The following is a 121,896-nucleotide window of genomic DNA, read 5'->3' on the forward strand; positions in this document are numbered from 1 at the left end:
CGTATTTGCGCCGCTTAAATACCCGTATGTCCGGGGGCGGGACATGCAAATACTGGTTGCCAACTCTCACTGGCCTTTTTTCATAGTCCAGAGGTGAATATCGGTGCTCAAGAGAGACCCCTAGTGTCGCTTCTCTGACACAACGTGGAGAGAGCAACAGAAGGGGAACATGCCTTCCAAGCCAACAGTAAATTTTGAGGGCTTGATGGTTTATTGGAAATATGTTGTTCTCCAATTAATGTTGGATCTGTGTTCCAATTAATAATAATTAAAAAAAAGAAAAGAAAAAATATATTTTTTTGTGTTGATTTTTACATTAATTACCATTTTACATTTAAATATACATTAATACAAGCTTCAGTCTTAAGGGGAAAAAAACGATTAATCGCGATTAATTGCAAAACAAATGTGCGATTAATTAGTAAAAAATTTTTTATCGATTGACAGCCCTAATATATATATATATATATATATATATATATATATATATATATATATATATATATATATATATATGTATATGTATATATATATATATATATATATATATATGCAAAATAAATTGTTTATGAGCATTGTCTCCTGATGCCTTTCTGGTCAACACCCCACAATATGGTGGCAGTGGTGGGATTTTCCAGAAAGGGAGCAGTGCTTTGCTAAATCTTCAGGTGTGATGGCACCAAAGCAGGTAGCACGTGTTGAGATGCTAACACAGGTGGAACCTGGTTCAGATAAAGAACTGCAAGGTGTTAGTGGAAGTGCTGCAGAGCAGACATCCCTGGATAGGCCTTCGAGAGATATTGTTGAGCTAAAGGATATGTTACATAAATTTCTGGTAGATCAACAAGTAAGACAGGCTCATCAAGAACAAGATGGAGGTCCATGCAACATCAGTTCCGGTTACTTCAAGGGGAAGTTAGTCAGCGCACCTCACTGAGAAATCCACAGCCTGGAGGAGGTGATGGCCCATATACGTCTTCTGGAATTTCTGATGGAGTTGGCAGGGACATGGCTTCTAGAGTTTCTGATGGAGTTCGACATCCAAACACAGGTGGGTCGTGGAAGGAGCCAAAGATACAGAAGCTCTGTGAAATGGATGATATAGAACATTATTTGACCACCTTTGAACGTATTGTGGGATCTTGCAAATGGCCTCCAGAGGATTGGGCAATACGCCTGGTTCCCCTGCTCACTGGCAAGGCCCGTGCGGCCTATGTGGCTATGGATGTAGCAGAAGTGAACAATTATGGGCAGGTGAAAGAGGCCATATTAAAGAAATATTCAATCAATATTGAGACCTCCCGACTGAGGTTCCGCTCCATAGAGGTGTTGGCGGAAGAAACTCCTAAGGAATTGTATGTTTTGCGAGTGGTGTAATCCTGTGGTTTTGGTACCAAAAAAGGATGGTAGTGTGACGAAGGTAGACAGAGAATGTGGATCTATGTGCAGCTTTTATTCATAAAAAAACAGGACAAAGAAACACAACGGAGACCTAGCACAGAACATAACAACATATGCAAGAACCAACAAAGCAAACAAGAAAACTAAGGGCTTAAATACAAAAAGGAACAAACAAGGGAATGAGGAACACCTGGGGAAACAATCAGGGAATGAGAACTAATCAGGGGAAACCAATCATAAAATGAAACTACAAAGGACTACAAAAACCAAACAGGAAACAGGAACTAAACTAAACTTCAACATAAAAGCACAAAAACAAAAGACAACAGAGAACATGACAGAGCCCCTGCTTTAAGGAGCGGATTCCAGACGCTCCAAAAAGCAAAAAAAGAAAAAGAAAAAACAAATTGTCCAAGGGGGCAAACATGCAGTCCAAGGGGGTACAAGGGGCAAACAGGCAGTCCAAGGGGGCACAAGGGGCAAACAGAGCAGTCCACAGGACGGGGACTGGGTCAGGGGTCCTGGGAGGCGGCCACAAGACGGGGACTGGGTCAGGGGGCCTGGGAGGAGGCCACAGGACGGGAACAGGGTCATGGGGCCTGGGAGGCAGCCACAGGACAGGGACTAGGTCAGGGGGCCTGGGAGGTGGCCACCAGACAGGAACAGGGTCAGGGGGCCTGGGGGGAGGCCACAGGACGGGAACAGGGTCAGGAGGCCTGAGAGGAGGCCACAGGACGGGAACAGGGTCAGGGGGCCTGCGAGGAGGCCACAGGACAGGGACCGGGTCAGGGGGCCTGCGAGGAGGCCACAGGACAGGGACCGGGTTAGGGGGCCTGGGAGGAGGCCAGGAGGCCTGGGAGGTGGCCACAGGACAGGAACTGGGCCAGGAGGCCTGGGAGGCTCGGGAGGCGGAGCCATGGAAGGCGGAGCTGTGGAAGGCTCTGGTGGTGGAGCCGTGGAAGGCAGATTCATGGAAGGCTGTGTGGGCGGAGTGGTGGAAGGCCCGGGAGATGGAGCCATGGAAGGCAGAACTGTAGAAGGCTCAGGAGGCGGAGCCGTAGAAGGCCCGGGAAATGGAGCCATGGAAGGCGGAGCTGTGGAAGGCTTAGGGGCGGAGCCGTGTAAGGCCTGGGAAAGAGAGCCATGGAAGGCAGTGCTGTGGAAGGCGGAGCCCTGGGAGGTCAGGGAGACGGAGCCATGGAAGGCGGAGCTGTGGAAAGCTCAGGGGGCGGAGCCATGGAAGGCAGAGCTGTGGAAGGCAGATTCATGGAAGGCTGTGTGGGCAGAGTGGTGGAAGGCCCGGGAGACGGAGCTGTGGAACGCTCAGGGGGCGGAGCCCTGGGGGGATCGGGAAGCAGAGCCCTGGGAGGCTCAGGGTTACTGACCAGAAGGTCGGGGGTTCAAGCCCCAGCACCACCAAGATGCCACTGTTGGGCCCTTGAGCCCTATATATATATACTATACTATACTATAGTGTAAGGTAATGTGTGATGGTAAAATGTGTAAAATGTATAATCCATTCTTCTGGACATTAAAAAAAAAAGTTATTTATATAAACATAAGATACACAAATGATCTACTGACATCAGTGTATTATTAACTTCATCTTTGAACTCTATATTTTATTAGTTTAACTTATGTAGACAAAATACATTCAACTATAAACTAAAAACTGAAGTCTAAGTTTTTAAATATCCTGTAAGAAATTTTCCAGGAGTTCAATGGATCTATTCTTCATTTATTTAGTTTACAGCTAAATGTATTTTGTCTTAATAACTTCTTACCGATGGTTGGCATCAACGAGCCAACAACGCACGCCTCAAAGTTGTGTAAAATAAAATTTTCTTCACATGAAAATCTAATTCACCAGAAACAAGACGGAGTACATTTTTGCATCAAGTTTGCCTCCGGACTCAGATGGAAGACACCGATAAGAGGAACCCAGCGAAAATGTGTGCTAGTGCACTTGGGTTGGTTTTTGTTGGTAGTTTACTTTTCTAAAATTTGTTTTAATAATAAGATATATAGTAGAGTGCAATAGTTTTCATTATTTTTATCTTTAATTACACATAGAGTAAACGGTTATATTATCTTTTTATGAAAAATAAAATATAAACATGACAAATTTAAGTAATTTCTCTATAATTCATGGAACACGCATATCAAATGAACAAGTGAAAAGATTAACTGTATTATGATAATTTAATTCTGATTAATTTTTATTTATTAATGCAAAAATAAAATATTTAATTGCCTATTATAAAATTATATATATAAAGATTACAGAGATTATCAAATTCATGAAGCCACACAAGTGAAAATGTTCATGACAAATGTCTGCGACAGCTCCTGAGTGTTCTCTGACGCATGGAATTTAGGTCGGCATCTGAAATCGCTCACTCATTTCGTTCACTCACTGCTGAAATATAGTTTACTCACAGCCATTCACTATAGGAAATAGTGAACGAGTGGGCGATTTCAAACACAGCATAGAGACAGAGCGTATTTAGGCCCACCGGGGGGACAGACAATCCAACCGTCTCCATTGACTTTGCATTGCGAGAGGCTGCCTCCTTGTCATTTATGGCTTATAACAAAAAACAAAACAATGTCTAAAAGCTGCTGTGTGACAAGCTGTCGACCCCAAAAAACAGTTTGTTTCAGGACATAAATGTGGATCAATTGAGAAATTAGGGTTGCCACCTTCAGAAAAGGAAAATACGGGACATCCGTGGTTATTTATAGGAAACTAAGGGACACTCAAAATATTTGTACAGTATCACACAGTGTATGTCATTTCAGTGTCTGCAGGTAAATAGCCTATGTTCTCAGACATAAACACATTTGTTTTGGTTAACCTAATTATGTAAAATTTAATTCTAAAAATACTTTGACTGTCATACACTTCTTTTCTTTTTACAACAAACCATCGTTCAAAATAATAGCATTTATCTGACATAGAAAGCTTTTGGACGAATACCACTTGGCCCAAGCTACAGCTACTTGCACACATAGCTAATATATATATATAGCTTATATAGCTTTCTAATAGCTAAGTTGTCCCATTATTTTAGTAACAGTGTGTGTTTTGATCGTAGGTGAAATGATGCTGTTACCTGGTGATTCGATCAAATAGTTGTAGATATCAGGGTATTTCACGTTGGGCCATTCATTCGGATCATTTTTAAAAAAAAAAGGAAGGTAAGGAAAAGGGGCACTGACATAGACTAATAAAATGTAACTTCTCAATAGATCTCCTCCTCTCAGGTTCACATAGGGTGGTTAAATAAGCAATCCACATGGTTAAAATTATTAATGTATTTTATTAATTTTTTTACAATATCATGTCGCGTTCCAGTGGGCGTAGTTCTCAGAGTAGTTTGAGAACTAGTTGCGCTCTGTCTCAATTGATCCACTTTTATGTCCTGAAACAAACCGTTTTTTGGGGTCGACAGCTTATAAAAAATTATTTCTGGGTTATTTAGCTTGTATGCTGTACACCTTGTCACACAGCAGCTTTTAGACATTGTTTTGTTTTTGTTATAAGTCATAAATGACAAGGAGGCAGCCTCTCGTAATGCAAAGTCAATGGAGACGGTTGGATTGTTTCCCCCCCTGGTGGGCGTGGTCTTCAGATTATGACGCGTTGCGCTCTGTCTCTATAAGCCACATGTCGGGTGCAGTTGTATGAGAACTAAATGACTCTGCAATGACATGCCAGGTTATTTTCATTTTGGAAAACTTTTAGCCTACTTTTTCTTCACTACATTCCAAAAGCACAGTATCTGACATACCGCACTTCAATTCAGAGAAAACATGCTGTCTGTTATTTTCAAGTCAAGAAATAAAGATCTTATACGAGACCCGGAAGTGATGTCCGTTTCGTAAACAAATTCTTTTGAGCTTATTCTTTTGAACAGGTTCATAAATCACATTGATTAATTTGTGAACTTGACTGATCCAGCAGATTCAACTTGTAGCAGTTAACAACTCAGTGATTCAATGACACGGACGGATTGAGTCAAGTTAACCATAACTTGGCTAACAAACATCTCATTGATGTTTGTTTTTTCCTGTAATTTTATACTCCTACAAGAAATGAGTGGCATGGCTCCATGAACAGTGGTGCAGGGTTATGATAAACCTACAAAGGACCTTTCCGTCCTTCTCCATTTTGTCTGTAATCTCACAGCCGTTCTCATCATGTAGCTAGAATGCTTTGTCCTTGGCACTCATTGTTTCTCTTTCTTTGTATTTTTTAAGAGATGACAGTCTTTCATCTATTCTCTTGGCAATCTGCCTAAGAGGGTGTGTTCCACTTCATACCATCCTCTTCATGGTGTACAGGTATGCTTCAAATTTGAATGCACTGCAGTTGTATAGGTCATTGCATTGAACAGCATCGTCAGTGATGTGGAGCATAGAGTGGATGTTGTACACTATAAACTCGCTCCCATAGAGCTCTCATCCTCTACAGACAAAGTAGTTGAGCAGGTTTCTTGCATACTCTGAATGCCTCTTGATTAGTGTTGGGGATACTAACAAGCACATGGCCATGCTGAAGGTCAGGAAATGATGATATAGGTCATCCCCAAGGATTCCTTTCAGCACCAGCTTACCCGTATAGAGCATGAATTGGCGGAATTCTGTTGCCTTCCACCTCTCAAGCTCACCCAGACTTCGAGGCATGCGAGTGAAGGTGGATGGGATTTCACTTCCTAGTTGAAGAAGCCTATTGCTTACCTCTTGTTTTGGGGTGGTGGAGAGCCTGACTCCTCTTGCTCCACTGGTCCAACTAAGAAGAAGCCTCCATCACCCCCAGGCATGCCTGATGCATATAATCATTTGGGAAGCTTTTGAACATATCAATGGATAGCTGGACCAACGGTGTACTGTTGTTTTGATGTTCGGACTGAACCTGGCTTCTGAATGATGCATCTGTGTGAAGAGTAAGGTTTTTGGTGTCCTGAAAGGTGACTTTATTAAACCATTCACCTTTTTGGTCACATTTATCACAGCCATAATATCCAGAGCACAGCATTTTGCCGCCGACATTGGCTTTTGCTGGAGCATCACAGACGATGAAGAGAACATTTACACTGTATTTTTTCCCATTGCATTGAATGCCTCTAGACAGGAGGTCTTTGAGGTCTGCTAGAACATCGTCCAAAAAATGCAGATCATTTGGCCGCTTGTTTCCACAAGTTAATATTGTAGGGAAAACAAAAATGGGATTCAGGTGGATGGCACAGAGGACAGGCCACATAACTTTCCCTGAGGTGTTAAACAATGATAGGCCATCAATGTTGAATTATAGATTAATTGTTTCATGGTCCTGTAGCTTTTCAAATGGGTACTTCTCCAGGCAGTCCAGTAACCTTTGATGCAGTGGGTAGTGTAAATATTCCATTCCAGATTTCTGTATTGTTGTCACAGTTCCTCCTGACACTCCCAGCACTTACACTCCACAATCTCTCTCTCCCGAATACTAATCACCTGCACCTGAAACTCGTTCCCACATCAATCAGCTTCACAGCATAAAAGCTCTCCTCTCCCGTCACTCTTTGTCTGGTCTCCATGTTGATCACAGACTCACTCACCTGCTTCCTCGCCTAGATGTTTCATGGTCTTCTTCCCGAGCTCCTACGTCCCAGCAACGGTCTACGTAGTTCTCCTCTCCAACGCTCCAGCGTGTTCAAGCTCCTCACTCCATCGCTCAATCGTCAAGTTCCTGTGATCTCCTCTCCATTGCACTGGGGTTGCACTCAGGTTTACCAGCTCCGGGTTTAACACTACCATCGAGTCTGAGTATCTGTTACAATTGTCGCTACATGCCTAGGTGTTTTCAGCAGTGTACGAGCAGAGGATGGAAGATCTGTGTGGCCATGTTGCTGAAGAATCTTCAGCAACTGGTCAACAGCATTGCTTTTCACTTGGAATTGGGATACCCAGGTTGCTAGATCTGTTGCCAGTGATATTTTGTTTTCCTGGTCAGTGATATCGTCATTTTCCCCAAGGTCCAATGTTTCCACAAAGTCACAGTCACTATCTTCCCATGTCCGTGATGACTCCGTGGACAAGTGGTCCTCCATAGAACTTGAGGCATCATCGGAGTCACTCTGACACCCTGTGACTAGTTCTGTGTGATCACTCAGACTATCTAATTCTCTGTTACTTTTTGCTATAGTTTCAAGAACACGTTTGGCTGCTGTCCAGGATCTTAGATATTGCCTTGAACGTTCTCACTTTTCTTTATTCATTGTGTATGATTTCTGTATGTATATATATATATATGATAATACCTCCATGTGTTTCCAAAATTAGAGTTGTATTCCTAACAATACATTTCTAAAATGCTCCTACTGTTAAGCTGTGTTACTTACCTTAATCAGACTCTTGGATAAAGGCTGCCAAAGAATCTGGCTGCAGGGGTCTGCCAAAGAAACCTTTGTTGTTGACAAGGTTATTGACAAGGTTTGTGGCATGCTATAGAAAATTATTATTGAACACAAAAGGAGAATTAGAGTGTTGGCATTAATTACATTTACTTTCATTAAATAAAATTTTCATAGAATGAATTAATGAATGGTGATTGAAAGCAAATAACTTGCATGAGGTTTTGCATATGGTACCAAATTTCCATGTGGCATTAAAGTAAGATAAAAAATTTATATCAACATAATAATAGATCCGTTTAGACCTAAATTGTTAGTCTATACATTAAGAGTTTTACAATACAATGACCAATGCTTAACCCCCCCTTATAATGTATTTAAAAATGAATTTTATACAGATTCCTTTTTATTTTCTATAGACTGCTGTACTATGTACTTGCTTTCTCTCTACAGGTTGTTACTGATGCAAATACAAATAAAGTTTGCTGCTGCGGCTTTGCAGTTTTCTGATGATTTTTTTTTTTTTTTTTTGCAAGAAACATTTAAATTGGAAGTATTTCATTACTTTATAATATATATTTTTCCAGTGAGCGATTTTAATTTTATTTTTTTTATTTTTAGGAGGGTTCTTAAAAGGGTAATATTTAAACTTATATTCAAGTTTCCAGTTAATGACATCACAGCTCATGCACAAGCCTAAATTCGGACCAAAGGGAGCTACAAAACAGAAACTGTAAAATAAGTGAGAACTCTTGATTGTACAGTCTTGTGTTGTTATTAAAGACTGCAGATGTTGTGCAAGCAATTGGTGTTTTGACTGCTGATGAGACCGAAGCAGGTAAGTGTCAGTTTATTTAAGAGTGTATATGTAATGTATTTGGGTTGATGTTACAATACCTGATGGCCACTGGAGGGCACCCCCGTGCTGTTGGTTGTTGATGTTGCAATGTGCCGATTTAATAAAACCAGTCTATAAACAGTGCAGACATGTCTCCGGTTTCCCTCGTGTATACTCTGAAACACAACAGAACAATATATGTTATTATAGCATATTGATGCAGACATAACATAAATTGGCGATGAGAATAAAGTTCCCACTGCCAAATTATTGAGTCATCGGTCGAGCGAAAAGGATGGCTACGATCATCGGACAGGTCGAGGCATTCGATGAGGCAAGTGAGCAATGGCCTACGTATGTTGAATGTTTTGAACACTTTGTGGAGGCTAATGACATTAGCGAAGAAAAAAGAGTGCCAGTTTTTCTTAGTGTAATGGGGGCGTCGACTTATGGACTTTTGCGTAGTTTCATTGCACCAGTTAAGCCCGGGACTATGGAATATGATGAGATTGTGAACACCCTCCAAGCACATTTTACCCCCAGGCCCATTGTGATTGCAGAGAGGTTCAAATTTCACAAACGAAATCAAGCTGAGGAGGAAGGTGTCGCACAATACGTGGCGGTGTTAAAGAAACTGGCGGAGCACTGTGAGTTTGGCGACAATCTAAATGACGCACTGCGAGACCGATTCGTGTGTGGCCCGAGTAGCGAGTCAATACAAAGGAAACTGTTGACTAAATCGGAGCTCACGTATAAAAAGGCTGTGGATATAGCGATGTCAATGGAGGCTGTATCTAGAGAATCACAGCAATTGAGCAACTCATTGAAGGTAAATGCCATGTCTCTGTCGTCAGAATCGTCCAAAGAGAAATGTTATAGATGTGGAAAGTCCAATCATATCCAAAGTGAGTGCTTTTACAAAGATCAAGTGTGTCACAAGTGTGGGAAGAAAGGCCACATTTCACGTATGTGTAAAGGTAATAAGACAGAGGAGAAAACACTTAGAACTACAGTAAAAGGGAAAAGTGGAAAATGGAAGGGACAGACCAAGAAAAGACCAATTCACAGAGTGGATGCGAATATGGAAAAGAGTGAGGAAGAGACAAATTCGGACACGGATACGGAACTGACACTACACAAAGTGACAACAACACTGCACAATTCTCCACGGGTGAACAAAATGAAAAGTGGAACTGATTTAGTGTCATCTGTAATAAAAGTACAACCAAAAATTGAGGGATTGCCAATTGATATGGAAGTGGATACAGGGGCGGCGGTTTCCATTATCTCAAGTGAACTGTACAGAGATAAACTGAGTCATGTTCGACTACGCCAGACGAACGTTGTTCTCAAGACGTATACAGGCGAAGTCATTCCGCCAGAAGGCGTCATCAAAGTGCGTGTCAAGCTAAACAGACAAAGCGTACGCTTACCCTTGTATGTTGTTACAGGAAACGCAGCTCCTCTGTTGGGACGAGAATGGCTTCGCAGAATTCGTCTAGATTGTCGTGAGATCAAAACTGTACAAGCAGTGCATCAAGTTAATGAAGGGACATTTGACAGTCTTTTAAAAAGGTACGCCAAAGTATTCAGAGAAGATCTAGGGACATTCAATGAGTATACAGCTACCTTAAGTCTGAAACCGGGAACCCAACCAAGATATTTCCAAGCTCGAGTGGTACCGTATGCCATCAGACCCAAGGTGGAAGAAGAAATCGATCGCTTACTGAAACAAGGAATCATTTCACCTGTGCGATTCAGTGAATGGGCAACCCCGATTGTACCTGTAATAAAAAAAGGTGGCAATGTTAGGATCTGTGGCGATTTCAAAATAACAGTGAATCCAGCTCTGTGTGCAGAACATTATCCATTACCCCGAATTGAAGATTTGTTTGCTTCACTGGCTGGGGGACAGAGATTTAGCAAACTAGACCTTTCACATGCCTACTTGGAGGTTCCTGTGCATGAAGATTCACGTAAATATCTTACCATCACAACCCACAAGGGGATGTTTGTATACAACAGATTACCGTTCGGCATCACTTCAGCTCCATCGATATTTCAACGTGTCATGGAACAAGTGTTACAAGGACTATCGGGTGTACATTGTTTTTTGGATGATATACTGGTCACAGGAAAAGACAATGCTCATCACTTAGCTAATCTGGAGGCTGTGTTGAGTCGGCTGGAGAAATCGCGGACTTCGGTGTGAAAAGAGAGAAGAGTGAGTTTTTCAAAACTTCATTGGAGTATTTGGGACATGTGATCGATGCATCTGGGCTTCACAAGTCCCCAGACAAACTAGCGTGCCATCGCTGAAGCACCAGCTCCTGTTAATGTTAACCAACTTCGATCTTTTTTGGGACTGGTTAATTATTATGCAAGATTTGTGCCAAATATGGCCACAGTTCTTCACCCCCTGAATGCAATGTTACACAAGGATGTAAAATGGAAGTGGTTGCCAGAGTGTGAGAAAGCGTTTCAAGATGCTAAAACACAGCTGTTAACACCCAGTGTACTCACACATTATGATCCAAGACTCCCAGTTCGTTTAGCCTGTGACGCTTCACCGTACGGGGTGGGAGCCGTACTTTCCCACAGGATGCCGGATGGGCAGGAAAGACCCATAGCCTTTGCGTCCCGAACTCTGAGTAAACCTGAGCAAAACTATGCGCAACTAGAACGTGAAGCGCTAGGAATCATCTTTGGATTAAGGAAGTTTCATACTTATCTATATGGACGTCACTTCACATTATTAACAGACCATCGTCCACTTACCACCATACTCCATCCTAATAAAGCAACTCCATCCATGGCTGCTGCAAGACTTCAGAGGTGGGCACTTCTGCTGGCTGCACATAACTACACAATTCAACATAGAAGTTACAACACAGAGACAGGAAAGATGCAGTGGACGCTTACCTCATTAAGAAAATGGATGCACTTCCAGTGTGTAGCAGCGACATCAGTAAAGGAACCAGAGCAGACCCAATCCTCTGTCGTGTGAAGGAGATGGTATCCACTGGATCATTTCCATCTGCAAAAGACTCAGAAAATGTACTAAAACCATACCTCACAAGGAAGGAGGAACTCTCTCTGATGCAGGACTGTCTGATGTGGGGACAACGAGTTATCGTTCCATCAAATCTGAGACAACGAGTGTTGGAGGATTTACACACAGGACATCCAGGTGTAGTGAAAATGAATGCTCTAGCACGTAGCTACATCTGGTGGCCAAATATTGACTCACAAATTGAGGAAAAATCAAAGACATGCATGTCCTGTCAACAAAATAAAAAATCTCCATGTCTCTCACCTCTACATCCCTGGGCATGGCCAGAAGCTCCTTGGCACTGAATCCACATCGACTTTGCTGGTCCATTTGAAGGACGAATGTTTCTGGTAGTTGTTGACGCACACTCAAAATGGCCAGAAGTTCATGTGATGGATTCGACAACTTCCTCCAAGACAATTCAAGTGCTGCGTGGGTTATTCAGTCGCTACGGTATACCTGAAACACTAGTTAGCAACAATGGCCCACAATTTACTTCAGAGGAGTTTGGATGTTTTCTGAAAACAAATGGTGTTAAACACGTCCGCTCTGCACCGTTTCACCCAGCCACCAACGGGCTGGCTGAGCGTTTCGTTCAGACCTTTAAACATTCACTGAAAGCATCCAAAGAACCAGTACCATTACAGCAGAGATTAGACTCTTTCTTGTTACAGTACAGGAATACACCACATAGCACGACAAAAGAAACACCTGCTATGTTATTCTTGCATCTTAGATTGAGAACACGGCTGGATCTACTGAAACCAAGTGTGAAACTGACTGTGGAGCAAGCACAAAAAGTTCAATGTTCTTACCGTGCGCTCCATGCCAAACACAGAGACTTCAATGTGGGTGATTCAGTGCTGGTCAGAGATTATCGACAGGGAGAGGAGAAGTGGAAAACCGGTACTGTTTCTTCTCAGTCAGGACCAGTGTCGTACACGGTTCAGGTGGACGGTTCACAAAGCTGGAAAAGACATGCAGATCAAATGTTAGACTGTCATCCAGAAATTACAGAAAACACAGAACCACTGTCATCAGAGAACAGTACATCGCAAACACTGGATGTTAAGGGGCAAGAACTGCCTTTAACATCCAATGACACCGAACCAAATGCTTTAGATCAGCAGGTAACCAAGCTTGTTGAGCCAGCTACTGCTTCTTCCCCAAATGTGAGAAGATTTCCTGCTAGAACCCGTAAACCACCTAACAGACTTGATCTATAAAATGTGTAAAGGTTCTATACACAGTTGAATGTGTTTAAAGTGTTACTTGTGAGTGAGTAGTTGAGTTGACATGTCACTTAATATTGCTTGAGGGTGGTCTACTAATTGTGGACTCCTAACTGTTATTCCTTAAGAAATGGAGGTTATTATGTTCAAAAGAAAAACACGGGGTAGACTGAATTAAGGAGGGAGAGATGTAATGTATTTGGGTTGATGTTACAATACCTGATGGCCACTGGAGGGTACCCCCGTGCTGTTGGTTGTTGATGTTGCAATGTGCCGATTTAATAAAACCAGTCTATAAACAGTGCAGACATGTCTCCGGTTTCCCTCGTGTATACTCTGAAACACAACAGAACAATATATGTTATTATAGCATATTGATGCAGACATAACAGTATACAATTTGTAAGGGGAGGAGGGTCAACGCGAATCTACTTTAAGAGAAACATTGTTGTTTTTTACCTCACATCTTTAATATCTTTTTTAATGACCTGGATGAATAAAAAATCTATATTCAGTGACCGACATCAGACAGCCTATCATCATTGAACAAGAGCAGGCCATAGTAACGGTACGATTAGTCTAAACCAATATTTTGTGTTGAAAGGAAATACTTTTGCTTTAAAATAGACATAAATTGGTAAATTCTCTAATAATTTGTTTGTACTAAACTGCATAGGTTAAACAGTGTCCGAAAATCCATTTGTGGCAATAGAATAACTTTTGTGAGTAAATGCAGTTTTGTAAACCTGTTACTTAATTAGTTATTGGTAGACGTTTAGTTGGTTTCTTGAAATTAAAATCAGTAAAGTTATGATCAGTTGGCATCACACCAGTACACATTTTACATGTACAAGTTTCTGAGTGTGGGGTTTGATCCAGGAATGAGTAAATTAATTCAAAAAATATGGGTATCAATGTAAACTCAGCCTTTGCATTTGTGTTTGACACCCCATTGACAAAACAGCACCATGGATGTAGTTTCATGGTAATAATTAGAGTTAGGATGTTTTATGTGTGTAATGTCATTTTATTGTTTTCCAGTATGCTAGCACCCCATTTCTTTGTAATGTTCACTCTTGAATTTACATGGGATTATATGATAACTGTGTACAGTATACTATAAAAACTGGCAATTTTAGCTATTGATTTAGCAAGTGATTACAAAAATCTTTCTGTTCTTTTAAGTAATTATATTTCATTTTTGCCTATATTAGAGGGTAATACTTCTTTAGCCACATATCTCTGCCTTCATGGATCACGAAATTACATGGAGCACTTGAGAGGCCTACCCAAATCTGAAAAGCACATGTAATGGTAATTCGTTTTTTACTATTGCTTAAAATATTTTTTTTTTTAGATTGACTACCGATTAATACACGTATAAACATCATAAAACATTTTGTAGGAAATAGCTATTACCTAATAAACTGCTTAAACACTTACAGAAGTAAAGAACATGCGGTGTGAAAGTGAAAACAACATTCCGTTCAGCTTCCTTTTTACAACGAAAAGAAAGAGATAGTTACATAATTTGTAGCTGTTTTTTAATTATAATATTATTGATTGTATACGTTTGTTGTGAAGAAACACAGACATTAATATTTATTAACCCCAATATGCAGTACAAAAGTGTATACAGTGATTCATTGAGTAAACTAATTCTTGGATGTATATTTAGTTAAAAACTCTTTTAGAACTGAATAAAACAACATTGGTAGATTTGATATTGGCACACTTCTGTCCGCTCTGTTCTTTTACATTGATACGATGTTGCTCGTTGGTTGCATATTTCTGAGCAGTGTACTTTTTAAGTTTACTTCTATAATTTTCATCAGTCACATATCGAGAGCTTGCACTTCATTTGGCATTCTCTCTGTGAACTTCACTGTCTCTATAACGCTACAGAGTTATTTCAATTTTCTAAAGTCTCCATGGCTTTTGTATCCCTGCTTTTGTCTCGCAAGTTTATGACGTGTTGTTAAACTTACATTGCATTTGTCAAATCTTTTGCAAGTATGTATGGAATGATATTCCGGACATTATTCAAAAGGAATTGCAAATTGTATTTGCAATTGCGTTTTCAATTTGTGGACGCATAAAATGTGACATAATCCAAACGCAATTGCAAATCGCGCATTAAAATGCAAACCATTTTCGTTTAAGCGAACGCACAGTGCAACCGCCAGATTTCAAATGGAAAAGCAAAGTCCATTTGCAACTGTGTTTCCCATATCTTAGGAGTTTTGGCCCTGTCATATTTAAATAGCAATTTCAATTACCACATCTGCTTTTTCACTTTCTCAGCGTCGCATATGTAGCCAGCCAAAACTCAAATGGAATACTATTTATTTATTTATTTTTATTTATTTATTTATTTTTTTTTTTTTTTGCAATATTAACAAACAGAACAAGACGATACATACAAGAAATATAAACAATCTTTCAAAACAAAAGAGAAATTATGGTTCAGAATACATTAAGAGAGGAAATGTGAAAGAAATTTAAATATATTCAACAATAGTCTAAAAAGAAAAGAGAGTAAGAGAAGAAAGGAAAAAAAAAAAGAAGAAGAGGGCACAAAAGAAAAAAACATTAAGAGAGAATATTAAACATGGCACTAATTCTGAATGTTTTCATTGCTTTCTTGTTAACAGAAGTTGAAATTGTATTTAAATACATCTTCAATTCTTCTTTGAAAAAGCTAAAGTGGGGTTTACTTTTCATATATTTACATTTATGGATATGAAACTTTCCAATATATAAAAGAAGGTTTATTCAAAAACATGCATTAATTAGATTCTTGTCTTTAACATAAAATCCAAAAAGAATGTGTCTATATGATAAAGAAAAGTTACATAAAACCTTTTGGACAATCAGAGCATCAATATTGTTCCAGAAAGACCGAGTAAAAAGACATTCCCAAAACAAATGATCAACAGTTTCAGAGGAGGCTTCACAAAAAGAGCAGGAAGTATCAATATCATTTCTAAATTTCTTTAAAAAAGTATTTAACTGGATAAAATCTATGAATAATTTTATAGGATATTTCTTTAACTTTATTAGTTAGAAAGAATTTCTGAGGATGTGACCAAACATATGACCATTTAATATCATCAAATAGGTTATTCCAATAAGAAATGGAGGAAGGAATTGAAGTAACATGGTCCAAAAATAATGACCTAATTTTATAATTGGATTTATGTATTGAAAAACAAACAGAACCAACCACAGTAGATTCAGGGCTAGGGGGAGAAACAGAAGTCACTGTAGCACTATTATTGTTTCTAAACAGCATACAGATTTCCAAAGAGATGGCCTTGAAAACTATATTAAATTCTTTACTAGATACTGGGAATTGGTATCCTGAAACAAAATCGGAATAATTAAATAAATTACCTTCACTATCAAATAGCTGGTTTACTACTATCACCCCATTATTGAACCAGTTTTCAAGAAATAAAGATTTCCTCTTATGAAGAATATTACAGTTGTTCCAAATTAAAAAAATTGTGTGGCGAGAAATTATGCTTGTAAATAAGTTTCCAAGCCATAAGCATCTGCTGATGATAATTGGAAAGTTTGACAGGAAGTTTACTAATTGAATAATTGCACATTAAAAGAAAATGTATACCTCCTAATTGAGAAAAATATATCTTGGGATTATACTCCAAATAGAAGATTGATTGTGAAGGAAACGTTTAAGCCAATTAATTTTTAAGGTATTGTTAAGAGAATCAAAATCAATGAAATTTATTATAAGAATTCAAAATAACTGATTTTCTAATACTCAAATGGAATACTAATTCCCTTAGTATTTCCATTTCCGATGCCTTACACAGAAACCTGTCAATCAGGGTCAAGGGTGGGATTATGCTATGGGGCGTGTTTGTCTTGGGAAGTGACGTCACTCACAGTCGACGGTCAAGAGGTGATGCCCTGAACAGACGCCGGTTTATCAAATCAAATCACTTTATTGTCACACTACCATGTACACAAGTGCAACAGTAGATGAAATTCTTGTGTGCAGTTCCGAGCAACATAGCAGTCATGACAGTGACGAGACATATACCAATTACAGTAAACAACATACTTACACAAAACAATTTACAAGTCAAATGTACACATACTTACACAACACAATAATTATATACAATGTACAGTAAACAATACACACAATATACAATACAATAAGTAGGAGTATATGAAATATATATATATATAATCTATGAAGTAGTATATTGAGGAGAATATGTTGACAGTCCAGTGTGAGATTATAGATGAATAAAGTGCAGTGCTAATTATTGATCCTGATAGACTGTGAGTGATGTCACTTCCCAAGACAAACACGGCCCATAGCATAATCCCACCCTTGACCCTGATTGACAGGTTTCCGTGTAAGGCATCGGAAATGGAAATACTAAGGGAATTAGTATTCCATTTGAGTTTTGGCTGGCTACATACGCGACGCTGAGAAAGTGAAAAAGCAGATGTGGTAATTGAAATTGCTATTTAAATATGACAGGGCCAAAACTCGTAAGATATGGGAAACACAGTTGCAAACGGACTTTGCTTTTCCATTTGAAATCTGGCAGTCACTGTGCGTTCGCTTAAACGAAAATGCAAACGGTAATGCGCGATTTGCAATTGCGTTTGGATTATGTCACATTTTATGCGTCCACAAATTGAAAACGCAATTGCAAATACAATTTGCAATTCCTTTTGAATAATGTCCGGAATATCATTCCATAAGTATGAGCGCAATCAGCAGAATGTATTATTTTGGCACACACAACAATATCATAATGTCACTCATTGCGATGATTCTAGTAAATTGCTCTATTGTTTGAGTTTACATTGGATGTGCAATATTTGAGCCACTTGTTATGACTGTAGGTAAATATTGGCTTGACAAATAAATCTGCAGCTGCTTATATTTCCAGCTTAGTTGTCCAGGATCCAACATATTTTATGCATGTCTCTTTGATATAATTCTCAACAGAAAAATGCTCTTCTCTTAAACTAGACACAAATTTGGACTCATTTGGTTTCCATATGTTTAACGACCGAAAGTGTTTCTGTCCTGTGATTTAACTCAGTAGCTGCTTTTTTAATTAGACTATTATTGATTGTTTTTGTTTATTTTTAGTAGACGATTGCGTGTGAAGAAACACACACATGGATAATTACAATATTAACAGTACAAAACATTCCTTGTGTAAACGAATTCTTGGATGTATGTTTAGTTAAAAACTCTTTTAGAAAATGAATAAAATGATATTGGTATTTTTAATAGTTTAATCTATGCTTGAATAATTTAAAAGAATTGTCAATATACCACCCCTGTTTTTGTTGTGAAATATTCAGAGATCAAAGATTTAAAATGACACATCGAAGTCTTGTTAACAAACCCCGCAAAGCATTTAGCTGAAACATTTTCCCATGGGAATACAGACACAAATTCCCCCTTTATCCTGACCCGCACCAAATGCCTTAACAGTGTTTTGCATATATACAGTGAAATTTATTAATTTTCACATATCCCAGCTAAGCTGGGGTCAGAGTGCAGGGTCAACCATGATACGGTGCCCCTGGAGCAGATAGGGTTAATGGCCTTGCTCAAGTGGCATCTTGGTGGTGTTGGGACTTGAACTCCCAACCTTCTTGTCAGTAACCCTGAGGACTCAACTGTGAGCCAAAATGTATGGCCAAAATATTTCCCCATGAGAATACAGACATCCCCCGGATCGACACCTTAAAGTCTGGTGTTATAAACACCCCTTATCCTGACTCACAGCAAAAGATGAACAGGTTTTTGTAAAAAAAAAAAAATTCCTAAGTGAGATTTAAAACTGGGAATAAAAAACACGTCCTGTTCTAGCATCTAATAGGTGATATTCTTCTGTTTAAATAATTACTTTAAAAAACACAAGCTTCCTAAGAGAAAGGATGTTGTGAAATAATCATCCTGTATGTCTTAACAGCGTGTTTAAACTCCACGCACCGGAGGGGTCTTGTCCTTTTTCGAAATGCACTATGGTTTTGGATGCCCTTGGTCTTTGAATGGAAAATTGTAAGATTATTTGTGTTACAGCTAAAATGTAATATTGTGTTTTAGTAACGCATCCTGTTTGCTAAGCTAATGTTAAACTTTGTCTTTCTTACTCCATTATTGTTGGATGAGCTTGTGAAAGATTTTGAAAAAGAAAAAAATGTAAGATTCTTTGTGCTAAAGATACATTTTTAAATGTAATGCATACTATTTCATTTAAAATTTAAGACATTTTGTTAGAGCTACAGCTAAAATGAAGTATTGTGTTCAGTAAAAATAACCCTGTTTGTTAACTAATGCCAAAGATTATGTTTGTTAAACCATTTATTCATAATTTTAAAGTGACTTTGTTGTGCTTGACAACTTGATACATTTTGTTTAAAAACACATTTCCACCTCTGTTAAAAGTAAAATAACACTTTGTCTTTGTTAACCATGTATTCATCATTTTAAACATCTGAATGACTTTGCTTCAGTCAATATCCACTGATTTAGAAACACATTTTCACCACTTTGTTAAAAGTAAAAAATAAGTCTATACCAAGCATTATTTTGACACCTCAGTTTTGTCACCAAGCATTGCAACCCATTAAAGACACATCATTTAAACACATTTTCATTTAAATGAATTTAATAGTATTTAAATACTATTTTTTATGTCTTACAATAATAATAAAAAATAAAATGACCCCACACACATTACTTTATCATGTTTTTGAAAACATATCAATGATTACATCAATGAATTGTTTAAACAATCAAAATTTTTTAGTCTGAGTTGAAAGAAGACAAGTCTTATACTGTAATATTCTTGCGTGCAGCTCACCATAAGACAGAGAGGGAAATGTAAACTGTCTTTTATTCCACAGTTAATGAACACATGAACAAGGTAGTTAGCATCACAACTGAAACTCGCTTTCTGTATAGCCTACGTGCACAATAGAACTTCCGGTTAACTTCCGTGTGTTGAGTGTGCGGTCGACTACTTCCGGTAGGTCGTGTTGTTGTAGTGGAGATTTTCCGGAGTCGCTAGTTTTGAGTAGACAGACATAGAAAAAGTTTAAATATGAGCGGATTTCGGGTAAAAGAGAGGCGGTTGGCATATCAACACGTGAAAAAGACCGCACTCCATTGTTGTGTACCCCTGTGTGCGAATTCGTTCAGGTACAACAGTACTATAAGCTTTCATAGCTTTCCGGTGTATGTGTTGGTGAGAGCCGAATGGATGGTAAGAGTACGGCGGGACGACTTCACCCCAAGCAAGACGAGTCGTGTTTGCAGCAGGCATTTCCAAAAGCACGATTTTGTTAACAACCCGGGGAAATTGAGAAAGTTGAAGAAAGGGGCCATTCCTGCTCTTTTTTCCTGGAATAATTTTCAAATACCGGCACCGAGGGCGAACGTGTGGGAGCGGAGACCCAGATCGGATAGCCCTCCTCCTGTCCATGACATCGACTCAGAAGAAGAGATGGAGGTGGCTACCCTGGCACCAGATCATGATTACTGTATTACTCCTACAACAGCAATGTTCGCAGATAAGTTCGCTGAGGAAAACGATACACTTCGCCAGAAAGTAAAGGAGCTCGAACTACAAATTCAGGCTCTCCAGCTGCGGAGTTGTTTTGGACTGAAGCGCTTTGCAGGATTGGACGAGGACATCCGATTTTATACCAGGTAAGTCATAATTAAGGTGTTTTGAATTGCAGGAAGCTGATGTCTTGTACCATATTAACAGTGATGGACAAAAAATCACGCAAGTCATGTACTTTAGTGAAAGTAAAGATGGCCTACTACACATGTAAAATGTTGCTCCACATAGTTGAGGACTGTTAAGGCCTGAAAGCAGAGTGCCGTGAGAATGGCATTTGCAGGCCAGGTGACCCAGAGACAAAGGAAATAGCTCTTTTATTGAGAATTTGGGTACAGGGGCTGCGGCAAATGAAAAAACAAAATTCTCCTCCCGGCCCTCCACCGGGGGACGGAGCGGTCTTACCACCTCCGGAGCCAACGTCTTGGACTCTGGGCGGGCTGTCCCAGGAGTGCCTGGGAGCCTTCCGGGTCCTCGAGGGGGTCCGTGAGACAGGGGGCGTGCACTTCCCGCGGTTGGCTCGACGCTGGGGCTGAGAGCTGGGCCCGGGTTGAGCCCTCGGCGAGCAGACGGGGCATGAGCTGTGGCGGCAGGTTTGCGGCGAGACATGATGTGAGAGATGGCCTCCGTCTGTTTCTTCACTTGGGAGAACTGCTGGGCAAAGTCCTCGACGGTGTCGTCGAAGAGGCCAAACTGGGAGACAGGAGCGTTGAGGAAGCGAGTCTTGTCTGCTTCACGCATCTCGATCATGTTCAGCCATTGTTGACGCTCCTGGACCACAAGCGTGGCCATCGCCTGCCCGAGAGCCTGCGCTGTGACCTTCGTCGCTCTCAGGGCGAGGTCGGTCGCTGAGCGCAGTTCCTGCAGCGTGTCGGGATCAGGGCCACCCCCGTGCATGTTTCTCAGTGCCTTGGCTTGATGGACCTGCAGGAGAGCCATGGCATGCAGGGCGGAATCTGGTGGCGCTGTAGACCTTTGCGGTCAGCAAGGATGTTGCTCTATATGTCCTGGAATGGAGTACAGGGCGGCCCCGCCAGCTGGTAGGGCGTCCGGGGCACAAGTGGAGCGCAACTGCCCTATCCACCTGGGGAATCGCCGTGTACCCGTGGCACGCTCCGCCGTCGAGGGTGGCGAGGGCGGATGAGCAGGTGGCAGTGGGACGTGCAGAGAGGGGTGCTATCCACGAAGACGTCAGCTCATCATGCACTTCCGGGAAGAACGGGACTGGGGTGGGACGAGGCTGTGAGTGGCGTCCAGACCCCAGGAACCAGTCGTCCAGCCGTGATGGTTGTGGGGAGTATGGAGGGTTCCAAATCGCCTCCATCACCAACCGCATCGTCCTCAATCCCGTGGGAAGAAGGAGCAACGCGGGGGGCGGCTGGAGTGGCTCGCTTACGGTTGTCCTACGGTTACGGCTGGAGTGGCTCGCTTACGGTTGTCCGCTTACGGTTGTAAGCGAGCCGCGACCGCAACGTTGTCATGGTCATGTTCTCGCAGTGAGAACATGAACCATCCAAAAAACGCAGTCTCGGTGTGATTGCTACCCAGACACACGAGACAACGCCTGTGGCCGTCTGAAGCGGAGAGCACTCTACCGCATCAAGGAACAACACAGGGGAGTAAATTCATCTTTATAAAGACGCGTCCTTAAAAGGACGTTCAACGCCACTGTGTTTTGCTCTTTTAGAGGAAATTACTCTTTTAAATAAAATCACTCTTTTAGGGAAAAACTCGTGAGAGTTTTTTAATCTGCACTGTCGAAGCGCCCAGGGGCAGGAATGCACAGCCGTGCAAGCAGGAGAAAGCCTCTGTTGTGCGCCGTAAGATCCAACAGCATGCAGCAGAGGAATAGCAGGAACTGGTGTGTAACTCGCAGCAATTGCAGACACGACCATCGGCTCCGAAGAAATTTTCTGAATGAACTCCCGTATTTGAGCTGCTTAAATACCCGTATGTCCGGGGGCAGGATATGCAAATACCGGCTGCCAACTTCTCATTGGCCTTTTTTCATAGATCAGAGGTGTATATCGGCGCTCAAGAGAGACCCCTAGTGTCGCTTCTCTGACACAACGTGGAGAAAGCGACAGAAGGGGAAGTGTTGTTATATTCACGCAAATGGTAAAAGAGGGCCAATGATAACTAACAAGAAAATATATTTTGTATCTTATGCAGTTAAACCTTAAATGTGAAAACTTCACAGTTTATGAGAGAATATTATTTTAACATTATTAAATTAAACACTAGAAAGTTGTTTTTGATTTTTCTATGATTTTAAAATTGTCTGGAGAACAATTTAAATGTGAGTGCAGCGTTGTCGGTGTATACTTGATCAACCAACAAAAGATTAGTGATTTTTTTTTTTTTTGTTAGGAACTGTCTGATGAAGGCATTGATGATGACTTTGAGGGGAAACAGGCCTCTCTTGATGTCTTCAGACAGACAGAAAGGGGCCCCGACTTTAGAAAAATATAGATAGCAGATAGATAGATAGATATTTTATTTTTATTTTATTTATTTTTTGTTTGGTATACACAGAATAGGTCTTGGTTGATCATGAGTGCACTGAGAAGCTGCATTTGAGACTAAAATTAAAGGAAAAGAAATTTAAGAATTATTTGGATCATTTAAAAATTGGTCTTGGGGGCAGGTGAAGCCCATGGAGAAAGGTTATGATTAAACTGAACATCATAACTTCCTCAAATGTGAATGTTAATAACTTCATATTCATGTGTCTATTCTGTGTTTCTTTTGTCATTATTATGTGTATGTTGTTTCACTAACTCATTCTGGAACTAGTCTCTCACCATTGCAGATGGCTGAGAAAGATGATTTTATAGAAGTTACTAATACTGCAGGAGGAAATCCGGAGACAAAGAAGACTGAAAATTATGTGGGCTATTATCTGATTGCTCTTCCTGCGCTCATTACTGCTGGTAATCATTATTGATTTGCCATTTATAATGTGGATTCAAATTTCTCTGGAAAAAGTTCATTTCAGTCTTATACGATCACTTTATGATTTTCCAGAATGCCATCAATGGGGTTCAATGCCCATGTCTAAATTGTTCTGAGGGTCTAAATTTAAATCCAGCAGCTAACCACTGATTTATTGATTTGAAGAGTAAATATTACAAATGTATGGCAAAGTTATAGAGTTACCTATTGGAGTGGTTACTCCCCCAAATTTTCCAAATTTCCCTCATAATAATAAAAAAAAAAAGGTTAGTGGGTGCTACAAACATTGGCCTTTTCTCAGGTTCAGAGGTATGATTCGGCGTCCAAGGAAGATCCCTTGTGTCACTTCATTCGACACAACGTCTCGTTCCCTCCCTCAGGGAACGGAGGTTATGACAGTAACCATGACGTTCACCTGGGAGTCCTGAAGGATGTGTGTTGATTATAACCATTGATGGTAATTTTCTTAAAGGGTCTTTTGGTAGATAGTCACATGGGAGCACACAGAGAAAATGGATGTTGAATGAGATCTTATCCATGATCGACAGTGTCCATTTATACATATTAATAGTAATCAACCAGGATTTGTTGACGATTTGACTCTTTGATGATGCTGTTGAATATGGCGCAAACAATTAACTTGATCGTTCGGGGTAGTGGTTGTCTAAAACGAGCTTCTAGTCTAATATTTCCAGACTTGATAAGCGATATGTGCTGACTGCACTCCTCATCTGGTGTAAGATTAAATGCGTAGAGGGTACAGCTGTGCAGAAAGTCCTCCCTATCAATAGAGACTGATTTTTAAAATGATTTTCAAAAGCCAACGCTAACTGCAGAACCACTTTCATTTTCAGGCTGCAGAGGCTTCGCTGGGTGCTATTGTCCTTCCAGATAAACAGCCAAAAAATATAGGTCATAGTTTTTAAATGCAAATGGATTTTTATTATAGGCTCCTGTAAACGCATCATCAACCATTGCTAGAACCATAGATTTTGGTAGAGTTCCCAAGAATACGTTTTTTTGATTGCAGACATTGAGCCTGCAGGAATTGAGAAGTTTTTCTGGTACACTCTGTCGATGGTGTACTTTGCAGTTGTTGAGAGCAGTGCTTGTGCATGGCCCAATCTCATACCTGGTGATACACCTTTTTCACAAATAGCGAGTCTGACAGGATGTTTAATTTATAGGCTATAGCGTCGCTCCTCATCAAGCAGAATTAATCTTTACCTCTCGTCATATAAATTTGAATGTCCACTCCGTTAAGCATCAATTTACTTGAAAGAAAATATCGCTGTGAACGGGTGCTAGTAGCTCAGCCAAATTACTGCCGTTGGTAAAGACCACTCTCTTTGTCAGACCAGGATTACCCCCAGTGGGATCTGCCACATCCATATGTCTAGCCGTGTCTTTGTAAAACAGCCCTTCTGAGAAAAGTGTTTCAAGGGAATCTTTACCATGATTGGTAAGACATTCTATATGCAACAAAAAGGATGTGTGCTAGAACTCTGTGATATAAGTAGGTCTCCAAGCGACACATTGGTATAGCCCATAGGCCATTGCCGGCCTGATTCTGGTAATAGGCCACATAACGCAAGGGATCGGTGTTGTGATTGTTGAAATATGCCATTTGTTTAAACAAATTGTTTCACAGGTCTAAAGTGTAGCTTAGCACACACCTTCCCATAACTGAAGCGTACGTCTTGATTTTGATCGTCTTTCACTTGTATGGTTATCTCGATGATGGACGATTTATTAACTGATACGTAATGCGGTCTGTCATATCTAAAACTAACAATTTTGTTATTCTCACCATCTATATGTACACACCTTAGTAGCAGAACATGATGATCACCAACTGATTGATATTCTATAACATCTGTGTAGATTTACATGGTGTAGAACCCACCATTTATATCTGCTTGATAGGGCACATACGTCACAGGCTTATACCCAACACTATGATTTTCAGGAGTTTGGTTACCCGTTTCTATAGCAACCCCTGGTTTTAATCCTAAAATATTTGCCACATTTCCAAAAAATGTCAGTGACATCTTCGGAGGGGCTTTCAGAAACTCTTTGTTTTTAACATGATCATAACTAAGACTCACCCGCGTTGGAAGGTTTTTGTTGATCTCCCTGATCAAAAAACGACGTCATCATAATATCCAGTCTTTAACCTGTAAGGTACATTTATCATTACATTTATCATTATTGATCCATACTTTTGATCACTGCTGATGAAAATCTCTATCACTTTGCCTTCAACAGGATATTCAGTGATGTGTTTCTCACTATCTGTAGTTGTTGTTTCACCATAGTTGAGAATGAATGCAGCATCTTCCTCATTAAATGTGTACCATGACACAGGATATTCAAATTCGATCAATCCAACTTGTCATACTCCTTTTAGGTTTATAGTTCTCCCTAACCTGGTTGAATAACTAGATATGCAAGTTTCTGGATAAACAGTTAACGGGGCATTGCAGGGCAGTATGACATAAAATCCACCCTCAGTCATGGTTGGTTTTTACATGAATATTTGCAACTTATGTAGGTCTTATGTTTTTATGGATTTTGTACATCCAACAATTCTTTCTTGTCGATCCATGACGCATATTTTGCAGGCCATCCGAGCCAGTGAACCAACACTAATGTTTTCTGGCCATATTTCTTCTTGCCTAAAATTGTTTCCACTTTAAATGTCTTGTTTTTGTTCAGAAATATTTTTGGTAATTCCTCCTAAAAAAAAACGCCATCAGTGACATCGCTGTCATAATCACACAATCTGTAGACAGGTGGGTTAAATGGGATGCATGCTGTTATAGTGAAAAACTATACTGCGTATAGTTTTCATCATACCCTTTTGTGAATGGCCCTCTTACTTTTTTGGGGTGACACCGTGAACCCCACTAGACCCATATAGATTATGAAACGCCACAGATTCATTTTCTTTATTCACATCAACTGGTCTCATCTTGACGCTTCTGTGAAAGCTGACGTTGTATCCTTCTGTGATGTCTTGAAGTATATTGATGTAGCGTTTGGAGTTTGTATCTGTTAAATACCTCCACATCCTACCTTTTTAAGGTTCTATTAAACCACTCAACGACACAGCCTTTCAATTCTGTCGTGGGTGCAAAATGTGTGATGTACTTTTTCTTTCTTCATGCTTTGAAAATGCTTGTTAAAAAACTCCTTTATCTGTCTGTAATTTGTGTGGCATACGGCCCTCTTTCAGTATAGATTCAAAAGCTTTAGTCACCTCGGCACCGCTCTTGTTTTTTAACACACACACAGAAAATTATTGTTGTCATTTTCCTTGGCGTATGCAGACATATCAACTAGATCGGCCTGGAACTGCATATCAATACCATAGACAAAAAGCAGATTCCTTTTGTATTTTAGAGGGGCATTTTGGTGTAGTGTGTAAGCATCCTTTCCGGGGAGCCAGTCTGAAACTTGTTTAGCGGTTAGACTAACATCAGTTTCTTTTAAAACAGCATCTTTTTTTAAAAAAATATCTCCTAAAGAATCTGGGTTAGAAGGTCACATTGTCACTTCAGTCTCCACAAAAGAATATCTCAGATGGTTGAAGTGTTTTGGGTTTTTATTTCAGTTAAAGAGAACATCGGCATCGTACAGCATCAAGGTACTGTAGAAATTGTGTTTTTCTCAAGAATGTAATCAACTAGTTTTTCAATAATTTCAAAAACATCAGTCTGGTAATTTCTTGACAATGTGATTACACATAAATCGGTCACATAGGTACACATTATGTCAACAATTCTAATACAGCTACCAAATTCAGTCACCAGGTCTAGTATTTTTATGATAGTTGCACAAATTGGATCGCCCACATTAATACACATACGCATCATATCTGTCCACTCATTTGACATGCCTCTTACAACAGACATTTGCTTCTTGAGCTTTGTTAAACGTTGGGATCAACACCACATCCATTTACATCAACACAGTCATTGATGATCTTGTACATTAAGTTGGTCATCTCGCATCTAATACGACGTTCAAGTAGACACTTTGCCAGTCCTGTTGCACAGCACGTGTTCCCCATTTCAATATCACACTCAGGCAACTTGTGCTGAGCCTTTCCAGCTGTCCACAGCGTCATAGACAATCTGTTCGCTGCTGACATCCACAGCTTACTCTCTGACTTCACAAGCTTTCCACAATGTAAACTTTGTCACGCAGTTCATGCAAAATAGTGTCCACTGTCCCCTAAATCCTCTGGGTGTGAATCCTCAAACCACACCGGCTCAATGCTTGAGTTATGATGTGTTTAAGTCCAGGTTTAATCAGATTACGAGACAGTTCCTCAAAGTACGTGTCAAAGAAATAGGTGTCAGGTTCAAACAAGCAGGAATGTCTAATCCGACTCAGATGGTCCACCTCTCAGCCCAAACAGAGTTCTTTCAGCTTTTTGTTGATGAGTTGTTCCATAAGGACCAAGACAGTCTCTTTTATGATTTTGAATCAGTCAGAGCGTATACAACTGTCTGTCATCAATCCCAGCATAGGCCACAGCTCCAGCTATTGCTCCAGCGTTGCCGAACGGCGTTGTAAGGAAGGTCAGTTTATGATACCCCAGGTCCTTGCAAAATGTATCCAACCAGCTGTTGTCAAACTTCTGGGATCAATGCCCCATGATGGAGCTGGGGACGGTGGTCTGGATACCCGACGCCCCGCAGGCTGCCTCCGACCGAGCATACCGGTCAGGGGCAGCCTGCAGCAAGGGAGTACTCACCAAGCTTTGGTTGTCACTGGTTGTAATCAATTCAATTCAATTCAATTCAATTTTATTTGTATAGCGCCTTTCACAACACACATCGTTTCAAAGCAGCTTCACAGAACATCAGCATTAACAGACGACAAAAACTGCAACGTCCATAAAGTCGATTAATCATCATTGTGTAATTTAGACAAAATTTGATTTTAATGGTTTAAAAATAATTAAATGATAATTATATTAACTCTTTCCCTTCCAAACACGGAATTTTCCGGGTTTTATGAAAAAGCTTCCGCCAAACACGGAATTTCCTGGTATCCGTGTTTTAGGTGGAATACGGTAAGAAAGACCACGACGCATGTTTTGAAAGAGTACGCAACTCTTTGATCAAAGAAACAGACTGCGATCGTCTTAAACGTAAGTGGAGTTTTGAGAATGTAGCTCAAAATGTAGATAGAAATGCCTTTTTCTCAGCTTTTTGTCCGAAATGTTGTTTTTGACAAAGCCTACCTTTAATGCCTTAATGGCATTAAAAATAACAAATGAAGATAAAATAAAATCGTTTTTTATTTGCCTAAAAGCAGAGGCTCAGATCTTTATTTTGATATATAGCATCTTCATATATTCATGGAATTAAATATTCTGCGGGCCATTAAAGTTTTGCGAAAATCGTCAAAAACCCTGGCGGTGGCTGGCAACTTTTTTTTTTTTTTTTTTTTTTTTAAAACGCTGGCGGGGAAAGAGTTAATAACCCCATCCACAAACCACTCATCCACCAATGCTTGGTTCAACGGGCACAGTTAAAACAGTGAGGGTGAAATGTGTGCATGGGGATATTCACAAATACCCTGTGGTGACCCTTGCAGTTAAATATCGGGGAACAAAACATAGAGTGGAGGCAGCAGTTAGTTCCCACCTCACCCATCCGCTGATTCTGGGGACTAATTGGCCTGGATTTCATAATGTATTAAAAGGAATATGTGCTGATGGGTGCTGCGTAAACACAGTGAGATGTGAAGTTTGCGATGCTCTGGCGGGGGAGGTGGAGCCGGAGCCGGGGTCATCTTCGTCTGATCCACGTCAAGATGACGTGAGGGGGGGAGAGGTTGCATCCCCTTCCATCCTCAGGGGATTTCCCGAAGGGGATTTCCCTTTGGAGCAGTTGCGAGACGAAACCCTCAAGCACGCCTTGATCGATGGTCAAAACTCCAACCAAGCATCTCACTTTAATTTCCCTATTTTTAGATTATAAACAAACGGTTGTATAGAGTGACGCAGGACGCTCAAACAAAAGAAGATACAACCCAGCCCTTAATACCACGGAGCCGCCGGGAAATGGTGTTCCAGGTGTTCCAGACACTGAACCACTTAATAGCCCGTTTTTATTTGCCTGGGCATTGGCGGCGATGTCCGCAGGTGGTGTGCAGCATGCCATGAATGTCAGCTGGTGAATCCACCAGCCACCCCAAAGGGCGCCATTGTGCCCCCTTCCACTGATCGAGGTCCCCTTCGAGAGAATTTGCATGGACCTCATCGGGCCATTACAGCATGCAGACATCGCTTAGTATTAGTCCTAGTGGATTATGCAACGCGATATCCGGAAGCAGTGCCTTTGTGCAACATCTCAGCATGCAGTGTTACGGAGGCACTCTTCAAAATAATCTCCAGGGAGGGGATTCCGAAAGAAATCTCCACTGATCAGGGTACAACTTTTATGTCACGGACACTACGTGAGCTGTACGAATTATTGGGCATTAAGTCAATCTGCACCAGTGTTTACCATCCACAAACAGATGGCCTAGTCAAGCAATTTAATAAAACCCTTAAGAACATGATTAGTAAGTTTGTGCATGGTGATTCAATAAATTGGGATATATGGCTCGACCCCCTGTTATTTGCAGTACGAGAGGTCCCACAAGCCTCCATGGGGTTTTCCTCATCTGAGCTGCTATATGGTGGTGCCCGCACGGGGTGCTTGACGTCATCCGGGAGGAGGAGGGACCTTCCGTTAGCAAAAATGAAATCCATTACGTTCTAGAGCTTAGAGCAAAACGCCACACCTTGGGGCAACTAACACAGGAGAATTTGCATATTTACAAGTTAACCAAACATGAAGGTCATCCTAGAATTTTTTTGAAAATTTGCACGAGTAATATAAATGTTCCAATGACTCTATGTCTGCTACAAAGGTGGTGCACTGATTGCAGTCCATATTAAATCTATGTCCAAGGAACTCATTACAAGGATATACGTCATAAATCATTTTAAACTGAACCTCTTTAGCCTTTGGTAGAAGAGGGAAAGAAAGAAACCTTGTTCTAATTTGAATCACTTTCTCCTTACAAAAATCAAAAACAAGGGGTCTCTTTCTGACATGTAAAGGGAAGGTCTGTGCATTTACACATGTTCTTAATACCTTATTATTACAACTTTCTTCGATAAACTTTTAACCAGAAATTATTAAAGTACTCAGTATTGGTATCACAGGTGTATAACACAATGCACCTTTAACCAATTGAGCCAAGCCCGCAGGAATAGCTTTCAACAAAGACATATACAATGTTTTAGTACACATGATATTGTGCTTACCACAAAAATCATCATAACTTAGAAAATTCTCTTCCCCATCCATAATGTGACAAGACACCTTTATCCATCCAATCACGAAAAAACACAGATTTTCTATTAATGAGGATACGCCTATTATTCCACAAACAGCAACTACGTGGGGAAAATTGTGTTTGTATAACATCTTCCAATATAATAATACTTGACTATGGAAAGATGACAGTTTGCATTTTAATTTTGAAGGCTCAAAGTCACACCTAAAAAGGAAATCAAGGCCCCCAAATGATTCAAAGATTTTTGAAGAAAAACAAGACCAAACTGAAAGGAAAGTTTGGAGCCACTTCAATTTGAGAGTCCCATTTATGACATCAAAATCAATTATATTCAACCCACCCTCACTGATTGGCTTCACTAAATCTCCCTTTCTTATATGATGGTGTTTGTTTTTCAAATAAAGTTATACTGAAGTTGGTTAATATCTTTTGTCCACCTGTTATCAGATACTTAAAGAGTATGCTGGATAAATTAGCCTAGAAAGAGCGAGTGAGAAAGTCAGAATTCTACCAAAAATAGAGATGTCCTTTTGTAACCACAAGTTTAACATTTTTTGACTTTTTTTCAGATTCAGTTTTTCTCTATTTTTAGTATCTTTTGTAATAACAATTCCCAAATATTTTACTTCATTTTTTTACGGAATATTGAACAAATGAGACTCTGTATGATTATGAATTGCGATCAGCTCACACTTTTTTAAATTCAATCCTAAGCCTGAAGCTTTTTGAAAAATGAGACAGCAAATTAATGGCCACTGAAATCTGCTCTGCATTACTAAGAAACAAAGTAGTATCGTCTGCCAATTTACTTATTAATACCTGATTACTTAAAACATTCAAGGGCTTGATCTCTTTACTAATTTGAACATAAATTGCCAACAGTTCAGCTACTATGATAAATATGGAATGGTCAATCCCACAGAGCGTCAGAAGGTGAAACGGGCGTCTACGAATTTTACTATCAAAGGTAACTATAAGTACCGAGAGATTTTATAATGAAAAAAGAGAACTGACTGTCTGGAACAACCAGGGTCATGTGCTTAATTCACAAACTTTGTTTAAAATATCAAGCTACGTTAACTGTACTTGTTCAGCTCCCGTATCTGGGTATTAATAAATGGGTAAAATAAAAAAAGTGACTATAATGTAGTTTCATCTGTCAGATATCATATAGTAATATGATCTTTTTATTTTTTCCTCTTAAAACAGATAACAGACTCTTCTACATCGGTCCCAGTAGGCAGTACATGCGGCTAGATGTCCTGTCAGAGGAAGAGAAGAGGTCTGTCCCTGGGACTGACAATCACAGTGGTGTCAGAGGCACTTAAAACAGGATTATTGCTGGCTACTGTTGGCCTACAATTATCCGGGATGTGAAAAAATGGGTAATGTACTACAGTGGTGGTACTTTACTTTTACTTCTATTTTTTACAGTTTTTTTCTTAACAAGTATCTATACTTAAGAATGTGTCTATTTTTGCCACCTCTGATTGTTCGATACCTCCTTGATTTAGAAGTTATATTTATTGTCATCACCAACTTGTATCAACTGGATATTTTTCTAGACATTTTGTAAAAAAAAATAGTTTTGCTTTTTAGGTCAGATCTTGTCACCGCTGCCAGTTGAATGACCGACTAAGACAGCAGCTGAGGTGTCTGCAATAATAACCACAAAGTTGTACTTGTTCAGCATGGTTAGGAAAATCATTACAGACCAAGGGAAAGGAGTTTGTCAACAAGGTGAAGTTTTGTAAAAGTTTAATTATGTTTCTTCCCCCTACTCTAGTATCTACATATATGTTGTTGTCTACAATTACTCCAGTCTTGCAAATTTAACTGATGATCCCTCTACAGCTCAACAACAGCATTTTCAGTACACTGAAAATCAAACATGCTGTCTCCATTGCTTACCATCCCCAGACCAATGGACAGGTAACTCTTTGGATATCTGTCCTGTAAGATCTATTGTTGTCTTGTGAAAGAACCAATCAGAATATCAAGCATACTCTCAGTAAGTATGTTAATGACAACCATAATGACTGGGATCTCCACCTTACTGCTGTTGAGTTTTTCCCTTTAATACAAATGTAATAGTTAATGGGAAGCTTCCTATGTGATCAGTACTCCACTAGACACAGTCCCTACTTCCTCCTCTTCCATTGACACCCACGTCTGCCAGAGGTCATGAATGCCTGTCCCATGGGAGATGATTTTGAAGTTGCTGACCCGGAAGATAACATCGACACCAGAATCAATAAGATGAAACTTCTTAATGAAACGGTTTGTATTTGAATAATAAAGGTAAATTAAGTAGTGACATACTATCATAATTAGACCTAGGCATAGGCTGATCTATGTATTTTCTTTGCTATGATTCTGATTCTCTGAGCTCTTGTTATGTCACTGTTACACTGTATATTTAGAGATGTGGATAATGTAATGTTTCTGGGACTGTGTGTGCCCAGAGTTTCACTATCACTTTAGCATTCTCTGCCTCAGTAGATAGCATCACCAGGAAAAGATTAGACGACAGAGGTGACTCAGTGTGACCTACATAAACTGGGGTGGGTGACTACCACCCTCTCCTGTCAGAGATGGGATACTTAAAAGCCTATGTTTGTCCTCTCTAGTTAGGGAAGCAGTTGAATTTTCATGTAAAGCCATGCTCCCTCTCTCTTTGTTACATAGTAATTGTGGCAGGGCGGAGGGCGGGGCCGGGTCGTGATCATACACACCCGGTCCCGTATTAGGCTAATCAAGCCTCCGAGGTTTAAAGGTCGACTGCAGAGTATTGTGCGGGAGAGAGAGAGATCGTTTACGGACATGTCCGTCGTGTGTGTTTATGTGGTCTTTTGAGTTTATCATTAAAACTATTATTTATATTGAAAAGCCGGTTCTCGCCTCCTCCTTTCCATTGATCACTTTACACTGGTGCCGAAACCCGGGAAGGAGGAAGGATAAAGCGTAGTAGAGTTCTCGCCACTACCTTCCACCCCAACGGAGCAGCCGCGGCCATCTGCCGGGGGACGAGGGGCCCAGCCGCCTGAACGAGGACGATGGCCGCCGACCGCGAGGGGAGAAGGGGCTCCTAGCCGACCACCTGGAGCGGTCAGGGCCGCTACCAGGGGCGGAGGAGTCACCTACCGGCCACTGAAACGCGGCGGGGTTTAAGACTGCCGACTGCGAGCGGGGAGGGGCTCACTGCCGACCGCCTGGAGCGAGAGAACCGCTGCCAGGGGCGGGGGAGACCCCTTCTGTTCCCCGAGAACGCGGCAGGGTGTTCCGTCCGCCAGGGGCTGGAGGACTGCCTCGGATCCGCCCGGAGAGGCACGGCTGTCGTCCGATAGATGGTGGAGGAGTGGCCGAGGAACAAGCTGCGGAGTATCGGAGAACTGGCGAGTAAGAGTTTTTTTTTCATCTCTCTCTCCTCTCCCTCTCTCTCTCACTGTCGCTCTGCGTTGGCCTTTTCCCTCTTTTTAAATTTTACAGTTTTTGGGGGGGTACTACACTGTTACAAGAAGTACCCCCCATTTTAATTATTTCTGTTTCACTCCCTGTGTCCCCTCACTCATCCAGGTAGATGGGATGACCTGCCGGCAGTCAGAGCAGAAGGCGCGCCGTCCTCCAGGGAAACGGGGGGGGCGCGTCAGGCCGGGGGCTCCCCAGTCTGAGAGAATGAGGGAGGAATGTGGCAGGGCGGAGGGCAGGGCCGGGTCGTGATCATACACACCCGGTCCCGTATTAGGCTACTAATAAAGGTCGACTGCAGAGTATCGTGCGGGAGAGAGAGATCGTTTACGGACATCTCCGTCATCTGTGTGTTTATGTGGTCTTTTGAGTTTATCATTAAAACTATTATGTATTTTGAAAAGCCGGTTCTCGCCTCCTCCTTTCCATTGATCATTTTACAGTAATGAATAAATCTTGTTCCTTATTTTTCTACCTTGGCCTGACTGAGACTCCATTGATCTGTTGGTTTCAAAAATAAATCCCATCAAGGTAAGAGACCAGAGAATTCTGTTTTTGTTTTCAATGAGTTTTCAATTTTGGGTACTGTTTTTTTTTTTTTTTAGGTTCTTCGATAACTCAGAGCATGAGAGAGAGAGAGCTCAGAGCCATTCCAAGTCATTCCAAAATCGCAAGCGCATGTATGTTCGGTTCAGGCCGGTGATGATGTTCCGCTCTCACAGGACCCCAAGAAATGATGGACAGGAGACACATTTACTAGTCAGCACCAAGGACCATACTTGCTCACTTCCAAACGGGTAGCCACTATTGTGAAAGTTTAAACATGCCAGAGGGTCAGTGTGTCAAGACTGAGGACATACTTACAGATTGAAAAGTAAGAATGTTTGATAAACTCTGTATAAAACAGTAAATGCTATATTCAGAAAAATTGGATATTTGCATGTAATTCCTGTTACTAATTGTCACGTTGTCATTGATTCGTGTATCATCAGATGGACCAACTGAGAGGATGTTTCTCCAGGATCACTGTTACTCAACATTGAAATGGCAGATAGAACATCCATATGCTTGTGTAGGAGCCATGTAATCGGTGTGATGTCCGTTTAAATTCTAAATGTCATGTGCCTGGGATCAGGGTGTATCATTGATTAGCCAGGTTTAAAAACACCTGTGGTTGTATGTGTAGGGAGGAGGAATGGGGTGAGCTGGGAGCACGTATATTTTGTTGACTGTACAAATGTTTCAAGGTATCACAAATGTCTTTTAATAACGCCAATCATCTGAATTCATGCTTTTAATTGCAACAAATCTTTGCATGTTGGATGACCATTAAATAAAGAATGAAGATGCAGACATTTTGGAGCGTATGTGCATATGTTTAGTGTCTTAGTTTACTGCAGAAAAAAAGGAATTCTCGGATAAAGCATCAATTTAGCTTTCGCAGGGATGTAATTGTTCTGTAATTAAAATCAGATCAGAAATGCTTGCCTCAAGATTGTGGAAGAAGTTGCACGAAGACAAGTACTTCATACTATTATATCTTCTTTTAGAAGTATTTATTTTGATGTATGCATGTTTAAGAACTTAAAATGTTCTTTCCATAAGGGAAAACAATTTCACATTGTGGACCTATGTTGTTGCCACCTGGAAAGACAAAAATGTGGACCAAGTGCATTGTTTGCCTGTAAGGTTTTATTTATTTTTTTGCTATCATATACTCCTCAACCAAGAAATAACTCTATTGGGAACAGGCACAGAAGTATATGTTTTTTGTGCATGCATATTATTTTGTCCCAATACTATTAGGAAAATGTGTTATTTGTATTTCACAGTATGCTCCCAGCACCTGTACATCATGTCCATTAACATTCACAGAGGTAAGCTGGATTTTCACACAAGTATGCCATCAAACTACTGGTATATGTCAATATTTTATTTGTATTTTTGTTTGTGTGTTTTTAGGAGGAGGTGCCATTGATTCGCCAGTGGTGGTGCATTCAGCTGATGGAGAGGTTTTGCCTAGAAGGGTATGACAGACTTTACAGATACAATTTCAGTATCTTGGCTGTATTAAGTCTCTGTTGGCAAAGTGATACTAGAAAGGAGTTTTACAAATAGAGTGCATATACATTTACATATTTTCCAAAGGTATGGACAGAGATTTGCATACTGGACAGAAGAAGCATCCCAACTCCTTCAGAGAACCCTTGAGCCTGTCTTTAGGGTGTCAAAATCCACCACCACAAAACTGTTGCTCAGCAGAAGAGTTGTGGTTGAAGAGGACACCGATAAGGTAAATGTGGATTTTAGTGGTCATATATCCAGCAGTTGCATGCATGCTGGATAAATAGTTTAATTAGTTTATGTGCCATTTTATATATATAGAGTTATATAAAATGGTACCTAGAGAGGTAGAGTGCTCTCCGCTTCAGACGGCCACAGGCATTGTCTCGTGTGTCTGGGCAGCGATCACACCGAGGCTGTGTTTGTGGATGGTTCATGCTCTCACTGCGAGAGCATGACCATGACAACGTTGCGGAAAGCAAGCCACTCCAGCCGCCCCCCGCATTGCTCCTTCTTCCCACGATGCGGCTGGCGCTGGAAGTGATCTGGGGATGGCAGCGGGTGCAGCTCCGCGGGTACGTCCCCTCGGACCACCCGCGTTTGCATGTAGGCCTTGACCCCGTTTCCACGTCAGCGTCAGCGGAAGTGGTAGCCTTCGTGTAAAGCTAAAGACCAGCGAGTCTTCCTGTGCGAGTCCACCGAGCAAGGACAATGACAAGGCTCCACTCACCATAGCACTTAAGTATCTTTTAATTTTATATCTTTACTAATGTTTTTCCTTCAACATACTAACATGTCTACTTCACAAATAACACATGCCTTCAAGCATATCCCTGTTATCTGTTTTAGACTGTTTACAAGATATAGATGCAAGACCAAATGCAACCTGCACAACCTACGGACACTTTGCACTTCAGCACCTGCTCTGCTCTCGTTCTCAGTGGTACTCAGGAACTGCCAGTTTTTTCTTGGGGGCTAATCACATGGATGTGACTATTGTGGGTCATGGTCATATTACCACCAACTGGTAGCAGGAAGTGTGGCACTTACAACAGACTTTGAAAAAGTTATCGTATCCAATTTAAGCAATAACCCAAATTGCTTAAATTGTTTAGACACGGCTGACGGAAAATTTTGTGAAGTTGTAGTCAAACTGGAATGGTGTCATTTACTCACTGTATGATTAGGGTCCAAGTTTACATTAATGTTGAGTTGTTTCTGTGTCCTTGCATTGTTTTCTAAAAGCCAACAAGTGGAAATGGACCCTTGGTGCTTGGGCATGTCATTGCTGCTCGCAGCTACATTTATTATTTTTATTTTTAGTGCATTCTCCCGTTTATAAGCCATTCATCATGCTTGAAACTTGGCACACACATCAGACCTGCGTAATATCAAAAATGTATGTAGTGTTTAGGCTTGGGTGTGGTCGAGGAGCCTCCAAATGCAGGCAATGGTTGGGATGAAGTTGCTCAGATGTGCACAAGGTTTGGTATGGTAACTGCTCTCATCCTGTTAGACAAAGTTAACTTTGTTGTATTTGACTCTGCCCAACAGGAAGTCAGCCATGTTGTATAGAATGTGGTATTTTCACAATTTCCTGTGCTATTTTGTCGGGCTTACGATGGCTGAAAATTTATGAAAGCTTAAACATACATTTGTTTTAGGACATCTTTTGATTTTGATAATGCAATTCAGCATAGATGTGCCTCATTGGATTCCACAGTGCCCCCTAGTTCATAAATGCATATTTCATGAAAACATGAAAAACACTTTTATAGCTGATTTTATAATTCTTTTGTAATTTGTCTTGGGTGTGGTTTATCGCTGTGGTTGCACACAGGTTGTTGAGTTTTTTGGTCCAATAATTAGTACCTCTGTTTTGTCAGAAGTAGAAAGACATTTCTGGCCATCCAATCTCATCAGGTTTTGAAGAAATGTAAAGTTGTGTATCATCAGCATAGCAGTGGAAACTTATTCCATGATTCCTGATAATATCTCCCAGGGGAAGCATATACATGGAGAAAAGCAGAGACCCTAAAACTGATCCCTGTGGCACTCCATATTTTACTTTTGTTTGGTTTGACAATTCCTCATTTACATAGACAAAGTGGTAGCGGTCTGCTCAATATGACCTAAACCATGCTAATGCAACTCCACAAATGCCAACATAATTCTCTAGCCTATTCAAGAGAATGTCATGATCTATCGTGTCGAATGCAGCACTAAGATCTAAAAGCACTAGAAGAGAAATGCAGCCGCGATAAGTTGATAAGAGCAAGTCATTTGTAACTCTGATAAGTGCAGTCTCTGTACTGTGATGAGGCCTAACTGACTGAAATTCTTCATATATACTATTTCTCTGTAGAAATGAACATATTTGGGAGGATACTACTTTTTCTAGTATTTTTGACACTGTGTACTGAAATATACTGGCATAACTTGTGTACAAGAAAATTACATCTAAATATACTACCATTGCACATGATCAATCAATGTTACATTTTCAGTCGTAGGTTCTTTGACACTGAACATAGCCTAGGTTTTCCATCAATGTAGACATTGTGTGTGTGTTTTCAATTCATCATGGTTCTAATCACTAATTAAAAATATATTACCTGACATATTGTTTAATGTATGGCAGAGTTTGGTAATATATTTTTGAAACAAAGATAAGCATATATTGTGGTGGCCTGTAAATAACAACTATGATTATATCAAGTTTGTTAAGTTGACGTTACAGCTATACAGCTATAATTCTAGGATTGGACTGAAGCCAATAAATTTAGCAAATGATAGTGTAAACCCTGAACATTCATTTCAAATTTAACACATTCAAATATAAAAAGATTTGTTGGTGTTATGTGGTGAATAATTATAAAGTTCAAACTGTGGCATGGTGTTGATACATTCTTGGATGTTGTTTTTGCAATAAATTGCTTTATCAGCAAAATTTTGAATCATCAACCCACTTAAATTCTTGACTTGACTTAAAGCAACATATGTCTGTCCAGCTGCAAAAATCTTTTTTAGTGATATGACTGCTTCATTGACAGTTAATCCTTGCACTTTGTGCAAGTGCAAGCCCATGCCCTTTTGCGTTACAGTGCAAGCCCATGCCAAATTTAATGGGAATTGCTTACAAAATCCACACTTGCTGTTAACTCGCTCTTCCTCTAAAGTAATTGGTGTGGAGTTAATGATGATTCTAGGTGGTGGTGTATGCTTTCTAGTGGTATTCAAAACTTTATCATCATCAAACTGAACAAATACTACATTCACAGTTGTGTTGTTTGTATTAAGGGCCATGTCTGTTACAGTACCACAGACACCATTTACAAGCACATCATCAAAGTCAATATTCTTAATTAACATGACTCACGCACCTTTACCTTATAGAAAACTTTCTGGTAAACAGGAATTAAATACTTTGGAAAAGTGTAAATTTTTATGTTGCACTTGTCCAGTTTGTTGATTTTTCTCAAAATCCTGAAACTCTACACAAATGTGGTCTGGGCAATATGCAATTATCTGTTTGATGTTGTGCTCTTTCACTTGCATATTTGTTGGGAAAATGTGTAAAGCGGAAGAGGTTTGCCCAGTTTCCCAGTAATGAGTTTTATATATATATATATATATATATATATATATATATATATATATATATATATATATATATATATACACACACACACTCACCTAAAGGATTATTAGGAACACCATACTAATACTGTGTTTGACCCCCTTTCGCCTTCAGAACTGCCTTAATTCTATGTGGCATTGATTCAACAAGGTGCTGAAAGCATTCTTTAGAAATGTTGGCCCATATTGATAGGATAGCATCTTGCAGTTGATGGAGATTTAACTGATATATATGTTAATGAACATGCATGGTATTTTTATCATGGGCACTTAAAAATACTGTGAATACTTTTAGATACCTGATTTTTAGAATTAACAGGTTAAAATGTAACACTGCATGTATGCTGTGAAAAAATGCAGTCAGATTTTCACATTGATCTAACAAAAACGTCAGACAGGCTGAATGAAAATGCAAATTCGCTCTCTGACAGTAGGTGGCACTTATGCAGCAAAAATATAGCTGTTACCCTGATAACACCTGTACATAAAGCAGCCCTGCACTTATAAACACTACCTTATTAGGCATTACACGGGGGCGCCACTGAGCGATGACGGAGTAAGACGCATCTTTAAGAGCTCCGTCAGCCAAATCCGCTAAAAACTACTTTCAAGGGCCAACAACTATGTAAATTCTATGCTTACAGAGCGGATTTACTTTTAAAACGCTAAGACTTCAAGCTCGACTAAATATCTCAACATGAGCAAACAAAAACCCAAGAAAACGAAATCTCAACTAGCCCTCAACCAACCACCGGCCTTGCCTGGCACACAGACCGCAGACTCCAGTGGTGATGAGGAAGATCCACCTAACCGAGCTCTACTAGCTGCCATTACAGCACTCAGAGGTGAAATGACCAAGATAAAGGATGACATCTGTGAGAACTTGGACAGACGCATTGAGCGTGTATATAACGATTTGAGAGAGGAGATTGTTACGACTAACAACGTCGTCCAGGTGTCTATTGCTAATCTTGAAGCGAAATCTCAGATGCAACAGGCTAAACTCACTGACATAGAAGAGGCCACCACTACACACTCTGATAGCATTAATCAACTTGAGCAACAGGTGGCTAATCTCAGTGCCGAGGTTGTCAGTCTTAAACAAAAGAATGTAGATTTAGAAGGAAGATCTCGTAGAAACAATATCAGAATTACGGGTGTACGAGAGGGCTCGGAAACGACAAAACCGAGGGACTTTATCGCCAACTTGTTGAAAGATGTACTTTCGTTGGACGAGGCCCCGCTTATTGACAGAGCCCACAGAACCCTTCGCCAACGTTCAAGCCCCTCTGACCCACCGCTCCCATTCGTGGTACGCCTTCATTACTATCACGTCCTGGAAGACATTCTCCGCAAAGCTGCTGCTATGAGAAACCTCCAGCATCAAGGTAAAGCCATAAGCATCTTCCCCGACTATCCTCCATCAGTGGCAAAGCGAAGGGCGCAATTTAACAGAGCCAGGCAACTACTGCGCAACCAACCCGGTGTCAAATATGGCTTGCTTTACCCGACGAGATTCCTGGTGACTCAAAACGGCTCCCAGTCATACTTTACAGACCCGCAGAAGGCCCAGGAGTATGCTGAGCGTATCACGGCAACACCACCGGGATCAACTGGAAGATGTTAAAAGACTGACACATCATGTACCCTACTCCGACAGGGATCCTTACAAACTGTGGTAAGATAACATGACAAGGAATGCAAGTGGAGAGAGACTTTTATATCAGACTTACACTCAATAAGCTACGAATGTTTATTCAAGTTAATATCCTTTCCCCTATATGGAATGCTTCTCCACCGTCTCGTAAACTCTGTTCTAGAGGTATCCAGTAAGATTAATGTACAAGAATATATTAAGTTTAAAAACCCTTTACAATGTATGATTAATACACAGGTTTTATTCATTTTCTCATTTTCTTATTTTTCAAATTTAACCTAAAGATATTGTGCTCTGTGTTACAAATGGCCACGACTTTATAGTTAGGCTTGAGGGGCTTTCCCCAAAAGGAGTAACAGTTTTTATAAGCTAGGTTTCTCATACAGGGAAGTTTTGCTTTTGTTTTTGGACTTTTTCCCGCTAACTGTTTTCCTGCGGCTACTTTAGATTAGCCTAAGGTATTTAAGTTTATGTTGTTCAGTTATTTGTTGTTTAGTATGTGTATGTATGTGTTCACGAGAATGCGGAATTACAACTATTGTGCAGCAATGGAAGCAGATCTCATTCACTATAATGCATATAGATACTCGATTTCCCATCTCACTCATATGCCAATTTTCCTTCCTATTACATATGACAAACTCACTGATTGTTAAAAAGGGACTGACGTTTACAAGCTGGAATATACGTGGCGCAAACAACCCGGTGAAGAGAGGTAAAGTGTTGAACCACTTAAAGTCATTACACTCAGATATAACATTTTTGCAAGAGACACATTTAAAAAACAATTTTCACAACAGACTGAAAGCTAAATGGGTAAAAGAGGTATACCACACGTCCTTCTCCACAAAAGCAAGAGGCACAGCCATTATAATCAAGAAAGGGGTACCCTTTATCCATAATTCCACCATAGCCGATAAAGATGGTCGTTATATCATTGTCATGGGAGAGATATACAACACATCTCTAACTCTTATCAACGTATATGCTCCCAATATGGACAATCCTGCATTTTTTAAGAAAGTCTTCAGTTTACTCCCCAATTTGTCACAGACTATGTTAATAATAGGAGGAGACTTTAACACACCTTTAGACCCATTTCTTGATCGTTCATCATCTCGCAAAATACCCAAAAATAATTAATGTGTTCTTTTAAACTCATTCCTTAAAACTATGAATTTAATAGACTTATGGCATTTTAACAACCTGGCAGGGATTATTCTTTTTTTTCGGCAGTTCACAACACTTATAGTAGAATTGATTATTTTCTAATTGACGTTCAGCTAATTCCATTTACAACTGATGTAAAATATGACACCATATCAATTTCAGACCACAGCCCATTAACATTCAACTTATATTTGGAAGGTATGGACCCACCCAGTAAATCTTGGAGATTAAACCCTCAATTATTGACAGACAAGGAGTTTTGTGAATTCATTGAGGCTCAAATAAAACTATATTTTGAAACTAATGATACCCCAGAAGTCACATCATGCACTATATGGGAGGCTTTCAAAGCCTATCTAAGGGGATGTGTAATCTCATATGAAGCGGCCAAAAAGAAAAAAGAAGTAACTCAATGTAAACATCTTGAAGAACAGATACAAAAATTGGACCAACAGAATGCGTCAAACCCCACTCCCGACTTGCATAGAGAAATAACTAATCTGAAATACCAACTCAATCAACTTCTCTCTAGTAAAATTACCTCAGCTTTTTTATTCATTAAACAAAAATACTTTGAATTTGGAGAGAAACCTCACAAATTTTTAGCTAGTCAACTTAGGAAAATAGAAGCCGATCGAGCTATTCACAGGATTAGAGATGACAAGGGACATATACTACTCAACCCAAAGAAGATAAATGCACGTTTTTTACAGTTTTATTCTGACTTGTACACCTCAAAATGTCATAGTGATCCCAATACGATGAATCAATTCCTAGACGAATGTAACTTATCAAGAATCTCACCTGAAGACTCGGAAAGGCTTGATACAGATATTCATTCCACAGAAATACAAAAGGCAATGGCCTCCCTTAAAAGCGGAAAATCACCTGGCCCCAATGGCATACCGGTTGAACTTTATAAAAAATACAGTAAAATTCTTACACCATTTCTCCATAGAATGTACAACCAGGCCCAACTAGATGGCACCCTACCACCAACATTAACTCAGGCTACAATCACTGTTATTCATAAAAAAGGTAAAGACGAGCTAAATGTAGGTTCATACCGTCCAATTTCTCTATTAAACATAATTATAAAATATATGCAAAAGTGCTGGCCAATAGATTAACTCCTCTAATGAATACAATATTTCACAACGATCAAACTGGCTTTATATCAAATAGATCCTTAACTTCTAATGTACGACGACTGTTTGATATTCTATACACTGACAGGGAAATTCACAATGATCTAGCCATACTGACCCTCGATGCTGAAAAGCCGTTTGATCAGATAGAGTGGGAAAACCTGTTCGAAGTACTTAAACAACTTAATTTAGGTGTGAGGTTCATAAAATGGATAAGACTCTTATATACAAATCCTAAAGCACAAATTCATACAAACCACAACTTGTCTTTCTCATTTAATCTGTTCAGAGGAACACGGCAAGGATGTCCCCTGTCAGCACTAATTTTTGCTCTTGCTATTGAACCACTTGCACAAAGTATCCGTTTAGACCCCCAAATATATGGCTATCAGACTAAGACTACAACAAATAAAATTTCACTATATGCGGATGATATTTTGCTATATGTAACCAAACCTCTCCTCTCTATCCCATCCATTCTTGAAAAAATTTAAATGTTTGGGAAATTTTCAGGATATCGGATAAACTGGACCAAGAGTTCACTAATGCCAATTCATGACATCCCTCAAACAACGTTGGCAAGATTCCCTTTTAAGGTTATCACTGATAAATTTACATACTTAGGCATAGAGGTTACAAAGCAATTTTCCTCTCTCATGCAATTTAACTTTCCACCTTTATTGGAACAACTTAAAAACAAAATTCAGTTTTGGAAAATCTTGCCAATATCACTACTTGGGAGGATAAACGCCATCAAGATGATCTTTCTACCACAAATACTATACTTGTTTCAAAATATTCCTGTTTTCTTAACAAAATCCTTTTTCAAGAAAATTGATTCGATTATTCAACCCTTCCTGTGGGACTACAGGACTCCAAGAATTAACAAAAAACATTTAACCAAATCTAAAATGAATGGAGGTCTAGCCCTCCCAAATTTCATGATGTATTATTGGGCATGCACTTTTAAAAATATAAACTCCTTTAACATTACTTCTAATACACCTCCCACTTGGTTAGCTATTGAAATGGAAGACTGTGTTCCATATTTACCTGCAGCCCTAGTACTTTCACCAACACCGCTTGACAAATCAAAGGACGTTAAAAACCCAATCATACATAATTTATTTCGTATTTGGAAGCAAATCAAATCGCATTTTACTCACAAAACATTACCCCTTTCTTTACCAATTGCAAAAAATCCATCCTTTGCCCCTTCTAACTTAGATCTGACGTTTTCTGATTGGAGGAAATTAGGATTATGTTGTATCCATGACCTGTATACTGAGGGCAAATTTGCCTCCTTTGCACAACTACAGACAAAGATCAAACTACATAACAATAGTTTCTTTAGAAACCTACAGGTCAGAGACTATATCAGAAAATGTATGCCAGATTTCGAGACACAACCACAATCTATGCTAGATGAATGTTTCACTATACCCCCATAAAGATACATTTATTTCTAATATATATAACAAACTACAAAAAATGTCTTCACCCTCGTCCAACAAATATAAAGATAGTTGGGAGAAGGACATGGGTATCCATATTCCCGATGACATCTGGGAAGAAGCTCTGGAATACATACACTCCTGCTCCAATAACACAAGACATTGTCTTATACAATTCAAAATTATACATAGGCTTCATTTTTCAAAGGTAAAGACCCACAGCATTTTCCCGAACGCTTCACCAAGTTGTGATAAATGTCAGTCCCTCAATGCGACACTTTTTCATGCTTTTTTTTCTTGTCCTTAAGTTGCCACTTACTGGTCTGATGTATTTAATATACTGTCAAGAATTTTTAAGACTACATTGTCACCAGAACCATTGTTGATTATCCTTGGCTCATCACAGTTTTTTAGAAATTTGTTGAAGGATAATCTTTCAGGTTTTTATAAGATTTGGCAACCCTTTATAGACTTCTTACAATCAGTATCTGTATAAATACTTATTTCCTTTCATTTACTATAAATTCCTATTGTACTTCCTGCTACAAAACTGTAATCTACTTCCGCTCTGTTTGTTTTTGTTTTTATTTTGGTTTATATGTACAATAATACAAAAATATTTGAGCCTCTCTTATATTGTTGATTGAAAACTGTACAAGATACATATGCTCAATAAAAACTTTAAAACGTATTAGGCATTACACCAGGGGTCGGGAACCTATGGCTCATGACACCCTTCTCGAATCATGAACTTCCAAATTATGAATCAGTTAACATTTCACTGAATACTCAACTCTTCAAAAACATTGCACATAAAAATATTATAACATGACAAGAGTTGCAGAAAGCAACACAGAGAGGCGATTTTATGAGTTTGCAATTTAAATAATTGTGAGGTGTGCACAATAAACATAGAATACCTGTATTTGGAAGATACTTTTTGCAGTTGTTTGATAGCAGAAAGTTATAAAATAACTCGTTTATGTTTAGGTCCAAGCGTTTTCTTGTTGAATTTAAATTATTTCAATAACTGGGGTCTCTGATATTTCTTAAATGATAAGGTAATATTTAATTAAAATAAATTATGATACATTCAATGTCTCTTCATAAATTTGGACATTTTTTAGATTAATAATAAAACATTATTGGTGAAGCAAAAACGTGTGTGTGAAAATCACTTCATAGACTTCAATGTATTCGGAGTCACATGAAAGACCCTTAATGTATATAAATATTACTCACTTTTGTACATTAAGCTTAATGTAACTGATGTGACAGGGTGGTTCACTGTGACAGGGTGGTATGGACAAGGTGTTTCTCTATATGATCTGCTGGTTTTAACCTTTATAAAACTGGGGGATGGGAAACAATAAATTGGAGATATAATGGAAAACTTTGGTCATGTTCTGAATACCTGAAAAGAGCATCATAATGGTGAAGGGGAGAGTCGCATCCACACATCCCTCTAAACTACAACGAAAGCTGCTCAAAGAGTACCCAAAGAGGATGGATGAACATTTAATGGAAAAACAAAGATACAAAGATATTATAAGAGAACATTGCTATTACATTCAGAAATGGGGATGCAAACATTAGAATCAATAAAATTTTGAACATTTTACAATAAAATTATAAACAAACAAATGTTGTTCTTCCTTGTAATAATGAAAGAACATTTTCTAAACTTTGATCATATACATCACAATACTTTTTGCATTCAACTCTAAAAAGGAAGTTGTACAGTAAATAAAAAAGATAAATGATGACTGACTGAAAGAAATAGTAAGTAGTGACTGAAAGAGATAGTGAGTGAGTGAAAGAGATAGTGTGTGAGTGAGAGAAAGAGATAGTGAGTGAGTGAGTGATGAGTGTGTGAGTGAGTGAACCAAACAGGTTAAGTTAACATAAAATAAATTGATTAGCCTATATTAATCCTTGTTTTCACACATACTCACATTCAAACGGGAAGCAGAACCACCCCATCACATCCCTTACCACCACGTCACAATAAAACATGTGACGGGGTGGTATGTGACAGGGTGGTAAATTTCATCCCAAAATGGCTGCAGATCTCACATGTGGTCAAGTTCCTCACATAGCATAAATGCATTAAATCTGAAATATAATTTTCTTTACATTAATAATATATAAATTTTTATAAATACGGTTTTCCCTATCTATTTTGCATGACGGTTTGAGTTTGACGGACCCTGCCAAACATGAAAAAGCAACAAATAAACAAAGTAAAATAATGTCAGTACTTGCCTGCTTTTGTTCTTTTTGGCTACAAGGATCAAATTATGTAATTTCCACTTTGTGATGTCATTTAAAGCAACGGTACATTATTTATAGATAAAACAAGTTAGTGTGACGGGGTGGTAAGTCAAACTGAGGGAAGCACACAAATCAGAAAATATTTACAAAAAAATAAGGTTTATTTTGAATAAATATATCTTATATATACAGGGACACACATAAAATCCTGAAAATAATAAATGTTTGAAAAAAATATATAACTTATTTGGTGATATGTTAGATGCAAAGTCATGTTGGTCAACACGGACATGTGAAATTGCTATGTACTAATGAAATATGATTAAAAATATTATGTTACTCTTTAAGAATAGTATTTTTATCATATATCATGTTAACAAGAACACTTGATTGAATAACTTTAAGCTTTGAAAACACACTTTGGGACATTTTTTTGTGCCTTATGCATCTCATCAAACTTTGCGGACCCAAATGGCACCCGTTTCATAGAATGACTCAAGCATTGCTCTTCACAATCACAAAAGTGATACAATAAATCATAGTTCCAAAATGGCAAATTTATCCGAAAGGTAAGGAGTTTTGATCCCTGAAATAATTTTTTTCATGCATTTATTTTGTGGAATTTGATAATTTTCCACTGTACACCACACTAGTGTGCCGTGGCACAGTGGTTGGGAAACACTGCAGTAGACAGTTCTTATACAAGGAGCTATGACTCAGCTATGATCAGTAAAGTGAATTTCTTCTATGATTCTATAGAAATAAGTGTGTAAGCTGTATTTTAAAGGAATAGTTCAACGAAAAATTAATAATCATTTACTCACCCATTTCATTCAAAACCTGTATGACTTTCTTCGGTGAAACACAGAAGGACATATTTTGAAAAATGTTCATGCAGCTCTTTTCCATACAACGAAAACATTCAGTGACCACTGAGAACTTTGGTAGGGTGGAAGATTTTCCTTGAATAATGATGACTTCCATTTCAGTTTGTTCGACTTAAGGAGACTGTGATATATCTCACAAACAACATGGACAATACTTATATTGTATATATATAGATGTTTTAATGCGGTTTTCTTTTGGGGGGCACTGCCACTGGTCACTGTATATTTTCACTGAAAGGAAAAGAGCAGTGTGAACATTTTGAAAAACATCTACTTTTGTGTTCCATGGAAGAAAGTCAAATGGGTTTGTAATGACATGTGGTTAAGTAAATAAATGACAGAATTTAATTTTTTGGGGTGAACCATTCCTTTAATAGGGAAATGATAGAATATACCATTGATTAAAATTGTACTTGCACAATATGTAATATGGTTCTGCAAAGATAGCAAACATGTTTTATCAAATATATTTCTCAAATTCAAAATGTTAAAAAAGATAAACAATTCATTTATGATACACATTTGAGCACATACTGTATATACACACACATATGCACAATATTCTTTTTCTTTAAAATTACTGAAAAATGGAAACATTTCATATTCTGATTTATATTCAACAAATTCAACTTATATATATAAAAAAATAACACACACTAATCAATTTTCTCAATCAGTTTTTGTTGCATCTTGTTTTACCATTTACTTGTAAATATATTTTGTTTTCAGATGTTTAGATTTTTCTACTGGAAAACAACACAAATTATATTTTAATTTTTTTTTTTGTGTATCTAGCTGTAGTGTAATTGGTTTAGTGATGGACATTATCCAAGCCAGAGTTATGTCCTCTGATGCTTGCTGTTTTCTCTCTTTTTATTCATTTTTCTTTTTTTCTTGTTCTTCACCTCTTTCTTGTCGTCTTTCAGTAAAGGAATGCCTTCTTTCAGCTTCTGAAATCTCTTTAGATCAGCACAGAACAGTACCTGAGACACAAACAGAGACATCAATAAGATTATCAATATCAAAAATAATAATAATATTCAATGAAGGCTGTGCAGTAATACTCACAGAATGAGCCCAGCCAGCATAAGGACCCCAGAGTTTTCTGAAGAAATCACCTGCAAAAGAGTAAAACTTTTTTCTTTAAGAAAAATTGAGTGGTACTTGCACAAACATGAATACTCAGGGATTAGGGTTTGTTAACATCTTTACCTACAAGTATGTAGTTAGAAGAGTGAAGTTTGCCTTAGCTCATCCTGTCTTATTTGTGGTGTTTGCCATGGATAATTCAGTATATGATGTGTGCACTAACCGATATCTTTGTAGACTTTATCTGTCAGTGTTTTTTGGCTGCTACCGGCAGCACAGCTGTAGTCACGCTTGGCGATCTGCCACACGTGTGTATCCACAGGAACAGCCTCAGACTTGTCCAGTGACATCAAACATACACAGTCGGCCACCTGATCCCCAGTAAACAAACAGTACATTTCACATAGGTTACATATAACAACTGCAAACTCACAGCTAGAACAATCACTCTAAGGCCGACATGGGCAACTTACGGCCCATGGGCCAGATCAGGCCCTCCACGTTCTTTTATGTGGCCCGCGGCTCATTTATCGTAAAAGCCTTTCTTTGGATATTTCAGTTAACTTGCAAACGTGTCACCACAAGCGTTTAACGTGATCAGGGTTGCCATATAAGAGACAACACCCAGAGTTTGAGATTTATACTTGCGCAAATTGGAAATAGTCTGCCTAATGTATACTTATTTTGTGCAATCTGGCAAACATGCACTTGAGTGTGCTATTTCTAGCTCTCACTTTCCCCTTTGAACAAGCTTAGCGATCTGTAGTGCAATATTCTGCTCAACGAAAAGTGTTATACGGCCACACAGTGTCCATTCTTGAGGCTGCTTGTGATGTTTGGTGCTACTTTGCAGGTAATCCTTCTCAGTTATTAAATTAAATATAAAAGTAGATCTCGGCATCATTGACAAGCGAGCAAAAGCAAGCCAGAGACAATAATATACACATGTATTTTTTATTTGAGCAATTTGGAAATGTTGAAGTCCCTTTGCACCTGTACGTTAATCTAACTCTTACAGTAATCATTTATCATAGTCATGCAGCCTGTGTTAAGTTGTGTGCTGAAAGTCAAACCATCGAGGAGACCCGCATCATGACCCTTTTAGGATGTAAATGGGTAATGTTTTTTAAATAAATATGTAAACTCGCCGACTTTGCGACAAACATTAAAAGGACTATACATTTTTTTTTTATTAAAACAGACCCTTGATGTAGATATTGTTAAATTGAATAATAAATTAACAGGGAAGTAGAGATGGTAAAATAAATTTATAAGCTCAGCCTTTATTCAGTTTTAATGCCTGATAGAAAAGTACAGTCAGGTCCATAAATATCGACACAATTCTAATCTTTTTGGCTCTATACACATCACAATGGATTTGAAATGAAACGAACAAGATGTGCTTTAACTGCAGACTTTCAGCTTTAATTTGAGGGTATTTATATCCAAATCAGGTGAACGGTGTAGGAATTACAACAGTTTGTATATGTGCCTCCCACTTTTTTTGACGTGTTTCAGAAATATGCTCGTGAACAGCAGAGACAGCTGAAAGCTCACCCTTTTTATTTTCTTTATTTTAAAAAAGCACACGATTTTTTGCAAGTGTGACCTGCCGATACCCATTGTTTCCGATTTTCTTTCTAAGAACTATTATTGACCACATATACAAACAAAATCTACCTTTCTTCAATGCTAAATTTTATTTTCATAATAAAATACATTATTAAACATTACAATTTCCCCCAAACTGCACTAAGTTACAGGATCTTCTCTCACTTAAACAACTCTCAAAATAAAGTGCTCTGTGACTGGAAAGAGGTAGAAATAACAATTAACTGCAAATGAGTTGCTTTATATAACAGATGTCATTTCCCACTATTTTTATAAATGGACCTTTTTCTCTTTATTACTCGTCTAACAAAACAATTCCAAAGATCTGAAAAACTGAAGTGTCCAATACGCTCAACTTACGTTAGATGTAAAAATATCAGTTGTAAAACTGAGCACTGCTTCGGGAACGGCTTGCATATCTGTCAATACTCCCATTTTTCCCAGGAGTCTCCCGTTTTGTTATTTCTCCCAAAAAAAATGTCCGTAATTTGTATGGCCCAAACCACGTTATATGAATAATCAATATATTATTCCAAGGTGGTCCAGTTGCCAGATCTTGAATGAAATGCATCCTACTCACACAATCGACACATCATACACATTACAAATCATTTATGACCACAATCTGGCAACCTACAACCCATTTGCACTGTTGATATCTGCGCAGGCAGTAGACGCGGGATGTTAAATCAAGCATCACTGGTAGAGGGGAGGAGAAGACTCAGCTGGTGCTCCGGTGAAAAAAACAATATATACATGTACATTTAACAACAGCTGGACGGAAGAATTGAATTTCATATCCCGAAGCATATCGACAATGCCCACGCCTTTTGCAATGTGTGTCACACTGATTTTAATATCGGACACGGTGGGAAAAATTACGTTATTCAGCACTTTAAATCAAAACGGCATAATTTGTATAGTATTTAGCCTGCCTCTGCTATCCAGCACCCCCTTCCCCTTTGTGTACCCAAATGTTGACAGATAACAGGCTGTGTGTGTGACATGACACGAGATTAAACAACTCGGGCAACGCAACATCGGAAAGTACCTCATACTCTGTATCGAGGAAATTTATCAGATTTCTGAACCCTCTGTCCTCAATTATGGAGAACAGCTGGTCATCCAGGGCAATGAATTCAATAATTTTCCTCGTAATTGGTTTGGTATTTTCGCTGCTCATACCAAGGAATGATAGGAGAGGCTGCTGACTTGTGGCTGGCTCTGAGCTCTGGCTAGATTTAGCCACTTTCACTTTTTAGATTCTTTTTTTAAAATGGGCATTTTCAGCTGGGTGATGGTGTTATAAATGTCTAATTAGGTTTGTTGATCCGAAAGTTATTGTAGTGGTTCCCCCACGGTTTACTTTGGACTTAAAATTATTACACATTTCGAACTTTATGTATTCTTCACTCACAGTGAAGATCTTCCATGCCAATGACATGTTTACATGCAGCTGTGACGTTATTGCCTGCGCCGCTGGCAACAAAACGGACCGGCTTGGAATCGGTAAGACGTGAGGCTGACCGGCCGGTTACCGGTCCGGGCCGAGCATGTGGAAAATCGGCTAATTCCGGTCCCTGGCCAGTCGATCGGTGTATCTCTACTTTTAGAAGAATGTCTCAGCTCTTTACATCCATAAAAGTGAATGGTGATCAAAACTTTGAATCTCCAAAAAGCACAAAGGCAGCATAGAAGTGATCTGTACAACTCCAGTGGAATAATATCATAATATAATATATATTAATAATATCACCTGATATTATTTTTGTTATATATTTAATTAGGGTAACATTCCCTTATGAAAAATAAGGTTTTCCTACAGTAACCATAGTTTAACCATAATATGTATAGTAAAACTATAAAATGTACTAAATTCTAGTATATGCAGAGCAACCATGGTTATTTTTTGTTAGTTAAAAAAAACTTATCACAAATGTATTCTTAATATCCACTAGTAAATGTATTCTTAATATCTTATTCTTAAGATTGCTGTGAACTGTATGCCAATGAATAACTTATGTTCAATAATATGGTAGTAAACAATACATTGTATTCTAAAGCCGCTTATTGTATTGTCTTATAATACAGTTCACAGCAATCCATTTCACAAGTGAATTTGTCAATCAGTTCGAGATTTATTATGAGGGCTTGTTTAAGGACCCGTCAATTTACACCTGCGTCAGACATTTTTTTATTTTTTATTAATGCTTACAAAACTTTTACAATACATTGTATTCTAAAGCCGCTTTTTGTATTGTCTTATCAATGATTAACTCTTCTGCCACAAGAATGTAATGCATTTTAATTATCTGAATATTTTTTATTTATTGGAGTGGTGGTGGCATAGTGGACTAAAGCACATAACTGGTAATCAGAAGGTAGCTGGTTCGATCCCCACAGCCACCACCATTGTGTCCTTGAGCAAGACACTTAATCCAGGTTGCTCCTGGGGGATTGTCCCTGTAATAAGTGCACTGTAAGTTGCTTTGGATAAAAGCATCTGCCAAATGCATAAATGTATTATATATATATATATATATTTACTTGTGTTTATTCTGATTATTGGCTGGCGTTTGTTTTATAAATGATTTTCTGTTATGTAGTTTTTAACTCACAAAATTTGTACAGAAGCACCTGACTTGAGCAATCCGATGGCAAAGTCGTTGCGGGGGCCTGTACTCTTTCAGATTAGAGGGATTGATGCCAGTTGGCGCTGTTGTGTGTGGGGTTAATCCATCAATCAAAGCTTTATTAAGGACACACACTGTCCAAAACACAAACAATAAAACAGACAAATACAAGAAAAGAATAAATAAAACAGAGAGTCAACAATATCACCCTTTTACAAATAGGCTAAAACGCCAATGGTTCCACATACTGGAGAAAAACCTTACTGAACTTAGTGCCGAGTTTGTCATTGTTGAAATTATACTGTTTGCAAGTGGTTGATGATAATGTTACCAACCATACAACCTGTTCCACAGCCATTTAGCAGCTTCGATAAATCATCCATATACATATTAAAGAGAAAGGCAGATAAAAGAGTAGGTAAACTGCCCAGATATATAGATAATGAAAAAGGCACATGATCAATATTGGCAAATTCATAATTCATCCTCATTGCATAGATCATGCAGTGATCTACCATGAAGTTGTGTGCCACGCCTCACTGATTTAAGTTTAGCTATTATCAGGTAAATGCACTTTACTGGAGAGAATCAAACCATTATCTGCATTCATATTACCCACAATAAAAAGCAGGTGGAAGCATTATCCTGAATAAAAGACATGACACAAGCCAACCTGTTGAGATATTCATCTTCATTCTGGGAACTCTCATAGGGTGTATAGATGTTCAGAATGATGTACTTTTCCCCCACTGCAACTGAACTCCGTTCCAATAGCCCAGTCAACATCCAGTCTGACCACGTTAACTAGCTGATAAAACTTTTTGTGCCATAGTATGGCAACGCTGCCAGGTATTCTGCCATGAGTTATTTTCGCTGCACGGCTACGTTTGGAGGCTTATGGGGCTTGCGTACCCCTTTCCCCACAACAATGCTCCATGCCGGGGACTGTTGCAAAGTGCTCAGAGTAGGGCTGCACGATTATGACAAAAATCATAATTGTCGATTATTCCTTTGAAATTGTAATTGCGATTATTAATTACGATTATCATACATTACATTGACAGATGTTTTAAATAGCTTTATACCATGTATAAAGCAACATCATGCCATATTTTTACATAAAAATAAAAAACAAGCTGAAAATACTCTTCCTGAAAAACTTTTATTGCTTTTCTCATTGCCACAAATGTAAACGATACATTAGTTTGGTTTCTTTAAATAAAAAAGTACAAATATGCAATAGCATGCATGGTATAATTGTTATACTAAAACTAAAATTAAAACAATGGAAAAACTCAAGATAACCTGTAGAAAGAAAAAACTGAGATTGCCTTAAGTATTTTGGCCTAGAACACAAGCCATAAAAATACTTAGAGTTTTCAGGAATGAACAACATTAAGTTAGAATTTTAAAGATTTTTGGCAAGGAACACAAGCCTGTCCACACTTTCAGGTTTTAGGGATGCACGCAAACAATTCACAATGTTTCCTCCAGTGCTGAATACTCTTTCCGAGGGAGAGCTTGTGGCAGGAATGCACAAATACTTTTGTGCCAACTTGGATAGTGCTGGGAATTGTTTTGCATGTTCCTTCCACCAGACCAACGGATCCTTCTCACTATCAACAGCAGCAGAGAGAAAATAAGACTGTAGCTCAGCAGTAATGGTCATGTCTTGGACATTGGAGAGAGATGGCGATGCTGGCCTCTGGTCCTCATCCACTTTAAAGAAGCTGCCCAGAGTTTGGTCTTCTTTAGTGCTGGTGCATTTTGGTCATCTGCTTCCACTCTAACAGTCACAGATGGTGGAGGCTTTTAATTAAACACAAAGACAAAAATTTCGTTTAACTAATAAAATATAATGTTGTATTCTAGTATAGTAAGGACTATTTATTAATTTTAAATTAATACTGAGAATGAAACAAGATTATTACCTTTACTGTAGATACTGATGCCATTTCAGTTCTCAAACGAATCTTGACAGCTTCAACTCCGTTTTCATTGACGTACTTGAGCTTGAATCTGGGATCAACTGCAGAAGCCATGTCAAGCAACTCTTGAGTCAGTGGATCATCGAATTTCTCATTCAGGTAGTCCAGGATATTTTTCTTGATGCATTTTGACAGTTCTGTTTCTCCGACTTTCTCTGCCAAGAATTTGTTGTTGAACAAATGAAGAACAGGCTTCACATATGACACACTTACATATTGCTCTCCTGAAAGAGCATCAGTGAATTCAGCAAGTGGAGAAAGGGAGTTGTTGACCGCCTCAAGGACTTCTACATCCTGCCATGTGGGGACAAGGTGTCTAGCTGTTCTGTCCGCAGAGAGAACAAAAGAAATGGCACTCTGTTGTTCCAATACCCTGGCAATCATTGCTTGTTTTGAGCCCCATCTTGTCGGACACTCAGTCTTGAGCTTGTGTTGAGGTAACTTGAGCTCTTTCTGGGCCTCGGACAACTCCCTCCTTCGTCTCCAGCTGTAGGAGAAGCACCCTACCACCTTTTTGCAGACATTTAATGCACGGTCAATCCGTCCATCTTTCAAAGAATGTTCTAAACACACACACACACACACACACACACAGTTTACTAATGCTATACATTTTAATTACAATTAAACAGACAAAATTAACTTATCTATATAGTTCACTTTATATTTATAACATTATATTAATACAGTATATATATATATATATATATAAACACTGAAGTTGTTGTATGCTAAACTGTTAAATCACTGCATGCATTATAATCCAAGAATGGATTTAAAAAACCCTGGTCTACATATGATTAGCCAAGTACATATGATATTGCAATGAAATAATAATGGTATTATCATGTTTACATTTTTAGTTTAATTAATAAAATATTAAGTAATAACAGGCTACTCACCAATTGCTAGGTGCAGCCTGTGTCCAAAACACTGAAGTCTGCTCCACTTATTTATAGCAACAGCTTTCACTATATTTGCTGCGTTGTCTGTTGTGACACAGACTTGTTGCTCCTCCTTTAAATTCCAGGCATCCAACATCTCTTTCAAACCTTGAGAAATCGCATCCCGGTATGATCTTGCGGAAAATAGGACGTTTGCAAGCATCTGCTTTTGAGTTGAAACTCGTCGTCAATGTAATGAACTGTTAAGCTCATATATGGTTCCATAGTTCTACTTGACCATAAATCAGTCGTGGTAGAATAGAACTCAATTTTCTGCAGATCTGATTCAATGCTTTCGCGGCATTTTGCATAAAGTGAAGGTAGCGCAACTTGAGAAAAATAATTGCGGGAGGGGATGACATATCTCTTGTCCAGTGTGCTTATGAGTTTTTTGAACCCCGCGCTGCAAACTGTATTAATTGGTACCATGTCTTTTGCTATAAAATGCGCGATCGCTTCAGTTACCTCGATCTGCTTTTGGGAACCTGCCGGGTACGGAGAAGAACAAAACATCGATTTCGTTATGGGTGTCTGTGTTGCAGTTCTCGCGTCACTTGGTGCTTTTTTTTTTTACGCTGACACACTCCTCATATTGCACTCTGTGTTTGAATTTTAAATGGTTGAATAAATTTGTGGTGTTGCTTGATGGAGCAGAAACAGTTGTTCGACACAACTTACATAGTATAACACGCTGCTTGACGTCATCTCTAGTGAATCCGAAATAATTCCAGACCACAGATGTAGCTTTTCTTTTCGGTTCAAGTGGGGGATTCTGAGCAACACTTTGTAAGTTATCGGAATCAGATGTTTCTTTATCTGCAGACATGTTCATGGAGATACAGATGTGATAGTGTAAGGACACGCCTACAGACTAGTATTAAAAGTGTTGATTTGCCTGTCTGTCACAACGTGACACGATCTAAACACGCCCCTTAAGCACGCAGATTTTTTTTTTCTTCTTGTAATCGTGGCTTTGGACGATTACGTAATCGTGGCATCCATAATCGTGATCGCGATTAGAAATTTGATTAATTGTGCAGCCCTAGCTCAGAGCCCCGTGACTGGCAAGCAGGCGCCGCCGGATCCTACAACTCTCTCTCCTGAGACGTTGAAGCAGCACAAGCCCCATGTGCCCGGACAGGGGATCCGCAGAGCTTCTCAATAGCAGTTACCCGGCGATCCATGACTGCTGTAGCCACCCCCAAGTTCTCATTCACGCTTGCCTGAGCTTCCAGGGCCTCTCTCAAACTAGAAACTTCCCAGCTCAGCTGTTCCACTCTGCCGAGTAGCAACCGTTGCCATGTTGTAGTCTACGTTGCCAAATCCGACAGGTGGAAGTTCATCCAGGTAGTGCGATACAAACCTGGGAATATTTTCACAGCAGTCATTAAGCACCTTCAGACAGTCCTTGATGTTGTCAATGTCCTTCTGAGAGCCTTTATGCAGTCGTGCACATTTCAAACAACATTCGCTTGGACTCTACATCCACTCAGATGAGAAATTGTTTGAGGCTAACAAAATTTCATCATGGGACAGTGTTCTCATTTTGATGGCAATAAAGTTCAAAAGCTTGTCCTGCACTATCACTTTACCATAAGCTTCTTTATTAATACAAATCTCAGATTTTGTTCAAGGGCAAGCAGCACCTGTCGTACGTACTGCCACCATCTTGGAGTATACAGACTAATGCACACATTTTTCTTTTTGTTTGGTTCTGAGGAAAGTTGAGGGTTTGATTGTTGCACTAATGGGGAATGTGGTCTTTATAATCTTGTTTTTGACACACAATCTATATTTTTTAATATGTCAAAATGTCAAATGTTAATATGAGTGGATTATCTCTCTCCACGTGGAATGTGAATGGGTTTGGGCACCCTATAAAAAGAAGGAAGGTTATCTCTTTTTTTAAGCGTAAGAAATATGAAATCGTGTTTCTTCAAGAAACGCATCTTTCCCTGCAGGAAGGTGACATTTTGGGAAGATATGGGGAGGACATGTTTTCTTTAGTGTTGGTTCAATTAACAGCAGATGGGTCATTATATTGATAAACATCTACAATTCAAATGTATCAAACAGATTAAAGATAAATAAGGAAGAGTCATTATTATTTTAGCAGAAATTCAGGGGCAAAGGATGATTTTGGCTATTAATTACGCACCTAATGCTGATGATCAGGCCTTTTTTTATAAATCTTGAAGGGATGTTGTAAGCCGCTGTCACCCGTCATGATATAATATTGGGAGGAGGCCATCTGGTAGGGACAAAAAAAATGTTCATCAGTCCATAAGATTATCCATCCATCTTCAACCGCTTATCCGAAGTTGGGTCACGGGGGCAGCAGCTCCAGCAGGGGGCCCCAAACTTCCCTATCCCGAGCCACATTAACCAGCTCTGACTGGGGACCCAGAGGCGTTCTCAGGCCAGTGTGGAGATGTAATCTCTCCACCTAGTCCTGGGTCTTCCCCGAGGCCTCCTCCCAGCTGGACGTGCCTGAAACACCTCCCTAGGGAGGCGGCCAGGGGGCATCCTTACCAGATGCCCAAACCACCTCAACTGACTCCTTTCGACGCAAAGGAGCAGCGGCTCTACTCCGAGCTCCTCACAGATGACTGAGCTCCTCACCCTATCTCTAAGGGAGAAGCCCGCCACCCTTCTGAGGAAGCCCATTTCGGCCGCTTGTATTTGCGACCTAGTTCTTTCGGTCATGACCCAGCCCCAGCAAAATTGACCGGTAGATTGAGAGCTTTGCCTTCCGGCTCAGCTCTCTTTTCGCGACAATGGTGCGATAGAGCGACTGCAATACCGCCCCCGCTGCCCCGATTCTCCGGCCAACCTCCCGCTCCATTGTCCCCTCACTCGTGAACAAGACCCCGAGGTACACATTTCAAACAAAGTATTGCCCCAAGTGAAGGAAGACTCCTTCACTTGGGGCAATACCTCCTTCCCTACCCGGAGTATGCACTCCATCGGTTTCCTGCTGAGAACCATGGCCTCAGATTTAGAGGTGCTAATCCTCATCCCAGCCGCTTCACACTCGATTGCCAAGTGATCCAGTGAGAGCTGAAGGTCACGGACCGATGATGACATGAAGACTACATCATCTGCAAAAAGCAGCATTGAGATCCCCAGCCCACCGAACAGCACACCTTCCCCACCCTAACTACGCCTTGATATCCTGTCCATGAATATCACAAACAGGATTGGTGACAAAGCGCAGCCTTGGTGAAGACCAACCCCCACATGGAACGAACTCAACTTCGTGCCGAGGACCCGGACACAGCTCCCGCTTTGGACGTACAGGGATTGGATCACCCCCTAAGAAGGGACCCCCCCCACACCGTACTCCAGCAGCACCTCCCACAGTCTCTCCCGGGGGACCTGGTCATACGCCTTCTCCAGATCCACAAAACACATCTAGACTGGATGGGCATACTCCCAGGCCCCCTCCAGGATCCTTGCGGGAGTAAAGATAGGAAGGAAGGAGTAAAGAAGGACGGAACCCGCATTGTTCCTCTACAATCCAAGGTCCATAAGATTAATTCAATATATATTTTTTTTATATAAGTTCCACAATTCATCTGTTGTGGATTGCTCAATTGGAGTTAAAGTGCCGAATGTCATCCAAAGGCCTCAGAGAATTGACCCGATTGAAATACAGATATAATACTACTTTGTCGCGGAAGGTGGAGTTTTGGCTTTTCAGGGCAAGACAGTCATACTTTGAGAAGGGGGAAAAAGCAGGGAATTTTGGCTGGATATATAAAACAGAGTCTTTTTCTACCATTCCCTCAGTGAAATCGGCTGGTGGTGAAATACTTACCTCAGCCATTGATATTAATAATGCTTTTAAAGAATTCTATCTTGATCTCTATAGTTCCACGTCTTTGTCTACTGTTGAAGATATTAAAAAGTTTGAGGAACCATTAGAACTCTCTAAATTGACGACGGAGTAAAAAAATGCTCTTGACTCTGAGATAACCTTGGAGGAGCTTGACGAGGAAATGAAGGGCCTGCCTACAGGCAAGGCTCCAGGGCCAGATGGCTTTGCCGCAGAGTTTTTTAGATCTTATGCTACAGAACTAGCTCCACTTTTGTTCGAAATTTATACAGAATCATTAAAGAATGGAACGCTTCTGCAAACCATGACATAAGCCCGAATCAGTCCGTTTCTTAAAAAAGACAAAGATTGTAAGAGTTACCGTCCAATTTCCCTGATCCAGCTAGACATTAAAATATTGTCAAAAATTTTGGCATCTCATATAAAGTTATGACATCTCTTATACATGCAGACCTGGTGACCAAAATGTTTAATAAAAATGTTATTAAACATTTTGGAATTCCCAGATCTCAATTATATAGGTAATTACAGCTGTGCCACCTGCTATGCACTGTTTTTGGGAGTTGGACACACACCCCTAAAGCGGCAGATACTCTGGGAGTGGTGATTACTGCTTTTGGGAAAGCTAATGAGGCATCAGTGCTCCCTGCTAATTTAGAGTCTGGGGGATGGAGCTTTAAATTCTCTCAAAAGATTATGGGAGGAAGATTTAAACATGTTATTGGAGGAGGGAGTATGGGCAAGGATTCTAAAAAGTCTGCATCTAGAGATGCAAGGGTGCGCCTTATGCAGTTTAAGATTTTACATAGATTTTAATTGGACCCCTTCTAAATTGTATAGGCTTGGTCTTAAAGACACACCCACCTGCTGGCGATGCCATTCAGAAGATGGAGACACAACCCATGTTTTTGGGAGTGTTGAAAGATCGAAAAAAATTTTGTTGAAGGTGCAAAGTTTTGTATGTGATGTGTTGAGCACATACCCAGACTCTGTATTTTGGGAGATGGGGAGGTCATAAATTTGGAGGATAAGTACATTAAAAAGTTTTTACCAGTGTAATGATTGGTAGGCAGGTTATTTTAAGGGGATGGATGTCAGAGTGGTGTGCAGAGATGGGGAGGATAGCTGCTTTTGAGGAGGGGTCGATCAGACCAAGAGAGAGATCAGTGGAGAGAGCAATTTAGAGTTTAGTTTTTAATTATACTTGATTATTGAATTTCTTTTGTGTGTGTCTATATTCTATTGATCACAGGGGTGTTCGTGGGGGGTCAGGGTGGGGTGGGAGATTGGTAGAAGGAGGGGTTATAGTGGGGGTTTAATGTTAAAAGTGATTAAAGTCATTAAATATTTAGTTTTTTTCTTTGCGTTAACTTAAGAATCAATAAAAAATAAATTCCAAAAACAATATTCACTAATATATATACACTAATAAATTAGAAACACTATTTTATATAAATGAATCTAAAAATAGGGATAAACAGCAGCAATACACAAAATATGGTTTCCACTTTATTAGGTACACCAGTGCACCTATATATTTGTGCGATAATCTAATCGATCATGTGGCTGCAGTGCAATACATAAAATCATGCAGATACGGGTTAGGAGCTTCAGTTAATGTTCACATCAACCATCAGAATGGTGAAAAATTGTGATCTCAATGATTTTGACCGTGGCATGATTTTTGGTACCATACCGGCTGGTTAGAGTATTTCTGTAACTGCTTATCAGTTATCTGCTTATATGCTTATCAGTGAATCATGAACTAGTTAATTTACATGAACCGTCTGAAAAAATAATTCACTTCAATGATCAGGATTTCCAAGTGCTACATGACAGAGAGAGGATGGTTTAGTGTGTTTAATTACTCCCTTGGCTCCATTTCTGCATACGGTTTTGTGACACTACAGCATGACTCGTTGGAAAATGTAGATTGATACTGGAAAAGTTACAGAAGGCTACTGACACACTACTGAAAAATTTATTTAATTAAGTAGCATAGCTACTTTTAGTCAATTACTCCTTAACACAAGTTATTATTCAGGTAAACATGTTGACAGTTAAACTAACGTTAAAAAACTTGCAGATTTTGTTAGAATTGTTGCGCCACCATGACATAATTTAACCTAAAGAAGAAAACTGACCATAGAACAAGACAACAGTTTACGCTAATTGTTGCTAGAGTGCCCATTAAAGCATAGCTGAAAATAAAATGCGTATTTGTATTGCTTTATGAATTGTGTTGCTAGAATTGTTTACATGTCTTGTGCAGACAGAGTGTGTTTTGGACTGACTGAAAATGCTGACTGAATAAACAGTTACCTTAAGACCAACGCCAGGTAGTGCTCTGAGTGTATTCCTGGCAAGCAAGTAGGGGGCGCAGCGGAGTGACTGGAACCAGTCGGGTCCATGAGAGTTTACAATGATTTGAGCACTCTGCTGCAGGAATCTTGCACGGTAGCCGAAACCTAAATCACGCAAACGCATCTCTACAGTAGTCTCTGTCACATACACAAACAAATTAAGAAAATACAAAATTAACCTTTTCAGTGCTTGATTATGATTTGTCAATTGCAGCATTCTACAAATGATTGTTGTCCCAGGCAACAGTTTTGCTATCTGGCTGTGCTAGTTTCTCTTGTATCAATTCACACTGTTTTTCTTCTCACATAAATAATTTCCAGTAATATTTCAAGTCAATTTATTTAGCAAGTAGCCATGTAATAAGACAGGATATTGTTCATCGACATTAATAATGTTATTATCACAAAATAAACCTCTTCAGGGTGATAAAAGACACCATATTACAATAAGTTTACTTTGCGATAATCACCGACTGACTGTATATTATGCTGCAATTATTGGAGCACTGATAAATGGAGAGCTGTAGTAGTATATATGCAAGAATAAATACTGCGTAACATCTGTAGTACTATATATATGCTAAAATACCTGATAGAACGGGCAGAGGGGGGAAATCATGATAAGCCACATCATCAAGCTTGCAGAGGGGGTTCCCCAGTGTCTGACACAGTCTGTCGATCATGCCCTGAATCCGTGAGATGTGATTATTAGAGCTACAGATGAATGAGAAGAGACACTCCACAGGGTCTTGACGCAACATACGCACTCCTGAGATCAAAAAACACATTCACATATAAACACACATAAAAAAAGAGTTTAGCATTAAGATCTAACAATTATTAGAATTATTATTCAACTATTCAGCGATTATTGCAATGATTAATCATTAGTAATTAACCAATTATTCAGCTTGTGCCCCAACTTAAAAGGTTGTGTTAAACTTATTAACAATAAAGACGACAAAATCATCTTTTAAAAATACCTCTAAATGACATACACTGCATTAATGGGGGAAAAAAGTTTTTATTAAGTTTAATTCAGTAAAATAATTCACTGCAAAAATCCTATTATTATCAAGTGTTTGTCTTGTTTTCCATATAAAATGGTCTAAATATCCTTAAAACAAGATGCATTTACTTGAGAAGAAACATACAATATATTTAGACTTGCTTTAAGAGAATGTATCTTAAATATAAGTGTATTTTTTCACTTGGTTATACTTCAGTAAAGACAAAATACACTTATTTTCAAGATCTATTCTCTAAAAGCAAGTCTAAAAATCCTTTAAAAAAAGATGCATTCAACTGAGAAGGAGCATATAAGATATTTTAAAATATTTGTACTTTTAATAATATATTCAACATTCTCAGATAAGAATTTGTTCTTCTGCATTATAGCTGCTAAAGAAAATATACGTTGTTTTAAAGGAGTTTTAGATATTTATATTGGATAAGCCAAAAAAATTTAAATAAAAAAAATATTTTGTTGTAGTGTATAATGGGGCAAAGACTGCCTCTCACCTTTCTGTTCACTTAATTTCATCTTTAAAAAACTGAGAAATCCACAGTGATATTTATTATGATACAATAAGTCACAAGCCATCACATTATAATCTAGCTGCAGCAAGATAAAATAAAGCTAAAACACATTAAATATAACTGCATTTAAGATGTAATGCCAGGGTGTTTCCTTTAAAGACGATTGACACTCAAGTTTTGCTTCAGCTGAGCGGCAGCACTGGCTTCGCTTATTACACAACGTCTGTATTTACTTATTGTGTATTTTTGCATTACAATTCCATCATTGGAAGGTTTGGAGTGCGTCTTAACTGTGAGATGTGCAATTCTTCCTCTCCTCAGTCAGGCACGAGCTGCAGTGCTGCTCACGCACATCATCATTAGAGTTTAATGTGATCTCATGTTATGCTAAATAAGATCAAGCGACTATTCGACAATGAACATTTTTGTCGACAATTTTTTGTTGTCAATGTTGTCAATAACATCGGTGCAATCTCACGTTTTTCTCTCGGTTGAGACATCTACAATAAGCACACAAACGCACCATTGTAAGTAAACAAAACTATACAAATTGAAATCTAAACCAAAACCAACAAGCTTCTGGTATAGCATTCCTCCTAATCAGTTGTAAACAGTTCTGCTCTTCCAGGTGTGTTGCACGTGCGTCAGTTCTCGCATGTCTCACATGCCAACGCGATTAAGTCATATGTGCATACCGCTGCTGACCAGGTAATTAGAAGCTTAAAAACTTAAAAAGTACTTAAATATTGAACTTCAAATCACACCAAAATTGATCGTGTCACTTTAGAAGATGTTAATTTACCCGCTGGAGTCCTATAGATGATGTTTATGCTGACAGTCTATGATTTTTGGAGCTTCAAAAGTCGGATCACCATCCACACGCATTTAAAGGACCTACCGAGCTAAGATAAATATGCAAAATTCCCTGAAAGTAAAGATTGTCAGTGGATAATGACTTATGGTTTTGAAAAATGTTATTTGTGCATAAGTAACTGCCCACAAACTAACACTGGTTAGCTCATGTATCATAAACAGTGCAGATTTGAATGTGCAGAAGTGTGAATAAGATTCATATCGTGAATGTATTTTGCATTAGGAAAGATGTGGTGAATGGCAAGATTTTTAGTTCATGTCAGTTCCTCACACAAGGCTGTCATATTTCTTCAGAAGACATGGAAAGTAGCGAATGAGACTGTCACCATCACCCCTGTCACCATCATTACATCAAAAAGAGTGTTCAGTACTAAGGTGAACTATCCCTTGAAACAGACATCTACCTCTGAAGATATTAGCTGTGTGTTTAAAGTGGGGGTCCTCTGCGCTCCAGTCCCTATAGAGGTCCCCTAAATTAACACCCAACTGGAAAAAGTCCTTCAGAAGTTCCTCATCTTTGTTGTCAAGCTCTGGCATCACTGTGCACGATCTTGCCTCTTCCTGCTTTATTTCAATTATTCCTTTCGATCTCTTCCCTGATAACTGCAGCTCCCCTTCTACCTTACGTTCGCATCCATGTTCTGCTTCTTGGTTTCCCTGATGACTGTACACATAGTACCATAACACGTCCTCTGTTTGAGTCAATGTCCACACTCTCCCCCGCATCACTCCTGTCCAGTGTCCATCTGCAGTCTCACGCCATCTGAAAGTATGGACAAAATTGTTCTAAATTAATGAGGTTATATCATGAAAAATCAAACCAAAGTTTCTTCCAAGGCAAGTCAGTCCACTAAGTAGCCATCTTGAAAACCCTCCCAGGGAGCTATTTTCAATTAATACAAGATCTACAAAATGACTGTTCAAGATTACAATCAAATAAAATATTAGAAATTCAGCAGTAAAATCTGACAAAAATTGTATCATAAATTCTTTAGCTCAGATCAATGAAAAAACAATATATTCCAGGCTGGTCCAGCTAATGAGCATTCTCAAGTTGACTGAAAGCCATTGTTCCTGGCAGGGTACTCTAAAAGGTCCATATGGTTAGGATTAGTATAGGGTTAGGGCATCTGCTGCCTGCCAGGAACACACTAAGGCACCAATGTACAATGGTGAGAAAGTTGCCATCCCAACCCTTTACGGACACGTTGGAGAAATAATCACTATTGGCTAGTAAAAAGTAGACTTCTGACAACATGTAAGTGTAATGCAACTGAAAACTAAAAAAGATATTAAGACAACCGAGAAGGGGGCATCATCATATATAATCATATACAGTGGATATAAAAAGTCTACACACCCCTGTTAAAATGCCAGGTTTTTGTGATGTAAAAGAATGAGACAAAGATAAATCATGTCAGAAAGTTTTCCACTTTTAATGTGACCTATAATGTGAACAATTCAATTGAAAAACAAACTGAAATCTTCATGGGGGAAAAATTTTAATTAAAAACCTTACAATAACCTGGTTGCATAAGTGTGCACACCCTCTTATAACTGGGCATGTGGCTGTGTTCAGAATTAACCAATCACATTCAAACTCATATTAAATAGAAGTCATTACACACCTGCCATCATTTAAAGTGACAAATAAAGTTCAGCTGTTCTAGTAGGATTTTCCTGACATTTTCTTAGTTGCATCTCAGAGCAAAACCATGGTCCACAGAGAGCTTCCAAAGCATCAGAGGAATCTCATTGTTGAAAGATATCAGTCAGGAGAAGGGTCAAAAAGAATTTCCAAAGCATTAGATATACCATGGAACACAGTGAAGACAGTCATCATCAAGTGGAGAAAATATGGCACAACAGAGACATTACCAAGAACTGGACGCCCCTCCAAAATTGATGAAAAGATGAGAAAACTGGTCAGGGATGCTTCCAAGAGGCCTACAGCAACATTAAAGGAACTGCAGCAATTTCTGGCAAGTACTGGCTGTGTGCTACATGTGACAACAATCTCCCGTATTCTTCATATGAATGGGCTATGGGGTAGGGTGGCAAGACGGAAGCCTTTTCTAACAAAGAAAAACATCCAAGCCCGGCTGAAGTTTGCAAAAACAAACATCAAATCTCCCAAAAGCTCGTGGGAAAATGTGTTATGGTCTGATGAAACCAAGGTTGAACATTTTGCAATAATTCCAAAAGTTATGTTTGGCGCAAAAACAACACTGCACATCACCCAAAGAACACCATACCCACAGTGAAGCATGGTGGTGGCAGCATCATGCTTTGGGGCTGTTTTTCTTCAGCTGGAACCGGGGCCTTAGTCAGGGTGGAGGGAATTATGAACAGTTCCAAATACTAGGCAATTTTGGAACAAAACCTTCAGGCATCCTTTAGAAAGCTGAAGATGAAGAGGAAGTTCACCATTCAGCAAGACAATGACCCAAAGCACACACCCAAATCCACAAAAGCATGGCTTCACCAGAAGAAGATTAACGTTTTGAAATGGCCCAGCCAGAGCCTGAATACATTCAACACCTGTGGGATGATCTGAAGAGGGCTGTGCACAGGAGATGTCCTTGCAATCTGACAGATATGGAGCCCTTTTGCAAAGAAGAGCAGGCAAATATTGCCACGTCAAGTTGTGCCATGCTAATAGAGGGTACCAGTGCTGTAATAAAATCAAAAGGTGCTTCAACAAAGTATTAGTTTAAGGGTGTGCATACTTATGCATTTTAACAGGGGTGTGTAGAATTTTTATATCCACTGTGTATGTATGTGTATATATATATATATATATATATATATATATCTCTCTATCTATCTATCTATCTCAATTCATTCATTCATCGCAAAATAGTATGCAAGATTGTACATTTTCTTCATAGTTTACTTTTGATCCTTTTAATCACATTTTAGCTTCAGTATAAATGTACAAATTTCATATTCTATCAATTTATATGATGTCATGAATTAGCATTTTTAATAATGATACAAGCTGATGTCACTGTTTGGAATTTCAAACAAATTGAAAGGTTGGAACCTAATGAAAATATAATTAATAATTATATTATAAAAATAACATTTTAAATGCTACTATATCAAAACTACTATAAAAAAATAAAAATACATGTTTACCAATCAATCAGCACCGTCGCTGTATAAATGGACACTATCATTAATTTTCGTTGAAGATATTTAAATGTACAGTGTTATTATGAAAGATAAATAGCATTAAATAAAGAAAAATATAAAGGAGTGTATTCTAAACCTTTTAACAACCCTTTCATTGTGGATGACAGACAAACAACATCTCTTTTAAAGTGAAAATAAGGCTTTGACATCATATATTTACACTTGTGCTCATCTTCTAATGACTTGAGACATGACAACATTTCCGGTAAGGGAACATATTGAGCAATGATGCTCTCTGGTTTTTACAGTGGATTGTGGGATTTTTTTAGGGAACAAACATTTCATTGATCTGGAATGATTTGTGTGAATGAGACAGCCCTAAAAATCGACCGACTCACTGATCAGTGCCCCAATTACTGAACTAGGGAACAGATTAAGATGAACCAACATTGTCTACTTTTATGGTCATTCACTCAGACAAGAAGTGCTTATTGAGACGTAAACTGGCCAATGGTCAAAAACATGTTACATAAGATCCAGCCAATGAGATTGGATCTTTGGATGTAATTACCTCAGTTCCTTTAGACATATGGTTCATTAGGTGTGCACTTGTCTTGGTGAGGAGATTTATTAAAATATTGAAATGGACATATGAAAAAAGAAGTAAAACAGCCTCAGCCAACATCAGCACTTCAACAGCCACTTGCAGCTAATTCAGGTGTGTGTAACTACTAATTAATTTATTGATTGCATTGTCAAATGAGGCCAACTATTTGTCGCTAAACAGCCCAGTAACTTTTAGATTAGACTGTAGAGATAGAAATGTATATAGATTTCTTCATTATATTATTTTCATTTTTGTGTCATTTTTAGGGGTTCAAGCGCTTAGCGCTAAAAAACCTGTTGTAATTGTTAAGATTTTTAATATCAAGGATCCAAGCGCCGAAGGTGCAGGAACCCTATTGTATTTGTTCTGATTTTCTTATTATTTTTCTTATTAGTGATTCAAGCCCGAAGTGCTGAAACCCTATTGTATTTGTCAGGAATTTTATTAGGAGTTCAAGCCTGAAGGGACGAAACCCTATTATGTTTGTCAGGATTTATTAAGGGTCCAAGCACCAAAGGTGCAGGAACCCTATTGTATTTGTTCCGATTTTTGTATTATTTTTCTTATTAGGGGATCAAGCCCGAAGGGGGAGAAAGGTAGTTCCCCAGAGTACTACAGCCTGATCGGCCTCAAGGTGGCGCTATAGTGATCATGTTTACGTATTGGCCCATAAATCCTAAACCGTTTATCGAACACAAGTGTCTTACATTGTTGGATTCTTTGGCTCAAGATAAACAAAACGTATATCTCCGATTTCATTTCCATCATGAAAATGTTCATGCTAATTTGCATAATTCGAAAAACCTACTTTTGTCCAATTTGCATGAAATGTCCAATTTGCATGAAAATTGGTGTTTGTCTATGTGACTGGGCGGAGGGCGGGGTATGAGACCGCTGACCACTGCCAGGGGCGGGGGAGACCCCTTCTGTTTCCCGAGAATGCGGCGGGGCGTTCCGTCTGCCAGGGTCCGGACGACTGCCTCCGATCTGTCCGGAGAGGCCTGGCTGTCATCCGTTGGAGGTTGAAGGAGTGGCCGAGAGCCAAGCTACAGCGTATCGGAGAACTGGCGAGTAAGTAAGATGCGACTCGTCTGGAGATGCGACGTCAGAGATGATCTGCTCATGTTCAGTGGAGAGAAACCATATCTCCACTGGCAGTAACCAGCCATGGCCTTGAGCCTCACCCGGAGCCAGAACCCATGCAGGTGGGGCGAATGCGTCTGGCAGCAGAGGGGAGACAACGCCGCATATCTCAGGGACTCTGTCTCTACTGTGGCAAACCAGGACATTTTGCAGCCCAGTGCCCATTAAAAGCCAGGGCTCGCCAGTAATTGGGGAAGTACTGGCGAGCGTAACTCCCTTGTCTTGTTCCCCCGGTTCCCGCACCCTTCTTCCTGCCACTGTTGGGTGGGGCCCCTACTCAAGACGTTGCTCAGTCTTAGTTGATTCTGGTGTGGAGGGTGACTTTATTGATGCTGATTTGGTAGCTCGTTGGAGAATTCCTACCTCCCCCCTCCAGAAACTTATCAAAGTGAGGAGAATTAACGGCTCCATCTTGGCCCAATGACCCTGTAAGCCTAGTCATCTCTGGCAACCACTGAGGAAATTGTGTTCTACCTCCTTAAGTCTCCTAGCACCGCCATTGTATTGGGGCACCCGTGGCTGGTTAAGCACAATCCCCATGTGAGTTGGTTAGAAAATTCTGTGTTAGCGTGGCGCTCTTTGTGTCACAAGTTTTGTCTGGGTGCTGCTTCGTATTCTGGCTGTTTCTTCTATGTTACAGGAGGCGGCGGTGGATCTAACCAGTGTTCCTGTTGAGTACCTTGGCCAGCGACATGTGTTCAGCAAGTCCCGGGCAGCATCCCTTCCTTCACATCGGCCGTATGACTGTGCCATTGACCTTCTTCCAGGCACCTCTCCGCCCAAGGGCCACCTATACTCCCTCTCTGGATCAGAGAGGGGGGCACTGGATAAGTATATCCATGAGTCATTGGGGGCTGGCCTCATCCGACCCTCCTCTTCTACCGCAAGTGTGGGGTTCTTCTTCGTGGAGAAAAAGGATGGTTCACTCCGTCCCTGCATCGATTATCGTGGGCTGAATGACATCACCATAAAGAATCGGTATCCCCTGCCATTGATATCTACTGCTCACGAGCTGTTGCAGGGAGCCCAGGTCTTCACTAAGTTGGATCTCCGCAATGCCTACCACCTGTTCGGATCAGGGAGGGTGATGAGTGGAAGACGGCATTCAACACCCCCACTGAGCACTTTGAATATAGGGTGATGCCCTTTGGGCTCACTAATTCCCCGGCTGTCTTCCAGGCCCTGGTCAATGATGTGTTGAGAGACATGATCAATAGATTTGTCTTTGTGCACCTTGATGATATCTTAATTTTTTCCCCTTCGTTACAAGTACACATTCAGCATGTACGCCAGGTGCTGCAACGTCTTCTGGAGAACCAGTTTTACGTCAAGGCAGAGAAATGTATGTTCCACGCTGACTCTGTTCCGTTCCAGCAAATAATCTCGGCGAAGGTAAGGGCTGTCTCGAATGGCCAGTCCCTGACTCCCGCAAGACGTTGCAGCGATTCCTGGGTTTTGCTAACTTCTATAGGCGGTTTATCCGCAGCTTCAGTCAAACTGCTGCACCTTTGACAGATCTAACCTCCACATGTGTTCCTTTCAGGTGGTCAGATCAGGCTCAGGAGGCTTTCCAGAGACTTAAGAAATGTTTCACCTCTGAACCCATCCTGTCTGTTCCTGACCCTGATCTGCAATTTATTGTGGAGGTAGATGCTTCCAAGGTTGGGGTTGGAGCAGTTCTCTCCCAGCGATCTCCTCGTGATTGAAAAGTACACCCCTGTGCATTCTTCTCGCACCGCCTGAGCCCGGCTGAACAGATCTATGATGTCGGTAACTGGGAGCTGCTCGCGGTGAGGCTGGCCCTGGGTGAGTGGCGACTCTGGCTGGAGGGCGCAGCGGAGCCCTTCTTGGTCTGGACAGATCATAAAAACCTTGAGTATATCTGTTCAGCCAGGAGGTTGAACCCTCGGCAGGCCAGATGGGCACAATTCTTCGGCCGGTTCCGTTTTACCCTCTCATACCGGCCAGGATTGAAGAACGTTAAGCCTGATGCCCTGTCCTGTCTTTTTGACTGCCCTAGATGCAAATTCGTTTTCTGACACTATAGTGCCTGAGGATGTTGTGGTGGCTGCCGTGTCCTGGGGGGGGGGCAAGAGACAGGTCAGGGAGCCCCTACGAGGGGTGGCTGTTCCGATGGGTTGCCTGGATGGTCTGTTGTTTGTCCATGAGCCGTTGCGTGCAGTTGTGTTGAAGTGGACCCACACATCGAGGCTGGCCTGTCATCCAGGAGAGCGAAGAACTCTGGTTTCTACTCATTTCACTTCTGGTGGCCCAACATGAACCAAGACGCCAGACAGTTTGTGGCAGCCTGCTTGGTTTGCGCCAAGAATAAGTCTTCTAACAAGCCTCCCGCTGGTCTGCTGCAATCTTTGCCCATTCCCTCCCACCCCTGGTCTCACATTTCCCTTGATTTTGTTACTGGCCTCCCTCCCTCTAGGGGCTGCACCGCGATTTTGACTGTGGTTGACTGTTTTTCCAAGGCGGTGCACTTTATTCCCCTTCCCAAACTGCCCACTGTGAAGGAGATGGCACTGGTGGTGGTCGATCACGTCTTCAGGATTCATGGTCTTCCGACGGACGTGGTGTCTGACAGGGGACCCCAGTTCGTTTCCCACTTTTGGAGGGAATTCTATCGTCTAATTGGGGCTACTGCCAGTCTGACTTCAGGATTCCATCCGCAGACCAAAGGGCAGCTCACCTAGGCAGAATATGCACACAACACACTTCCTGTGGCATCGACTGGTATGTCCCCTTTTCAGTGCTCTCTTGGTTATCAGTCTCCTCTGTTTTCTTCACAGGAATCTGAAGCCGTGTCCCCTCTGCCCAAGCCTTTGTCCAGCATTGTAAAAGAACCTGGAGAAGAGCCAGAGAGGTCCTGCTTCAGGCAGGGAGACGTGCCAAGGTGGCAGCAGACCGCTGGCGGATTTCAGTTCATTTGCTTGGGTCAGAGATCCCATCAGTTGCCCAGGAAAAGACCTTTCAGTTGACATGGAGGAGCAGTTAGTCGAATTAAAGAGTGACACCAGATTGGAACACCTCTATAGCTCTTGCTCTCTGCTGTAGCGTATTTAGGGGTTTCAATGAAAGTTCGCCAACTGGTTAGTTTAGCGGTGCTGTGTTATGCCATTAGCTTAGCTGTACTGTGTTTACAATATGGCGTCGGCAGGTTGCGCATGCATGGTAAATTGTCCCGGAAGGGTCTCTTTAGGAATTCCCGTGAACTTTTGTCGCCATAGCAACCAACACCAGTGATTGGTGATCTGGGTCAACACTAATGAAAGCAGTTTCATCGATGCATATGAACGTCAGCATGTTCCACAGTGCACAAACAAAACAGTAATCAGTTAAAGTGTCCAGATTCTCACACCCATATATGTAGTGAATTTGGTATGATAAATGTTCACTGCATGGGTTAGTGTAGTGTACATTACCATTATTTGTAAGGGAAACAGTAGGTGTGAGCTAGGAATTAAATTAAACGGTCCTATTTCTACATTACCATGTAAGGGAATTTATAAAGGAATCAGTCACGTTTGACAACAGTTATAATTTAGATAAATGACAAATAACTAGATTATTTGTCTGAATAAAATTCTTCACCATTTAAATCACAATACAACGTCTAGTTGCTCACAATTGCTATTGTAGGGAATTAGCTTTAATAAGAGAATTATGATTAATTCTCTTATACTGGAGTAATATTATTCTCATGGCTTATTGACAATATTATTACACATATAGGTATAGCTTTGAAGCTAAATCTTTTAGAAACAGGGATGAGATTATTTATCAAAATATACCACAGTCAAAATACCTTTAAAGGGATATATGAATAATGAATCATAACTTGTTATAATTAATTATGAATATTTGGATAGTTAATAGAATCAACTTGATGTAGCTGAATTCATATTACAATAAATGTATCTGTTCATCCAGTGAACACTCAGTATTGATAGTCTATCAATTCTCAGAAAGGATATTTTTCGTGGCCATACAAAAATAACTCTTAGCATGTAGCTGTGATCGAATCGTTAAATTTACATTGATTTACAAGCAGAATCAACTCGCAAGAATGTACACAAAAGTTTATTTAACGAAAATATGAACACATAACTAATCTAAACAAAAATATACACACAAAATCACTCATACATGGGGAAAGGGAAAAGTGAAAATAAAATGAAACCAGAACAGTATAGGGGAAATGCAGTTATGAAAACAATAATTTGACCATTTGAGAGGACCATCAAGTTCTTAAATAAAAAGCACCTTTTGTTACAAAGGGGTTTACCTCTTATACTAAACATAGGTTAAGTTAGCTATTGGTACGATACTTGCAATTGCCTTGGCTGTTCAGAGAGCCTGGATGCAGTCACAACATTTCGGACAAAAAGCTGAGAAAAAGGCATTTCTATCTACATTTTGAGCTACATTCTCAAAACTCCACTTTACGTTTAAGACGATCGCAGTCTGTTTCTTTGATCAAAGAGTTGCGTACTCTTTCAAAACATGCGTGCGGGCCTTTCTTACCGTATTCAACCTAAAACACGGATACCAGGAAAATTCCGTGTTTGGCGGGAAGCTTTTTTCATAAAACCCGGAAAATTCCGTGTTTGGAAGGGAAAGAGTTAATATAATTATCATTTAATTATTTTTAAACCATTAAAATCAAATTTTGTCTAAATTACACAATGATGATTAATCGACTTTATGGACGTTGCAGTTTTTGTCGTCTGTTAATGCTGATGTTCTGTGAAGCTGCTTTGAAACGATGTGTGTTGTGAAAGGCGCTATACAAATAAAATTGAATTGAATTGAAAACATCTTGATGGTTCCTCGAGTCGATGGTGTTCAAGTTGCAATCTATTTCTTCCGTGTTTAATGAATAAATTAGGATGAACTCTGGTGTTCATTGACTCTATGGTCCAGGTAGTTGCACATGGCTTGAGGTGTTGAGGCCTGCCACCTTGGACCGGATGGTCCCGGTCCCACACGAACAGCATTAGGGTGAAGACAGTTAGGGGAAAGAGAGTGAGTAAGGACGTGTCTTTTAACTTCTGCTGGAGGTCCCTCCTCTCGAGTCAAGCTTGAACAATGAGAAAGGTGCAATTTCCAAGCGGGAAATTATCCTTTGTTTGGAAGTTGACCCATTTGCATGATTGGGGTTAGTTTAAGCCCCTTTATGTTCTGATTAATATAGCAAGCATACAATGCATGCTGTCAGAATTACAAACAAACAACCGCCATTCGCCACTAAGTGGCGGTGACGTCACCACGACGCTTGTGCCAGGCTATGTGCACGTTTAGGCCACGTGAAGTGTCGAACGCCCGCTGGCAGGTGGTCACGGGACAGATCCAACCGGTGACACGGGTCGAATGACTGAGATGACTGGCTGATGCACCACCTGTGCCCCCTACTGTGCCAACTTGCAGTGCTTTAGCCACCCTGCGCTTGTAGTATATTTTTTATCAAGTTAAATTGTTGTTTTATACCACAGTTATGTCTGAGGAGCAAACATGCAGTTTACTGTGTGTAAAGGCCTGTGACGTGATGAATATGTGCTCACATAGGTTTGACTATTTGACTTTGTGTGCAGAAACATAAATAGCATTACTTAGGGGGGAGAATTGATCTCTTCCAAAGGACATTCTGTTACTTCTTAATATGGTCAAGACCAGAGTCAATGAAGAGCATGATGGATAATACATGTAAGCCCCACCTTGTTTGAGGAGATGTATTTAAGTAAAACCAAACCAGAGATGCTTGAGTTGTTGTTGGAACTGTGGTTTTACCGTAGGCAACTCGGCTTTATTGTGTGATAATAAAGTCTATTCTTCTGAAATCAAAACCCCAAAGATGCTGAGTGATTTTTCACAAAATTGGCATGAAAACTACTACAATTGGCGCCCGAACAGCGACAGAAGAGAGCAGAGTCTTTACATCACAGGCTGGCTGGGAAGGCGAACACAAACACGGTGGCCACCATTAGGAGGTAAGCATATTTTGCTTATAAGCGTTTGTGTTACTTGCCAGTTAAGCCTGTGGTGGTAAAGCAGCTCAAAAAGCTCTTCTAAACCAATAAAAAAGGAAACTAAGAATAAATAAAGGGTTTTGATTCCAGAAGAAATAATTGCATGCAATCATCTGTAAATTTTTGTTAAATGTTTTATGTTTAACAACCTGTAGGAACAGGTCACTCAAGAAGGGTGTGTTTGTGTTTAAAAACCTGTAGGAGCGGGTCACTCAAGAGGAGTGTGTGTGTATAAAACCTGTAGGAACGGGTCACTCAAGAGGAGTGTTTGTGTTTAAAACCTGTAGGAGCGGGTCACTCAAGAGGAGTGTGTGTGTATAAAACCTGTAGGAGCGGGTCACTCAAGAGGAGTGTGTGTTTGTGTGTATAAAACCTGTAGGAGCAGGTCACTCAAGAGGAGTGTGTGTTTGTGTGTATAAAACCTGTAGGAGCAGGTCACTCAAGAGGAGTGTGTGTTTGTGTGTATAAAACCTGTAGGAGCAGGTCACTCAAGAGGAGTGTGTGTTTGTGTGTATAAAACCTGTAGGAACGGGTCACTCAAGAGGAGTGTGTGTTTGTGTGTATAAAACCTGTAGGAACGGGTCACTCAAGAGGAGTGTGTGTTTGTGTGTATAAAACCTGTAGTAAAGGGTCACTCAAGAGGAGTGGTAGAATAGTTGCGTTCTAGAATTATTTTGTGTTATTGTGAGCTCTGTGTTTATAAAGGCCTTGTGTTTGTAAAAAGTGTGGTCATTTCTGTGGTTTGTGAGAGTATCTGTATTTGTGTTTGAATGTGTGTAAAGAGCAAGTGTGTATGGACGTGTATGACTGAGTACAGACATAAGCCCAGTACAAAGATTGGACTGAAAGCCTGTCTTGAGAAACTTTGGAATAATTAACTTTGTTAAAATATAGAAAACTAAAAATGTTCCAAAATATCAGCCCGTGCTGCATAAATGGTAAGGTGTATATATGCAATTTACAGCAGAGAAAATATATTTGGGCTATTTTCAACCTTTCATCAATATATGGAGGCAGAGAAGAGCTGATATAACAGGAAGAAAAGGCACCTAATAAATATTCTGGTTGTAAAGTGGAGATAAAACCAATGATAAAGATATATAGCTAGAAATATACATTTAATATAGATGTAAAACAAAATTAGGAAAAAAGAAGTAAAAAAGTTAACTTACAACTGGCTGGAAAACATTTAGTCTTGGCTGTTCTTAGTCTAGCAGCTGTTGATTGGAATGGGCTAGAACATAACTCCTAAACTAGACTGTAGCATAGAAATGTATTTGACTTCATGCAGATAATCTATACATTCAAGAGATATTGTAGGGTGTGTGACCAAGTTAGAGAGACTCAGCTTTGCTGCGTAGACAGAAAGTTAACTCTTAGCTTGTGAGGTTTTTTTTAGACTAGCAGCTGAAAAATATGACAGGGCTCTGAACTACTCAGTCACAGAAGAGAAGTGAACTTCATACAGAGAAGTCAAAAGATATCTGTGCTTAAAGTTTAACCTTTAAAGCACAGGGACAAGTAACAATAAAACATTTGAAATTGAAATAAAAAAATATGAAACAACTGTAAAGTAATTAAAATCAGTTTAAAAAATCAAAAATAGTTAGGAGAAAAATAAAATAATAAATAAAGAGAATAAGTATTAAAGCTTTAAGTCCACTGTATTGCATTAAACTGAAGTCAACTAAGTAATTGGAATTTAAACAAAGGTTGTATTTAAGATAAGTGTTGTTATATTACATAAGGTAAAACTCCAGTGGAAAGCATAAAATCTAGAAGTCCACTGTGTAACATCTCAAAGAAATGAGAAAGCAAAATAAATAAATAATAAAGTGACGTGAATGAACTTTGTGTATTAAAAAGTAAAGGTGAAAGAAATTGGGAAAATTGTTTCAAAATATTGCCGTTGAAAATTAGTGTAGAAAGAAATACATTTAAAAAATAAAAGATTAATTTATTCTCTAGATGTATTGATTTATCTAAATTAAGGGTGCTAAAATAAATTTTCATTTTTATATGCCAAGTAAAAATGAAGAAGGAACAAGAGGAGAAATAAAAACTAAAATCTAGATGAAAACTGATCCTAAAAAGTAAATTGACAAACAGATAGGAAATGTATTCATGTATGGGGTATAATAATTCATATATTAGAAGAAGATAAGGAAAATGATTTAGAAAGACATTTAGATTAAACGGTTAAAAAATAAATAAATAAAAGATAAGAGTAAAAACTAAGAACAGGAAAAATAAAAAGAATAAAGTAAGAGCTATATCCAGAAAGTTTAAAATTCACTGAGAAATATGAGGCAGGCCAGAAAAGCTGAGGCATGCAGAGGAGGGTAAAATGACAGGATACTTTTTAAAAATACCTCCCTATGTGACCCCAAAGGTCAGCTCCCAAAGGTCAGCTCCAAATACTTTAGATAGAATGTGTATGGTATTTCTCTTAGTTAGGCCAGTAGTTATCAAAGCCACAGAAACTGGGAAAGGGAGATTAAAAAGAAGGATTTTGAAATTGGAATATGAAAAGTAAATCTTAAATGTGAAAATTTCACATTCATGTGTCTGTTTTATGTTCTGTCTAGTCCAATAAGAGAGAATAACATTTTTAACAATATTAAATTAAACTATAATGTCCTGATATATACATTTGAAAACCCATGATTATATGTTTTATTTTTGATGTGTTTAAATATGTCTGGAGAACAATGTACATGTGTGTGCAACTTTATTGGTGTAAACTTGATCAACCAACAAAAATAAAACAGATAGTGTTTATTATTTTTGCTAGGAATGTCTGACTGGAGAGATTGAGTGAAACCTAAGTGCTCTTAATAGAAACCGATCCTGCACTCTGTAAGGAGAAAGAGCAGGAGGGTTCAACCTGGTGTCTCTCATGGTGTCTCTCATAATGTCTCTAGTCAAACACAGGGGGCCCCAAATTTAGGAAAAAGAGATAGCAGATTCTTTTGAGATTAGACATTTTTCTTTTATTTTTTGTTTTATATATACAGTGTAGGCATTGGTTGATCATGGGTACACTGAAAGTTGTCACTGAGACTAGAATTAAAGAAAATAAATTTAAGAATGATTTAAATCATTTCATGTTCTCTACGTTTCAAATTTACTCAGATAAGTTTTTCTTGGGTTTGTTCTATGACCAATCATGCCAGATAGAATTGAAATAAGTCCCAATATGTGGTATATTTGATTGAAAAAATATTGATAATGCTAAGGAAAAACTGGAGATTGGTATTAGGTGAAACCCATAGAGAAACATTAAGATTAAATTGAATATCATGAATAATTTGATGTTAATGTGTCTATTCTGTGTGAAATTGATGCTAACTATGTTTTACTCTCTCTGTTGTCAGCATTGTGTAAGTCATTTCAATAACTCATTCTGGAACCAGTCTCTCACCATTGCAGATTGCTGGGCCAGATGATTTATTGAAGAAGCTTATATTACAGGAGACAGTCCGGAGAAAAGGAAAAAGACTGAGAAATACAGTATGTGGGCTGTTTTATGATTGGCCCTCCTACTATCATGAATGCTGGTAATCATTACTGAATTGACATTTCAATTGTGGATTCAAATTTCTCTTGATAAGTTGATTTCAGTCATATATGACTAATTGGATGTTTGATTCTCCAAATGCCATCCATGGGTTCAATATCCATGTCTAAATTGTTCTGAGGGTCTAAATTTCAATCCAGCATCTAATTGCGAATTTGTTGATATGAAGGTTAAATATAAAAACTTAATGGCAAAGTAAGAGTAACATATTGGATTGTTTACTCCCTAAATTTTCCAAAGACTACCCTCACTTTAAAGAAAAAGATTAATCAGTACTACAAGGTGTTAATTAAGTGTCTATCTCTAGTAAGCTATTTTTTATTTTGAGTTAAATCCATGAAAATACAATTTAAGAGGTATACAGTCTATGAACAGTGACATCTGTCTCTATTATTTAACTGAATAATTGATCATGAAATGCTGATAAGTATTAGGCGATAATAGCTGAAAAATCATATTATTAAAGGATGATAACATTAGGATATAAAAATGAGACTAGTAAGAAATTCAAAGGACATAATGTATTTCACTGATCAATTATTGCAAAACACAAGATATATGTCTGAACTTCCATTGTGCCACTTTACTATTTTATTTTGTTTAAAATCTTCAATTTATTTTCTGTTAATTTAAAAGGTGATTTATGTTGGTTTATTTGACATAATGAAAATTCCTTCTCCTGAGAAAGAGTAAGAAAAGGGAGAAAGTAATCATAAGAGAGTTTTAAATGAAAACTTAAATTTCTCAATGGTCTGAATACAAATCGCATTAATTTTATTGCTTGAGGAGGGAAGGGATAAGAGAAGTAGAAATTCTAGAAGTTTTCTTGAAGATGGTTTACAATGGCAAAGGTTGAAAGCAGATAATATAATAAAATATATTTGATTATATCATTTTATTAAATTACATTTATCACTATTCTCACTGTTGTAGAATTACAAATGTGTTATTGTGATTTTCTAAGGAAAAAAAAGGAATAACTGTAACAACAGTGTGAAGGAGTGCAATGTCTCTCTCAAAATTCTTTCCCTCTCAGCTCTCAGTTTAAGTTTTTAAGTGGGCTAAAACCATATCACTAATTTGTTTTATTTTCTTTTGATTTTATTTTCTTTTACATGGAAAATGATGTGATTTGACAATAATGTTAGATACAGTAATATGAAGGAAAGGTTCAAACAGCTTTCCTCATCATGATTAAAGATTTGTTATTTTCAGAGGGCAATTTGAATCTCATACTAAAGATAAGAGATTTGGTTGAGTGTACATCTGGAAGAATAAATGTAGGTTCTAAAACTACCTAGAAATTATTAAATTAAGTGATGATTTAAATTAAGCATCTTAGAAGCTTGACAGAGGCTGATCCTGTATTTTGATTTGTTCTGATGGATAGTCTTCACCAAGAGACAAAGTCTTTTATGACCTTTGCTAAATGAGAAAATATAACAACTTGAATGGAAATTAGTGAACTGTAAATGAGTTCAATTGTTGCATTTTACTTTTCATTTGGACAATTTCAATAGATTGTTGAACTGTGAATAATGCTTTGTGAATTTAACCATGTTTTGGACTGTCTCAATGTTTGAGCAGTTGTAGATGGCTCCATTGGCTGTGATGGTTCTCAGGTGATGCTCCCTGAAGCAAGGGAAAATGTTTGTTTACAGATACCAAATTATTAAAGATTGGATAATAAGACTGAGCGGTACCGAGACCAGAGACAAGAGATGATGACCCAATAATGGGTAAAATTCTCCAGTGGCAAGAGGTGACGACCCAATGACGGGTAAAGACTCTCCAATTGCAAAATGAGAGCTGCCTAAGACAGAGCGCACCGCCCTGGAAACATGCCCAAGAAGGGTGAACTGGGTTTAAGGAAGTGGATGGATGCTTTAAGGAAAGAAGCATCAAAAGGGAGGTCTAGAAGAAACCTGCCAGAAGTTGTGAGTTCCACTCAACCTGACAGTGTCTTAATAACCGCTTTATTAAAATATTTTATCACAGCGATGAATAACAAGCATTCTATCACTGTGTTATCAGGGGATCACACCCTGTGTAGAAGACCATTTATAGATTGATTTTGGAGGTAAAGCTTTGAGAACCGTTGCATACAAAGAAGTGCCTAAATTATTATTAAGCAAACCTGGGACTGTTTGCATGATGAAGGAAAATTATTTTTATTTATGCTGTTATTGAACTCATGTACATTTGAATAATAATGAAGAATGGAAAAGAATATATGGTGGTGACTAAAATGAACATGACCTGATTGCCAAAAGAAATGGGGTACACAATTAACTAAAATTAATATAATATCTGGATAATAACATTGTGGAAGGAATAAGATTCTGTGTGATCCTTAGTAAAATAATTTTGGATTCAAGCAACAGTAAAGCAGATGACTTTGATTGATGTGAATGGCCCAATGCAATGGCAACTACCCTGAATGGACAGAAAGACCAAATTGGGAGGAAATTGATTCCTTCAATGAATATATAAGAAGATATGAAGAACCACGCCCTGGGTGTAAGTGCTGGTTAACCTCTCCCCAAAGGGTGATCCTCTACGATGCACAAAGCATCTGGGTTGAAGACATCTACACTACAAGCAAGAACTCTTAAAATTAGGATGAATATTTTGTTTAATGCAATCTACATAACTGTGACAACCAAAAACAAGACCAAACCAGGAGCACGTACATGCTTAAATATGTTAATTTGTGACTATAGAAAGTCACAGAGGAGGGAATATGTAGTATATTTTTTATCAAGTTAAATTGTTGTTTTATACCACAGTTATGTCTGAGGAGCAAACATGCAGTTTACTGTGTGTAAAGGCCTGTGACGTGATGAATATGTGCTCACATAGGTTTGACTATTTGACTTTGTGTGCAGAAACATAAATAGCATTACTTAGGGGGGAGAATTGATCTCTTCCAAAGGACATTCTGTTACTTCTTAATATGGTCAAGACCAGAGTCAATGAAGAGCATGATGGATAATACATGTAAGCCCCACCTTGTTTGAGGAGATGTATTTAAGTAAAACCAAACCAGAGATGCTTCAGTTGTTGTTGGAACTGTGGTTTTACCGTAGGCAACTCGGCTTTATTGTGTGATAATAAAGTCTATTCTTCTGAAATCAAAACCCCAAAGATGCTGAGTGATTTTTCACAAAATTGGCATGAAAACTACTACACGCTCTGCTCGTTGTTGCGAGCGTCGCTCCTCTGACCTCCGATGTTGTTGGAGGGCGACTGCCTCCAACTGGCCAGCAGCATCCTTCACAAGCCTCCTCCAAAGAGGCCGATCTTGACACTGCTGGTACCGGTCATCGGCAAGTCCACTCAGCTCCACATCCCCCTGTACCACATCACTCCATCTCTTCTCCAGCCCGTGCTGCGCCTGCTTAGCCCCCTCTATCCGGCCGAACAAAAACTGTTTAGGCATGCGGTGGCCGGGCATGCGGGCTACATGACCCAGCCAATGCAACCTTGCCTGCCGGGGGAGCTCACCGATGGGACTTTGTCCACATCTTTCAAAGACTTGTGAGCTCCTCACACAATCCAGCCTGGTTAAACCCAGGATGGATCTTAGGCAGGCCAGCCTAAATGTTTCCAGCCAGCGATGATGTTCCATTTGGGGGGTCCACGTTTCGCAAGCATAGAGAAGGGAGGGAATGACCGTGGCCGAGAATACTCGAAGCTTTGTGCGGAGCGACAAACCGGGTAGCTTCCACACAGCGTTACGCAACCGATGAAAAGATAATGCTGCTCGACTGATTCGGAGTGAGACCTCTGCTGTCAAACCGGAGCCGGTCATAAGCACACTTCCCAGGTATGGCAAACGCTCCACTCTCTCCACAACTGCCCCATCACCAATTGGGAGCTGTGGGGGTGTAGTGTCCAGTGGTACATAATACCCAGGAAGGTGCTTGGTTTTGGTTGGGCTGATGGTAAGGCCCCATCTCTTAGTGGCAAGCTCCAGGTTCATCAGCAGCGCCTCCAACTCCTCCTCTGAGTGAGCAGCAATCACCAGATCATCAGCATACATAATGTGGTTGACCAATAGGGAGCCATCCCTTGATCGCACCCAGGCATCGATCAACCTCCCATTATATCTGTACCAGATGGAAATTCCTCCAGTACAGCCATCGAAGGCTTCACGAACCACATGGTCGAAATAGATATTATCAAATGTGGGGGCCAGAGGACATTCCTGTCGCACTCCAAGGTGAACAGGGAATGGCTCCGACTCCCAACCACGTAGTTTTACCCAGGCCCGCTCGCCATCATGAAGGTCCTTAATGATCGCGAGCAGTGGGTCTGGGACTCCGAAAGCACGAAGAACAACCCAGAGCCCAGGCCTACTGATGGTATCATAGGCCTTGACCAGGTCAATAAAGCAGAGATGTAGGTCTTGCTGGAATTCCCTACACCTCTGCTGTAGCAGACGGACAGAGAATATGGCATCTGTGCAAGACCGCCCCTTCCTGAAACCACACTGGGGCTCCGCAAGTCTCTCCTCAGCGTGCCTGGCAAGGCGATGTTGAATAATCCTTGCCAGGACCTTTCCTGGCACACTGAGGATTGAGATGCCCCTATAGTTATTGCAATCTGAGCGGTCCCCCTTTTTAAAGAGAGGGACCACCAGGGCATCCTTCCATCCTGCGGAACCCACCCAGTGGTCCAGACTGTTATGATGTCATGTAGGGCAGTCTGTGCACAAACTCCACCCTCCTTCAGCATTTCACTGGGGAGATCATCTTTGCCCGGTGCCTTTCCTGGCCTCAGGCTCTGGATCGCCTTCAGTACTTCCTCCAAAGATGGCACCTCAGCCAGCCACCCACAGCGAGCGACTTCTTCCTTCAATATTTGTGGCACCGCAGCCCCAGCAGGGTCATCGCCACTTTGTCCCACGATGTTTTCCAGTCTCAGGGACTTCCCCTCCCCCAGGACCTCACAGAAATGCTCAGCAAATCTGTAAACCTGTTTCTGGGGGTCGGAGATTGGATCACTGTTCTTTCCCCTAATGATGGTAATAGGTGTGGTGCTGCAAGTAACTTTTTTGATAGAATTAAAGAGCGATTTGTGATCGTGGGCCACCGAGGCAGACTCCATCTCCTCAGCAACCCGCGACCACCAACCATCCTTGCAGCGCCTCACGGCTCTCCGAACCTCCGAACGAACGCTGCGGTAAGCCTCCTCATTCTCTGACGTGGGATGCTGTAGACGATGAGAGTGGGCCTGTCGCTTTTTCTCAGCCAGCCTGAACACCTCCTCTGTCAGCCAGGGTTTCTGAGGAGGTCTGGACCGTGTGCCCAAAACTGCCATTGCAGTTACATGAGCCACAGCCCTAAACCTCGCCCATTTCCCCTCGACATCCAGAGGAGTGGTGGACGATGCCAACCCCAGCTGCAAGCGATGCTGAAATTCTCGCTTGCAACTTTCATCAGCTAGCCTAGACCAGGCCACTATGGGTTTGAAAGGGGTCCTGGGTTTACACCCACCACCGGAGTGGAAGAATGGCAGGCGCATCTTACAGATGCAGATCAGCTCCACGGTAGGTCCTGGTGTCAAGGACATGGGCCCGCATCCGCTGTTCCGTCACCATGTAGTCCAGCAGATGTTCTTGCTTGGACCCGGCATGCATCCATGATGTTGTGTGGATGCGCCGATGCTGGAACAGTGTGTTGGTAATTACAAGCCCATGGGCTGCACAAAAATCTAGCAGCCTCCTGCTGTTGTTATTTAGCTGATCAGGCCCATGTCTTCCAATCACTCCTGACCAGGTGTTAGTATCATGACCAACTCGGGCATTGAAATCACCCAACATGATGATTCTATCCCGAGGGGCCACTTTAGCCAACACATGTGACAGGAGGTCATAGAAGGCATCTGACTCATCGGTCTTTCCCGCATCCCTCCACGGATGTTCGTCTTTGGTGGGGGCATAAATAACAACGACCACCACTCCTCGCCTCTGGTTGATGGGAAGGCGAACCCAAAGTAACCTGGGGCTCACAGCTTCCCACGCCTCACCGCCACGCTCCCACGCTGCCTTCATTCTCTTGTTCAGAAGAAGAGCCACTCCCTGTTGTTTGTCAGTCGCCTGTCCCGAGTAGAGGATAGTCCACCCCTCATAGTGGCAAGAGCCAGAGCCAGTCCACCGGACCTCCTTAACACCACAGAGATCCAGGCGGTACCGGTCCAGCTCCCGACAGAGGAGTGGCAGCCTCTCCTCCGCTGTGAGCGTTCGGACATTCCACGTGGCCATCCGTAGTGGCTTTTTGTTGTTTCTGGAGGAGCCCAGAGGGTGAGGATTCAGTCTCCGGGCTCTGCCTGATGGAGTTTGGCCAGGAGACATCATAGACGCCTGTCCCCCCAGGGCCTCCGGCACTAGCTTAATTTTAGATTTTCAGGTTTAGTGGTAATCAGTTGAAGGTAGAGGGGTTACCAGCCCCTCGCACCCGTCCAGAGCCCCCATTTGGCCGCTGTAAAGCACCATGTCAGAAAAGGGGAGGGAACAGTATTTATTGGCCCTCCCCTCATGGCGCTGCCTACAACGTTGCCCGTCCGGCACCACACGGAGGTAGAGGGTTGTTTAGCCAGACCTGTCAGAATTACACACACACACACTTGTGCAGGATGTCACACAAGGATTAATTTGGTAGGAAACATGATACCAAATAATTTTACATTAGCTGGTAGTCCTGTCATAAGTGTAATGATAGTGGCTGGTTTTATGGAGTAGTGGCAACCCTGTCTAGTATATGTTTGCGCATGTGCATGTGGAGAGGAGATTGATTGGCATAGGGTGCGTAGTACGAAACTATAGCTGCGAGCAGCAATTAATGGGGATACACTTTTAAACGCAGCACTCCACTATGAAAGATACTAAATAAATCTAAACGTGACATGTCAATGGACTAGAAGTCTGGTGATTGATCATCCCGCACAAAACGTGGTGTCAGAAGTGGTTTCAGAAGTGAAAGTTTGTGGATTACCGACACACGTGACGAGAAAATAGTGGAGATGGAAGGATTGCAGCCACCTCCGAAGCTTCAATTGTATGGTAATGTTGCTGAAAATTGGAGACGATTTAAGCAACGATTTCTTCTATATTTGTTGATGGAGATCGGAAGTCAGAAAAAATGAAAGCGTCATTATTTCTTCATGTGGTTGGCGACGGAGCTTTGGAAGTATATAATAATTTCACTTTCGAAGAAGGAGAGTTTGAAGTTGCAGCCGATAGTAGACCGGTTTGAAGCGTTTTGCATACCCAAGAGAAATGTTACTTATGAAAGACATAAATTTTTCACGTGCATGCAGAAAATTGGAGAAACAATTGATCAGCATGTGACGGAGCTCAAACATAGGACTAAAACTTGTGAGTTTGGAGAATTAACAGATTTGTTGATCAAAGATAGAATTGTGTGTGGAATACCTGACAATGGATTGAGGGAACGGTTACTTCGAGAACAAGATTTGGACTTGGAAAAGGCTCTTTCACTTTGTAGAGCGGCAGAGACTGCAAGAACGCAAGTGAAAGAATTGTTGAATGAGACTTGTGCCGTGGATGTTGTAAAGAAGAATCAGACACCTTGTGTAACTGCAAAACAAGTAACGCAACAGGAACGAAGCAGGATGGTAACTGATAAGCCTCAAAAGAGCGTGTGATCGTTGTGGGATGCAACATCCACCCAGAAAATGTCTAGCGTATGGGAAAAATTGCAACAACTGTGGTCAAATTAATCATTATGCACGTTGTTGTCAAAGTAAACGAACATCAAGCAAAGTAAATGCTGTTACTGAGTGTGAATTGGAAGAATTCTATGTGGATGTAGTAGTAGACTGTGGAGGTGAACAGAAAGAGTGCAAATAAACAATACAAATAGTACAACTGCAAATAAACAATAGTACAGTTGCATTTAAGCTCGACACTGGAGCTCAAGTTAATATAATTTCTGAGACGGAATTCAACAAACTAAAGCCTAGACCAAAGTCGCATGCTGCTAAGTTGAAAGTAACCAGATACTCTGGAGCGGACATACCAGTGAAAGGAAAATATGTTGCAAAAGTGCAATATAAGGATAAAGTACACAGTCTGTCATTTGTAGTGGTGCCAAAGGATTTTCAAGCTATTCCGGGTTCGTCTGCTTGTGAGAGGCTGCAGTTGGTGAAAAGAGTGCTGGTTGTAGAAGAATCAAAAGAGTCTGAATCCGAGTATGACTCAATCATAACAGAGTTTGGGGATGTGTTCAAAGGCTCAGGCTGTCTGTCAGAGGAGCACACCATTCAAATTGACGAAATGGTACCTTCAGTTTTACATCCCTGTCGAAAAGTACCATTTGCACTTCAAAGACAATTAAAAGAAGAGCTGGATAAAATGGAGAGTTTAGGAGTGATACAAAACATTTATCAGCCCACAGAATGGGTTAGTTCATTGGTGATTGTGGACAAGAATGGAAAACTTTGAGTTTGTCTTGATCCTAGAGATTTGAACAGAGCAATTAAGAGAGAACATTTCAAGCTTCCTACACGTGAAGAGATCATGGCCCAGTTTGCAAATGCCAAATATTTTAGCAAGCTAGATGCGTCGTCAGGATTTTGGCAGTTAAAATTGGATGTTGCCAGCTCAAAACTTTGCACATTTAATACACCATATGGAAGATATTGTTTTTTTAAGGCTTCCTTTTGGAATTGCTTCGGCTCCGGAGGTGTATCATAAAACGTTGCACATGATTTATGAACACATGGAAGGCGTTGATACATCGATGGATGATATAATTGTCTGGGTAGCTTCGAAAGAAGAACATAATGCGAGGTTAAGAAGGGTTTTTGAAGCAACCAGGCGAGCAAATTTGAAGTTAAACAGAGAAAAGTGTCAATTGGGGGTGACTGAGTTAATCTTCTTGGGTGACATCATTAGTAGTGCTGGAGTGCGACCAGATCCCCTGAAGATCTCCGCTATCGAACATATGCCAAGACCGCAATGTGTAAAAGATGTCCAGAGATTCATGGGTATGTTGAATTATATGAGTAAATTCATACCTAATCTGTCTGAGAAAATAGCTCCATTAAGATGGCTAACTGAGAAAAGGAATGAATGGCAACATTTGAAAGCAATTTTAACTAAAGAGCCAATCTTGAAATTCTATGACCCCAATCATTCTATTAAAATTTCAGCTGATGCTTCACAGACAGGATTGGGAGCAGTACTTCTCCAGGATTATGATGGAACTTGGCAACCAGTTGCATATGCCTCAAGTTTGATGATTGATGCGGAGTGTAGGTATGCTCAAATTGAAAAAGAGTTGCTTAGTATTACTTCTGCTTGTGAGAGATTTCATCAGTTTGTGGCAGGACAGAGTGTTGATGTTGAAACGGACTATAAACCATTGATTGCATTGTTCAAAAAAAACCTCTTAATGATTGTCCATTGAGAATCCAAAGAATGATGATCAGATTGCAACGTTATGCATTAACTGTATCCTATACACCAGGTAAATTGATGTTTGTGGCAGACACCTTGTCCAGAGCCGTAGACCCAACTGCACCCTCAAGTGGAAAGTTGATTGAGGACATTCAAGCTTATGTGAACATGATCGTAGAAGCTTTACCTGTTGCTGATTCCAAAATGAAACTGATCTATCAAGAGACAGAACAAGACCAAATGCTCACTCAGGTGAAATACTTTGTGATGAATGGTTGACCAGATGTGAAGCAAAATTGTGTTGTAGAAGTTCATGAATTTTGGAACTGCAAATCTGAATTGTCTGTTTGTAATGGAATTCTATATAAAGGAAATAAAATAGTGATTCCGAAAAATATGAGATGTGAGATGTTGAACAAAATCCATGAAGGCCATTTGGGAATTGAGAAGTGTAAAAAAAGAGCTTGTGAAGTCATGTACTGGCCTGGAATTAATCAGGACATCACAATAGAATGGTCCAAATGTCAGACATGTGCCAGATATCAATTCAATAATCCAAGAGAGCCACTAAAGTAGCATCCGGTACCTGAAAGACCATACCAAAAAGTAGGTGCATACATATTCACATGTCATGGAAAAAATTACCTCTTGGTTACGGATTATTATTAATTTTATCCAGAGGTGTGTGCATTAAGAAAATGTTATTTCATGCCTGAAATCCATCTTTGCTTGACATGGAGTACCTACTGAAGTTTTCACAGATAATGGTCCTCAATTTGTTAATGCTAGTTTCCAGAGTTTTTCAAAAGACTGGGACTTCAGACATACAAAATCAAGTCCATATTTTCCTCAGTCTAATGGTCTTGTGGAAAAATCAGTTGGATTTGTGAAAAGGTTGATGCAAAAGGCAAACGATGATGGAAGTAGTTTTTATATGGGACTGCTTGCTTATCGTAGTACCCCTCTTGAGTGTGGAAACTCGCCAGCATATTCTTTGATGGGACGACGTCTTCGTTCTAATTTACCTATGTCCGAGGATCTTCTAGTGACAGAAAGCAGTAAGAAAGTCAGAGAATTAAAAGAACAACAAAAGGCTAAGCAAAAGATCTGTTATGATAAAAGGAACTCATCATTTACCTGAACTTCGTGTGGGTGAGGAGGTCAGATTTAAAGATAAAACTAATACTTGGAATCAGAAAGGCATTGTACTTGAACAAATTCAACCAAGGTCAACCTAGGGTGCGTGGTGGCAGCACGCCACTATGAAAGATACTAAATAAATCTAAACGTGACATGTCAATGGACTATTAGTCTGGTGATTGATCATCCCGCACAAAACAATAAGTCATGCATACAGTATACAGTACAAAAACACTTTACAAGACAGTAATGATCCTATACACAATGTCCTGGGGATATACATGTGAATTTATAGACAGTTTGTCTATAAATGTACTAAACTATATATCATATATTAGTAAGATGTCAACATTTGAACCACTTTTCTTTTAACCCAATACTTCTGTTTAAAAGTGTATCCCCATTAATTGCTGCTCGCAGCTATATTTTTAATAGTTTTTCTGATTTGTATGTGTGAGGAAGAAAAGCTAGGGAAGTTTCTGACTAGCCCTCACGCAGCAAGGTAGTCTTCCCGAAACATACACACACAGGTTTGTTTCACTATATAATTGAGGGCATCTCATAGACTTCCATTGATTTCATAGCAGGCTAATGATATTTACTATCACCTAAACCTAACTATACCCCTAAACCTATCCCAGGGTTGCCAACTCTCACGCATCTGGCATGACACTCACGCATTCAGCCTCAATCTCACGGTCTCACGCTCAACAAAGAAATCTCACGCTAAATTAGACATTCTTCTGTGCTGTATTTTTTTTCACTCATGTGCACTAATATTTCCGAATTACTATAAACAAGTTCAGGCTCTTAACTACTGATTGGACCACTGTGTCTAATGCCTTTCTCTGATTGTTGATTCGCTGGAAACATTTGTCGTCGTACGTTAGTGACGTCTTCTGTCTATTTATTGGCATCTTCCATAGCATCTTCACCTTCAACGCCAGGAAAGCATTTAGTGGCCTGTTTGGTGTAGAATCAGCAATGGTTATCTAGGTAAGAAACATATAATTTATTAAAACGATATACTTGCTCAACTGTATGTCATTATAAAACTTTGTCTGACAGAAAGTCGCATTATTATACTCTTAGCAAAGCAAAGAAACGGTACCGTTAAAGTTTTAGGTGTAACGTTAATGAAAGCTAGTTTAGGTCAGCTAGTATGTAGCTAACGTTGTCTTTTAAATTAGAATTAGAACTTTGCTGTGGCAAACGGATGAGCACAACGGTATTATTAACACAAACGATGGATTATAACTCCTTGTTAGATCACGAGTTTGCTGACATATTTTCGAAAGTGGACGGACAAACGTAGAGAGGAGATTGGGGAGACAACAGAATCTCACCAGCAGGTAAGCTAATTGGTTTCAAAGATGATTATTTGTTACACCTGACCTAGATGATAAACATGTGTAAATGTTAACTAAGCGAGAAAGGTAGTAGCCTATCTTTTTTGGTAGGCTTAAAATGGGGGTTGGGGACCAGGGGTGGGTGTATAAAAATATAAATATATTAATATATCAGGTATATGAGGTCTGACTCTGGTGGGGATGGGGGGGTAGGTGCGAGACGAGGCTTCAGCATTTGTGTAGCGGCTATTCTGCAGAGTAGTGAGTGTACAATTGGCTACTGTATCGTGAATAATTGTGTAATTGGAAAGAAGGATGCCATGTGATTATGTAGATTTAACCCTGCCTTTTAGATAGAGGCAAGGGTGGTGGAAGAGGGACATTGTCAGGATGAGGAGGAGGATGCCAGTTGAAATTCAAGCAAGAAAAGGGCCAGAACAGGAGCTGCAAAGTACAGTACAAAATTCAGTAGTGCCTGGAGTACAGAGTGGCCTTTTATAAAACCTGGCACCACCCAGCACCATTTCTGGTGTGACATCTGCAGGCGCGAACTGGAGTGCGGCCATCAAGGGAGAGCGGATGTGCAGAGGCACATCACCAGTGACGGTCACATTAAAAAACAGAAAACTCTTGAAAGCTCCCAGAAAATACACAGTTTATTTTGTTCAAGAACTGATGAACTGAATCTTGAGGCTCAGGTGATTAGTAAATTAAGATCCATGCAAGTGCTCACATAGGCTCACGTTCAACTTCAGATGTTAAATTACATCTTTTTATGTATTATATGTACTAAAGGTAACTCTATTATGTTTCTCATTTTGAAGACTAGGAGGGCAGAGATCAAGGTTGCGGTGGCCATGGTCAACCATAATATTCCTTTAGCATTCGCTGATCATCTTAGTCCTCTTTTCAGGGAGTGTTTTCCAGACTCAAAAATTGCAAAGAAATATTCCTCAGCGAGAACCAAAACGTCAGCCATCTTTAATGGGGCAGTCAGTCCCTATCTTTTGTCTGAGCTTGTGAAACACTTAAGGGAGAAACCGTTCAGTCTCTCAACAGATGGGTCCAATGACACAGGTGACATTTAATTCTTTCTGTACCTTTTGCAACTAACTTTGGCCTGACTTAACTATATTATTGTGAATTCAGGGAAGGAGAAAATGAATCCCATTACTATAAAGACCTTTCACAAGGATGGGGTGGTCCACCGATTCCTGGACATGGGGGTAACAGAAGGAGAGCATTGTGGCACTGCAGCAACCATTTTTGCCAAGATAGACTCAAGTGTTGAAGAAGCACTCAATACAGTGGACTAATTGCATTTCCCTTTCTGTGGACAATGCCAGTGTTAATGTGGGAAACAGAAACTCCATAAAAACAAGGGTTCTGAAAGAGCACCCCTCCTTGTTCATATTGGGCTGCCCGTGCCACATAGTGCACAATAATGCATCTGCTGCTGGTGCAGTGTACACTGAGGTAAATACTGAAATTAGTCCCAGACATGTATTACAAAAATGTACTCCAAAGGAAAATATGTATTTACATACAACACTTGCATGCTTTCTGGGAACTGTGTTAATAACTGCCTTTAAAAAAATAGATCACAGGGTTTGATATTGAAGACATGGCTGTGGATGTGGGCTATTGGTTCAAGAGCAGCACCAAACGGAAGAATAAACTTGATGGTAATTCAGCCACCTCATTTATGATGTAATTTTAACTACATTTCAGTAATCGTTGCTAAAGAGGGGCCATTTGGCCAAAATAGACCATTTCAATACCCAGCCTAAATGTAAGGGGGTAATAGGACTGTAAAATTGTATTTGAGCTTATCGGTAAATCAAAGTTCAAAAAAATCAAAATTCTGTTTCTCTAATGTTTAGGTTCAACCATCTCCTGCCATATGACGAGCTGAGTGAACAGGACCACTTAAATGATGAATTCCTGGAGTACCAGATGATGGAAGAAAAAGACATCCCTGATGCCATCTGGAGAGATGCTGTTGTCAGAGAGAGTGCAGATGGAGAGTACCACAGGATGGATCGAATTTGGGCCTATCTCAGCACTGTGAAGAACCGCATAAGTGGAACCCTCCAATTCCCAAGACTGGTAACGGTTGCACAGCTAGTGTTGATTCTGCCACATTCTAACGCTGATGCTGAACGTACCTTCTCTGTGGTTGGACTCACGGACACACGGAATAAACTGTCTCTTGATGGCACACTTTCATCCATTATGTCTATCAAAATGAGCAACATTGAGCCCTGCTACAAATATGAGCCTCCTGCTCAGATTATAAAAGATGCTAAGTCTGCCACAACCCGTTACAACAGGCCAAATGTCAGTGTTTAGGAGAAACCATTCGAAATTCTGACACATTCTCATATTCAGTTTATTTGTTCTAGTTTCAAGGCACTTGTAAAGACTTTTTGTGAGCACCTATATAAATAAATGAAGGTTTTCAAGAAACTTTCCCACTTTTTTTTACAAAAACATCAGACATTGGGAAATTAATGTAATCGGTGTAGGTTTAGATGGGAAGAGGTTTGTGGTGGCGGCAGCAGTGGCGGCCGGCCAAAATTTCCAGTAGGCCGCTGCATGCGCATGTTTGGGGAGAAATCTCACTCCAGGCAAATCACCAAAGTTGGCAACCCTGCTATCCCTCACAGAAACCTGTGCACATCAGTAGATTTAAAGCTAAACATGATTTGGCTGATTTATGGGCTTTTTTTTTTTTTACTAGTGAGGACCACCTAAAATGTCCTCACTAGTGGGTTTTCAAAAAGTTTCACTATATAGGTTAACAATATTAGTGAGGACATTTTCAAAAATGTGGGTGAAACAAATGTAGTGAAACCTGTACACTCACACAAGCATAAACTTGTTTTTATATCACTGTGGGAACTCTCCATAAATGTCCATGCATTATATGGATTTTATACAGATCCTTTTATTTTAGCTTTCTGATTGTTTTAGAAAATTCGGTCACAAACTCATCCATGTCCAGTTCATGTGTTATTGATTTTTCATGAGTGTAGTATTATACATGCAGAAGAATTTGCAGCAACATGATTTGAATCTAGGAAAAATCCAACCTTTTTAACCCTGGAATTCCTCAACATCATAAATTAAAGCACCAAGCATCAACAGTCTACTGAAGGCCTGTCTTTGGATAAAGTCAAGACTAGGGCTGGGATAAACGATTATTCTAGCGATAATTTTTTTCGATGCATCGATTAATCTAACGATTCATTTTTCCGGTCCGATTATCTCCCCATTAATTGACTAATAGCAATTTATACATGTTGATTTACATATCTGAATGAAAAAAAAAAATGAATTCCTTAACATTGCAATATACGTTTATTGCTCTTAAAATAAAAGACTATACAAGTGCAAAGTAATGCATTCTTAGTCAGAGGTAGCATTCAATAAAACCTTGAAGCCTTGAAAACACATAGGCCTAGCTTACTGAAAAAAAAGTACATCTTGTAATTCTTCTTTCAGAATAAAATAACAACAACAACTTGATGTCTAGAATTCAATAAAAAAATAAAAAGGTCTCCCAGCCACACTTTCTTAGAGCTACTGAAAGAATACAGTAACTATTGTAAACTTTGGGGCTTTAAGCTAATACAGAAAGTGCTTTTCCAACAAAAAATAAATAATGAAAATGAACATTCAGAATTCAACATTTATGTTGAACATACTGAAAAAAGCATCTTCATTCACATGCAAATAACAACTTACACTCTGACACTTTCCTTTCACCTTAAGAATACGGTGTGTGTGTGTGCGTGCGCGGGTGCGTGGCGCCTCTTCAGGTGCTGGTGCATTGCCGTGGTGCTAGAATGGAAGGCCATCTCCATTTTGCAAAAACGACATATCACGGAATTGTTTCCTTTAATTTAAAATAATTCCCATACTTTAGAGGAACTCGTGTTGCTACTACTCTTTGGCGCCGCCATCTTTGTTTTGGGTCCGACGAATCGATGCGCATATTTTGCGTCGACGTATTTTTTGCGTCGACGTCATCGCGTTGTCCCAGCCCTAGTCAAGACACTAAACACCATAATTCAAAGAAAAAAGGGTTATTAGTCAGCAAGGCCCCCTCAGCATGACCTTCTGAACTTCCACACAGAGTTAAAGTAGACTTTTCTTTGAAAGATGTCTAAAAGACCATCAGATTTGCACGACACAAATAATAAAACATTTCATCTTAATCCAGGAGCATTTTACACAAAGTCACAGTACTTTACCAATTTAATCTTCTAAAGTGTACAGAATAAACTGAAAACTATTGTCCTAATTATAGTCTTGCTAGGTAATCCTGAAAATGGCTTTGAACTGTGGTAAATTGTATAACTGACAAATTAATGATTATAGCCTAATGTACCTTTTTAAAATGTGTGTAATGTTTTATTCATGTTGTAGAACCAAGGAATTAATCAGTATGATTTGTAACCAGGGATTTAAATTTTTTGTTACACGTATAAGATTTATGAAAGAAGGTCATATTTGGTATGCAAAATTTGTTACACCCGGTCTTATCTCGCTAGTCGCCGCTTACCTGTCGCTCCTGAAAGATGTAAGTAGACTTGATAAACATACTGTGTCAGTGGTTAAAAATGTTTTAGCTGTAGTAAGCTAAAAAGTTTCCTAAGCCTTTTTTGATTTCCATGATTCTTGCTAGCATACCTATCATTATTGTCAATGATGCCAACACTAGCTATGTAATTTGACACAATGAATAACTGGTTTGATTGCTTACACACCCACCCAGTCAGACCCACATATGGAAAAAAATGCAATAGTGTATATCAGGCATTAATTTGGCAATGATTAGGAATTTTTTTCACATTAACTGTACACAGTATTTTGTTTATAAGCTGGTGAAATAAGTTTTTCCTCATAACTAGTTGTTTACATCACAGGCCTCAAACCTAAATGTTAAGTTTTTAAGTGTGTGTGTGTATACTTGAACTTAATGCAAACCCTGCATAAGTCAGTGCCTCACTTAGGCCACCCCAGTCAAAAAAATACTTTTTATATCCAAAATGTTGGCAGTTAATCAAAGACATAATATAACATTTGTTATTTACGTTTACACAAAGCCTTAAATGTACAATGACAAACTCAGATTGTAACAGAAGCATTCATTTTACCGGAACGTCTGTCCACATCCCAGTGTGAGGTCCAGCCGAAGCTCTGACCGCGGGCAAGACAGTGACCGCCACGCCGTACAGCCCGCAGAAAGTAGAGCATGGTGGGACATGATGCGCCTCCGTTCCTTACACCGCGAGGATGAATGCAGTCAGTTCATACAAGATTATTGTAATCTATGGATTAAAAAGAGCAAGTGAAACTGAAATGTAGTCAAATTAGCTTACAAACAGACTCATCAGACACACTTTGCCAGTAATCATATCATTATTGCATGCTGCAATTATACTGCAAAAGGAAACACATACATGGTTCAAGATATTCACAAATTGATTTACAATCATGTGTGAAACCCAACTGCTTGGGAACAAACGTAGTCTTTATCCAAGAGGCGCTCAGCATGTCACTACTCGATCCGTACCGAAACACGATTGGTACTGCGCATGTGCGAAAACTCATATTTGATGTCACTTCCTGTCATCGCTAACGTTTTTACGACAGTCTGCTCTACAGGTCGACTTTACTCTCACGATTTGTACTGCGCATGTGCACGATTTATAGAATCGCGTTGGAGAGTGATTGATTTAAATATGGATTCTTTTGTGTTGTATGTACAAATTCAAGAATTTCTCTTAAAAGGAGAAATTCCCGACAATCCCACAGAGCGTCGGAAGGTGAAACGGGCGTCTACGAATTTCACTATTAAATATGGAAGTTTTTTCCTAACATAATGAAAATTAAAATTAAAATGCTTAAAAAAATCTAATAATAAATCAAAGTCTCAAAACAACTGCCCAAATGATGAATCAAATGGTCAAATTAGTAAATAATAAATCAAACTCTCAAAATGGCTGCACAAATGATAAATCAAATGCTCAAATGCAATTTTATTTCCTCATTCGTGGAAGCATGAACTGTATCAAAAATAAAGTTAAAACTCATTTGTATTTGATTTTTAATTTTCATTATCAAACCAGTATAAACCTGTCATAATTAAATCTATAAGTCAATGCTCAAATCATAAATCAAATGGACAAAATATAAATCAAATGCTCAAACGGACATCGCAAATGATAAATCAAATGCTCAAACGGAAGCCGGAAATGGCAAATGATAAATCAAATGCAAATGAGGAATGTCAATTAAGTTGCGTGGGCGGAGCTTTAAGACGGAAGATATTAAGATCGGTGACAATGGTTTTTCAAGAATTAATTTTACATTTGCGTGCCATCTCCGAAGATGTGTCCTTGGGAAGCTTTGATGAAAAGGTTTTGGAGTCAATGGTGGAATATCTTCTAGAGAGAATAGGGGAAATATCGGCTCTTGCAGACACCGAGGTCAACAACGTTGCGATTGCAAACCTGCGCGAAGTACTGAGGCAACTGCAGGTGCAAAAAGTCAAAAGAACGCCATTGCCAGGGAGACCAAGTCAAAACATCCCAGCAGAGACCATCGAGACGTATCTAATGCGAGGTATAAAGGCTGCGGAAATCGCAAGATTGTTTGGCGTTTCGGAGATGACTATACGTCGTCGAATTAGGGTTGCCACCCGTCCCGGTTTTCCCGGGATTGTTCTCTTTTTCGAGAGACAGTCCCGGAAAATATATATTCTTTCCCGGGACACGAATTGTCCCGTTTTTTTGTGAAAATGTACTTCTAAAGTAGAATTTCCATGTTTCAAATTAAACTGTTTCCTTCTACTGTTACTGTGTTCTCTTACGAGAGGTTCTCTCGTATTGCGTAAGCTAGCTTACGCTACGGGAAAGATTCATCTTTTCTGAGATATTGAAGCCAAAAAATTATCCTTAATTTTTGTATCCATTGTCAACGCAGTGCGGCAGCTGCAGACCTTGAGCGGGCTAGCTAGCGAGCTCATAGGTTGCTCTGCGGCAACTGCTGCAGCCTATAGACGAGCTTGGGCGAACTCGCATCCAATGAGAGGCGTCCGGCGCTCACTGCATCAAAGCCCGCCAAAAGGGCGTGACTAGAGTGCATATAAGCGTAGTTCGTAGGCTGGAACCCTGATTTTCATCTCTTCAGCGAAGCTCTCCGCATCGCTGACCTGGAAGCCGCGTCGCCGTTTGAGGGGCATCTAGCAAGCGTGGACAGCGCTAGAAGAAGCCGGCCGTCTCAGCCACCTTCAGCCATCCTGCGAGCTACGCCATCCGACGACGTATCCTTTTATTAAGCAAGCTAGTTCTCAAGAACTATTCACAAAAGAGTACGAGCGTCTTTTTCAAGATGCCTCGCTCCACTTGCGCCTCATGTCGCGCCCTTCTCAGCACAGGAGACCGCCACATCATCTGCGCTCTCTGCCTGGGACTGGGGCACGCAGAGCTTGCCCTCACTGAGGGCGGATGCGATTTCTGCGAGGAGCTACCGATGTCGACCCTGCGGGCTCGACTCGAGCCGATCAAAGCAGAAACCGCCAGCGCCGCCTACCCTCAGCCGCGCAGGAAGAAGCGCCGCTCACAAAGGCTGCCGGAAACTGTGGTTGAAGCGACTGCCTCGCCGAGCCTCTCCCTCGAGCATCGCTTTCACCCTCCCGCCCCGGGACGCCGCAGTTGCCGCCGGCGGCCGCACTGCTGCCATCTCGGATGACGAGCGGAGGATAAGGGCTGCTGTTCCATCATGGCTTCGGACAGCGAGGAGTGGACAGGCTCCCAAGCCTCCTCAGCCCAGGAATCCAGCAGGACCCGCGCCGAGTCGAGGGGAGTTAACACGCCTCCTCACACAGGCCGTCGACCGCCTCGGGCTCGAGTGGTCACCGCCCCTGAGCAGGCACCCAACAGACTCGGCGGCTGCTTTCTTCAAAGCCATCGCCGCTCTACACCCGCGGCCGGGCCGCTCCCTTCCTGCCGAATTACATACGGAGCTTGCAAAGTCGTGGAACGCTCCGTTTTCAGCCAGGACCCGTTCACACGTCTCCACCTCTCTCGCGTCGGTGGGCGGCGCCACTGAGAGAGGCTACTCCTCCATCCCCGGTCGAGGACTCGGAAGCAGCACACCTTTGTCCGCCCTCCGCGAGATGGCGTTCCAAGCCTGTGCTCCCGTCTAAGGCCTGCAGAGCGACTTCCGCCTATGTTGGCGCGCCTATTCCACCGCCGGCCAAGCCGCATCTGCTCTGCACTCAATGGCCGTTTTACAGATCCTACAAGCAGACCTTCTTCGGAGTGGGATGAGAAAGGCAGGCACCCAGAGGCTGTTACTGATCTACTGGCGCGACAGACCTCGCCCTTCGGCTACCAAAGCTGCAGCCCAAGCTCTAGGGAAGTGCATGGCCTCGCTGACTGTGACCGAGAGACACTTATGGCTAACACTAGCCGACATGGGAGAAGCAGAGCGCTCCACGTTCCTCAACGCACCGCTCTCTCCAACCGGTCTCTTCGGCTCCGCGGTGAGTGGCATTGTTGACCGCTTCTCAGAAGTCCAGAAAGCCACCCAAGCCATGAACCTCTTCCTGCGGCGTCGCTAGCTCCTCTGCAGGCCGCTCACGTGATCAGCCTCCTGCACGAGCCTCTTCACAGCGCCCAGTTCAACAATCTCCAGACTTCTCAGCGTCGACAGGGCGGCCGCCCTCGATCAGCTCAGACAGCCGCCGCGAGACCGCCTCCCAGCGGGCCTCGATCTAAGGTAGCGCTGAAACCCGAGCAGCGAAGTCTTCCTAACTGTGTTGAACAAGCGACGGCTCAGTCCGCCGCGGCCGGACCACTGTCAAAGCTTTACCCCTGTCAGTCCCTTCTCTCAGGCTACTACAGTGGTGAATTTAGCAGCCAACAAGCCGGTGACACTGCCCGCTTGCCTGCACTCAAGCGCCGTTTTCACGGCGACCCAAATAAATCTTGTAAAGAGCAAACATGTCTTATGTGTAGAAAAAGTGCCCACAACCCAGTGTTCGCCCCTACACACAAGCATAACACATCCCGTGCCCCTATCAGAGCACGCTCTCATAAAGCGATTACTGAACCGCTCGAGCGTCAGAGTCAATGAAGCGCCCACAAATGCGTCTGCGCGCCCATTCTCTGCCCGCTCTGTCACACGACCAGCCCTATGTGTAGAAAATGTGCCCACAATCCAGTGTTCACTTCTGCACACAAGCACTGCATGTCTCGTGTCCCCACCAGAGCACGCTCACATAAAGCGATTACTGAACCGCTCGGCGCTAGAGTCAATAAATGCGCCCGCAAATGCGTCTGCGCGCCCATTCTCTGCCGGCTCTGTTACACGGCCAGCAACCATTCCTCTGTGTGTAAGTCCCGTGCCCATGACTATGCTTGCGCATCACGTAACAGATGTGACTCTTTCCCCATTCATTCCAATCGGAAGTCACTCACAAAACAGCCTGTTCATGCTGTCTGCGAGCAATCATGCATGAACACACTAAACAGCGCTCACACATTTTGTTCAGCTCTGTGTGCGGCAATCAGAGCGAATTGGCCATTCACCCTCTAGCGTTACGCTTCAAAGCGTGGGAAGCTATTCCAGGGATATCCAAGTGGGTGTTAAGCACAATACAACAGGGCTATTTGCTACAGTTCGATCGCCGCCCCTCGCTTCAGAGCTGGCTCGAAACCACTGTGAACACGGAAGCAGCGTGCATGCTTCGTTCAGAAATAGCAAGCCTTCTGTGCAAAAGGGCCATAGAAAAAGTGCCACCCTCTCTGAGCGAGTCGGGGCTTTACAGCCGTTATTTTCTTGTTCCCAAGAAAGACGGCGGCCTCAGACCCATATTAGATCTCAGGGTTTTGAACAAGGTGCTTGCAAAAGACCGTTCAAAATGCTTACAATCAGGAAACTCCTCGCGCATGTGCGCCAGGGGACTGGTTTATTTCTCTCGATCTGAAAGATGCATACTTTCAGATTCAGATAAATCCCGTCACAGGCCATTCTTGAGATTCAGCCGATGGCCAGGTTTATCAATACACCGTCCTTCCGTTCGGCCTGTCCTTAGCACCCCGTACTTTCACGAAGTGCATGGATGCGGCGCTTCGCACCCCTGCAGAGTCAGGGTTTGCGAATTCTGAACTATTTGGACGACTGGCTGATTATGGCTCAGTCACATATGGAGCTTCTGTCTCACAGAGCAGTTCTCCTCAGCCATCTGAACAGTTTGGGTCTTGCAGTCAATTGGACCAAGAGCTCACTACAGCCCAGTCAGACCATTTCCTTCCTGGGAATAGAACTAGACTCCGTGGCAATGACGGCTCGCTTATCTACACAGCGCGCGCGCCGTGTTCAGCGACTAGCCGCATCTTTTCAGATGAACAGCCTCACGCCTCTGAAGAAATTCCAGAGAGTGCTAGGTTACATGGCCTCAGCCGCAGCAGTACTTCAGCTGGGTTTACTGCACATGCGCCGCTTCAGCATTGGCTAAACACCAGCGTCTCGCCGGGCTTGGGCCACAGGCGCCAGCCCATCAAGGTGACTCAGACCTGCATATCAGCTCTGCAGCCCTGGACAGTGGCCGAATGGTATCAGCGGGGAGTGACAATGGGAGCTGTATCTCGCCGAAAAGTCATCTCGACAGACGCGTCCAACACGGGTTGGGGCGCGGTCTCGCGAGGGCTCTCCGGTTTTGGCCTATGGTCAGTTCAGGAAAAGCTCCTTCACATAAATTGTCTGGAAATGATAGCGGTCGAGTACGCGCTGCGTCGCTTTCTCCCGGTCATTCAGGGTCACCACGTCCTGGTCCGTTCGGACAACAGATCTGTGGTATCCTACCTAAACCGTCAGGGCGGTGTCAGATCCAGGAACCTCTTCCATCTGACAAAACGCATACTGAGTTGGTCCCAGTGCCACCTGCGCTCGCTGAGGGCGACGCGCGTGCCAGGCCACCTGAACGGCGGCCGGACAGACTGTCCAGAGACAATATTCCCCAGGGGAATGGTCCCTGCACGCTCAAACAGTCCAGGCGTTATGGCACCTATTCGGCAGAGCAGAGATAGACCTCTTTGCGTCCAAAGAGAACTCTCACTGCCCAGTATTTTTCTCGGCGAGGACGCGCTGGCCCAGGACTGGCCCAGACGCCCGCTTACGCCTTCCCTCCCGTCTCGCTATTGCCACAGGTAATGCAGAGGATCAGGAAACGCGTCACTCGGTGCTCCTCATAGCCCCGCATTGGGAGAATCAGACATGGTTACCGAGCTTACGCAGCTGTCACTGACAGCGCCGTGGCCCATCCCAGTGAGAGCAGATCTCCTCTCTCAAGCTCACGGCACAATCTGGCATCCCCACCCAGAGCTGGGCTGCATGCGTGGGTGATCAGCGACTACCGTCGCTCTGCCAGAAGGAGTAATAAACACCATCATACACGCTAGAGCCCCTTCCACGAGAAGACTCTATGCGTCAAAATGGTCTGTGTTCTCAAAATGGTGCACCGACAGAGACCTGGACCCACGGACATGTGGGGTGTCGTACGCTGCTCGTATTTCTACAAGAGCTGCTGGATGAGGGCAGATCCCCATCCACGCTCAAAGTGTATGTGGCGGCCGTTGCGGCGTTCAGCTGAACCCCTGCACGGCCAGTCATGGGGTAAAAACGAGCTGGTCATCCGCTTCCTCAGGGGAGCTAGAAGGATGAACCCCGCGCCCCCATCGGTTCCTATCTGGGATCTTTCTATAGTTCTCGAAACTATGAAAGCCCCCTTTCGAACCACTTCAATCCGTGGATTTGAAATACCTTTCACTCAAAACCGTTTTTCTGACTGCCCTGTCATCAGTCAAGCGTGTGGGAGACCTTCACGCGCTGTCTGTCAGCTGCGTGTCTTGAGTTTGGACCAAGTGACTCCAAGGTCATTTTAAAGCCTAGACACGGCTATGTTCCCAAGGTGATCGGTACTCCTTTCAGAGCACAGGTCATTTCCCTATCGGCGCTGCCAGCACCGGATAGCGACGCGACGCCAATCTCCTTTGCCCGGTCAGAGCACTGAGATTGTATACTGCACGCTCCGCTGCTTTCAGGCGCTCGAGCAGCTTTTCGTTTCGTTCGAGGGCGCACCAAAGGTCTCGCCGCCTCGAAACAGACACTATCTAGATGGATAGTGGACGCTATTGCTGCTGCATACGGCGTCAAAAGACCTGCCATGCCCGTTGGGCATTAGGGCTCACTCCACTAGAGGCATGGCATCCTCGTGGGCATGGTCCAGCGGAATTTCCATTCACGACATATGTGTGGCAGCGGGATGGACTTCCCCTCCACCTTTGTCAGATTTTACAATATGGAACTGCCCGCTCTGCAGGCAAAACTACTAGCGGTTTAATACGCTACAGCTCCCCTGGTGAGCTGCACTGATGGGACACATTCCACACAGACCGGCACCGCCGCTCTGTCGCTTCCGGCCCTACTATGTGCTTATGTATTACACAATAAATGACCCGCATTCTTGCCGGCCAAATATTATTTCCCCACTCATAAGGGCTCCCCGGGTCCCCCTTAATTCCCTGGGGCTTATACAGTGGATGCTTGAGCCGACGGCGTTGACAATGGGTTCCCGTGAGCGTAAGCTAGCTTACGTAATACGAGAGAACCTCTCGTGAAGAGAACGTATCGGTTACCTAACGTAACCTCGGTTCTCTCTAGATGAGGGAACGAGTATTGCGTAGCCGCCGTGCTTTCGCGCCACGCAGCGACTTTTCGCTTCAGTCAATGAAAACCAGGGTTCCAGCCTCACGAACTACGCTTATATGCACTCTAGTCACGCCCTTTTGGCGGGCTTTGATGCAGTGAGCGCCGGACGCCTCTCATTGGATGCGAGTTCGCCCAAGCTCGTCTATAGGCTGCAGCAGTTGCCGCAGAGCAACCTATGAGCTCGCTAGCTAGCCCGCTCAAGGTCTGCAGCTGCCGCACTGCGTTGACAATGGATACAAAAATTAAGGATAATTTTTTGGCTTCAATATCTCAGAAAAGATGAATCTTTCCCGTAGCGTAAGCTAGCTTACGCAATACTCGTTCCCTCATCTAGAGAGAACCGAGGTTACGTTAGGTAACCGATACGATTTCTTCATGGCTGTGCACATCCAATCCTGTGTCCGTAAACGAGTAAAAACGGGTAAAACAGTGGATTGGCCGATGCCAGGCGTTTACTTTATTTGATTGGAAGCAGAAATACAACTTATCGCCTGTCGCTTAGCAACTGCCTGTGCTGTCGGTTGGTCGGTCGCGCGGGCAATTCACACATCCAGAATGAAACAGTGTGAGTTGAGTTGCTTGCTAGCTTTTTAAAAAACTTTCTATTTACTCAGTTTTGTGAAATGGGGGGAGAAACGGACGAGGAGGATAGTAGTAGTACACCAAAATCAGATGAGCCACCAGTGTCAAAGAAAAAACGATTTACAACTTACAACTCAGACTGGACAAAAGAGAAAACTTTTCTGAATGGGTAAGGCCCAACCAAGGAGACCCGTTCTCCGCTACCTGTGTTTTGTGTCCTGCCAAAATTTCAGTTAAATATGAAGGAAAAACAGCTGGAAAATCATGCGAAAACAAAGAAGCACCAGAGGTTTGCATTAATCAAACGCAAAAATCTAGCCATTGCAACGTTTATGACAAAGAAAGGTTCACCAGAGGAAGACAGGATAGCAGTAGCAGAGCTCAGCAGTGTATACCACGGAGTGCTTCACGCCACAGCTACTTATCTACAGATTGTGGTAATAAAGTAAGTGCGAAGATCTTTCATGACTCAAGTATTGCCACAAAAATGTCATGTGGAAGAACAAAAAGTGAAGCTTTAGTTCAAAACGTCCTTGCACCTTACAGCCAGGAGCGCTTAGCAACAGAACTGAAACATACCCCATATTTTTCTGTCTGCTCTGATGCATCAAACTCGGGAGCCAAACTATATCCATACACAGTCCAATATTTCCACGAAGACGAGGGTGTTAAATATGGGCTATTGGAATTTTACTGAAGACCCCCATGAAACCAGCAGGGCTATCTATGAACAAATTTTGGATATCACAGAAACAAATGGCTTGTGTGTCAGACAGATCAGTGCATATGGTGCTGACAATGCATCTGTAAATTTTGGCAAGCATAATTCTGTTTATCAAAAACTGAAAGAAGTCAGTCCACACATCGTAAAGGGCAACTGCAAATGCCACTTGATCCACAACTCCCTGAAAAACGCGAACAGAATTCTCAGCGCTGCAGGTTATGATGTTAATCCATTGTCCTAAAAATCTACAGCGAATTCTCATGCTCAGCCAAAAAAGTAGAATCTCTGAAAGAGTTTTGCGAGTTTACTTCTGTACAGTACAAACAGAGCCGGCCCAAGGCATAAGCGAACTAAGCGGCTGCTTAGGGCCGCGGTGGCCACCAGGGGGCCCCCAAGAGCACATGATTTTTTTTTTGTGTGTGATTATACTGTCAATGGACAATGGTAATTATACAAAAACGCAATATTAAATGCAATATTATGTTAACGGACTGCAGGATGCAAGCACATTCAGACAGCAAAACAGCAATGTCACAAAAAAGGACATATCCTCTGGTGCAAAGAAAAGGAAAAAGAAGAAAATAGAGGAAGAGAAAAACAGCACGATAAAGGTATGTTAAGTAGCTAGGCTAAGTTACGAGCTAACATTAGCTGGCTAGTTAGTTAACATAGCCTTTGTAGCATATCTTCTTTTTTAGGAAAGTTTGATTAATCATCCGTAAATAGCCTTGACATCTTAATATATTATTAGAACAACATATTACTTAGCAAGTTTTAGATTATGTTTTTGTCTTCTGTGTAAAAATAACTTTCCTGGGTATGTATTTTTGAAATAAAAATAAGATTCTGTTCCATAAACTTTGTACTGATAACAACTTAACATTATTTACATTAGTCTACCATTTTGGGGTCTTTGCTATTATATTCCAATATCATTATGCCTCAGTTAGCTAGTTATAGATTAAGAGTTGTTGTTTAGAAGTACAGATGGCTTGCTGCTGTGCATAATAATTTGTGTTGAGAAAATAACATATTTTGTCAAATATTCTGTCAAATATGTACTCTTATGAAACTTCCCTAGGAGCACTGTTGAAATATTTTGGACGTGGGGCACAACCAACGCCACCTGCCCCAAGTTCCAGTGCTACAGCTGATGATGATTTTTCAACAATCCCAGATCATTATATTTATATGGATAAACCATGCCTTTGTTTTTGACAGACAGTTGCATTACCTTTTAATATGACATCTAACATGGCTAGCTTTTATTATTATTTTCATCTTTCATCAGGTCCATCCTCTGCATGCAAGGAGCACTTCCCAGCACGTGCATCCACTGATGTTGTCATCTATCCTGTCGGACTCAGAAAGGACTGATCTGGTAAGCAGAGTGCCACTGCCTATAAAGGAAAACTTCACATTCCCTGAAAAACCTTATGGCCGAAGCTTCCACTACTAAGTTAATTAATGGGAAAAAAATGTAAGTGGAGCTGCTCACTTATTCAAAAAGAAATGATACTGTCTACAGCTTCTGCTTCAAATTGTTCTCTAGGAAGTACACAAAACTGGTAACAGAGGATCAGCAGGATAGGGTAAATATAGGTGTGCTACTGTTACATTTAAAACCGTAGAAGGGTAAAATCATGCCAAGCAGACATTGGTATGTTGTAAGAAACACAGCTACAACTAATACAATTGATAAGGGGTGTGTTAGATTTATAGTGTGCGAATAATCAAGCATTGACAATATTCAATCATATTGGCGGCACCGAGGGGCCCCCAAATCAAATTTTGCTTAGGGCCCCATAAAGGCTTGGGCCGGCCCTGAGTACAAAGATATACTGAGGCATGTTCCAACCCGTTGGCTATCTCTATTGCCTGCAATTCAGCGGATCCTGGAGTGTTGGCCTGCCCTCAAGAGTTATTTTTTGTCACTAGGAAAGAAGGATTGTCCTGACATTATCTGGAAGGTTGTATGCAGAAGGGGTGCTGATGCTGCCGACAGCAATGATGAGGATGATGTGACAGTGTCTGGATGTCTCCTGTTGCTCATGCACAATGTAATGCAGGAATTTGACAGCGCAATTCGGAAGTTGGAAAATGAGAGTGCTACTCTACTGGATGTTCACGGAGTAATTAGCCGATTACGCAGCCAACTAATCTCGCGTCGTGCAGACAAATTTTATGGTAGTAAAACAAAGCAAGCATTCCGAAAACTAAGTGCAAGAGACCAAACGGACTTTGCAACACTGGTCGACAGCTTCTTTGAAAAGGCTGTTCATTACCTGGAGGCTAACTTTGATTTTGATGATCCAGTTATGTCTAACGCTAGCTGTCTGCGACTGAGTGGTCCAATGGAATGGGATGCTCTCGGCGATTGGTCGACAAATTAGCTTTGAGCATTGACGAAGACAAACTGTATCAGGACTACACTGTACTGAACGATGTATTTGAACGCATCCCAGAAGAGCTGGCACCAGACAAGAAATGGGCTTTTTTTTCAAGAAGGAGAAAGCAGCAACTGAATTGCTCAAAGTGGTATCATTTGTTTTTTCTATCCCTGTCAGCAATGCCTATGCTGAGCGTGTATTTAGCCACATGGAGGATGTCTGGTCAGACAAAAGGAACAGGATGTCAGTGGGGTTGGTCAAAGCCGAACTTCAAGTTAGATTAAACTTTAAATTATCATGCTTGGAGTTTAAAGCATTCATTGAGGGACAGCCGGGTCTTCTGCTGGCAGCAAAAGGGATGAGAAATACACATGGAAAAAGAGGTGAGAAATGTCAGTCTTAGGTTGCCCAAATTTACTAAGTTAACAAAAAAAAAAAGAAGTTGTTTATAATCTATATAATACATGTAAATATGTTTTAATTCCTAAAGAGTAGCCTATCTTTCTACAAATGATTAGATTTTATATAGATTATAATTATACAGCATATGTTTACACAAAGTTTAAACAAAAATGTATTTAATGTTTGTATTTAATGTAGAAAGGAGTCCAGAGTTAGTGCATCTACGTCAGGGAGTGCATCTACGTCAGGGCAAATATAGGTAAGAAAGGCAATAGGGAGTCCTACAACTGTTAACACAGTATATTTGCAATTATGGGTTGATCCCCCTCTAAAAAAAATAAAACAAAAACAAATTTCATCTGAGTGTCCCTGTTTTTCACAAATCAAAGGTGGCAACCCTACGTCGAATGCGTGAATATGGAAAAAGGTAAGTCACATATGGGACTTTTTTTGCGTTATCACTAAATTGCAGTTAGTTAAATAAGTTAGTTGCAGTTAACTAAGTTAGTTATTGGAGAAATTATTCACCGAATGATTCACTAACGTTACGTCTGATCAGAGTTTTTTCTGTCAGAACAGGTCTGTGCAGTTTAATTTGAATTAAAAGCCCTTAGTCTTAATCGTTGTAAGGGACCAATTGTAACCAAATAGTTTTCACAGACAGGGCTTATTTTAAGCCAGAACTTGGATATTTAAGCAGCTTTATAAAAATGTCTTAGATAAAACATTACTGGTGTGCATCTTGAGACAATGACAATGGCATATTTCAAGATATGTCAGTCTAAGTTATTTTCAACTCGAATCTGTATTTTAGTCAGGGATTAATTTAAGAAATGTGTATGAAAAACCAGTGGTAAATTTACTGTATTAGGGGCACTAGAAGGTAATAAAGTCCCATGAAACTTGCTTGCTTCAAATTGTTCTTTCTAAATGAATTTGGAACTAGTTTCTGTCTTTGTGGCTTAAACTTTGTTTTTCGTTTAATTGCCATACCATTGTTTCCCCATTATTGCAGAGTATCTGACCTATACACAGACATATCAAATGATGATCTGGACAGAACTGTAGCAGAAATCCAGAACCTCTACCCCAATTCTGACTACCGTATGATGCATGGCCACTTGAGCTCAAGAGGTGTTAAAGTACAAGGTAAGACTTGTTCATCTTAAAGGGATACTCCACCGTTTTTTCATATTAAACTATGTTATTCCCTTAACTAAGACTAGTTGATACATACCTCTCTCGTCTCAGTGTGTGCACTAAATCGCTCTGTCTTGCGGCAAAACTTTGACAGCGCTTAGCCCAGTTCATTCATTAGGATCCAAGCAGAGAAGCGACCAAACACCTCCATGTTTTCCCTGTTTAAATACACGAGTAGTGTAACTCGACCAAGAATGGTGACACAAAATAAAACGTTGCGCTTTTCTAAGTGTGTTAAGTGGATAACTATAATGTATGGTGGAATACCATAGCAAGTGCTTGGGATGGTATTCTGCCATACATTATAGTTATCCACTAAGCTAAGTGCTGTCGAAGTTTCGCTGAAAGACAGAGCGATTTAGTGCACGCACTGAGACGAGAGAGGTATGTATCAACTCATCTTAGTTAAGAGAATAACATAGTTTAATATGAAAAAACGGTGGAGTATCTTTAATGTAAAATGATTATTGCATACAATTGGCCATACTTCTACAGTAGCCTGGACACCATTAAATTAAGTAACTCCTGAAACAGGCAAATTCGATAATCAGTAAGATTAAGATTTTTTTTTGTTATTTCTCTCTTGTTATATTAGTTGAAAGAGTGCGCAAGTCCCTGCAGAGAGTGGATCCACAGGGAACACAGCTACGAGCCTTGTCGCTACACACAATAAGGCGTCGACAGTATTCCGTTCCAGCACCTAATGCCATGTGGCATATAGATGGGAACCACAAACTAATTGGGTATGTTTTTAAGATTTAAAGGACAAGTTCACTTCAGAATGAAAAGTTCCTGATAATTTACTCACCCCCACGTCATCCAAGATGTTCATGTCTTTCTTACAACCATGCGACTGACCACATAAGCAGCGCTTTTCCATGTTCATAGGATCACAGAACTATCACTGTAAATAGAACCGTCTGAGTGCATGAGTTTTATCAGAGATGCCAAGCACTTTTTTTTTGTTTGTTTTACAGATGTCCACATGAGAAATGATTACTGCCTGAATAGGGCTAATGACAGAATTTATCTTTTAGTTTGCTGACATTTTGTTCCTTGATTTATTTAATTTAATTTAATTTGACCAATTGTCACACATTATACATACATTTCTGCATATACATGGTGAAATTATTTATTTTTCACATATCCCAGCTAAGCTGGGGTCAGAGTGCAGGGTCAGCCATGATACGGCGCCCCTGGAGCAGATAGGTTCAAGGGCCTTGCTCAAGGGCCCAACAGTGGTGTCTTGGTGGTGTTGGGGCTTGAACCCACGACCTTCTGATCAGTAACCCAGAGCCTTAACCGCTGAGCCACCACTGCCCCACCATTATAAACTCACTGTTCTGGCAACAGAGAAGATGTACATTTTAATTTCTTTTTTTGCATAGGTGGAGGATAGTGGTCCATGGAGGCATAGATGGCTTCAGCAGGATGATTGTGTACCTAAAAGCTGCTATGAAAAATAGTGCTTCTGTTGTGCTGCACAGTTTCGTAGAAGCTGTAAATCGCTTTGGATTACCCTCCAGAGTGCGATCTGATAAGGGCTGGGAGAACGTTGATGTGGCCTACTTCATGGTGTCCAATCGAGGGGAAAACCGACACTCCCACATCACAGGGCGCAGTGTCCATAACCAAAGGTTGCTTTTTTCCCCCCCTTTTATTACTCAAAAAGTACTTTGCCATTAAGTGATTGATTATATCTCAGCATCTAATATTAAGACTCTGTGGGTTTTCTTTCCCACTGTAAAGAAATGCATATGAGGATTGAAAATATTCTATAATTTGTAAGAAATGCAGCATTAAGAAATGCTGTAGTGCCAAGTATCTACGTTATCACAATACATCGGGCCTGTTGTCTGAGGAAGCATTTATGTTATAATTACAGGATCGAGAGACTGTGGAGGGACGTTTACCAGCAAGTTTTGGACCTTTTCTCCTGTCTCTTCCTTGATCTGGAGGCAGATGGCACATTAAATCCTGACAATGAGGTGCATCTTTTTGCTCTGCATTGGACCTATCTGCCACAGCTGCAAAGGCATCTCGGATTTTTCCAGGAGGCATGGAATAATCATAAAATCAGAACAGCAGGCAACCAGTCTCCACTGCAACTCTGGACAAGGTTCCAAGATATTCAAGATCCATACCAGGTGCTTTCAAATTGTTAAGTTAGTTACCTGCTAATCAAAATCACAAATTTAAGTAGTGGATGACAAACAAGAAACTGAACTACAAAAATATTAAAGGAAAATTTTTGGGGCTTACAGTCTAAATGTGCCATTACACAAAACAAGGCCTTAAAAAGGTCTTAAATTCATAAAGACGTGACATTAAAAGTTGCATGTACTTCAAAAATGTCTTCCCCAATTATTTTCTTGTTTTCCAATACAAATATCTGAACATCCTTGAATAAAAATACGTGATCAGAAGGTTGAGTAAAAGTGATTTCTATACTGTACTTGAGCTAAAAAAAAATTTATTAAATAAATTGGAAATTAACAATAAATTAAATCTACTGAAGCAAGATTATTGTAGTTAATTGCAAATATATAAATATTTCATTACTTAAAATAGTTACATAAATATACAAAATTAGATAAATTACTGAAACTTCAAAAACAATCTTAGGATTACAATGATAATTACTGACAATAACACTGACTGGAGTTGTATTTTCAAACTTTGGTTTGTTATTCATTGTGTAGACATTTACATTTAGAGAACCTATTGACATTGTGATCTCCTTAATGTTACATTCATTGATCTCATGTTTACCTTCATAAAAATGCAGAAATCTTGAACACATGAATAGACTCATCATTTCCTAAGCATCCTTAACTGTATATTGGGGAGAATGTAACAGATTTTCTTTACTCCAGGTGGATGACGACTATGGTGTGGACTGGGAAGGACCACACTCCTCTGAGGAAGAGGGTGTGAATATCCCCGAGGTTCAACTACCACGAGAACTTACCAATGAGGAAATTGCAACCTTGCCTCATCCTGACGTTCCATTTTTAAGTGCTGTTCAAATTTATTATGATACTGTCAGTGTGATTAACCAGTTAATGTCATAATCACTAAAACTTATACCTCTTATAAGAACTTCAAGTTCAACTCTTGAGATTCTTGAATACAATTTGTTTATTGCTGTACAAATAATTTTTTTCTGATGCACTGGCTGGTAATTACATTTGATTAAACTTACAAATACACATATTACAAATATTAAAGTACTAGTACATTTACCTTTTGCCATAAAATTTCAATTTGTAACTTAAAGATATGTAACTTGCAACAAATAAATGGACATGAAATTATAAAATCATGTAGTATTTAGTTTCATTTGAATTCATTAATTTACATTTTTTCTCTCAATAAACAGTCCAATTAAAAGCCTGATGGCAGGGAGCATACTGGCCTCTTCATTTAAAAAAGCCCAGGAACTCTCCAAATGATTAAATTAATCCAAATCCACTTTCACTTGTGGACATGGCTGCTTTTAAGTCCGCCTGAAAGTCCATATAGTTAGTGTAGTGAGAAGGCAGTTTTATTTTCTCTGTGCATGTGAATGCAGTGGGCATTTTAATGGAGTTAGACACCTCCACATAGAGATGTTGTGGGAGGATTGCCCAACCCACCCAAAATGTAACAAGCTGCTCAATATCCAATGCTGTAGCTGTAAAAAAGAAAATTAAAAAAAAGTGGGTGCACAATTTACAAAATTATGAAATGAGCCAACTGATGTCTGAAATGAATGTGTGGTAATAAGGCCATTACCATTTTCAATGTACATCCTGAGGTACGATGCCATCTGGCATTTCAACTCCAGAGGAACCTCTTGATCATCCTCATCTTCATCCTCCTCGTCGTCCTCATTCTGCGTCATTGGCCATATAACTCTTTCTAAAACCATCTATGGACAAAGGAAATAGCATAAATGCTTTAGAAAATGAAAAGTTTGTTTAAAGATTGCATGTTTTCAGAACAATAAATAATCAATTACTTCAGGAAGGATGATTCTGTCAACAGCTCTTGGGAACAGCACTGTAATGAGAGAAGGGCGTTCCTTTATCATGAGCAGGACCCCAGTGTCCTTCAGACCCCGTTTGATTTGTTTCATCTGCTTCTCTCTACGACCAATAACCTAAAGAATCAGGCACCATATTATAAGAACTGGCATATTTATAAACATCATAAACGTTTGCAGCTTATGTTATCCCCTAGGTTAGTTTAGCTATTTGTTAATGTCCATTAAAATTACAGAAATTGCACACAGTTAAAACATACCTATTATTATATATTTTTCATTTGATTACATTTTAAACTAAATTGTTAGCTTTATGTACTGATTTGTTAAAAATTGTAAGGACAAATAAAATCGTTTAAAAATCGGGGTCGTTAGGCTAGAATCTTAAAAAAAAAAATACAAATTTTGTCAAAACTGCTCAGCACTAAATTTCAGCTAGGGAAGTTTCTGAAATTTGATTGATATGACCCTGTAATAGGAACTTTTCTTCATCTGGTCTAATCTGCATTTCACTTCCTGCCCTCCATCTGAATTTCAAACTTCATTAGAATCATGTGACTGCAAACAAGCTATTCCTTCTCATTCAACATTACTTTTCACACAGAAATACACCACAATACTGAATACCGCATGTTGAAGAATGGTTTCTGCAAGCCACTTCCGGTTTTCTGTAGTTAATGTTGGCAAGTCCCAGCTAAAAGCAAGATCATTCACTTTGTATCGTTCCACATCTGTTAGATTCCGTGGCTCTTCAAGCTATACAAAAAGAACAAGCAAATTGTTTAAATAAATTATTTGTCATTTAAATTGCAAAATAAAAAGCTTAAAGTAGAATTAAACTAACCAGAGAAACAATATCGATTATATCTTGGTCTGGGCAGTCTCTCATGTCTGTGATGGCTGGCTCATCACTTCCTAGAAGTAGGTTGAACATGGAGGTGCTCAGTCCTGTCAAGAGTGGCCCTCCATGAATGAACGAGTGGCCAATCATTCGACCAATGACCTTAAAAAGATCACTGTCCAGAAGAACTCGTGAGGACGATGGTACCAAGTGATCTTCTTCTCCATTGAAGAACAGCATTTTTCCAGTGTTATCTTAAAAAGTTGTAAAAGGTGGCAATTAGTTCACACAATAATTAAGACAAAAACTTCTCAATTGCACAAGAAAAGTAAATAAAATACACTTACCAATATTTAAAAAGAAGCCGTATTGTATTCTGGACATAAGCATTGCAAAGTAGTAACGCGTTACGCCATCCCCAATTGCAGCATCACCTGACGCAATAAAAAAAGCATTCTTTATACATACAAATAGTATATAAATAATAATCCTATGTTTAATGAAAAAGATTACGTTTTAACCATACCTTTAAGGTTGATTGATAGTGGGGATGCCCAGTCAGTTCGGTTTGACTTGTAGAATGACAGAAACTGTCTATCTCTGTCTTCCATACTGCTGGTTAGATCTAGTGTAACCTTAAGGGGTGTCTGGTTCTCCGATCCATGTAATAAATTTCTTCTAAACTGGTATGCTGCCTGCTTTTCATCACTCTCGATTTTCCAATCTGAAAATATTAGTTTCAAACATACAAATTAACCCTCATCTTGACAGTAGAATCGTGATTGGCTAGTAATTTTTTTTCTTGCCAGACAGATATTTCCTCATAAAACTATGTAAGGGTTAATGCCCGACGAGGTGTCCATTGTCAGGTATTAATGGACGGACGGTTGCCTCCTCCGAAGTCCATTAATACCTAGACAATGGACACCTCGAAGGGCATTAACCCGCTTATACCATGGTCACTTGCCAAATAACACATTTTTAAAACATTAGTTTATATTTTAATTAGTTTTACAATCGAAATCTAAAGTTTTTACAAATAATAACTTGGTTAGGACTGGTGGTTGCACTTAAAATATTAGGCCATTCAGTGTTCTTTTGTAAAAAAAACTATTATTTACTATTCTTGTCTGCTTTGACATAAGCTCGCCCAATTGCATTTGAAGACATATGATAAAAAGAACCATTTAGAATATTGCTGGAAATGTGCAGACCTTCCACTACAGCACAGATCTCAGATACACTGGCCTCTTGATGCTCCTGCTCTCTACCAGAAAGAAAGCTCCCTTCTCTGCTGCTGTTTTCGTGAATGGAAAAGCTGTTGCTGCTTCCTGCTCTGCTGCTGCTTCCAGGAATGGAAAGGCTGTTGCTGCTACCTGCTCTGCTGCTGCTTTCGAGAATGGAAAAGCTGTTGCTGCTTCCTGCTCTGCTGCTGCTTTCGAGAATGGGAATGCTGTTGCTGCTCTGATAAATGGGAATGCTGTTGCTGCAACCTGCTCTGCTCTCATAATGTAGGGTGTTGGGACTACTTGCTGGTGTATTGCTGCAAGTAAAGCTGCCCTGCATGTTGCTAAAGTGGAGTTTTAAAAGACTTGTGATCAGATTATATTAATATAATGTGTGAATGGGGCACTGTAAATTTGACACTTCAGAAATAAAATTTAAAGTAGCCTAAGGAATATACTTACAGTTCACAGCGATCAACATGTTCTTGTATCTCCGGTAATGGGAAAATCTTGCTGCAATACAAACAGACCACTGGTGGCCCATTTCCAGACACTTGTCCTACAGCAACCTGCCAAAAACATACCAAACTTACAAAGGCTTAAAGTGACGCAGATTTCAATGTACACATTGAAAATGCATTCCGAGGCGATCACGCCCCCTCCTGCCCTGTCAATCACTGCATCAAGGCGGGCTCGGCAACAGGTAAACATAACATGTTATGGCTATGTTAAGTGTTTTGAGGTGTTGAAAAAATGGCGACGGCAGAGCTAATACGAGTGTTAAACTCTTTAGCAGATGAAGTGGAGCGTGAACAGAGAAACGGTAGTATTTCCGAAGATTATTATTCCGAAGACTTGTCCATGTTGCCTCACTTGAACCTTCTTGACCCTCTGCGTAATACCCCCGACCAGTGCCATAGAGAGAAACAACACAACTTAAGCCCCGCCTTGATGCAGTGATTGACAGGGCAGGAGGGGCGTGATCGGCTCGAATGCATTTTCAATGTGCACATTGAATTTTGCTACATTCATTGCGGGACATTTCATTAAAATGCAATCGCAAGTGTCTTGACTGAGTGTAAATGCAATTAAGAAAAATAACATTTGAATGATCATTTTGCTACGGTTTTTGCTTGAACATGTTACACATATCTAATCATTTCTGTAATGCATTTTCATTTTAATTTTGCAACTTAAAAAGCATTTCAAATATGCATATTAAAACTAGTGTATGAAATGGCAAATGTAAATTATGTAATTTCATTTTCATTTTGCACCAAACGTTGCTAGAATGGTAAAGTAAAATGTAAATTTAAATACAGAATGCATTGCCATTTTACATATTGCATTGTCATTTTGCATATTACATTTCAAATTGAATATTGCTACCCATATGCTTCCATACTGTTCAGCCAAAAATGAAAATTCATTATTTACTTACTCTCGTGCTTGGACGTGAGCACTTTAAAATATAATTAGTAATTCTAGAAAAATCTTTTATTGGAAAAGCTGCTGGAAATAAGACAGGCAATGTTGCTCTGCATTAAGAAAGCATGTTGAAACAATCCCTAGATCTTCTCTATGGAATACTGAAAACGCAAGTGAAATATTAATTACTGACTGCATGTATAAGGTTCACATTGCCAGTTTTTGGAATTGACAATTTTATTCAATCCTGGATCTAAAAACTTCAGATGACACGTAGCTCAGCTCCCTGTGGCTGAAAACTCGCAACAAACAGTAGACACTCTAAAAGATTATGTGGGTTTTTGTTTGTAGCCTGACATATTTTGTACATATAATAAAACTCATCCACTGGTTTGGTTATCCCCATGGTGTTCGTGGAAACCCATTTGCAAAGTTCTTCCCGTGAGGCTACATGTATCTGCTCTTTCCCTTTGTACAGTATGTCCCTTTGATCTATTTCGTATGCAAATTATCTTTAAGTACCTCAAACAGAGCTTTGTTTTAAGAATTTTTAAACACTTACTTCTGTATTCAGATCTTTTGCAGGGGTCTTACATAAATTGTTGCAGCTCCTATACCGACTGCATCAGAGCACAAATATTCAGGAGAGTAGCCTTCATATGGACATGGGATAGGTTCCAGAATTTTTGTCCTGGTGCAGCCTCTCGTCTTTAAAAGCTGAAAACCACCAGCTTCACTTAGTTTTGGGAACTGGCGCATGAGTTCTTGACTAAACTCTGACGAAGAAGAGTATTTGTCTGATGAGGAAAACATTTAAAGAAAATGCACATTAACATACAACACATTATCAGTTATGATATTATGTATATGATATAACTGTTATTATCATAACTTATTTTCTCACCAGAGAAAATAATTTTCTTTCTCCAAGTCCTGCTCTCTCCAGTTGAAATTTTTCTGGCACCTTTGGAACTTCTGAATCTTTCCTCTTGGCTAGGCAAAAGAATCTGTGCGTGTATGACACACACTTTTTTTCAGTCTAGGAGTTTGTGAAGGAGGAAATGCCCAGTTCTTCTTAGTTGATTAACTGGACGATGAGGGTAGGGTGAAAATAATCGATTCACCTCACCTAGAAATGTCAAAATTTAAAGCAGTGCTAAATACAAAGTATTGACTTTTGCCTTAAGTAGAAAATAGTCATTATTAGCTTAACTCTGTCCCCTTACATCACCAATATGACAAAAGTAGTATGTCTCAATTCAAAGTACTCATTAAAGAGCAGGCAGTCTCCATGTACACCCGACACCAGATATCGTTTATATCTGAGTTTATCGTTTATATCCTTTATGAAGGGATCCCGTTGTTCTCTTTCCCTGAATGCCCTTAAAGGGCGCAAAATGGCGTTTGGAATTTGACCGTGGACTCGATTCCTCAACACTAGTTATACGCGAATTAAACGATATGCCATTAAACGACTGGTGCGGTGTCCTGTGGCAGCGTGGTATCGCAACGTTTAATGCTAATGTGTCGCCTATTCTTTCGTACACTCAATACACTGTTACTAAGTACAAAGTTAAAACAGCTAATTTCAGATTTATTTTGAAAACATGACGATACTACATTTATTTTTACCATAGATATTAAGGGGACTGGAGCGATTACAAAATGGCTGACTGAGATTAACGTTAGACTCACCTTGCAACGTTACTACCTCTTGTGCCCGTCGATCTGGAGCACATTCAGCCGAAGGCTGCTGGGGAGGGCCGGTTGTCAATAATGTGCTCTGCTCCAGGGCCTCTGCTGCATCCCTTAAAAGTTTTGTTATGGCATTTGTGTCCATTTTATATATAAAAAAACGATGTCGTCGAAGAGGTAACTACAGCAGCGGCTAAGGTAACGTTACACGGCCCGTTAGTCTCAAAGCTCCGCCCACGCAACTTAATTGACATTCCTCATTTGCATTTGATTTATCATTTGCCGTTTCCGGCTTCCGTTTGAGCATTTGATTTATCATTTGCGATGTCCGTTTGAGCATTTGATTTATCATTTTCGATGTTGGTTTGAGCATTTGATTTATATTTTGTCCATTTGATTTATGATTTGAGCATTGACTTATAGATTTAATTATGACAGGTTTATACTGGTTTGATAATGAAAATTAAAAATCAAATACAAATGAGTTTTAACTTTATTTTTGATACAGTTCATGCTTCCACGAATGAGGAAATAAAATTGCATTTGAGCATTTGATTTATCATTTGTGCAGCCATTTTGAGAGTTTGATTTATTATTTACTAATTTGACCATTTGATTCATCATTTGAGCAGTTGTTTTGAGACTTTGATTTATTATTAGATTTTTTTAAGCATTTTAATTTTAATTTTCATTATGTTAGGAAAAAACTTCCATAATTAAAGGTAATGGATTTTATAATGAAAAAAGAGAACTGACTGTCTGGAACAACCAGGGTCATGTGCTTAATTCACAAATAGTGTTTAAAATATCTTATTAAGCTAATATATTAAGCTACGTTAACTGTACTTGTTCAGCTCACGTATCTGGGTGTTAATACATGGGTATTATAAAAAATAAAAAAAGTGAATATAATGTAGTTTATAATGTAGTCTTTTTACTTTTTCCAACTTTTTCTTTTTTCCTCTAAAAACAGATGACAGGCTCTTCTACATCGGTCCTAGTAGGCAGTACATGCGGCTAGTTGTCCTGTCAGAGGAAGAGAAGAGGTCTGTTCTAATGGAGTGCCACAATAACCCTGGGACTGGCAATCACAGTGGTGTCAGAGGCACTCAAAACAGGGTTATTGCTGGCTACTATTGGCCTACAATTATCCAGGATGTGAAAGAATGGGTAATGTACATTGGTGGTACTTTTACTTTCTTATTTTTCTTTTACTTTCTTTACAAGTATCTATACTTAAGAATGTGTCTATACTTAAGAATGTGTCTATTTTTGCCACCGCTGATTGTTCGATACCTCCTTGATTTAGAAGTTATATTTATTGTCATCACCAACTTGTATCAACTGGATATTTTTCTAGACATTTTGTTAAAAATTATTTTTGCTTTTTAGGTCAGATCTTGTCACCGCTGCCAGTTGAATGACCCCATCAAGACTGTTGTGCCAGTCTTGCATTCCATTAAGGTACTGTGTACAATAATTTAGCATACTGATGAGATTAACAAGCTAGTCTCAAGCTTGTGTACAGTTTTCCCAGCATTTGGCTGATGCTAATTTTGCCATATTTAGGTTGAGACTAAAGATAATTCATTTACTGGCCTTGTTCCAGGCATGTTGTTTGGTTACATTTCCAAAAGGAGCCTCGTTCTCAGGCTTCAAGATCGTATAAGAGCCTCGTTCTCAGGCTTCAAGATCGTATAAGAGCCTCGTTCTCAGGCTTCAAGATTGTATAGGAGCCTTGTTCTGAGGCTTCAAGATTGTATAAGAGCCTCGTTCTCAGGCTTCAAGATTGTATAAGAGCCTTGTTCTCAGGCTTCAAGATCATATAGGAGCCTTGTTCTGAGGCTTCAAGATCGTATAAGAGCCTCGTTCTTAGGCTACAGAACTGATCATTTAATTACACGTTTATTTTGTGTTTTCTTTGGAATGCCAGACACATTGCAACCTTCATTGACCCAGGATCCTGGACTGAAAAAACAGGAAGAGACCTTGAGGTATGTTTTAAATGATGGAATTGTGTAAAGCTAATTTAAGTATGTATGTATACATGTTTAAACAAGCTATCAGTTTTTTAAACTAACTGGATGCACTTTTCCAGTTTTTTCCTCAACAGTGTTCAGGGAATTCCTGTGGTGTCTACATGCTGATGGTAAGAATGTTTAATTTGTCAAAGCTGTTAGATCATGGAGTGGTGGTGGTGTAGTGGTCTAAGCACATAACTGGTAAGCTGGTAACCAGAAGGTAATCAGAAGGAATTAGGAATCAGCTGGTTTGAGCCCCACAGCCACCACCATTGTGTCCTTGAGTAAGGCACTTAACTCCAGGTTGCTCTAGGGGGATTGTCCCTGTAATTAGGGCTCTGTAAGTCGCTTTGGATAAAAGTGTCTGCCAAATGCATAAATGTAAATAATAAAATCAAAGTCTTACAGTGTTATTTGTATTTCACAGTATGCTCTCAGCACCTGTACATCATGTCCATTAACATTCACAGAGGTAAGCTGGATTTTCACACAAGTATGCCATCAAACTACTGGTATATGTCCAATTTTTATTTGTGTTTTTGTGTTTTTAGGAGGAGGTGCCATTGATTCGCCAGTGGTGGTGTATTCAGCTGATGGAGAGGTTTTGCCTAGAAGGGTATGACAGACTCTAC

At 40.2% G+C, this 121,896-nt stretch overlaps 3 protein-coding genes across 5 annotated transcripts; all 3 read right to left on the reverse strand.

Annotated features, from left to right (window-relative positions):
- Positions 1-47,063: 47,063 nt before the first annotated feature.
- On the reverse strand, positions 47,064-97,536 carry ogg1 (8-oxoguanine DNA glycosylase). Of its 2 annotated transcripts, none has more exons than XM_052108537.1 (8): positions 97,408-97,536; positions 97,102-97,275; positions 65,922-66,280; positions 63,695-63,874; positions 63,065-63,243; positions 49,952-50,099; positions 49,708-49,757; positions 47,064-49,622 (listed from the first exon to the last, which is right to left on the reverse strand). In XM_052108537.1, exons 2-8 carry the CDS (start codon positions 97,209-97,211, stop codon positions 49,479-49,481), a joined length of 1,170 nt encoding a protein of 389 aa, XP_051964497.1. In that variant the 5' UTR covers positions 97,212-97,275; positions 97,408-97,536; the 3' UTR covers positions 47,064-49,478. The 2 variants fall into 2 exon arrangements, with proteins under 2 accessions (XP_051964497.1, XP_051964498.1); XM_052108538.1 differs by having other exon boundaries at positions 97,438-97,523.
- LOC127630772 (zinc finger BED domain-containing protein 4-like) lies at positions 55,247-63,058 on the reverse strand. 2 transcript variants are annotated; one of them, XM_052108540.1, is made up of 3 exons: positions 56,863-63,058; positions 55,904-56,523; positions 55,247-55,758 (listed from the first exon to the last, which is right to left on the reverse strand). In XM_052108540.1, the coding sequence occupies exons 1-3, from the start codon at positions 57,065-57,067 to the stop codon at positions 55,744-55,746; spliced, it is 840 nt and encodes a 279-aa protein (XP_051964500.1). In that variant the 5' UTR covers positions 57,068-63,058; the 3' UTR covers positions 55,247-55,743. The 2 variants fall into 2 exon arrangements, with proteins under 2 accessions (XP_051964500.1, XP_051964499.1); XM_052108539.1 differs by having other exon boundaries at positions 55,270-55,781.
- Positions 97,537-113,481: 15,945 nt separating the features above from the next.
- LOC127631257 (uncharacterized) lies at positions 113,482-116,460 on the reverse strand. Its single transcript, XM_052109329.1, has 6 exons — positions 116,109-116,460; positions 114,898-115,148; positions 114,681-114,809; positions 114,030-114,170; positions 113,804-113,939; positions 113,482-113,702 (listed from the first exon to the last, which is right to left on the reverse strand). The coding sequence occupies exons 1-6, from the start codon at positions 116,458-116,460 to the stop codon at positions 113,482-113,484; spliced, it is 1,230 nt and encodes a 409-aa protein (XP_051965289.1).
- Between the last annotated feature and the right edge of the window lie 5,436 nt (positions 116,461-121,896).

The sequence above is a fragment of the Xyrauchen texanus genome, chromosome 37 (genome assembly GCF_025860055.1).
Source record: "Xyrauchen texanus isolate HMW12.3.18 chromosome 37, RBS_HiC_50CHRs, whole genome shotgun sequence".
Taxonomy (NCBI): Eukaryota; Metazoa; Chordata; class Actinopteri; order Cypriniformes; family Catostomidae; genus Xyrauchen; species Xyrauchen texanus.

Excerpts from the sequence above, each read along its gene's own strand:
- LOC127630772 (XM_052108539.1), bottom strand. The coding sequence starts at position 57,067 with ATGCTTGCAAACGTCCTATTTTCCGCAAGATCATACCGGGATGCGATT. Across the intron at positions 56,524-56,862 it reads CAGGCTGCACCTAGCAATTG|AACATTCTTTGAAAGATGGA; the intron begins GTGAGTAGCCTG and ends GTGTGTGTTTAG. Across the intron at positions 55,782-55,903 it reads CATCAGTATCTACAGTAAAG|CCTCCACCATCTGTGACTGT; the intron begins GTAATAATCTTG and ends TTTAATTAAAAG.
- ogg1 (XM_052108537.1), bottom strand. The coding sequence starts at position 97,211 with ATGTCCCACCATGCTCTACTTTCTGCGGGCTGTACGGCGTGGCGGTCA. Across the intron at positions 66,281-97,101 it reads GGATGTGGACAGACGTTCCG|ATGGCGTGAGACTGCAGATG; the intron begins GTAAAATGAATG and ends CCATACTTTCAG. Across the intron at positions 63,244-63,694 it reads CCCTCTGCCCGTTCTATCAG|AGACTACTGTAGAGATGCGT; the intron begins GTATTTTAGCAT and ends TGTATGTGACAG.
- LOC127631257 (XM_052109329.1), bottom strand. The coding sequence starts at position 116,460 with ATGCAGGGCAGCTTTACTTGCAGCAATACACCAGCAAGTAGTCCCAAC. Across the intron at positions 115,149-116,108 it reads GATCTGTGCTGTAGTGGAAG|ATAACACTGGAAAAATGCTG; the intron begins GTCTGCACATTT and ends CAACTTTTTAAG. Across the intron at positions 113,703-113,803 it reads CAGGATGTACATTGAAAATG|CTACAGCATTGGATATTGAG; the intron begins GTAATGGCCTTA and ends TCTTTTTTACAG.